General features: G+C 36.5%; 1 protein-coding gene and 1 long non-coding RNA gene across 3 annotated transcripts; one reads left to right on the top strand and one right to left on the bottom strand.

Moving 5' to 3' along the window:
• Positions 1-8,527: 8,527 nt before the first annotated feature.
• HHIP (hedgehog interacting protein) lies at positions 8,528-103,281 on the bottom strand. Of its 2 annotated transcripts, XM_009448363.5 has the most exons (14): positions 102,443-103,281; positions 96,600-96,792; positions 90,393-90,549; positions 89,501-89,702; positions 42,661-42,812; positions 42,084-42,257; positions 41,019-41,162; positions 37,256-37,377; positions 34,980-35,103; positions 33,898-34,028; positions 30,383-30,464; positions 14,442-14,590; positions 11,445-11,573; positions 8,528-10,620 (listed from the first exon to the last, which is right to left on the bottom strand). In XM_009448363.5, exons 1-14 carry the CDS (start codon positions 102,719-102,721, stop codon positions 10,610-10,612), a joined length of 2,049 nt encoding a protein of 682 aa, XP_009446638.1. In that variant the 5' UTR covers positions 102,722-103,281; the 3' UTR covers positions 8,528-10,609. The 2 variants fall into 2 exon arrangements, with proteins under 2 accessions (XP_009446638.1, XP_001146476.1); XM_001146476.7 differs by lacking the exon at positions 8,528-10,620 and having other exon boundaries at positions 11,283-11,573.
• A 96-nt stretch (positions 103,282-103,377) lies between these two features.
• On the top strand, positions 103,378-106,476 carry LOC134809920 (uncharacterized). Its single transcript, XR_010156711.1, has 2 exons — positions 103,378-103,690; positions 105,661-106,476. It is a non-coding gene; the product is annotated as an uncharacterized LOC134809920 (long non-coding RNA).
• The last annotated feature ends 18,791 nt before the right edge of the window (positions 106,477-125,267 follow it).

The raw sequence follows: 125,267 nt of genomic DNA, 5'->3' as shown, positions 1-125,267 counted from the left end.
CAAATTCATATGTTGAAGTCCAAACCCCCAGTACCTTAGAATGTGACCCTTTTGGAGAGAGGGTCTTTGCAGAGGTAATCAAGTTAAAATGAGGTCATTAGTTTAGGCCTGAATCCAGTATGATCGGTGTCCTTATAAAAAGGGAAACGTGGGCACAGAGACACATATAGAGGGAAGGTGATGTGAAAAGACACAGGGAGAAGATGGCCTGGCACAGATCCTTTCCTTACATCCCTCAGAAGGAACCAGGCCTGCCAACACTTTGATCTCATACTTCCTGCTTCCAGGACTACAAGGCAATAAATTTCTGTTAAGCCTCCCAGTGTGTGATACTTTGTTATGGTAGCCTGAGAAGACTAATATTCTTGGTTATGCTTTCTTCTGTGTCTTGAATTGACTGCCTTCTCGATGACATCAACAGAGCATTTCTGCTCTTCTACGTGCCCAGAATATGCTGTCAGGTAGGGTGCCTACAGCAGTTCTCTTGGGGACGTAATTCACAGAAGAGGCAATAATGATATTTGTGACAGTTGCAAAACCAAGCATTAGGGACCCTGAAGAGAGTGGCAGCTTCCCTGTAACATGCACTTCTTCAGCATAAAGGAAATGATGGACATGGATCAGATAATGTCTTAAAAATTTTGAGTGAGAGCTGTGGGAGACATGAATGGATTCAAGAATGAACCTACTAGATGGAAGAAACAGAAAAACGAGATTGAGAGAACATCTAAGAGGAGGCAACACCAGAACCACAGAAGAGTGGGAGAGCCAGGGCAAACAGGAGGCTGGGAGATTAGAGGAAAATGCGTAAGAGTGTCTTTTATGATTATGTAACCGCTACAAATTCGTGAAATGCAGTAGTTAATATATTCCTATCTAAGATTTGCAGTTTCAAATCTTCCATCCACATGGATCATGGAATTAGTACTACCTAATAGTAAACCTGTTTGTTAGAGCTGAGAGAACCTGAGTTCTTTTATATATAAGGAAGCTGAGTCCCAGTGCGGTGAGAGATATATCCAGTAGCTTCCAGCTAATTAGTTGGAGACTTGGCATCTCCCAGCCCTAGGCCAGAGCTCTTGCCTCTTGCCAGTACACCTGGCATGTGTGGCTTTTGGTAGCTGTAGATCATAGAACAGAGTGTCTACGATAAGTGAAATTGCTTTACATGAAGCACATGGATTTTGCATCAGGGAGTTTTAATTATAAGGCTATAAATATGTCAAAAGGATCTGACAACATCTTATTAAATTACAAGACTGAGCTCAAGTAGTTTCTGATGCTGGCATAGTCCCAAGAAGAATGAGTTTTATAGTTGGGAGCTACCCAGCCTTCTACCTCCTTCTCCTTCCCCTCTCCTTTTCCCTTTTAAAGTGTTTGTTTATTTTAATCATAGAAAATACTGCATGGAAATTATAAAAATGTAGAAGAAATATTTTATCCAAATTGTTTTCCTTTCTTTTATCCTCTCATTTCTTCGAATGAAAATAGGATTTAATCTTCAGAGAGTCCTCTTTAGAACTCCAAATAGAAAAAAACTATTTTTTACTGATGAGATATTATGTGTGGCTGGTATTTTAAATTGCATTTCCATTGGAAATAGAACATTAGTTTCAACTTTTCTATTAAAAAAGTGAGTGTAAAGGAGTGATTTTATAGACATATCTGTCACATTAACTGTCAAAATCCTGGGGAAATTGGCAGCTGAGAATTGTGATAGTACCGGTGTGAGCTATGAAGTCTTTTAGTGACAACTGTGAAGTTTCCACTTCTCCACTGCCTTAGAAATTTAAGGTTTACATTCCACGTTTGGAAGTAGGATCCATCTAACCTCATTTTATTGTGATCACATGGGATCCAAGATAATAGTTTCTTAATGTGTCCTCTTAAAGATCTCATCATGTCCGTTTTTAGTTCCACCACATCATCTCTCTTCTCACTGGTCTGTCATTCTTATTAATATTTGTATCAGCCAGGCATGGTGGGTCATGCCTATAACCCCAGCACTTTGGGAGTCCGAGGCTGGGGGATCACCTGAGGTCAGGAGTTTGAGAACAGCCTGGCCAACATGGTGAAACCCCGACTGTACTAAAAATACAAAAATTAGCCAGGCGTGGTGGCGGGTGCCTGTAATCTCACCTACTTGGGAAGCTGAGGGAGAACCCAGGAGGTGTAGGTTGCAGTGAGCCTAGATCGCACCATTGCACTCCAGCCTGGGCAACAAGAGTGAAAACTCTGACTGGGTGCGGTGGTTCATGCCTGTAATCCCAGAACTTTGGGAGGCCAAGGTGGGCAGGTCATGAGGTCAAGAGATCGAGACCATCGTGGCCAACATGGTGAAACCCCATCTCTACTAAAAATACAAAAATTAGCTGGGCATGGTGGTGCCTGTCTGTCTCCCAGCTTCCCAGCTAATTGGGAGGCTGAGGCAGGAGAATTGCTTGAACCGGGAGGCAGAGGTTGCAGTGAGCCGAGATAGTGCCACTGCACTCCCGCTTGGCGACAGAGCAAGACTTGGTTAAAAAAAAAAAAAAAAAAAAAGGAAAAAAAGAAAGAAAGAGCAAAACTCTGTCTCAAAAAAAAACCAAAAAACAAAAAAACGGAATTGTAGCACTCAGCACCTAAAAATGGGAAATGGAGGCTACTTTAAATGTTTACCACAGCGGGAATTTAAAGCAGGGAATTGCTTACGCTGGTGATGGCAGAGCTGAGAAGCCAAAAAAGAGACAGCGAAGGAATCCAGAGAGATTAGCGAGAAATCACTTCCATCACTAGAGTGGACATATATACTATTATTTTCTTCACGTATGTAGGAAATGATGTAGGTCTATCAGGGATTCAAAAATAGTAGACACACAAGAAACAAAAGGGTGATCATGGTCTGAGCCACAAGGACGCATTCTAGGAACCGGAAGGGTAGAAACACAAAGAATTCCGGTGCTTCCTGGGCTGTTGTGAACATGAGCTAGAGAGCTCTTTTCATGGTGACGTTTCGTCTAACTTAAAATTTCTAAGGAGCAATCTGAGCGGAAGAACACTTTCTGAATGAACACTTTGTAACACGTTTTATTCTTTTAGAAATTATAATGTCTTGCAGAGAGATAGCTTTTCCTTTCAACGAGTCAAAGAGATGCATTTATCCAGGAAGAAAGGAGACTTAGATGAACACATTTTGCTTTTCTAAAAAAAAAAAAAATTGGCAGATTTTAAATTTGTGCTCAAATTAACAGATCAAAATACTCCTGGTAGGGTTAATTAGAAGCAAAAAGGCGAGGTCAACAAAGTTTTGGGATACCTGCAATCACCTTCATTCATGTCCCTCCCGCACCACATGCTTCTTCCCTTCAGTTTGGGCACCCAGTGTTCCTAACTGCTCTTCTACATTCTTTACTTATTCTTACTTACTTGAAAGGATGGGGTTTAAGGGACTTACAACCTAGAACAAATTTATCAATGTAACATCTTCATGGCTGCCTAATGAAACTGACCCTTAACATTGGCATATATTTTGGAAGAAAATTTTAAAATTAGAAAGTAAAAAATGACAAAAGATGAGAATATTTTGAAGTAGTTTGGCTACAGAGTATTTAAAAATGGGTGTTTATATAATCAGTCTGTATATTTAGAAAAAAGTTTTAAATTCTAAAATAGAAAAGAATTTTAAATTAGCACATGTACATCAAGTCATAAGATAAAGTTTAATCATTTGATCACGTTAAAAGACACAAAACACAGCCAATCTAACCAAATTTCAGGCATGCATTTACATAAATATATTAAATTAAGAAAGGAAATTGTACACTTAAACATCCTTTTCACCTAGAAATCATTAAATCCACAGATCAACAATAAAACCAATTCTCTGCATTTACCACTTCAAGATACAATTGTTCTATTTTAAAGATAACACAAATACACTTGTTAGAATTTATATGCATTATACATATATTATATTTTACATAGATAGTGTGTATACATATGTAGTGTTTGTACAGATAGATAAATATATATACATGGGTGTGTGCACACGTACAGATACACACAGATGTACTTTAGGCCATCTGTACTGTTACTGCTGAATTCTAAAGTTGAGCTGAACTGGTGCCGTTGGATGTGATTATTGTCTTTTGCTTCAGACATGCTTATGATGCCCATTGGGCCCACAATCCCCCCTAGTAAATGTCCTTGTCTTTTCTACAGCACATAATCATGGTAGGCACTTTAATAAATATTTGTTGAATTAATAAATGGATAGATGATTGAATAATAGAAGATTGATTAAAGAGAACTGCATATTATAATAACTTGGTTAAATAAATCAAATAAGTTCAAATTCAGAGAAATTACCTGAGCCAATGACTATGCATGTAACTTTTCAGACATTTATAGAAATCTCACCTAGTACATATGATAGCCCTGCTCCCTTAAACTTGTAACTGCCTTTACTACCTGTTCAAATACCCTTCTCCCTTTTATTAACAGAAATCTAAGCATGGGTTGGGTCTGGTGTCTCCTGCGAGTAAGGTTCTGGACAAACTGCCCTAATTTTCACAAGCTAAAGGAAAATGAACCATTAGAGAAACCAAAACATGTTAGAAGAATGATAAAGATAACCATTCCTTAATACTAGACAAAATAAATCACAGATAAAACCAAAAAAGACACAGAATTCTCATTTAAGTATTGTTTTATGTTTGTTCATTGTGATTCAACAATTTTTTTTCACTTTAATTAGTTGGGTTACTTTTGAATAAATAGTTTAGTTTACTGTAGCATGTCCTGGGGAATCAAGTTCTAAAAATTCCATAGTACCTCAGTTACCATTTATCTTATTACTACATGGTTCTTGGTGAAATGCATGTCCAAACATACGCTGTGAATATAATGAGATAAGGGAAATATCTGATCTTTCATAAGGTAGTCAACTTGGTTTCTTCATAACAGTATTAGGAAAGGGACTCTATTGTACATGAAATCTTAATTTGTTCCAGAAAAATCATGTCTCAGATTTTAAGAATATAAGGTAAAGAAACATAGGTTTTGGGCATACTATCCCAAACCTGATTATAACTTGTTCATGTGAATGGAAACTATCAATTAGTTATTTTTTTAGTGAAAAGGAAAATGTACAAGAATTAGTTTGTAACTGCAAAGACAAAGCTTATTTCATATTTAGCCATTATGAATTTCCCATTACTGTTAATGTTCAGTTCTTTTTATATTATGTACTTAAATGTTTTCTTTTTGACTTAGAAGATTATAGTCAATTGAGATAACTCATCAAACATTTATATTAAGTTACATATATATGTATATATATACACACATGTATTTTGGATTTAAGTAATACATAATCTATATATGCAAAAAGAAAACCCCAAGAAATCCTAAATGAAAGATGATGGCTGACTTTATGATGTATGTGAGAAGTAACCTTAGATTTAATGTTGAGCTGATACCATTTTGTAAATGTTACTGTTTAGTCTGGCTCAAAGAAGAATAACAGGTTTTAAGCACAAGGCTTTCTGTTGATAGAAGGAATCCAATTATTTATTTTTTTATTTTGTCAATGGACTTACATATGACTTATACAAATTATATGGGAATCAAGGTAAATGACGGCTATGCCTTAGGTTCATATTTAATGAGGAATTTAAGAAAAGTCCTAATCTCATAAGTGAACAAACCTTTCCATAGCAGCTAGGAAAACCATCACTATGACTGAGAAGAAAACAGCTCTACAATGCTCCCTCACAATCCCATGAATATATATTACTCTCCTAAAAACTTATTTTAAGGTGAAGTCCAGAACTTATTCAGAGAAGATAGTTAAGAGAAAGAAGGATTGAAGTTGGCTAGGATTAGTGTTTGGCAGGTTCCATGGTTATATATATGTATTAAGATATATATATATATAAGATATATATTATATATATATAATATATATCTTATATATCTTATACGTATAAGATATATATAAAGATATATATAAGATATATATAAAGATATATATAAAGATATATATATAAGATATATATAAAGATATATATATAAGATATATATATAAAGATATATATATAAGATATATATATAAAGATATATATATAAGATATATATATAAAGATATATATAAGATATATATATAAAGATATATATATAAGATATATATATAAAGATATATATATAAGATATATATATAAAGATATATATATAAGATATATATAAAGATATATATAAGATATATATAAAGATATATATATAAGAGATATATAAAGATATATATATAAGATATATATAAAGATATATATAAGATATATATATAAAGATATATATAAGATATATATATAAAGATATATATATAAGATATATATATAAAGATATATATATAAGATATATATATAAAGATATATATATAAGATATATATATAAAGATATATATATAAGATATATATAAAGATATATATATAAGATATATATATAAAGATATATATAACCAAATATATATAACCATATATATATAACCATATATATAAATATATATATGACCAATTTATGTTTGTGTGACAAAAAGAGGATAAGATAGCAAATATATATTTATTTTTAGGTATTTTAAAGATAAACTTTCTGATGGTATTGCCAGCATTCACAGTAATAGTTTACTTCCTGGGAGTAGTTTAAAAATATGTACATTTTCTGCCATGGGACTTTGGTCTGAGTCCTCTGCAACTTCAAATCTCATCCCAGGGGTGGGGAAATTAAGATTTATAAAGTCTCCATTGAGGAACTGCTTCTTATTTTTTCCTCACAGATTTGGAATAATTTTCTTAAAATTATTGCATAGAGAAGGTTGTTCCTTGGCTAGGAAATAGCTACTAACTTTCCCTGCTGTTAGCTAACCCCAGTGTTATTCTCCATGTCTTTCCTGTATCTATGCTAGAGCAGCTGAATTGGAGCCTCTGGACTGTTAGTGATTTCTGCTCTTCCTTATTTATTTCAATGATTGTAATAGATCAGCCTAGTATGTCATTTGTTTACTATCCACTATTATTTGTTATATAGAATTTGAGAAAATGTGGAACCAAGAGAGGCTATTTTTCAGAAAAACAAAGAAAAGATCATAACCAGCAAAATCAACAGCAATCTAGCCCAGGATACCTTCAACATGGGTGTATTGAGAACATGTCTATTTAGGCAAAACCAATAGAAAATGTAGGAGAGGGAAGTGGTTAAAAGGAAAAAGAATATATGTATGTATGTATGTATGTGTGTGTGTGTGTATATATATACATATATATATACACACATACACATATATATTAGCCGAGAGAGCGAGACGGGGAGAGAGAGAGAGAAGGAGGGAGGGAGAGGAGGCGAACACTGACAGTATAGGTAACATTTTATAAATTAATTGGTTAATCAGTCAATTACAATTAAAACTACAACTGCCAATAGTATACCTTAGCCTTCCTCAAAAAATTTGGGCTTGATTTCTCTTTTATGTTTCAAAGCTAAGAGACTTAACAGAAAGTTAGACTAATAAAAGTTTAAATTAATATATATCTTGAATGCTCCTAGATGTAGCATCTAACCTTATACCTGGTAAGCTTGTATAGTTTGTAACTCAGAGATAAAAACAATATCAAAAGCAAATGGAAGCCGGGCATGGTGGCTCACGCCTGTAATCCTAGCACTTTGGGAGGCCTGGGCAGCTGGATCACTTGAAATCTGGAGTTTGAAATCAGCCTGGCCAACATGGTGAAACCCTGTCTCTACTAAAAACACAAAAAAATTAGCCGGGTGTGGTGGCGGGCACCTGTAATCCCAGCTACTTGGGAGGCTGAGGCAGGGGAATTGCTTGAACCCGGGAGGCGGAGGTTGCAGTGAGCTGAGATCGTGCTGCTCTGCAGCCTGGGCAACATAGCAAGGCTCCGTCTCAAAAAAAAACAAAAAACCAAAAAAAAAAAAAAACACCAAAAAACCAGCAAATGGATTAAAATTGTTAGTATACTATTTTGTAATTATTTTCAAAGAAATAAATAGGGAAGAAGTAACTTCTCTGGGGCATGCAAATGACAAAGAAAATAGTTTTCTATTTAGGTTGTGTGTATATATTGTATGTGTTGGTTTCTCTACTGTTTATGAGATACTCATTAATCTGAGAAACCTTCCGAGTATTCTTCATGATAAAATAAAAAATATATATTTTACAATAATTACATTGAAAAAAATCCAAGAAGAAAAGTTATGGATGGAAGCACTTACTTTTAGCCATCACTCAATTTCTTAAATTTTTTCTCTCTTTCACTTAAAGATCTGCCAAATTATGTTCCTTTTATTACCTTAAATAACTGTCAAGAAAACAAGGTTCTATGAACCAGGACAACAGTGTGGCAGAAACAGTAGTAGAAAGGTTATTTCCAACCATTTAAAACAACTATAACATCATTTCACATTCAACTGACAACCGCAGCTTAAACTTGAGAATGGACAAGGGAATAATAATATACATTTTTCTTTTTCATTATTTCGTCTTTATCTTATGCATCAGTATTCTTATGAAGGACCTTTTTTTTCTTCCATTCGAGATTGTGTGCTTTATGAACTGAACAGATGTTGCCTTTCATGTGATTAAACAATAATTTTTTCCTGCTCATACTTCTTAACCAATTCCTACCTGCCTCTCATCATGAATCATTGAAGATAATTCTCCAGTCATGCATTTAAAAAAATCTACTTGAAAGAAAAGGTCAAAGATAATTTTTGAATTGACCACTTAATTTAAAATATGTTGCCATCAATTAGCCAGTGCTACTTTTCTCCTAAGAACAGAAAGAAATGACTCCAATGATTTTACTTTCTTTGCTTGGCTTAATATCCGTGGATCTTGCTATCTTCTCTTGAGAAGAACTTGGCCTTTCATTCTAATGACTCACAAAAGAAAAGGCAATGACACCTGGGGCACATATGTTTTTCTAAGTCACTTGAAAATCTTTCACTTGGGAAAAAGCTGTATAAAAAATCTGGGCCTGGTCAACTTAATATAGATATTTAAAACAGTAGAACTAATGGCAATAGAACACCTTTTATTTTGGGGAGGAGATGGAAAGTTTAAAGATGTAAGAAGTAATGCTTGATTTTTTTAGATTTTACTGAATATATAGCAGTATCCTTATTGTTTTCAGGGAAACTAGGAAGAATTGGAGAATGTGTAATAAAACTGCACGATTTGACAGATTTAGACAGCTGGCTCCCTCACAAGAAGTTCACATTTTGTTAATGTCACCCACGTTGAATAAGGGACGATTAGATGGTAAGGTCCATTTACAAAAATGGTTGTCAGGACATTTTTTTTAATTGTAAAACTTTCTGTGATGGAATTCAGTAAAAGGGCTATGAAGAGAAAGCAATGGAGACAAAAGATTGCTATTAACCTACAGATGCAGGCTACTGCATGGTTCATTGCAAGATTTGTCACACTGTTGGGCCAATGAAGTGTTAGTGTGACTAGAAGGGACCACCCCTTTTCTGGGGTAAGAGGGCAATTTGGTCTCCATGCTCATTTAATCCTGAGACTTCTTTGAATAGACTGTCAATTGAATCTAAATTGTGCAAAATTATGCATGCACTTTTTAATGCAGGCTATTGTTCACTAAGCACTGAACCAAGATTTCTCAACCCATTTCCATTTGGCATGAGGTCACTTGAAACTTAAGTAATCATATATGGAAGACAAGAGCAGTGTACTTAACCAATCTTTCTACATTGTGGCTTCTATATAAATGCTTACTGGGCTTTAATTGCAAATCTCTCACCTTAAAACAATAGAGAAATACTAGCTACAATATATTTTTTAAATTGAGGCTTGTATTCCTAAAGGTAAGGAGAAGGTTTAGAAAGTCAGCTGGCGCTGCATAATCTATACTGCTCTACAATTTAGATTCTAGAGGAATGGATGTTTACAGAAGAAGGACAGCCATAGTGGGTGTGCACTTGTCATGAGTAGACGTGTTTTTTCACTAGTGCAAAGAGGCCTTATATTTTGTTAAAATCCAAACGTGGAGAGCTGGCTTTGAAAACCATGAAGAAAAATATCTACTAGACTTTTTGCAGTTTTAAGTCAGAACATGTCATCTCTGTAAAACCCTGAACAGAACATTTACAGAAAATTTATTGATACATTAGCCAAAGAGTATTTTCATTGAGTTCTGAAGGAACACGTACATTTAAAGTCATATTTGGCAAGAATTATTATGTTAAAAATTTGTACAGGTGACAGCTTACATAGCCAAGATTTTTAAAAACAAGTGAGCTCTTCTCCAGTGAGGTTCGATTCAGTGGAAATCTGCAACATTCTAATAACATAGACTCTGACAGTCTTGCTATGGTGAAAAGCACTTTACAAATGTTTAATGCTGGAATTTTATAAGGATTGGCTGTTTTCTTGCTTTTTCATCCGTCGTTAATGATTACATGTTGGCACAAGGATACCTTGCTAGATTAGATCCACAGCACATTAAAGACTGTTTGCTTTCTCACTCCCCTTCTTTCCAATTAAGTTGGTGAAAAATGTAACTTTAGTGTTTTACAGGACAGGGTAAAGGTGTTTCATCTAGGTGATGTCTATATTATAAAAATAAAATAAAATATATAAATATGTAACACAAACCCAGTGCCTATTGTTAAATAAAATGTACAATAAAAGCAGACCTTTTAGGAAGATTGATTTTAAAATATGCTATTATGATTTAATTATAAAACACTTGAAAACAATCTTGAGATTAAGATGAAATAACCAGATTTCTCAGCCAATAAAAAGGTAAGTGTGTAGCATTCTGTAACTGGATACACTGACAAAAATGAAGATTACAATTTTATATCAAGTTGCTCACTTAGAAATTCATCAGGGAGTTCTGAAACATTCTCTCCTAGTATAGTACTTTAATATAAAAATATTGCCTTTTTTTGTTAGATCCATCGGATTGCACAGTACTGTTTCAAAACTCTATTAAAGTTGACTTTAGTGATTACAGACAGAAAATTCCTGGGAAGTCAAATAATCTCTTCTAGTGACATAAAAAATCCATTATCAATTTACAATGGAATTTCTCTGTAAATTACTTTGCATAAGGAAGTATATATTTTAAAAAATCATCTGTTATGCAACAACGCATATAGGGGTTATGAGTATGTGTATGTGCATATGTGAACAAACATGCTGACATACACACAGAGGATCTGCACATTTCTGGAAATTATTTTTAAATTAATAAAAGAGAATGAAATCACAGGAGTGTGTAGCAGGATAACAGTCTTTTTTTTTTAATGACAGGATAAAAAATAAATGCCCATTGGAATAGAATATTCAAACAGTCCCAGAAACTATACAATGTAACTTGTTAGATCCAGCAAGTAAGATGTCATGTCAATGATCTGATCAAGAATACCTGCCCTGGTCACTCTGCGGATGTTTCTGTCCACTTGTTCACATTGAGGACCAAGATATCCTTTTTTACAGAGGCACTTGTTCGGTCTAACACAGACACCTCCATGACGACATGCTGGCTCACATTTTGCTGGGAGAGAAAAAAAGCAAGAACATCACACTCTCATTCTGTATGTCAGAAACAGGACTGAGCATGAGACCAACAAATATTTGCTGAATAAGGGAAGCAAGGGAAAAAAGGAGGGAGATAGTTACAAAATGATCTGAAAGATAAATATACAAGTAGGAAACAGGCTTTTACACCCATAGTTATTTGGAGGCCTGAACTCAGCAGAGAATGAGAGACATTTCTAGAGAAGCAGAGATCATGAGAAACAATTGCAACCCTTTGCAAAATTAACTCTATTTAAAATGAAGATTTTAGTCCTTTGAAATCTCTGCTTCACAGGAGCATTCTCTACAGAGGGCCTCCCAAGCTCTATGTTTCCATTCCTTCAAGGTAGGATCTCAACATGGGAGTGGCCCAGCCTGAGGGGGAGACACAGAGGCTCAAGCATCTCCAGTGCAACAGAAAGGAACAGTCAGTTTTGGATTTTGGTTGGGTGGAATATCCACCATATAAACTCCCTTGGATTCTTCCTTCCTCTTGCTTCCAGGGGGCAGACAGCATATGCTTTGCTCTCTGATTACACTTAGAAGTCTCTTTCTGGAGTCACTGCAGTTGGCCAGCAAAGGATGTTCTGAGCAAACCTTTTCAGGGTTACCCTACAGCACAGAATTTATTCATTAAAGAATTTTACCACTACAATATAAATGGGAAATAAGAAGATATACTGCTAAAATGAGACATAAAATTGGGTATATAACTTGCTATTTTCTGATTAAATCTGGGGAGTACAGTCACTGGGGATGGAGTCAAATTCCTTCAGTACATTTCCTTATGTTTTGACGAGACAGGGTCATTTTGACCTTTCAAACGCGTTAATCAAATTCCAGGTGTCTGTGGTTGACACATGGGAAAGAAAAAGTAAGAAGAAAATAAACAATTTTATGCTTTAAATCTGTGGGAGATGAGTAAACAATGTGAGTACATGAATAAAATTCCTGCTTAGGTCCAAAACATCCCACATAAACAGATTATTTTTATAAAATGGTTTTGGTAAATGTTATATATTCAAACTATTTAAATTGATTCAGTGTAAAAATGAAAGTACCTCATGGAGTAAAACTTTATGTTAACTCAATGTATGTCTATTTTCATTTATATCACAATTTATTATTAATATCTATTAAGGTATGTATAGTGCCATCTGTATTCGAGATAATTCATTCACCCTCAGTTTAAATATACTGTCACTAGCAGGCTTCAGGTAACGTAAGAGATTAGGCAAAATGCAAAGCAGGGAATATAACAGAATGGACACTTTATGTTATATTCTGTTACTAAAAGATGCAGAGAGGCTGGGCATGGTGGCTCACACCTGTTATCCAAGCACTCTGGGAGGCCAAGGTGGCAGATCACATGAGGTTGAGAGTTCAAGACCAGCCTGGCCAACGTGGTGGAAACCCATCTCCACTATAAATACAAAAATTAGGAGGGCATGGTGGTGGGCGCCTATAATCCAAGCTACTCGGGAAGCTGAGGCGGGAGAATCACTTGAACCCAGGAGGTGGAGGTTGTGGTGAGCCGAGATTGCCTCACTGCCCTCCAGCCTGGGCGACAGAGAGAGACTCCACCTCAAAAAAAAAAAAAAAAGATGCAGAAAAAGTAGATATTGTTAGGCAGCAAAGGAAGCAGAGAGATAATAAATTAGCAGGAATTTGAATATCATTACATTTGAATACTGATTCTCATATTTTTGGTCAACCAACAAAAAGGCAGAGAAGATGGGTAAATAACATGTAAGCATTTGTTTTAAATAATGTAATTACTTAATTTCTGTTGAGTTTTAATTTTGATAACTCCTTCCTAGATACATAACCATAGTATTAATCACACACATAATGTTATTAATGCTGAAGCAATGTAAGTTTAAAATATATCCTCTATATGTGGTTTTAAATGTTGGTTTTTAGGCAATATAAAAATAGACAAGTTATAGTTATAATTTTTTGAAATACATCTTGAGGACAAACAAAAAGATAGCATTTATGAATAAATAATATTAAATGTTAATTTGAGGTTTTAATTTTCATTGGCAATAAGTATTTTAATATTTGAAATAGCCGAGATCAAAATCATTTCTAAGTGATGGTACATGCTGGTTGTTGATTATGCATTTTCAACATACACATTTTAAACTCTAGGTTTCTAAATTTATCTAATTTTCTGACTTCACACCAAGTAGAACTTAAGCATCATTGCACATAATTGAGGAACTATCAAGTTATAGGCTAGAACAACCCTGGAATAAATCTCCTTTGCTCTCTCTGAGCAGATGCATACCTAGTTGATGGTTCACAGGGGAGTGGCAAAAAGCATGAAAAAAAATCTCATAATATGTCTCTAGATAATTGCATTTTCCCGTTTTATTTAATAACACCCACTGAAAAGCCCTGTTTTTAGTCTGCTGTGGTAGGAAAGCAAGCAGTAAAGCCAGGGAGGGCATTTACAGGGTGTCTGGAAAATGCTAGCGCTTGGAGAGGGGCTTTGCAAACACTAAGTCATTGGCTAGTGTGAAATTTCAGAACCCAGGACCAAGAGGCCCAAAGAGATGATCTAGTTGTGCTATTTGCATTTTTTACTTTTTGAAAGGACTCAGTCATTTAAAGGTTTTGTATATTTATAATTAACTTACATAAGTGAATTGTTTACATTAAGAAAATGAGCAAGATTTTACTTACAAGCTCATAAACAGATAAGCATTAATAGTATTGTAAATGGCTAAATACTTTTGAACACTATATTATTATAGAAGAAACAATCAATGTTGAGTTCTTGAGTACCTAAGGATTGGCTCATCCCCAGTCCTTTTCAGGTGAGAACAGAAATACTAACCAGTTCTGCAGAAGTCCCCCTCCCAGCCTGGACTGCAGCAGCACTTTCCCGTGGGGGTGCAGTAGCCATTTCGACAGAGCCTGGAGCACTCTGAAGTCAGTGTCTGTGCAGGTTGTACCGTGGCTCTGCATTCCTCAGGCATTAAAGGTCTACATTAAAACACAATAGTTGAAAGTGTATTCCATTTGAAAATCAACAGTGGAATGAAATCTAGTGATTCTGTGGCTTACAAAGCATGCCTCTTACTTTCTAGAGAGACTTTTTTTTTTTTTTAAGTGACTCAGTCAGATTTACAACTTTCTGAGGATAGGAAATACATACCAGTGAGGAAACAAACTAACCAGTTTGTAACCCAACTAAACACATTAAACATTCTAAGAAACTTTATCCTGATCAAAGCCCATTGATGAAACTATCTTTAATTAAATTGATATTTCACATTTGGTAAGTAAGAATTTCTAACAATTGCAATATTTAAAGTAAAGTAGTATGAATATCTTAAAACTTTTCCCCCTATATCTACAAAAATGTTTAGGAATAGTGTCTGAGATAGTTTCACTTGTTATTGACACAGTTGGCAGTAGTACAGGGCTGAAGGCATTCATCAAAATGACTTGTAGCCTGAAAAGCTTTGGAATCTTTGTTTTTTTTTAAATTCTATTTTTGTTTTAATTTTATATTTCTTTTGAGATAATATTTTTAGACTGATTTTTCTTGAAAGGTGACCATAATATATGTGTGTATACTATTGAGTTGAAGTTTAAACTCCATGCACAGAAAGATCCATATATATGTGAAGATTATATATATATAAAATCTGATTTTGATCCATATATGTAATGATTATATATGTATATATAAATAATTTGATTTTGTCCTGCTATAAGGAAAAAAGAATGCTAAAAGTAGCAAACAGAAACATCTTATTTGCAATGTAAAAAGTCATAGATTTTAATTGTTCTACAACTGCCATAATTTATAGTGGAAACCAAGATGCCTTCAGAAGATTTTTATGGTTCTTACTGTTTTTAAAATAAGATGTCATTTGAGCTGGGTCAGGCTGGAGTCATGGTCACAACTGCTCATTACCTAATCTTCAGGGAAAAAAATATCCAGTGGCACTTTCCTATCAGTCGCTGTTACCTGTGCCACAGTGTGGTGAGAAGTTTCTTTTCAGTTAAGGAATGTAAACAAATGTTTTCATTGACAGTCAAATCAACAGCATTAGGACGGCCAAGCAAATGGACACCTTAAGTACCATAAAAAGAAGGTGATCATTACAGGTCAAAACCTCAAGAGGTAAATTACAGAGCTTTTTGAGATAAGCAAATAATTAAGCCCTGCAGACTCAATTTTTTTGAGATAGGTTACCTTGTTATGTCCCTATGGCAATATGAACAGTGATGATAATTTGGGTCCTGATCTCAGGCTGTTTCTACAATGACTCAAAACCATATAAAAACCATATATGTTAGAAACAAAAATATTTAAAATGTACGGTGGCTTCCCTAGCTCTTCTCCCGAAGAAAAGTCCCACTCTATGTCGAAAGTGCTATGTTCTGTAGCTAACATGACAATTCAGAAAACTCCCTTAAATCTATTCAGCTTCTTATTTGAATCTAGGAATGGTCAATTTATGTGAAAGGCCCTTTAGGCATTCTATGCACTAAGCATATTTTTATTCAGAAAACATTAACTGTTTCCATATGTTCCTCAAAAGTGTCTTTCTGGGAGTAAGGGTGGGGTGGGATAAGGTAGAGAAAATGTTAAATGACTATGCCAAGAAAAGTAAGGACACAATCTTCGCCTTCTTCTTGTTCTTGAGTATCCCAAGTATATTCTATTTCTTTCTCATTTAAAATTCTTATTTTGTTTGTGAGACAATGGTGGCATTTCTGACCACAAGAAGAGCAGTTTTTCAGTAGCCATGAAATTCTTCTGAGTCATAGGCCACTGAGTGGCATTCAGTAAACAAATATTCTAGTTGAAATTGCAGAATTCTGTGCATCTAATTTCTATTCCTTACTCACTTGCTCACCCACTTTCTGACTCATTCAAGAAAAGAGACCCAGAAATAGAGTATGTCAAAAATCTATTACATGTTATAGGCAATGCAAAATTTGCAGGTACCTACTCTCACATACTACCCCATGAGATGGTTTATGCCTGAATAGGTGAATCCAAAGAGATGGCATCATTTAGGTCATGAATATAGATGAACTTTGTTAAACAACAACTAGAAGATATTGCCTGTTCGAGGCAAAGTATAGGAACACTGATTCATGGGCACTGGGAAAAGGAATGAGGACATGATAAATAGGAATCTGATACTGAAGGGCTATTCTTTAGGGGAGAGTGTCTGACCCCTGTTTCTCTGCTGATACTCCAATTTGATGCTTTGACTATTTTTCACCAAACATTCAAACATAAAGAAACTCAGATTAGGCAGAAGATTCTAAATTATTTTTTCCCTAAGATTTGGTAAATGCTTGTTTACCCACGGATGTAGTAATTATTTCACACCTGGGCTTGTTTACTTTAATTTATATAAGACTGTGTGGCTGTAATATACAAACATTGTAATTCCCTCAAGTTTTATTTAAATACCGGGAGAAATTATCTTTTTTTGTTCTACACAGTTGATAAATAACATTCTGTACTTATTATATTAAATCAATCCTCTCTCTTTTAAACTGTTACTCTATCAGGGCTCCCTTAATATGAACATTTACCTAAAAGATTGCCTGTCTCTTTTAGGGTTCTCTTCAGGAATAGGCTATTTATCTATTTTTTTCCCTTCTTCACTGAAGTTTTTCTGAGGGCGGAAGCTACATACTCAATCCTCTTCAAGTCCAATCATTTACTTGGGCAAGTACTGCGCTCTTCAGGGAGATAAGACATAAATAGTACAGGATCCTGAGCCTCACGCAGACCACTGAGGATAAGACAAACATGCATACACAAAAGTATAATGCAGTGTGATCTTTGCTATGATACAGGCACACATGAAGTATCATAGAAATACAGGTGAGGAGGCAACTACTTTAAGGGATGTTATAGAGAGATGACATTTATACCACCATGTGTTTTATCTTCTTCAAGTATTCATATTCATAGGAACTAGGAAAATCCTGTATAGTCAGTCAATAAATGTTTATTAAATTAAATTAGGTCAGGTATGGTGGCTCACACCTGTAATCCCAGCATGTTGGGAGGTTGAGGTGGGTGGATCACCTGAGGTCAGGAGTTTGAGACCAGCCTGGCCAACATGGTGAAATCCTGTCTGTACTAAAAATACAAAAATTAGCTGGGTGTCGTCCTGGGTGTCTGTAATCCCAGCTACTCAGGAGGCTGAGGCAGGAGAATTGCTGGAACCCAGGAGGCGGAGGTTGCAGTGAGCCAAGATCATGCCATTGCACTCCAGCCTGGGCAACAAGAGTGAAACTCCATCTCAAAATAAATAAGTAAAATAAATAAATTAAATTGAATTTGTATAGTAGTAACTTTCTCAAATACACTCTCTGAAATATGAACTCCATGAGGACAAACACTTCCTCTCATCTCTTGTGGCTCCCCAGGACCTAGAAGAATGTGTTGCACATGGAAGATGGTTAATAGAAATCTATTGAATGAATGAAATTAATAAGAATATGGAATTTTAAAAGGGTGTTTGCGCCCCTTCTATGTTGTTGTGTAAAGATATTAGGAAAATATGGGCCATTCAGGGGAGGGATATCCTTAAAATCTAATTGCTATACTTTCATATCATAAACACAAAACATTTACTGTATTTCTCTCTATTGCCTAAATAAACTTGTCTTAAAGTTTTTTTCCAAGGTACAGTTATACTCATTCTGAAAGATGCATTTTGATAATAATTATAATCATAGTAAATAAACCGAAGGCTAAGAAGTCAAGGTGAGCATGAGATAAAGAGAGAGGATTGTCTTCTCTTACAGATGGGAATTAAGTCAACACATTAAAATTCATTTTTCTAATATTTGGTAGCATCTGACAAAGATTTTTGGTGATTCCAACCATTCCCCTCCAATAACTCTTCGTAATGGTGACATTCTTCCTTTTACTGAAAAGAACAGGGCCCTTTTACATGAAATAAAGAGAAACAAAAAAGGAATAAACAGTACCTTTAAACTTTATTATTATTGTCATGTTGAAATAGACCATCTTACATATACTTAAGTACTACATATACACACCTAGATAGAATCTAAACAAAACTTTAGGGTATATATCTGTGATGCATTAACCCATTTTCATACTTAATTTTATTGGACTGGAAAATTGGGTGCTTTAATGTACGATCTAATAAGAATCATTTAAATTGTCTCGTTCTTCTTTTAAACAATAACTCTTTAAACTTTTGGAACCTTCACTTTACTAAATGAAGTCAGAGTAACTTTCAAAACAGAAAACTTACCCAAGAGGTTGTTTAGGCTTGTAAAAAAGAATATATCTAGCCTATTTGTTGACAGCTATCCCCATAGCCTTTGAACTTAATTTAAATCAAAAAAACATATTTCCTAATCCCTTCACGCATGACAAATAATGAAACACTAAAACCCTAGTTCAAAAAACTGTCCAACATTCTTTAATGTATAAAGCACTGTTTTCAGAAATTTAAAAAATTTTCTTAGAAACCAACTTTGGCTTGCTTTGTGTAATAGTATAAAGATTTGGATACTTTTTTGAAAGAAGGGAAGTTGAGAAGCATAAGTTATTTATAACATCCATTAGAGGTGATGACTTTCTGTGAATAGCTAAGACCAACAGTGAATGTCTTTGGGTAGTGGTATTCTGAACAGTTTTCATTTCATGATATTTAATTTAGGGGATGAACAATAAATCAGTACTTGAGAAGTCCTTTGATTCTGTGCGGAGGTACGAGGATAAATCCTGTCTGAGCAGGACTACCCTTCCAAATGAGCACTGCAGAAATCTATTTTGTCTAACAAAAATAAAGGAGCTCATTCTGAAATTTTTGTGAGGTGTCCAGATTTTGAAATCATTTCATTGTAAAACAAGATATGCAGATCAAGAATAATACTTATGTATGATATCCTGATGGAAGTATTAGAAGATGTAATAATTCTGTAGCCTGTCTTGGACAGCTTTATGTTTAAGGGTGGAAGGTAACATAAGAGCTGTGTTACTCCTTTATCCACAGACACATTGGGACACATGGAAAAGAGCACCCTTGCAACTCTAACATTTAAAAAACTACTTTTCTTCCATGCTTTCTTTCATTCTCATGAGTTAGGAAAAATTGATAAGTCAAAATCCTCATTCCACAGAATGCAGAATCTCAGGCTCTAACCCCAGACCTACTGATTTTGAATCTTTAACAAAATGGCCAGGTGACTCACATGCATATTCAAGTTTGTGAGGCCTGTTTCTAAATTAGGTCCATTTCCCAGCCAGGAGGAATCAATGTGGCCATTAATTAGTGTATTCAGGCACTTCCAAGTACAGAATGCTCTGAAATCTTCCAACTGGGTGGAGTCCTTGCCCTGAACAAGGAGGCAGTCTTCGAATGCCACAGTAGATTCTATGGTTTAATGAATTTCCTCACGCTGTAAGCAATTTGATACACAGTGATTATCCTTGACCACTCATCATTTTTAAGCCAATACTCATCACTTTTTACCTAAAAAAGGGTAAGGAAGTGAAAAATTTCTTATGATGGGATAAATTTTTACTGTCTCCCATCTGTGGAGCTTTACGAATAGGAATAAGTGCTAGTATAGTACTTGCTGTGTCATCTTTTTATTAATCATTTTAGTGCCTTTCTCAAAGGCAGTACACAAACTGATATTTTTCTTCTTCGTAATTGTCTTTAATCTGGCTGCTCACTGAATTTTTCCTGGTCATATCGGTGTTTCTTTCTTCAGTGTCAGTTTACTTATAAGGAGTAGAATGCTGTATTCTGAAGGATTTACCGCATGTTTTGAGACTACACATAGCCATTTTGTAGGCAGCTTTAAAAACAACAATGCATTATACAAACTCAATTTCGCCGAGGAATCATATATTTATAATACAATCATATTCCAGGTAGAAGAACGGAGCCAATGGAATCTCTTCCTGTGTAACCATGTAATATTGATCTCATTGGGACTTCATGACAGGATTGACAGCAACACACATTTCCTAATGTATTTTTCAAGTACTATCTGAAGTACAGCAAGAAATTAAATGTTTTAAGAGTTACAGCTTTCATTTTATTTTTAAGGAATACCTTCCTTGACATTATAGCATATGTAGGCTGCAGAAATATCTGTATTATGTATTCTTAAATAACTCTGATACTAGAATAAAGAGGAAAAAAAACCTTTGAATTCAAGGATAACTCTGAATTTATATACCTTATAAATCATATTCTAATTTTTAATTTGTACTAAACATTTCTAAAATTTGAGTTTAGGATGGATAAAGCTAATGTTCTATCTTATTTTTACGTAGTGTTAGAAATTTCTGTGTCCTGAAATGTGCTGAAAACAAGTGGGGCTCAGCATTGGCTGTCTTCTTTACGACTAATATTTTCTTCATTTTGAGGATTTCTAAGATTTAAAAGTCTCATCCTCACAGGTTGAACTCACTTGCTCACTAAGAAACAGTGTTACTTGGCTTTAATACCTAGGCAGTTTGAAACTGAGTTGGCACTAAACCTTTCAAAGGAGGCAAAAGCAGTAGTAACTTAGTGAATTGAGCCACAGGTTTGACTGTCTACTGCTAATAACATTGTCAGAAATTTCACAAATATCCATCTAATTTTCTTCTGTGGTTAAAGATGCAACCATAATAAAAGCAAATAATGAAGCCACTTAGATTTTTCAAGTTTAACTTTATTCTCATGAGAGAGGGTCAGCTTTGTAATTCTTAAATTTAAAAGATCAGAAAGTGTATGAAGAGATTAAGTGGCTTTCACACAGCTAGTTACAGAGAATTCTGGAACTCTTTCCTGGTTCAGTGTTCTTTCCACTGAACTGGCCCTCTTACTTTAGGAAAAAAGGTAACAATGTACCCACATTTCAGGTCCTATTAATCTCACTATACAATCATCAACACCACAGTACACAAATATCTAAAAGGGTATGTGGATATCCTGTATCAACTTTGGTTTATCAACTTAATGCATATATTTCCATGGGAAATTCAGGACATGAAAAGTTATGTAATATCTTACAGGGAAAACCTAGGAGAAAAGATTAATGAAACTAAATAATAATGTCATGTGCTTTTAGATAAAAAGACAAGGTCCAGTTTTATCAAACTGCCTTAGGTATTTGTGGTATTATATTTGCAATATCCTAGCTTTAGAAACTGATCAACTATAATATGAGCAGTGAATATAGAAAAATAGGCATTTCTACTGTAATTCAATGTACATGTTCCTGAAAAATATTGTATTCCACAAAATGGCACTTAAAATAAGGGGGCTGTTACGGACTGCTTGTTTCCCTCCAAAATCACATATTGAGGCCCTAACCCCCAAAATAACAGCATTAGGAGACAGGGTCTTTGGGAAGAAGTGAGATTTAAATAAGGTCATGAAGATAGAGCCCCCATGATGCGATTATTGCCGTTATAAGAAGTGTCACCAGAGAGCTTGCTTTCTCTCTCCATCGTGTTAGGATACAGTGAGAAGGTGGCAATATGCAAACCAGAAACGGAGCCTTCACCAAGCATCCAACCATGCTGGTACCCTGCTCTTGGATTTCCTCCAGTAGGATCAGAAGTCTGTTGTTTAAGCCACCTAGGTATTTTGTTATAACAACCTCAGCTGACTAAGACAAGGGCTTATGGGAAGAATTGGTTTGGGGCAGACCCCTCAAGATCTGTGCAGCTTTGTAACTAAAGCAGTGGTGAAAACAAAAGCTGGTACCTTGGAAGAAAGTTTGGGCAACCAGCAAGCAGCTCAGAAGTAGCTGGAGGTCGCTTCAGGAGAGATTAGAAACACAAAAAACAAAATAATGATGGAAGTGGAACTCTGAAAAGCGGATGTGCACCCTGAAGAGAGCCATGGAAGACTGTGGGATGCATCGAGAGACAGGGAAACCCAGTACAGGCACTTACTTTTCATTGACGGCTCAGTTGAGAAGGCTTTTTCTGCTTGTGCAACAGCTAGGCTGAGGGCATGTTCCTTTCCTTATAATTCTCGTTACCTCTTGCTTGAAAAGCTACATAACTACTTTCATGTTGTGCTGATATTCTCTTTTGTATATGAGCTTATTAGTGTTAAAGAAATTTGCACTGTAGCAGAACAGACTTGAATGGGAAACCAAATCATGGTGAATTTTACCTACATCAAGAACTTCTGGATCATTAATTTGGCAATTTATAATGTACAGGGTTATGGTACAGTATTTTTGTTTCAAACTGTTTTACCTCAAATAATATTTTTTACATTTTAATAATATATGCAATCTCCTGATTTAAAGTGAAAATAAACTCCTTAGGGGATGGGACCAACTTCTCGTTCATTCTCTCCCTCTGTAGCACATAATGCAAATATAATATACTGAACACAGGAGACATTAAAAAATGCTTCTAATGAAATCAGGACTTAGTGAAATCAGGAATCTTGGATTATATCTGTACTTACTCTGATATGACACAAAATAAAAACTAAATAATTAGGGTATAATAAAAAAGCCAATGCCATTGCTTCCTAATATAAAGAAGGAAATATATTCTGTTCAGAATTTCATGTCCAAAATCAAGTTTTTAATTTAAATACTTAATTCATAAACCATAATTGATAAAAATGTTAGACACAAGTATTGCTTTAGTAACTTAATATAACCAGAGAATTTTTTTCTGATTTTATCTATTTTTATTGTGATGAAAATAGCCCAGGGGAATGACAACTAATATTAACAAATAGAGTAAATAGGCTGGACACGGTGGCTCATGTCTGTAATCCCAGCACTTTGGGAGGCCAAGCCAGGCAGATCACCTGAGGCCAGGAGTTCGAGACCAGCCTGGCCAACATGGTGAAACCCCCGTCTCTACAAAAAATACAAAAAATTAGCCGGGTTTGGTAGTCTGCACCTGTAATCCCAGCTACTTGGGAGGCTGAGGCAGGAGAATCGCTTGAACCCGGGAGGCAGAGGTTGCAGTGAGCCGAGATCGTGCCATTGCACTCCATCCTGGGCATCAAGAACAAAACTCTGTCTCAAACACACACACACACACACACATGCACGTGCACACACCCACAGAATAAATAAATAACACTTGTATTACAACATAATTCAAAAGACTTAAAGAATGCAGTATTTTTGTTTTAGAAATCATCAAAAAATAAATTCTTAGCTCCATTTCCCCACTTATAAAGCAATAGATCTACCAGTGTTTTAATTTCATATCATACAAAGGTAGAAATTTAAGATTCACTAAATGCTTTAAAGGAGAAAAGAAATTTGAAACAAGTTTCTTTCCTATAAAAGAGCACAGGAATGTCAGTTCAAATTCTCTTTGAAGATGACTAGCCTGATGAATTTCCAAATTTCGATGTTCATATATCATTCATTTGTCATGGTTGACAAAAATAAGTCATTTAAGTAACAAATTTTTTAAATCAAACAAAATGAATTAGTAACAAAATGATGCTAAGATGCAGTTTTTTCTTTATAAGCTACATCTTCCTCTAGAAAACATCTTTTCAAAAAATTTGCATGACTGTTTCAGACATATCTAATGCAACATTAAATCTGTCTTTAAGGTTCTGCAATATCTGATGATATACTAATTTACTATAAAAGTATAAGATATTCAAAAGGACTAATATCAGACTTCTAGCATTGTCCTACAAGAGATAGTGGTGGGCATGGCAGTGGTGGTGGCCATGTTAATTGAAAAGAAAATGCTTTTAAGAATTTTTCACTCAATATATAAGTCTCACTTTGGAGAATATATTCTTCGCCATTCACATTCTCCATTTTATGGCTTTTTAGATGAATGCCAGTTTGAAGTGGCAATTCAGTCAAGTTTTCATAGCAATCTGTCCAATTACTAAAGAAGATGATATTCTAAGTATCAAAATTGATAGCTTAAGAGAGACTACTTAGTATAAAAGAGAAAATTTCTTTGAATGCTGTGGTCATATGTCACATTTCCAGGAAATAGGATATATATATATATATATATATGCATACATACATATATATACTTATACATATATATGTATAAATATATATATATATACACACACACACAAAAGAAGACTGATATATGTTCTCACCAGAAATAATGATAAGTAGGTAAGGTGATGGATATGCTAGTTAACTTGACTCAGTCATTTCACAACATTTATCAAAACATCATGTTGTACACTGTAAATATATGCAATTCTTATGTGTCAATTATATCTTAAAGTTGGGGAAAAATTAAAAGTTTAGATTCATCTTTAATAGCTGTGGGAGACCAGTGAAGGATTTCAAGTAGGGGAGAAATAGAAGTAGTTTTGCATTTTATAAATACAAATCTGTCAGCATTTGGAATAAAAGCATATGATGGTTTTTAAAAATAAGACATAAACCCTTTAAAATAACATGGTCACACAAAGTTTTTTGTCATAAATTATTATGTAATAGCACCTATTTATTTTGAAATAGGTGACAGCTCTACATAACATTGCATGTGTTACCTGTATGTTTCAGTGTGTCTGTACACATGTACATGTATGCAAATCTTACTAAAGTATGAATAAAATTTTAGTGATACTCAGGCTGCTACCATCTATTATGTATGCATGCTCATCCATTCATTAGAAGTTTCAACTTTGATGTTGCCCAAATCTTTTGTGGTATATCTCTAAAATTTCAGATGCTATATGGCAGCTTAGTAGGGATTTGTTAGATGAAAAGGTATTGTGCACCACAACAGGAAATCTAGTATACTGATAATAAAATATAGTCAGGCAGATACATGTATATTCATCTTTGGTTACTGGATACATAGAATAATGATGATAGCAAAAATGTGGAAAATGTTTCCTTGCCTCTTAGACTTCAAATCCACCATGCTGAATGGACTTTTATAGGGCATATACTTGTTCACGACCTCTAGTGTTAAGAAATTCTGTCATGTTTGAAAACTAGTCCCTAGTGGAGCCTGTATCCCTGTTAATAGCTGAAAGGTCAATGGAGCTGCTAAACAGTTTGTATTACTGTCAGGGTGGCCATGAAAACACCACCTGCTGCAAGAGGACTTGGCAGCTGGGTCAACAGGCACTGTGGGAATTTATCAACTTAGGGGGGCCACTTGCATAAAACTTTGACTGATGAATTGGGACTAGACTGGCTTATTGGGCTAAAGCTGCTCTATTATGTGTAACTTTCTTTAGGATGGCAGAGCTGCCTGCTGGCTCCCTGAGATATATGCAAAGGATAAACAGAACTGGTTTCCTCTTATGAAGTGATTTTTTTGAAAAAAGCACTCTTTAGCATCCAGTCTAATAAGAAGTAGGATGAAGATATTAAGAAAACAATAAACAAAGGGCAGTAAGTGGGCCATGGGGGGAAGAGGAATGAGGGGCAGTTTTTGATGTTGGTCACAGAGGAGATTGGGGATACAACATGTATGTAAAATGACCTCTCGAGCCTGGAATTTGCATTATTAATTTATAGACTTATTAAGGGAATGGTCTGTGTGACTTGGTTGGGTAACAGATAAATGATATGTTAAAATATAGCAAGAGTGGGTACATAATAATTAAATCAACATGATGGAGAATAATTTTCCTTTACAAATTCCTAGAGACATAAACCCTGGAAATGTTTCAAAAAAAGTCATTTGGTTTAAGTTCATCTGAAACAAAAATTAAATAATATTTGTCAATACTATAAAAAAATTCGTGTTCTATAAAAATAAATCTTGGAAGTTACATAACTTTGTCAGAATTCTTTAATTTCCACCCCTAGGAACATTTATGTAATTCTGAAAGGATTTAGCAAAGAGCATCCAAGGTATAATTTGAAAACTATGTATTGAGAGTTCTTTTTTTTTTTTTGAAACAGAGTCTCACCCTGTTGCCCAGGCTACAGTGTGCAGTGGTGTGATCTCGGCTCACTGCAACCTCCACCTCCTGGATTCAAGTGATTATCCTGCTTCAGCCTCCTGAATAGCTGGGATTACAGGCATGCACTACCATGCCCAGCTAATTTTTTGTATTTTTAGTAGATAGAGGGTTTCACCATGTTGGCCAGGCTGGTCTTGAACTCCTGACCTCAAGTGATCCTCCCATCTCGGCCTCCCAAAGTGCTGGGATTACAGGCGTGGGCCACCACGCCTGGCTCTACTGAGCATTCTTAGAAGCTCCATAGATGTCTTTATTCCAATTTTGGAAATAAAGGAACCTTAAAAGTTGAGAGATCACCTGAAAATAATCCTGGAATGCCTGGAATAAACACACAAAAATTACTAAAGAATGTAATATGTTTAAAATAGATTATTTAAACACCTTCACAGCCCTCTGTAGAATGCAGCAGGGACAGAAATATCATCTTCTATATATTTTTGATGGACAAAGGGGCACAGTATGGTGAAATAATCTATGCTGAGTGCTACACTAAGGAAGATTTAGAGATCAGACCAGTTGACTCCCTGTCTGACCTAGATAGACTTGCTCCCAATCTTGACTAGTTTCAGATGGCATTACTAAGTGAAAGTAAAGTTATTGCCAAGATTTTGTGCTCAGTTCATCTAAATCTGTTTTTCAGAATTGCTAGCTGAAGGATCCCCCAGGCTATGGCATGCTGAATTCAGTACTAGAGACTTTTTTGGATCCTGTGGGTTGGCTGAGCCAACTGGGTGACTGGTGTTGATTTGACCCTAACTCTGCCCTGCCATAAGATGTGACTGTTCAGTCCCTGAAGGTATTCCAGGAGTGTGTACAATGTTCTAACATGGAGGCAAACTTAATTCCTTTTCTGTTTCCTCGGAAGTTGCTTTTTTTTTTTTTTTTTGAGACAGAGTCTTGCTCTGTCATCCAGGCTGGAGTGCAATGGCACAATCTCGGTTCACTGCAACCTCCTCCTCCTGGGTTCAAGTGATTCTCCTGCCTCAGCCTACTGAGTAGCTGGGATTACAGGCACCCGCTACCATGCCCAGCTAATTTTTTGTAGTTTTACTAGAGACGGAGTTTTTACCAGGTTGGCCAGGCTAGTCTCAAACTCCTGACCTCAGGTGATCCACCCACCTTGGCCTCCCAAAGTGCTGGGATTACAGGCGTGAGCCACCACGCCCGGCCTGGAAGTTTTTTTTTTTTTTTTCCTTAAATAACTCCTGAGTTCTAGGCATTTTCTATTTTTTTTCATGCTAAACAATGGCATTTAATTTTTACAAGAGAATATCTCACCATCCTTTTCTGAGATTGCTGCACACTGTAATTGATTTGAACTTATGTAAATGATTATGTAACTTACAGCTTTAGATCAAATTGTCCTTACAGACTGAGGTGGTAATACTAGAACCTTATCTGTTTTTGCCAAAATGATTTAAGAGATACTGCGTATATAGTTTCTATGGTTTCTAAACTCCCTCATTGTGTGTGTGTGTGTTTTTGTGTGTGTCTGTGTGTGTGCACATGTAGGGAAAAATAGGAAAAACATAAATCCTATGGTAAGAATGTAACTTCTATGACATATAATATAGAAAATAAAAATTTCATAGTTTCCTGCTTTTCTCTTCTTGGGCCACAAATCAACTGATGTTTGAAAGTTATTCTGAAAACATTATTCTAGCAAACCTGTGGGTTTTGGTATGAGAATACAATTAACCTAAAAGTTTAATTTGTGTTTGATCTTTGGTATAACAAAATGTGTCTATATATTTTTTTTTAGCTGACAAGAATCTTTTTTAAAATTCTACCTCAAAAATTTTAGAAAAACAATTCTACCCTAACACAGACCTCCTGAACACTACTGTGCTTGTAATTAGTTTGTTTCCAAAATAATCCTGTTCACATACTTAAGTGTCTGCTTATATAGAACTTCAACTCATCTAGGAAGAAATATTATGATAATAAACGTTGATGGCCAAATCAAAACAGCATGAGGCTCCCAACAAATGTTTATAAAAACATTTGTTTTCTTATAGTCAGTTTAATTTTGAAATTTATGCTCATGTCTGTGTACAAGGACGGTTTCTTTGGGACTCTGCTACTTCCCCCACCTTCTGAAAAGCAAACACAAATCTTAACCCAGGCCCCCCACATGACATGACTCACCAGAAACAGGCACCATAATGAGAAGTCAGGCCTTCAGGTATGTCACTCTGAGACCACCCTACTAGAGGAGAACTAAGATCACAAAGCCAAGGTCCCTTATGGCAACCTTGGTAATTAGACACTAATAATAGATTGAAGGTGTAAAATGCACCTAAACTCAGCCACAGACTAAACAATCCAGATGAAGAGAGAAAGATTTTTGTGAGAAGGAGAGAGAATCCATTACAATGCTACCAGGTACTTTGCAAAAACACATAGACTTAGACAGTATAACGGAATAACAATGACTGTTTTGAAACTAATTGTGTTATATCTGAGTGAAATCCGTACACCTCATTATGAGTCTTTAGAATGCTGCTATTTTGTGAATTAACATTAGTTTGATTTTTATTCTTAAGGTTCAATAATCCCCTAAGTGTCTGATTTTATTTTCATTTATCTTTGCTTTTCTTATGGAGGTCATTAATTTCACACTTGCGGGAAAAAAATCACTATAGTATATAGATGGGTATTTATCTTACTGTGAAAGAAAATGTATACAGTTAAATAGAGAAGGGATGTTATCAACCTGTGATATGTGATATGTGATACTGCCCAGAGATTGTTTGAACTGATTCTTTTTTTGTTCTGCAAGAGCCAATGTCGACCTACATTTCCCTCAGAAAAGCGTTTTGTTGTATAGAAAAAGGACAAAATCTCAGAAAAACATATACAATTTGCAATTGAGAAAGAATATTTTAAAGTGCCCTTAGTAAGCTTTTCAGATTATTAGAGTTAATTCTTTTGAAAAAGACTTGAATTGTAATTTGAAAACGGAGTCATGAAAATAGTATAGAAGGAATCCGAAATTTGCAGCATGGTGTGGCTAAAGAGTAACAAGTCCTAGTGCTCAACAACAGTCGTGTCTGTGAGAATCCTTAGGTTTTGTTATGATTAGCTGTTTCTAAATTTATGACTAATGTATTTTTGACAACATATAATTTTATCAGCTTCTGATAGCTCAGGTTTGATCCATGAAATTAACAACTGACTATTGATGATTCAAGATGATTGAAGTACATATGTATAAATGTTGTGATGGGTGAGTGGGAAGGACCAGGGGTGAGATAAACATATTCTTTAAAGGAATAAAACATTCAAATCTTTCTTTTGCTGAAGCAAATAACAAAACCCTACTTAAGTTTTTATTTGTCTAGTCACCACAGTCTTCATGAGCACTGCAAGCTTTCAGATAGTTTCCAAATGAGGCTCAGATGTTGAACTGCCAAAGTAACTTACCTGTTTACTTAACAAAAATCATACTAAGCAGCTCTCATGTCTGCCAGTATGTTTCTCGTTTTCTTAACAATAAGGAGGGTTTATGGCTTCCAACACCAGAGCCTAAGCCACTGCCTCACACGTCAGGGCCCCTTTCTGGCTTTTAACTGAGGACTCTGATTCCATGAATATAATGCTGCTCTGTGATGACAGCAAGGACGACATGAATGAGCTTTTAAAGTTCTGCATAGTGGCATCAGTCATCATAGACAGGCGAAGAAAATCCTTTCAGGACAGCTCTAAGCATATGGAAATGGTAAAAGTGTACATCTTGGCTGATTGCTAATTGTGACATTCCTATCATTAATTGAATGAACTAAAATAATTGGAAGAAGAAAATTACTTGACTTAATGGGTTAAAAGGAAATCTCACCTTTTGGGATCTACAATTTTGTAGAGTTTTCCATTGTGAGTCTGGGTCATACTTTTACTGCTTGATAAAATGTAAACTTCACCTGTTAAAGAAAGAAATAACAATAAGCAAATTTATAGCAGTAGAGGTCCTTACTTCCTATTGCCTGGCAGTTATTCTATATGTCAATCTATCTCCATCTATCCACAAGAAAATCACTTGCCTAAAGATTATGCAAGAGTCTCACATGTCTGCCTTTACAGTGCATCCAGAATTCCAGATTCCAGTCACTCCTTTCCATATCCCACTACTACTCCAGTGCAAGCAGATATTATTTCTCATCTAGATTATGGCAACAGCTGTCTAACTGAGCTCCCTGTTGCCACTCTTGTTCTTCTGTGTGTATTCTCAACGTACCAGCCACAGTGATTCTTTTCAAAGGAGTTAGATCATGTACGTTGGATCACACTCCTTTGTTTCAATGCCCTGCAATAGCTTCTTATCTCATCCAGAGCAAAAGCAAGTCCTGACAGTAGCACTTACTGCTATAACCTCATCTGCAACATTTTGCCCTCTTGTTCACTCTTCTCTAGCCTCACCGGCTTGTGATTTCACACAGGAGAGGCAAGTTCCCAGCTCAGGCTTCTGTCTCAAGTTCTTGCTGTTCCAGCCCCCTATTACAGGCTCCATCTTCCTGTGAGTCTCCACTAGGTTCATTTTTTTCCCCCCTCTTCAAGGCTGTACTTAAATATCACCTTTCCTGACTGCACTTTAAAATCGCACCTTCCCCAACTCCCAACAAATTCCTCTTCACTACTAGATTTTTCTTCAAAGCATTTATTACCAATTTATATACCGTATTTTTTAAAAAATTTATTTTGATTTTCCTTCTCCTGTACAATATAAATTTCATGACACTAGTTTAGACTTTTGTCTGTTTATCCACTGCTGCATCCCCAGCATCCAGAACAGAGCTTTGCACAGAGAAGGTGCTCAATAAATATTTGTAGAATGGATATTGAATGGACAAATTTTATCTTGATTTATTTCTCTGCAAGATTGATACATGTCAGTTATCAAGTTGTTACCGTTAATTGATAATTTGAGGCCACATGAAATTGGGTTGTGCCTTCTTAATCTTTAGCTTTTTAGAAGACATGAAAGTACATCAAAATATGTTAAAATAAACACTGGGGGAGAGGGGAGAGAAGGATTGAGAGAGAGAGAGAGAGAAAGAGAGAGAGAGAGACCTTGATGCTCAGTCTCAACTCTCTAAACTCTAACTCTTGATGCTAGCTGTGTTCATAATGATGAAATACAACAGATGGGGTACTCTTTTAGGAGAAAACCACCCCGTTTATCACCACTACTTCCATATAATTCTATGTGTTGAATTGATCATGTGAATAGAAAATTTGAAGCCATATTTATAATTACACATTTATAAAGTTTTAAAATTTATATTTGGTCCTCCCTCATGAAAAATCCTTTAGTCTATATTTCTCTTATTATTGTGCATTAAACACACCCTGCTACTTTTCTACTTCTGAAAAGGATTTACACAGTTTGTACTAAAAACGTAGGCACAACAGAAAAAATAAAAATGAAAGTACAAAGCAATGTAAGCAAAAGAATTAATATTATTTTGTCAAGTATTTTATAGTTTACTTCATTTAATCCTCACAACAAATCCATCCTGACTTTATAGTTAAAAAAATAATATGCAAAGTCCCAGACTCTCAATACTTTTATTTCAAAAGGTGCAAAAACTTACTCATTTTCTTATATGGTTCTTCAATTAAAGCTAGCGAGTTTCACATTAAAATGTAATTCAGTGCAACTGTATTTATTTTAATTATGAGGTATATACAGGGTTGTAGCTTTTGGAGAGTCAGGATTATATATCTTTATTTTTTAGTTCTGCTTCTAAATAGTATTAGGTGTACACAGACATTTGGGATATTTTACCTAATGGTGGTGACGTTAACATAATGAGTGATGATGAATCATTTGTAGCAAGGTCTGGGAAAATCAGAATTATTCAGTCACAACATTTAAACATTCATCTCTAACTCAGACACAAACCATTCTTTTACTTTTTTTTTTTTTTTTTTTTGAGACGGAGTTTTGCTCGTGTTGCCCAGGCTGGAGTGCAATGGTGCGATCTTGGCTCACTGCAACCTCCGCCTCCAGGGTTCAAGTGATTCTCCTGCCTCAGCCTCCCAAGTAACTGTGATTACAGGGGCCTGCCAGTATACCCGGCTAATTTTTTGTAGTTTTTGTAGAGACAGAGCTTCACCATGTTGGCCAGGCTGGTCTTGAATTCCCAATGTCAGACGATCCACCTGCCTTGGCCTCCCAAATTGCTGGGATTACAGGCGTGAGCCACCATGCCCGTCCTCATTCTTTTAAATTTGAAATCATTGTTTGCCAGTGAAATTAAAATTATATTACAGAGGATGTAAGTTAGGAGAAGTATCTTTCTGGTTCCTTTGAGTGCGGTAGGGGAATGTTAAGGAAAAATTTTAAATTGCTTTCAGTGCTGGAACAAGCAAAGAATAGACTGGATTCTCTTCTTTGAATTGTTATATTCCTGTGGCTCTGAAACTTATCTTATGTGTTTCAACAGTCTTGTCTGAGTCCCTTATTATTCTAAGTAAAGGGCATGAAACTATTTCTGATGAAGTCTCCATTTGATGTAAAAAAAAACCAAATCTGAAGTTTTAGAGAAAATATTCTGATTAACATGGGAAACATACATTCTTCTTTATGCCTAGAAATTTATCTCTGAGGCTAAAGGAGCATAGTAGTTAAGGTTTGTTTGAATATTATTTTTTAAAGGGAGTCACTATGAAACTACATTGATCTCTGTAATTTAAATTAGTAGAGAATAAAATTTTTACTCACTGATCATATTTCAATTTCAACTTCTTTTTTGCTTTTTAAGCTGCATACATTTTGGTAAACATGCCAAGAAGTATATTATATGTTATACCATAGATTGTCCCATGAGAACATAATTTCTATTCTATTGGAAAGAAGATCTGCACTCAGATCATCTTGCTCAAATTTCATGCCCCAATGGGCAAAAAGAAAAAAGAAAAAAGAAATAGCGGGTAAGGCAAGTTTCAGATTCCAACAAAACTTTTTTATTTATTCCAAGAGACATGGATACATGGAAAGGTTTTTAGATAGAGAATATACACAAACTACTCAGTTGTATAATCAAAAATATCATTAAACATTTTAAAAATTATCTCTTCAGGACTAAAAAATTCTTTTCCTGCCTCCCATTTTTCTGCCTTATATTTTAGTATTTCTAGTGTGAAAATAAAATATAAAGGCTCTCAGGGAAAAGTTACTGGTAGAGAATATGTAACTGGACTGTCTTAATCTCTGGAGTAGGTCATCTTTGCTGTAGATTACATTTCCAACAAGTAGAGGATAAGATTGCTGTATTTATTCTTCAGGGCAGAACAAAGCCTCTTGAAAAAGGAAGTGAGAATGAAACTTAACAGAACTAGATTGTACAGTACCTAGTTCATCTTCTCCAAATCCCAAGATGTGACCTGAAAAGTAGCCTCTACAGGACCCACTAGTGCCGAGACAGAGTGGTTTTTCTTGCCACTGCTTTGTCACAGGACTTTGCTGGAGAGTTAAGAAATTCCTACAACAGAAACATACCATAAAGCTACAATGAATACACACTTTTGTTTATTGATGACAATAAAATGTTTAAAATAAAATTCATAACAAACAATTGCTTTGCCATAGACCTGGCTTCTAAAGGGAAAAATAATATAGCCCATAACGTGTGTGAGTACTGTGAAATTCCCATATGCGGAGAAAGTACTTAAAGATAGTATTTTGTTTGGAGGGGGCACTAAAAGTACCTGAGTATGAGAAAAGCCCTCCCCTTCATCCAGAGAATGATACTTCCTCGCCAGGACTAGAATCCATGCTGTGCTATTAATCAGAGAGAGGAACAGGGGAAGAGCATGGGGTCAGTACATTTTTCTAGTTCCTTGTAGCGACCAAGAGTATCAGCTCTGCCATATGCCTGAATGCCAGTGACTTGGAAAACAAGATTCTTAATTTGGATTTTGTCACAGAGTTTCTTAAAATTATCCACAATGTGACCTTGAAAATTGAGACTAAAATTTAATTTTGTATTATTCCTACTTATAGAGACAAATTATATTATCTCACTTAAAGTCCTGAAAATTTGGCAAAACCAAAAATCTTGAGCCTTCCAATATAATTTTTAAAATATTTATACAGCAAGTAAAACGATAGTTTTCAAATTATTTATTGTCATGGTAAATTTATGTTGAGGATGAAGGGAAGAGCCTAAATAATATGAAAAGTCCATCTGAAGACTTCTGTGCCCTTAAAAATTATTTTATGAAATTTATCAAGCCTGTTGAGAGAGCATCTTTTTGGAAGTTCTTCAATTAAACCACTATATCTATGGAACTAAAAGTAAATAATATTTATGTGTATTCCCCATCTGATGCACAAAAAGAGACAATCATTTGAATATTTTGTGGCAGTTTGCCAAATGATTAATGGATATGTCATTTGGTATATCATACTGTTGTGGTATCAGGAAACCTACCCATTACGATCTCCAAACACGTAGCTTCCATACAGTCTTTCTGACTGGCAGCCCCGGTATACAAATCCACCAACCAAAGGACCATTACTGAATGGCTTGAATTCTAAAAGTGATGGCTCACTTTCTGGAAAGAAACATAGCATTAGATCAAATGAAACATATTTTCATGAAGTAAAAGGAATGTACACCAAACAACAATTACTATAGTAATTTAACTCTGAAATGTGTTCTATGATACACCAAAGGGTTTCTTGCTAGAGCTATTTAATGAAAACAGTCTTTGCTAAATAGTATCAACATTAAAGGACATCCATGTACAGCTTAATGAAATCAGAATGCTCCGCAAACGCTTGCTGTTGTTGAATTTTCAAGACATACCAAGTTTTCAATGAAATTAGAATCTGGATATTTTGGGACTCATGATTATTTACTTTGAACCAAAATGCTTTAAAAAAAACATTTAAGGCTTTACATACTAAGTTTTGTGTAGAAATGCTTCTGCATATATTGAGTAAATTGAGACAGAGCTCTGTCAAAATATTTAAAATGTTTAAAAGCCTACACTTTAATGAAAATAAAAACATAGTACATAAAAGGTCTTTAAACATGCATTTATTCTATATGTGAAAATGTTGTAACTTAGTCAAGTAATATCTTCATTTAAAATATTTTAATGTTCTGTTTATAGAGTTGTGTGGATAACAAAGTCTATTTCAATAACTCCTGATTACATGTGTATAGTCTTGTGTCTCCTTCTGTGCAGGCCATTACATACTTGGATATCTGCATGCTAATTGTAATGGAAAAGCTCTAAAGCTACTTGCAAATTAATCTGAAAATTACCTTTTATGTATTTAAGATCAAATAAGTCATTATCAACAGATTTTATCAAAAGCTTTTGTGAAAAGATAGTAATTTTTAACGACCTCTTCCCCTCCCATGTGATTATGGTGTATATGAGACTACAAAAAAGTAGAAAAGATAAGAGAAATGTTAAATAATGAGCACACTGAGAGGTAGCATAATTGAATAATTAAGGTCACAAACTCTGGAGTTAGGCTGGTCAGATTCAAATCCAGACTCTGCCACTTTGTGTTCTGTGACAATTAATCTTTCTGTGCCTCAGTTTCCTCATTTGTACAATGTGGCCAATGATAGTGCCTATCACATAGAGTTGTTCTGTAAAGGAAATGAGTATAAAGTGCTTACTACAGGGTCTGGCATGTAGTAAGCACTGTAGATGTGTTTTAAAATAAATAAATGTAGTGCTGTTAATATTGTAACCAATTTTAGCTTAACCTCAATTAATGTGACTGTAGAATTTTGTTTAATCTACAAGTGTAGCCAAAATTCCATCGAGCTGGTGACTCATTAGTTTTTTTTTTTTTTTTTCCAAATCACATTACTCTTTGGTTTGGCTTTTAAAAGATGCGCGTGCACACACACACACACACACACACCTGAAAAAAAAAGTAAAATAACTGAATACCACATGAACTAACACAGCTGCTTCATTCCTGGTGTTAAATAAATATCTGTATTGAATGAGTAAATAGAAAAAGCAATCAATTTAATAATCTTAATCTACTGTGTTTCCTGAATCATAATAATGGTTGATATATTGCTTCCTTCAAAAGGAATAAATACTAAAATATTAAAAAATACTAAGTGTTTTGAACTTTATTATTATCCAACTTTATATTTTTACATGTTCTCTCTAAATATTCAAGTAATCATGTTATTAAAAATACTGCTTAAATGTCCCATTCCCATGACTTGTTTTTACAAGTTGATTACTTTGTTTTCTCTAAGATAAACATTTTTTAAAAAATTACATTCTTATTTGAATCACTTACAATTTTCCTAACTGCTGAGGCAGGCATGTTGGATATTGAGAAATGTCTTACTTTTAACACTTGTTTTTTCTCTGTATATAAGATGTTAAGACAAGCTGCTCTCCCCTACTGAATAGAACTTATTCATCTTGATTCTCTGATGAACAAAATATAAGCTGCTAACTTTTGAAGGACGGTTAAATTTTTTGGACCTACTGAGAACCTTTCAATCCATGGTAATTAACCAGATGGAACCCTCAGGGCTTGTAAGAGTCACTGGAGCTGTAAAAAGTGAGCAATTTACTCCTGCATGATTGTTAGGCCAGTGTTTTTATGCTTTCCCAAATGCTCATTTTTCAGAAATCCTTTTCTCTTCAATTACTAAACATACTAAGACAAAACTTGAACTAAAGCAAAATCAGCAAATTATGCTCTACATACCATAATCTTTCCCCTTTATTATCTGTAGAATTCTGGCTGATGATCTGTTTTTTCCATTGGAGTCTGAACACAGTATCGTTAAATTGATGTTTATATCAGTGGGATGTCGATCCACAGCACATCTGCATAACAAGAGGGGATACACATTAATTCCTACCGTGACCTTTTCCAAGCTCAGACTGGAGATTCCTGACATAGGAAGGAGCCCTTTGTGGACTGGCAAGGATCCTATGGCAATTTAGTTTGGATCTTCTAGAAAGCACTGAAGGAAGTAGTCCGATGTGTTTGCTTACTTGGTTGAAGCTTAATCTCTGGAATATATTTCTTAATTTCTCTTGTTATGATTTATAATTTCTTATGTTATAAATATGCACACTGTCTTAAAACAATTGTTAGTCTGTTCTTAAGGAATATCACATGTATAATACACTGGTAAAGTATTGTGAATAAGAATCAGTGTCACCATCCAGGAACAGAAAACCAAACACCGCCTATTCTTACTCATAAGTGGGAGTTGAACAATGAGAACACATGGACACAGGGAGGGAAACATCACACACTGGGGCCTGTTGGGGGGCGGGGTGCAGGGGGATGAAGAGCCTTAGGACAAATACCTAACGCATACGGGCTTAAAACCTAGATGACGGGTTGATAGGTGCAGCAAACTACCATGGCACATGTAAACCTATGTAAGAAACCTGCAAGTTCAGCACATGTATCCCAGAACTTAAGGTAAAATAACATAAAAAAAAAACAGTGTTACCATCAACTCATCTCTGTGCCACACAAAACAGTACTAGTTATAATATTAATTTTGGGTTTCTTACGTGAAATTGCTGCATTCTAAAAGTTAGGCTGCTCTAACACAGGAAAACATGTGCTTTAATTCCAGGAATATAGTAAAGCTGGTCCCTACAAACATCGAGGTCTTTTACGTTGACTCTGTTTTCATGTTTTCCATCCCTAATCTGGGGGCCAGAGTATCTCTGTGACTTAAGCCACTGACAGGAAGCTCCATAAGGGGAGGCAGGACTTGCAACTTCATCACTATCTTCCTGTTATCTGGTTCAAAGCCAGGAATATAAGAGGGGTTCAAGGTTTGTGGAATGTTTCAATCACTGAGGGACTGGGTATGAGGAGCTTGGGTTGGGGGAAGAATGAAGTTATATAATACAATTTTGGAAGTTATCAAAAGTGTGGAAAACAGGCTTGCATTGTTTTTAGGTTTCTCAATCTTGGCACTGCTGACATTTTGGGCCAGGTAATTTTTTGTCTGGGGAGGCTGTGCTGCCAACTGTAGGGTGTTTAGCAGCATCTCTGGCCTCTACAGGCAAAATGCCAGTAGCATCACTCCCTCACCCCCATCACACTCTAATTGTGAAAACCAAAAATGTTCCCAGACATAGCCAAATGTCCCCTGGGGGTAAAATTATCCCATTGAGAATCACTGTTCTAGGCCAACAAAATATATTAATTACTTAAAAACAAAATGAAACCATTGGAGCTAATAAAGAAATTTTAAAAATAAAATAAAAAATTGAGAGTTGGTGCTGGTTCTTAAGAGACGTAAGAGTCATGTAGCAATTATAAAAGAACAAACAAAAAACAAAACATAAACTCTTGGCTCCCGATGATCTCATTCATGATAGGGAAACCATAAGCCTGACCTACCAAAGATGGGTTAGTTGTTCTGTGGCAACAGTCCCTTTATTGTCCTCTCTAGTTCAATGATTCACAGAAGACAATGCCTGGCAGGGATCATGATACAGTCATGCTGTGACTTAAGGTGGAACTAAATCCATAGTGGAGAGAACATTTTCCTCTATTACCTTTCTTTGAAGATAGAGAAACTATGAGAAAAAGAGGTTTGACTTGTTTCCAACAAGAAACAGCAAATCTGGAAAGCAGGCCAGGTAGAGTTGCTGGGGGCTTGGAGCTATGGCTCTGGCTGAATACCAGGTCCACTAAGAACTGCTTGACCCTTGTAACCTTCAGTTTCTCATGTGAAAAAGGGCCCTGCCAGTGAAACTCTCTGGGTGATACTATAATGGTGGATACATGTCATTATCCATTTGTCTAAACCTACAGAATTCACAACACCAAGAGTGAACCCTAATGTAAACCATGGGCTCTGGGTGATTATGACGTGTCAATGTCAGTTCATCAACTATAACAAATGTTTCTCTATGGGGGATGATCATAATGGGAGAGACTATGCATGTGTGGAGGTAAGGGTAATGTAAAAATGTCTATACCTTTTTCTCAATTTTGCTGTGCATCTATCACTGTCCTTTAACTAGTCTATTAATAAAAGGGGAGTGGGAGAAGTGGGGCTGATGGTGAGCCTTGCTGAGAAGCAGAGAGGAGATAAAGTACACAAGATACTTAGTTCAGCACCCCACAGCAAGTGCTTAATAAAAGTTCCCTTTATTTTTAGCCAATAATTAATTTAGTTTTCTTTCTGCTTTATTAAATCGTCTTCTGCTTAGAATACTTTTGGAGGGAGGTGGAATATAAACACCAACTTTTCCTTCAGCCCTCTGCTGCCAGAGGTGGGGAGGCTCCGCAGCACAGGCATCTTGCCACACATCTGGTCTGTAAAGCACCTCATCCCATGTTTTTGCATTGAGGTTCAGGACCCCCAGGAAGGTTGTGAGAAAGCTCCAGTGGGATTGTGGTGACTCAGGCTGCCTGACTTCAAAGTGTTGCTTTGTGGTGGTATCTGTGAGTTCTGAGCTCTAGGAATGGAATGTGACAGTTTCCTCCACATCCTGAACCCACCTTAAGTATTCCCTGTCTCACAGATTTTAAGATCTGCTGAGATGCCAAAAAGGAAATGAACTGTAGACTTGGGTTTGATGGAGGGGAGATGAAGGGCATGAGGGATTATAAAAATAAAAAGTTTGAGAAATATTCACCTTGCACATAGTGAACACTCAATAAACATTAAATGGTAATAATAACCTACTTAGTGAATAAATGGATGTGGCCAGATATCCCTGAGTATGAATAATAGACCGTAGACTGGATGAAGCTTTCGTTACTGAATTGCTGTATTATACTTCATAGCATTTTTACAAAATGTACCCCAAATTTCTCACTCTACATACTTTTTAGTTTTCCTTTGTTTTGGTTCATGGTAGTACCAACAGTTAATATGGAGTCCTTTAGTATTTGCAATGTTTTCAAAGTGAAATAAAAGTTAATATTTAGCTCAACTCCTTGCAAATTAACACTGCAGCATCATATTTAAGTGAAGCTATGATAACAAGAATTGCAATTCATTTAAAACCTACCAGGAGTCAGACACACTATTTGGTACTTTACTTACAGATTTTTATTTAATCATAGCAAGGCAGTTATTATCACCCCCATGTAGTATATAAAGAACTTAAGACTTAGTGGGATTTAAGGAGACAAATCAAAAAGTTGATCTCTCTAAACTGTTCAGATTAAAGTCTTTGTCATTATACTAGTCCAATTGTTTATCTGATAATAACCTCTCCACATTTTAAGGTGAAATTTTCTCCATGAATTTGTCCTTTTCGTTGTCTAATCTGCCTTCTCAATCTGCTTCTCACAGTAATAGAAGACAGAGTGCTAAATACTCACTTGAGTAATGACCTGTTGTGACTTTAGAGGCATGGCCTTAGATACTACCTTTGGCTGCTCTGTGATGGTATATGCTCTATGCTATATTTTCCCAGTTCTCGGATCCCCGCCTGGCTTAAAAGCCAGTGAGAAGACAGACTTGTGTTCTCACCTGCCTGGATCGTGGAGCCCATGAGCAAACACTTCGGGGGGCTGGTTGGTGCTGTTGAAGTGTGGGTTGCTCCTTGGTATGGAATAAGGCACGTTGCACATGTCTGTGTCCACATCCAGCCGTAGCACTGAGCCTGTGAAATCACTGAGAAATTGGGGGACAGAATATGTGTTTTACATTTTCATTATATATTTCACCTATATTAAATATGGTGAGGTTGCTCTATTGATGAAAAAATCATCCCCTTAGTTGAAATAAAATATTAAAGTGGCTGGATGCAGTGGCTCACATCTGTAATCCCAGCACTTTGGGAAGCCAAGGTGAGAGGATTGTTTAATGCCAAGAGTTCAAGGCCAGCCTGGCAACATAGTGAGACTCCATCTCTACAAAAAATTTTAAAATGAGCCAGATGTGGTGGCATGCGGCCAGGCGGATCTCTTGAGCCCAGGGGTTTGAAGCCACAGTGAGCCATAATGGTGCTGCTACATGCTGGCCTGAGCAATAGAGTGAGACCTTGTCTGAATAAATAAAGGAATAATTAAATAAAATAAATTCCTTATTGTGGAAAATGAAACTGGGCCGTTCCAGACAAGCGACTGAACCAAGACACTGTGTGATGGTGGCTGAGGACTGTGGCATCAGTAGTACACTGCCTTTTTTTTTTTTTTTTTTTTTTTTTGCCTCTGTTCTCTTAATTTTTGTCAGCCTAAACCTATGTATTCTATATCTCCCAGGAAGGTTCGCTGGGCAATGTTAGCCTATTACACAGTGTTGAGAGGCAGTATGGTTGTACAGGGCCACTGCTTCTCAGTGCTATGTGGAGCAGAGGCAGCCCTGGAACAGAGAACTACACAACAGTAACTCTTTTCATGACAAACAAAAGATCACGTAGCATATTAGTGAATTCCTCTTCATTTCATAAATGCAGACACTGATGACAAAAGTTAAGTATTTAACCAAGGTGACCATTCAAAGATGGTTCTTAATTCACTGGTGCCCACCTTTTCTTCTGGCACTTAAACTATTTTAACCTTGAGAGGAACCCATCTGTGATCAGCCTTTTACCTTAACCCATCCATTTCTTCCATATCATCCAGTGTAATCATCCCATCACCGAGAATGATGTACAAAAAGCCGTCAGGGCCAAAGAGCAGTTGTCCTCCCAGATGCTTTCTGTGGAGTTCTGCAACTTCAAGAAAGACTCTGGCTGTTCTCAAATCAACTTGGTGTGGATTTTTTCTACATTGTGGGAAGAAAACAATACCATGACTGTTAAAAGATTTAAGATGAGTCCATCAGAAAGTAAATAGTATATAAATGAAAAAAAAACTCCTGGCACATAGTAAATAAGGAAACATATATTTGAAATGGAGCTAACAGAAATTGCTGGAAAATCACATTATTTTCCAAGTTTCAGAAGTAGCCTTTAAGTTGAGAGATAATTGAGGAAAAATGTCAAAACCATTGTTGTTCTCCATTTCTCTTAAAGACACATGTGGAGTTTTCAGCAAGATGGAGGTAATGATTTAATTATTGCCACCTTATGGTTACTTATTTGCAACTTCTAAATAAAAAAACTTATGAAAAGATGATGAGAAAATAAGATGAGAAATTTCTATGCTTCGATGCCTTTTAGTGATACCTGGATACTGTGTATTCCACAACCCTAAGAATGTGGTCATGAGGCCCGATAGCCCACCGTTCTTGGTTGGTGGTATAGGACACATACAACTTTCCATTTTTCTTGTAATTGGGATGGAATGCGAGGCTTAGCAGTCCTCTTTCATCTCCTCCCTGCAGTCAAAGGAAAAACACAAAGAATTGTAAAGTTAATTATGTTCTTTATTGTGTTTCAACTGGAACCCCAAAAGAGTCTCTTTCTTTCTTTTGGATAATCTTTGCCCAACCTCCTTTCTTTTCTTCCTTGCCTACTGCACAAAAAAGGATTATAAAACATTTCACTTTGTGGAACTCTTTAAGGGTTAGAACAAGACAATTGTCTTGTGTGGTTATCTATGCGCAAGAGTCTTACACCACTTTTGTCAAGTGATTTGTGTATGTAATCTTGGGACACTAGGAAGACAAGTTTAAGTGCTGTGAAGAATTCTTTCCCGGGTTACTAGGTTGCTTGTAGTTCATAGAAGACAAATAAAAAGGTTCATAATCAACAGTCACTTCTAATCCAAGTCTCCAAAACCTAAAACACAGTGTGGGCTGCCAACTCCCACTGTCTTGGCAATATGTTTAGAAAACAGTTAAATTGCTTGTGTAATATGTAAACCTTTGCTTTACCCTGGAGGCATCTACATCAGTTGTCACAACGATGGTGGTCTGTTCATCATAGCTAGGTAATAGGCAGCCTTGCCTATCTATCTAGAAATGAGGCAGTTTTACATGAATCCCTTCGCTGCATAGGGTTTTTCTTTACAGAAGGATGAAGCAGCCAGAGGATGCCTAAAGGCCACGGCTGGGGAAGGAGTGGGAGAAATGCTAGAGAGGAAAGGGGACACTAGGAAATTAAAGAAAAATCCCAAACAACTTTCTTGTGTTATTATATGAATGTCAAGGATTGTATACATTAGGCATGCCAAATGCTATAACAATTAAAACATCTTCATGTTCTTAAATAGAAAGGCATTTTATCTTCATTTTCTGCTAATTCAACTTGTTGAAATTCAATATGGTCTTAGCCTTTGTTTTATCCCACAAATAGTCTAGGAATTTCTATAATGAAATCAAAGTATCTAAAATTATCTAGATCAGAGCCTTAAAGTTCACATACTAGTAAAGCCAGGAAGCACTTTTTCGGAGAAAAACATGGCATAGAAATTGAAGGCTGCAACTGCTGATGGCACATCACCTTATTTATTCCATTAAACATCACGACATAGCGTATGGCAAAAAGCTATGAGAAGTTATTCCTTCTCAAGTGTTAGCAGAGAAAAAAAAATCTCTAATACTGCAACCTCTTCACAAGGTCATGTTCAGTCATGGAAGCACTCTCATGTTTTTGTCCCCCACACAATAGTATATGTTACTAGCAAAGCATAGAACTGTTTGTAGTTCTTATTTTACATGGAGTACAGAATTGAAAGGTTTAGGCAGAAAAGTTTACTTTTAATAAACATTGATTTGTTTCCTGGCTTAGAGAAAACTGTTTTTAGATATAGATCACCCAAAGTAGAATATCCAAACTTTCAGAGCATACAAATATTAAAATGGCTGCAAATACACAGAACGACCAAGTCATTATTTAAATGTCAAAAAGTCAAGTTTCCTCCACATCACAATATGCATAATTTTAATTTTAATCATAAAGGTAAAACTCTAATGACCGATATATGAATGACTCTCTGTTTTTCAGATTATCTTGTTCTGGTGAGTTTAATATTGACTTGCTGGTGCTGTTTTTCTGCTTAAATCTTCATTAAATACAAATCTTTTGGCTTTCTTCTGAGACACTGGAAGCTAGGATATGTAAGTACAATTTGACTGTAGAGAAGCCACTGCACATTTGAACCTCCTTGACGGATTGTCTAACGAGGCCCGAGGGTGGGATTTCGTTTGTGATTAATTCCTCCCTCAAATATATTTCCCCCTAAAGCTGTGAGTGCAGGTTAAGTACTGCATGCCTGCCTCACAAATGTTTGTGTTCCACTATAAGCAGCTTTTGTTGAAAGTAGTTCTTTGTAGTTTTTAATCAAATCATCAGAAATACAATTTGAATTGGATAGCAACATGCTTCAAAACTGTGCTGGTTGCTTCTCAGGAATTAAGAATGTAGAATTAAGGCACTGTAGAAAGACAGATGGGAAAAGAGATTTAAACAAATCCACAAGTGATAGAAGACAATTGTTCACTTTAGAGATACCATCTATCACATAAATGACTTTGGGGGCATTTTTGACATTTACTAAAGTGCCAAATATGGAAACAGAATGAGACATGTGAATGACAGAGAAATAAATCAAAAAAGCAATTTAAAAAAAGTCAGTAATTCTGACATTTTCAGGTAATAGGATTTACAATTGATTAATCATTACATATGATCTCATTTTTGGGTCAACTTCCAGGTGCAAAGTAGTTTAGAAATTTGACTACTCTTAAGTCATTTCAGAGAAATACTCACTTTCATAACTACACTGATGAAAACAATTTAATGTATTATATAAATATCCTAGATTTTCTTGAATCTAGATTTTAAAATTATATAACAGGATTCCTAAATATTCAGAAATTAGAAAGGACAGATATACCCCTGGTGTGCCACAGTGTGCCAGGAGATTAATGTATTGAGAGCTCACATTTCACTTGAATTAGACTTCAGAATTATGTTGTCTACTTAATTAAAATATATTACTGACAAATTATGATTTAACTCTCAAATGCAAACCTATCTGTAAGGTCTGGGTCATTTTTCAAGGTCTTATGAAGAAATATGTTGACTGGGCACTGAAGGGTTAATTTTAGACCAGGGTCAGTTAGAGGCCACACCATCAGAAACACCACCAGATATTTAAGGTTGCTTCAGCTGTAGTCTTCACCAGGACACCGTCCTAGCCCGAGAGCCTGGACGTTGGTGCCTGGAGCCGGGACTGGCCAGCAGACCAGACCTCCCAGCCTCCTGTACTTCCTTCTATTATCTTAGTCCCCTTTGTCCCAGCTCTGACTGTGTGTGTTCAAAGCCCCATTCTGTTGGTCTGATCCCCTAGCCCAAAGACTCCCTTCTCTTCACTCTATTTCCAAATCCGATAACCCAGCTTTAGAGGCTCAGTAGAAAAAAACAAAGCCCTGGTGCCAATGTTACTAACTGCTCTCCTTCTAACCTCTTCTCATCCTACCCCTTCATTATGTGTGGTTTTATGGCTCAGAGAATATGGAATCAAAATCATACACTCCTTCCAGAAATGTCAATTATTGAACTGAGTCTAGGGAGCATCTGGGGAGTTTTTATTTTATTCTTGAGCTTCTAGTGATTAGTTGAGCCAAGCTGGCTAAAAAGGGAGAAAAACATATTAATAGAATGGCAAATGGAAGAGTCGTGATTCAGGCAGTCTTGCCTTTCAAAAAGACACTGATTTCTAACATTATCCCTTTTTTTTTTTTTTTTTTTTTTTTTTTCTGAGATGGAGTTTCATTCTTTTTGCCCAGGCTGGAGTGTAATGGCGCAATCTCGGCTCACTGCAATCTCCGTCTCCTGGGTGCAAGTGATTCTCCTGCCTCAGCCTCCCGGGTACTTGGGATTACAGGCACTCGCACCATGCCCAGCTAATTTTGAATTTTAGCAGAGACAGGGTTTCACCATGTTGGCCAGGCTGGTCTTGAACTCCTGACCTCAGGTGATCCGCCCTCCTCGGCCTCCCAAAGTGCTGGAATTACAGGTGTGAGCCACTGTGCCTAGCCCTAACATTATACTTTTAAAAACTGTTAACCAATGTCCAAAATGTTTATCCTTACCCATGTGAAAAGCAGTGATTTGTCTAAATATTCACATTATAATTGTACTTCATTATTAGCACTGAGCACTTTGTATATTGTGCTTCTGGGAATGCACAGACAGCATTGCTAGAACCAAACTGAAAGCTAAAAGGGCAACAAGTAATTTACAAACAAGAATTTAGGGTTTCCTCAGTTTGGTAATGCTTTAAAAAAAAAACAACTTACTGACTTGAACCTCATCCAAGCTTCATAGGCTGCCACAAGACCCCCTCTTCCCCTTTGCTCAGCTCTTCAATGCTACATCAACTTCTGGACAGCCCTACTGGACAGCAAGCACAAATGACTGCTCAAATTTGGAGTGTTGAATGATTTGAAAATAATGTTCCCGCAATTTGGAACCTGCAGACTAACTTGTTTCAGAGGAAATAATAAAACCCTCTTCAGGCGCTTTTAATAAGTGTTTAACTATCTGCCATTCTAGTTATCAGTCAGCTCTTAAAAGCAATTTCACAGGGTCCACAGAAAATAGACAACCCCAAAATGAAGAGTACTGATACTTTAATGTAAATACAACATCAGACCTAGTGTTGCAGCTTTGGGATAAATTCTTCCCTGGTGAACAGATCCAAGTTCTAACCAATTAAGAATATTCCTCTTCTTTGAATAATTAAGTATCCATTTGAAAGAAGAGATAATCATAAAATGATTATAACAGAAAGTATTTTTTTCTTTTCTTTTTTTATACATGGTTTCACTCTATCACCCTGGCTGGAGTGCAGTGTCACAATCATGGCTCACTGCAGCCTTGAACTTCTGGGCTCAAGCGAATCTCTTGCCTTGGTTTCTGACAGTGTGGGTATTACAGGCATGAGCCACCACACTCGGCCCTATTTTTTCTTTTTTAACAGCCATTATAGGACAACGTCTTTCATTGTGATATTTAAAAGACAACATTCTCTTCATACTTTAATGTGGTTACAGTTAGATTTTTTCTGGTTTCTGTTTTTGCTTTAAATTTGCCCTAATGTCCTTCAGGAAATACTGACTTGTACATTTTAGGAAACATAATTTTTCTTAGTGACCTTTTGGTAAGTGGCTGACTTCAAGTTCAGTCATCCACAACATGACCCTATGATATTATGAAAGCCATGAAACATAAACTAAATAATGTGACACTATGTTCAAGACATTAGTTGTTACTGCCAACTATTTTTTTTTTTTAATTTTACACTTATTCCACAAATACTTATTGAATACCCATTATGTGTTGGATATAATGTGTTGGTGCTTAGGGATAAACAATCAATAAGAATAAATTCCTCCCCTCAATGAGTTTGTATATGGAAGCACATAACAAAGTATAGTTTTGAATTTTGAGTTGTTTCATTCCCATCATACTTGGAGATTTTTGAGGAGGATGAACAATGCTACACTGTTAGAAATGTGCATGGTCAAAAAACAAGTATTAAAGATAAGAAATAAATACTTTTGGTAACTTCTGACACAAAGATTAATTTATATATTGGCACCTGAGCTTTCTCCACTCTAAAACTTGCTAAAAAAAAAAAAAAAAGAAAAAAACAGCTTAATTACATAAAAACTAAATTACATGAAGAAGTAAGCAGAGTTTCTACAAACAGTAAGACCATCTGGTAATTTATTTTATGTACATGACACAAGCACACAGGTATGAATGAAGCTCTCTGGTAAAATTGTTGCTCTCTTAATGCTCAAGGAATTTTTAAGAATTAATATAAGAATAGAGTGGTGGTATTTTGAATTCCCTATAAGATATATACTTTTGCTCTAAGGCAGGCTTTCACATTTCTTTTATTAACAGTCATTTTCTTGCCTATGTTTTGCTGATATGCATCATGAAAGGAAAAAGAGGAAAAAGAGGACTTGGGACTAAAATGGGACCCTCTCATGCAAATCTATGCTTTGTCTTAGACTGGAACTATTTGCTGATCAGAAATGGCAAAACAGGTTTGTTTGAGAACTGTTAGTTCGAACACAGTACCAGATTGTATTCATTTTCTATTGCTGCTATGAAAATTTACCACAAACTTTGTGGCTTGAAATAACACAAATTTTTTATCTTAATTTGTAGATTAGAGTTCAACATGGGTCTCACAGGTTATAATAAATGTTGGCAGAGCTAAGTTTCTTTCTAGAGGTGCTAGAAGATAATCCATTTTCTTTCATTTTCCAATTATGGAAGCCATCTGCATTTCTCAGTTTGTGTCTTCTTTCTTCCATCTTCAAAGCCAGCAATGGTGGGTTGAATCCTTCTCATATCACATCACTCTGACCTCCTTTGTCTTCCTCTTCCACTTTTAAGAATTTGTGATTACACTGAGCCCACCCAGATGATCCAGGATAATCTCCCTATGTGCTGTTTAGCAATCTTAATTCCATTGCAACCTTAATTCCCCTTTGCCATATAAGGTAACACATTCACAAGTTCTAGGGAAAGGACAAGGACATCATTTGGGGAGGGGCATTATTCTGCCTACCACATGAATATTTTAATCGGTTTCTGAAAAAGGATCCCAAGCATTTCTGACTTGTGTCTTCATGGCCATGCCCTCCTGTGAGCACTGAAAGAGGAGACCAGTGAAGTTCATATATAAGTTCACAAGGAGATACTTAAGGTACACTCTGTTACAACAAGCTCTTTCTCATAGCTGTCAGTATTGGAAGAATAACCAACATTCTTCAAAACGAAGTGAAACTATCCTTCAGAATTGAGCAGAAGGAGAGAGAAGACCATTTGATAAAATGTGGACATGTGAAACTTTCACGTATGAATTAAGTTCAGATCAAAACTCCCAAGTTAGTCAAACGAGATTCCAAGATACAGAGAAGGTAAAATTAAATATATATAAACCATTTCTACTAACTGGAGGACAATCTTTGCATTTTAAGTTGATTAAAACTGTGTTATTTTGCTGTGTGTATAAGCTGTGAAACACATTGCAGAGCACTGATTTCTTCACAACTCTTGGAAAAGATAAGAAGCATCGCTTTTCAATAGTTCCAAAAGTCTAAATTGGTCTCAGAACAGGAGTCAATCCCCTGAGGTCCCTGGGTTAGCTTATGGGAAGGACTGCATGATTTGTTTCTGTGATATATTAAAAAAAAAAAAAGTTTGTTCTTTGTCTCCAGTTCTTGGCACAAAGCCTCTAAAACTCTTGGAATTTCCTGAGTGATAGGAGTGCATTTTTTTTTTCATTTGTAAGGAGCCGCTTTAATCACACCTGATTTTATACTACTAAGCTGACTTTGGTGGGCTTCTAGATAACTTCAAGATGGGGGCTTGCAGCCAGAGGAACCCACCATGTGATTAGAGAATTGGAACTTTCAGCCTACCCCACAACCCCAGGGAGCAAGAGAGGTTGGAGGTTGGGTTCAATCACCAATGGCCAGTAATTCAATCAATCATGTCTGTGTAATGAAACCTCCTTAAGACCCTAAACAATAGGGTTCACAGAGAGTGGCACACCCAGAGAGGGCAGGGGAGCTCTGTACAGTACCCCCTTCCAATATCTTGTTTTATGCCTCTCTTCCATTTGGCTGTTCCTGAGTCGTATCCTTCATAGTAAACCAGTAATAGTAAATAAAAGTGCTTTCCTGTGTTCTATGAGTCATTCTAGTGAATTACCAAGGCTGAAGGCAAATTATGAGAACCCCCAAATTTGTAGCCTGCTCGGCAGAAATTTGGTAGCATGGGCATCCCATTTGTGGTTGGTATTTGAAGTAGGAGCAGTCTTATGGGGCTGAGCCCTTAACCTGTGTGGTCTGAGCTAAGTCCAGATAGTTTCAGAATTGAATTGAACTAAATCAAATTGTTGGATGCACAATTGGTGTGGGAGGACTGGTGGGCGTGAGAGTAAACCTCTCATTTGGTGTCAGAAAACATCCCAGAAAGAACCTGAAAAGTTACTTAGCCCATTCTCTTTTCTAGGGAAATGGAGATCATGATCAAGTCTATTTGAGAATACTTCTAATAATTTGGTAGTTTTCTTTTCGTTCATAAAATTCTTACTCTTGAACTTGACTTGTTTTTTCTACTAAACTTAGTTTGGGAAAAGACATAAAATATCTTGTTTCATTTTGTAATCCACTCTTTTGGCTTTTCTGACCTGCACTATTCCCTGAGGATGAAACCAGCCACAATAAACGAAGGACGTATCAATTCTAATAGGAATTCTCCCTTTTCATTAAAATTTCCTCTACTTTTCCAGATTTGGTTTTCCTTTAAACTTACTCCAATTAACAGAATGCTGATGCTCAACTTTTCTCTTCTCCTTAATCGTGTTTACTCACTGTTTCAGTCCTCCAAGAAGGTACAGTCATGAATAGCTTAACAATGGGGATACCTTCTGAGATGGTAGAGCCTACTACACATCTAGGCTATGTGGTATGGCCTGTTGCTCCTAGGCTGCAAAGCTGTGTAGCATGTTACTTTACTGACTATTGCAGGCAACTTAATACAATGGTCAGCATCTGTGCATGTAAACATAGAAAAGGTACTGTAAAAATATGGTGTTATAATCTTATGGGACCACCATTGTATATGTGGTCCATTGTTGACTCAAATGTCTTTATGCAGTGCATAACTGCATATACAATTTTCAAATGCTGTTGGGACACAAGCTCATCTTCATCACACTCCATCACACCTGACAAAGAAATCTGTCCTGCTTCAGATAACATTGGAGAGCTGCTAGAAGATAACCAGCAATTCAGAATTTTAGGAAGTGTCTCATGGGGTATATAATCTCTGGTATGTAGCGATTGGTCCATGTCAAATCTATGTTTAGGATTTTCAAGCATTTTATCTTTTGAAGGTAGCAGATGCAAAGACAAATTAGAAAAGTGCAAATGGAAGAATAAAAGAGATTCCACACGGAAATCATCTACCTGTAAGTCACAATAATTCTCTTTTCTACTCTCTTCAAAAAAACAAAATAAATCAGTAATAGTAGGTTTAAGTTACAGCCTACTCAGAGTGAGGATATTGGACGTATTGGAAGTGGCTATTTTCTAGAATTTCTAGTTTCATAGCTCCTTCTTATTCCATATATAAATGATCTTTTGACATTTCCATCTATGAGGAAAAATGTATATATACATACTCAGTTATATACTTATAACTATTATAGTCACAAAGTTATGTATATATGATTTATTTTATATAAAATTTATATTTGTCAAGTGGAATTTAATTTATTATGTTCATATTACTATTTCCTCCCTAGGCTTTTAAAGCATTTGAACTGTGGCATGTGATACATTATGGCATATTAGAGATTGGATTGACTTGTACCTTTTATCTTGCTCAGGCAGCAGTTGACAGCTGTGGAAACTTTAATATATGTGCCCAAGGAATCCAATATAATATCAGAGAATGACTTAAACACAAGGGACTATCTGGCTCAATACGCATCAGATGCTATAATATCTATTCCAAAGTTCCACTTTCTAAAATATCTTCTCAATGAGACAAAATGCTCTAATAAAATTAAACTGTGTGAAATATCTATTTGAAATAATAAAGTAATAAAACAATAAGCCTCCAAAAAGCATAAAAAACCCTTCTCAAAAGGAAAATCCTAGCAATAAACAATTTTTTAGAGAAAAAAATTATAGAAACATTGGTGACACTTAGAGAAAGCAAAGCTTTTATTCTGTGCACTGAGGCTAAATGAAAATAAATTAATGATGGTTTAACAAAACTATAAGAATATTCTTGGGAATAAAAATGAATAAAAATTACAATTAGAAAAAGCTTTGTAACCTCACAAAACTATTATGAACCATAGGCTTAAGACTTGTTGAACAAAAAATTTTTAAAAAATTCTAGACTGAACTGTAAAAGGGTAAAATATTAAGCTAACTACTTTGTTAGACACAACAAAATGTTAGATATGTAAATTAGGAGCAAGTCTCCAATAGACTGTAAGCTTCTTGAAGGCAGAGACCACATCGTGGTATTTCTGATGTCTTACATAGTACCTCATTGACAGTGGAGGTACTGACTCTACCTCCTTGTTATAGTACAAATAGGATGTACTGAGTTCTTACTGCGTGACAGAGACTGTGCTAAGTGATTTTCAAGCAATATTCTGTTTAAACTTTATAGCAACTCTAGAGTTTAATACTGTTTTATTATCTTTACTTTCCATGTAAGGAAACAAGAGGCATAGAGGAATTGAGTAACTTGCCCCAAATGCTTAAATAGAAGTAGCAAAGCAGAGATTGTGATTGGAAGACACACAATGGGAACTATTATGTTACAGTGCTCTACCAAGTACTTCCTAAATGAAGAAATGAACAAAAAAAGAAGAGACTGTATTCTCTTATCAGCACCCATTGTTCATGAACTGAGGCAGTTTTGAAACAGTCTTAAGTAACTTGGGTTTCTGAAGTTCTACAAGGGAATAAAATGAAGCTCATCCCTCAGTTACTTTAACTCATATATATTACTTTAAATTAAATGATTTAGTCATTTTAACTTATGTGGGATATACTGAAGTGTGTACCTCAATTATTTTAACACAAAGGTTAATTTAGGTTTTAAGGTAGTGTTGTGCCAGTAAATGGCCTGTTTGGGAAAAAAAAAAGAGGTGCAGATTTGTGTAAATTTATGTGGTGTAAATACGCTCACTGAGGCAAAGGAAAACTTCTTGGTAAATATCTGAAATCTATCACATAAGGTTGCTCAGATAATCCAAGAAGATGATGAATGTAAAATTACTTAATGAGCTCTAAAGTGCTATTCAAATTGAAGATATAACTATTATAGTGCACAGAGAGGGAAGAACTCTTCTCACATTCAGTTGTTCTATAACATAATAAGCTTCTCAAGTAGGGAATGTAATTTTGAAGTAGAGAATGTGAAGTCCTACATTTTGATCAGATGAGGAATGCGTGCACGTTATGTAGAAGAAGTATTAACTTGCTGCTTGCCATCCAAAGAACTTTTGGACTTCAGAAAATTGCAGGCATGGACATGCGCATTTATACTTATATTTAGCACCAGGCTCACCACATACTTTTGATAAAGATTTGTGGATATCTTTTCAGGAGATTTAGGTGGCATGTGTTACCAGTGGCTGGTTTATTAATGAATGATTTGTAAGGCTTGATGTAATCTAAATTTTTGTTCTAAAATTGAAACACCCATAACTTTGCTATTGCAGAAATATCATTTTTTCATTAAAATATATAAAATTTGTCCTCTAAAGTTAAACATAAAGAAATTTATTTAGTAGACAAATATAAGGGGTGAAAGAAATAGACCCCGACATTTGTGTGTTCTTCAGTAATACCGATGGCAAATTACAATATCTCCTCCCCTCCAAAAACAAACCCAATGTGAAAATGCACTGCCAAGATTTATGATAGAAAAATGTGTATTTTTGATAGTAGCAATTAGCTGTGAAAATTACTTCAGAGCCCTATTGACTAATATGACACATATTTATAAGAACAAAAAAGATACCAAATTTAGATTTAAATTTGGATATTCAATTACAAACTAAGGACGAATATAAGATTATTCAAGGAGTGTATGAGAGCATGCATATCCATTGAAAAATACATATCCCCAAAGACTAGATAATGCCACAGAATAAAGGAAATACTATTTATGTTTGGAGAGGTTCAATTCTTTCTTCTCTCAGTGTCTCATGGATTTCACTCTTAGGGCCATTCTTAAATCATGAATAGTTAAAAAAAAATTAAGTTGACAAATATTGAGCAAATCTTGTTAGAAAAGCAAGTATTTCCTTTGGAATAAGGAAGACAATTTAGAAAACCCATTAACTTTTTCAGACCCCCTTATAATTTATTTTACTTAATGGCTAAGAAATGTCTTTTTTAGAATGACTTGGTCTATAATAAAGACAAATGCATTTTCATATTTTATTAGTGATAATCTTACAAACATAAGAACCATTAACTTTTATAAAAACAAAAGTTAATTTTATGGAATTACTGGAGTAATAGATTTTTATGTTGAAAACAAATGAAATAAAATGGACTTATTATTTCATTCACCATCTTTAAAGCTAAAATCTCTGAGGCATAAAGTCTTACCATTTGATTTTAAACATTAAACCCAGGAATATAAAGTAAGTTTTCTTGATAGTTTCATGCGATTTATACCTTTTTACTTTAATTTTTTTTTCTCCTGTCAGGAAATGGGAGATTCAGGGCCTTTTCAATAGAAGAAAGAAATCACAATATTAAAGATAAATGCTTAACTGTAGCAAAGGGTACAAAATTGTTTTTAATGAATTTGACCTCTTGCTTTTATGAAGTTTGGTTTTTACGATGTGTGGCTAATATGCTGGTCATGCAGCTAAAAGCATTATCTTCACGTCATTATATAGAAATATAACACTGGTATACTTGAGTTTCCTAGTCATGTTTCACTACTCTTAGCCATTATGTATTTCTATTGTTACTCTAAATAAGAACTCAAATTGACTTATATAAAACATTAAGCAATTAAGTAAGATTATTGCTTTGAAAAGAAACCTTGAAAAAAAAAACCCCAGTAGTTTAGACCACCAAGGAACACTAATAAATTTAAGGAAATATGAGGTTTCCTCCATGTGACTTCTCTTGAAGAGTTATGAAATAGATTGCTGGAACTTCAAGGTCATATAACAATTATGGTACTTTAAAAATTATTTTCTAAGTAGAGTTTGTATTTTCATGATTTGTATGTCAATTAAACTTGCAATTTACCAAGTAGCAGAATCAAATTCTTTGAATCTTTGATATTTTTATTAAGTACTATTTTACAAAATGATCAAATGCAGAATTCTAACAACACAGAAACATTAAAACACTACAATATGAACAATCTAAACATTCATTTTTAATATGAAAAATTATTCTTATTCCAAAATATCATTAGCTACAAATCAACATTTAGCAAATAAACATTTGCTATGGCTCAGATATCTAAATTAAGAAAATCTTTTTGATATTTGTTATCTTATATCTTTGTATTAATTCTGAATAAAAACTAATAATATATATTTCTGACCAAATGCATCTTTAGTATTAAATTATGTGACAATTTAAAATGTAAAATTTTGTAATTCCATGTTTTCTATAGGAAAGAAATTATGGTCTATTCCATTCAGATAGAATAAATGTGGGAACTATATATTATACATATCTAAAAAAGTTTAATCTGGATGAAGTTCAGATTAAAGATAGAAAAGTGATTATAAAATTAGAATAGGATTTATAAAGAAAGTCTAAAGGGAGGGCTTGAATTTCTTAAAGTCACAAAAGAAAAAACTCTGAGGAGTACAAATAACCTGATTTAAATACATGAGGATTTATTTTAAGGAGGACAGTGTCCAGCTGTTCACGTTTTCCATGGGAGTTTCTCCAATAGGATAGATTTCAATGAATAAAAGCTCTGTTCCTTATAATTTTTAATATAATGGAAAATTTACTTTAAATATCTATGATTAATACAATTTTGGATCAAAGGACAATTTGAGGGAACTTCTGATGTTAAAATTGCTTGAGACTGTGTTGTTAGTCAACTAAGGGAAGAGCCAAACAGTGAAAGACTGACCAGTGTTCTAGTATGTTCATAATTTGACCCAGGTAGCAGTTTGAAAAAAAAAACTGATGGAAAATTAAGGAGTCCCATTCCAATTTCCAGAATCACTATGCAGAGATTAGTTCCTGATTCTAAATCGTAGGGCAAATGAAGTGTTTATAGTGGTTCCACTTTCCTGACTGCCAGCACCTACTCTCTTCAACACCTATAACGTTATGAACATTTATCCTCACTCACTGCACAGCTCTTGCTCTCAGATTCCAGCACGTCACTCAGTCATTAAGGGACAGATGTGGTATGCCAGTTGCTTCCATGTCCTCATGTGTCAGATTCCTATTCATTCATAGCATGGTGTTTAAGAGTATGGGCTCAGGGATCCAGACTACCTTGCTTTGCAACTTGGCTCCTCCACTTGATGGCTTTCTAACTTTGGGAGAGTTACCTTAGCCTCTCTGTGTCTCAGTTTTACCACTTTCAAAATACACGCATTTCCTACCTTGTGAGTTGTTACATGGAAAGATAGAAGGATGACCCCTGACACACCATTGGTGCTCAAGAAAATTTAGCCATTGTTAAAATATACCACAGCCTGGGCTATTGTATTCTAGTTGGGGAGAGACTTTACACAAGTAAGGCTATACATAAATACGTATTTCAACTTTGGAGAGGGCTATAAAAGACAAGAATAGGGTGTTATGGGAAAGAATTCAGGGGGAATCTAATTCAGACTAGGGTGTTAGCAAAGACCTTTCTAAAGAGGGAAGACCTGTCTAAAAATTCAAGTTGAGACTTCAAGGATGAGAAGGAGCCAGAAAGGGAAGAAGGTTCCAGGTAAAGAAAGAACAGCATCTCCCAGAGAGATACTTTATCTGTAATGAGTATGATTCTTTGGGAAAAAGAGAAATGGAAGAGAAGAGTACAAAAGTATGTGTACCTCCTATTCTTGCTGGTTGTGGAGAATTTTAGGTATCTGAGGGCACATGTAAATACGGTGGAGAGAATGTGCACTCTATTACATGACAGTTGGGTTTGAATCTTCGCTTATGTGACTTCCAGGCTGTTTGACTTGGGGGAAATAATTTAACACCCCTGAGCTTCAGCTTTTTTTTATTGTAAAGGCATGATAACTTCTACTTCACAAGGTATTTTCTTAAAAAATGAAAAATACATTAAATAAAAATTTAAAGTTACTAGTACCCAGATGGCACATATTTATTAGTTGTTCACTAATCAGCTCTTTTCTTCATCATGGTGGGGATAGGTGGGGGGAGCAATGAGCATATTGTTCCTGTACATGATGGTGCCACCCTTGAAATGCATAAGGTCAACTCTAGCAAAAATGATAATTCAATGATTCTACCTAAGCACTTAGACTTTTTCCATTTTAATAGGAAATTTTTTTTTTCTATTTTGGTAGTTTCAGGTGGAAAACAATAATTGGATATAGTGTTTGTTTTTTTCTCCCTTATTTGACGGAATGTGTGACAAGTGACTTTAGAGTGAGGGCTTTGGAGGAGGCATTGCTGATGGTACTTAGACTTCTCATGTGCAGCTTTTGAAGTAAAGCTACATGTTTTACTGGGTGGCTGGAGTTATTGAAATCAAATTTAAAAATTAATTTAAAAAGGCATCTCCTTCCTTATGTAAAAAAATCCTATACATAGACTTATTTAAGTATATAAATGGAGGCACTGTTTGTATTTATATGTACTATGTGTGATTATTAAAAAAAGAAAATAGAAATACAAGCACATTAGCAAAAACTACATAGATATTTCAAGAATCATCAAATGGTTAAAAAAGCAAAACTCCTGAAGCAGCAATCCATCAGCCTAATTATGGACACAAATGTCAGCAACATCAACTAATTGCCTTGCTCTTCTCTTACTTAAATATTGCCAGATGCAAAAATATTGTCTTTATGTCACACATATAAGCCTAGACAGCAGGAATCAGGGACTCAAATGTGAAATTGCCTATCAAAATTAGTATGCATGATATAATAAACCTTGAAGTTTTTTTATACTTATAAGCAAAATATAAGGCCATATTGATGTTTATATTAGAAATCCAGATATCTGGTGGTCTATATTTTATCACTGTGAAAATGATAAAGGAAGTTTTGGTTTTTTTCTATTGGAAAATTGGCAATCTTTCAATTTTAATAAATGGTAGATATCAGAGATGCATGTAAGATTGTCTGGGAGCCCCTCAATATACCATGAAATATTATTTTGTGTAATATTACACATCATTTCGAAACAGTCTTGAAGTAGGAATATGGCCTAAGTTAGAACTGCCCTTATTAATGCTGGAGTGACTTTGGCATCCCCTGCTGCTGAGCTGGTTAAAACACAGATAAAGCTGTTTTCTTTGAATTGCCTGATATAAATCTAAATGGAGATTGAAAAAAAATCATGGACAGCATGAAGGACAGTTCATTTTTCTTCTTTGACTGTGAGAGTTTTTTGTTTCTGTTGGCCATGCTAATGATAAGACACTGGTCCATTCTTCACATAGATTTGTAACAAACAAATCTGGTCATTTTACTCTGCCTCTTCAAAATAACAACAAAGCAAAACTTTTTTACTCTTATCACCTATAAAATAGGCCCAAATAATTTATCAGGGGCCATGAGACACTTTACAATATGGCCTTAACCTGTGTTTCCAGTCTCCGCTCTGTCATTCGATCTCATGTTCATGTCTTTCCAGCTATGGTCAACTCTGATGCTCTCTTGGCTTTCATATCCTGATGTATTTGCATTTGTTTGTTCCCTCTGCTTTGAAGATCATTCCCATCTAGTTTCTATGGAATAACTTGTTGATCGTTTAAGACCAGCTCCAGCACTTCTGCAAAGTCCTCCTTGACTCCAGAGTTTAGCAAGCATGTCTTTTTCTTTTCGTCCTAGTACTTTCCAGGTATTGCTAGGACACCATACTACCATCATATCACTTTGTGTTGATTATACCTACCAGTCTCCTTACCCCATACAGAAGAAATCTTAGATGGAAATCAAGTTTTATTATTCTTTGATTGCACCTTAGCACTTAGCTCAATGATTGATACCTTTAGGTATTCAAATATTCAGTGTGTGGGTTAATAGTAGACTCTAAGACCTATACCTCAATTTCATGAATTTCATCTATCTTTACACAATTATCTTCTCTTTCAAAACATACCGATATCAAATAAGTCATTTAAAATGGTTTACCCGCCTGTAATCCCAGTACTTTGGGTGGCCAAGGTGGATGGATCACGTGAGGTCAGGAGTTTGAGACCAGCCTGGCCAACATAGTGAAACCCTGTCTCTGTAAAAATACAAAAATTAGCTGGGCGTGATGGTGCACGCCTGTAATCCCAGCTACTTGGGAGGCTGAGGCAGGAGAATTGCTTAAAGCCAGGAGGTGGAGGTTGCAGTGAGCTGAGATCACACCATTGCATTCCAGCCTGGGTGACAGGGCGAGACTCCATCTCAATAAAATAAAATAAAATAAAATAAAATAATTTACCTAGAAAAGATATTAGAGTAAGGCTTCAGTTAAAAACAGAACGTTAACAATTTCTATTTGATATTAGTAGAAAAAAGAAGCATCTTGCTAAAATGTATAATAAACAGTTATGTTAAACCTTCCTCTGATAGTAACAAATAATGGTCTATAAAATATTGGTCTAAAATTGTTTTTCAAGTTGTAAACTAATCCAAGCAGTGCTCCAGGCAAAAATCAAAAGTAATTATTTCCTGTTTTGAGATTTTAAAAATGTTGTACTTTACCACCATGTCCTTTTTGATGATAAATATATAAAGGAGAACTCATGGTAGCATAGAAGTCCTGGAATCACTTCCTAAGATTAATGTCACTAGAAAACATCAGGCAAAGTATTAAGCGCTAACACTAGACAATTTGTTTTTCTTTGTAACTACTTGTCTAGATCTTCAGAGCAAAAACACTAATAAAAGTCAGTCATCATTATGATGTCATTCTCATAATTTCCTTAGAAATAAACTAGCAAGTACAAAAAATATTTATAATGTACGACATCATCTATGTGCCTTTCCATTGCTCAAACTTTGGATTAGAGTTAGTGAGATTTCCTGTTTGTTATAAAGAACACACTCTGAGTGAAATAAAATACATTAATAAAAGCTCTCTGAAATCAAACGGTCTTGTAAATCACATGTGTGCAGGTATAGTTTAATCGCTATAGATTGAAATAATTGTATGACCTAATCCAGCAATTGATAGAAAGATTTTTTTTCTTTTTGCAAACCAAACCCTTGGGAAGATATTTATCTGTGACTGAAATGGTTTCAGTGTCTAGAACACGCTCTAAATGATATCTTCCTACTGATATGGCATCGTCCCTAGATGACATTTATAACACACCAAGCTTGAAGAAATAAGCACTCCAATGACGTTTTGGTGCTCCCACTTTAAATTCATAAAATGTCTATGGCCTTCATCCAGACACAGGAGAATTGAGAAGTTTTGTGTGTATGAGAATGACTTCTCATCCCTTCCGTTCTTGCATATAACTTCTTAGATGATGCATTTCCTCATTTATCCAATCCTGCAACTGTTTTGTCTGGCAGAGTTAATTAACATCTACCAGTTTACATAGTTTCTTTGACATTTAACATGCTCCCCATGACTTGTGTCTTTTAAAGGATAAAATAGACTGGGAAAAGGAACAGAAGAACCTCACGTTTATTTAAATACATTAGAAGGCATAACTCTTCCCCATAAGTTCTAATATTTAGACTTCCAATTTATTTTTGCAGAAAAATTAAACTTCCCACTCATCTAAGATAAGATAGGAAAATCTTATCTTGGCACAGGTGTGCCTTTTCCCCAACACTTGCATAAAGTATGCATTTTCACTCATTGGCTGCCTCGGACTTCAAAAAAAAAAAAGACTCTCCAATTAATTCTATAGAAGCACCAGCACCACTGGGACTCTTCTAGCAAGCCATGCTTAACTTCCTTTATAATTCACATTGCTACTCAAGGCCAAATCAAGCACAATTTTTTTTTCCTGCTTCAACAACAAGCTATTCTGAAAGCGACTTGTGCTTGGGAACCAAGGCTGACTTGGGTGGGAACATGGTCTGTGTTTGACTTAGTGTTAGTTTATTATGCAATGTTCACAGAAGACAGCAGAGTTGAAAATCAGTGCTGATTCTAGAGCAAAATTTCTTTAAATGCGTTCACAGGCTGGGTTTTGGATGGTTATTAGATAGATTTTGTTCACAATTATTAGACATAAAATTTGAATCCTGGTTTGACCAGTTGCTAGATATATATCATTGAGAAGATTACTTAACTTTCTGAACATGAGTTTCCTTACCCATAAAAAGGGATAATCATACCTAGTGTACAAGATTGGAACTTGTAAAGACTCTGTAACACAGTGGAACTTCAAAAAGGTGGATTTCCATTCCTAACAAGTTAAAAGCCATATGCAAATAGAATGTAAGTTATCAAACTTAGTTTTGATAATGCTGAGATGACCTATAGGCCAATAGCAAAAAAAAAAAAAAAAAAAAAAAGTTGCCAAAAGTTATTAGGCACCTGAAACATCTAAAGCACTGACTAGACCAGTGAGTTTTATGGCTCTGTGGTGGAGGAGTGATGCAACTGATTGTGTAAGGGATGAAGACACTGAAGCATCAGCTTAATTTAGGGCAACTCCACACAGAATGAAAGAATTCAAAGGTATTGGTTTTCCTTTTCCCACATAAGGCTCACTACACTATGAGCACATCTAGTAAACTTTCTTGATTCCTACTTGCAGGAGACAAAAATATCCTCTGTGAAATTGGTAGAAATTAAGCAGGGATGCATCATTAAGCTCTGTACTAGCCTAGAGTTAATGCATTAACGTATACTCTAAACCAAAGCCATGTAGAGGAATGGCTGCATTAAAGATGGATTTGCCAGATACTACATTCAGCCCTTTGATTTGTCTGAGCAGCACCATCTGTGGAATCACACTTTGCCCCGAGTCACTCCTGTACTCCAAAACTCTCTACTTATGTGAAAGCCATACTTATTGCAATGTAGCTTCTGCACAAAACACATGAAGAGAATATTATTAGGTTGTTATAGGATTTATGGCATGGATGGCTGACACCTAGACAGATAAACATAAGCAGGATTATTTGCGACATTATGAAGCTGTAACCAATGATAAGCAGACTGGCTGAATATAACAATTACATAGAATGACAAAGCAGCAGTATATGACCAAAAAATAAATCACACTTGCCCTGAAGACTTGATGATTTATTTTAAGCCACTCTGTCACGGGGCCCAAGAGATGAAGAGCAATGCCTTGAACAGCAATTATTTGGAAATAAATAGAGGCTAAGCATCTTTCTTTTTAAGTGTTTAAGTTTTCATACATGTTCCTATTTTCATATTTGTCTCTGTGACTGTTGCACCCAGACTAGGGTTCTACCAGAAAGTTCTGACAACTGTACAAGCTGCATTGCTAAGAAAGCTGTGGCCTTAAGCTGAGCCAGCAAATGGCTCTACATTCTCATTCTCTTTTCTCCTTCTTTCCACTTAGAGACGTGTAGGTCTTTAATAATCTTTTAATAGTCTAAATTAAGTCTTTAACTTAAAAGTCTAAGTTGTTTTTAGAAATTTTATGTTTTAATTACAATTTGGATAAGCAGAGAGCAATTGCCTTTCCCATAATTTCTTTTAGTAACATTTCCTATTTTTCCTTTGTTTTACTATTAATATTTCTAGTGTATCTTTAATCTTCCCTTTTGTTCTCCATCCCAATTTCAATACCATCTTTAATCCCAAGGCACCCTACTCTTGTGAGAGATACTGATTTAATAGTACTCAGGATCATAGATAAGTAACTACTGTATTTTAACCAGCCTTTTTTCTTGAACAACTTTTAGATATTTCTACGGAGTTTTAAAAATCTTTGCAGCATTTTCCCCAAAGACTGCTTCTCATGAATTTCCTGGCTCTTAAAAAAAATCCCTCTTCTTTAAGTTTGGTGTCATAATAATACTTCTTAGAGCCTCTAGGGAGGATACCGAACTTAATTATATTATGGCCACTGTAATTTGGTGGGTGAGCCACACTTACTTCCTTAACCAATTCATATGCTACTCAAGGCTAAACCAAGAGTAACCTCTCTTTATGCTTCAGCAACAAGCTGTTCCAAGAAAGCAGTTGTTTATAGTATTGAGAAACTGTGCCTCCAAGCCACATCCCAGTGTAATGTTCAGTTGGCAAAAAAGAAGGTTGTATGTTGTTCAACAGGGAAATTTGCCTCATTCGACCACCCAAGAGGGCAGCAAAAATAAGTCACCTAGTAAAGGTGGTCTTTATACAAAGGTCAAACAGAACTTTACGGGAAACTTTGGGTGGACTGGAAAGTCCTGGCTTAATATAGTGAACTGCATAATTTAAAATGTGCTTCAGTTTTACTATAAGCAAAGCTTATTGTAAGATCAATGCATGCCTGATTATGCTTTTTAATAAAAAGCAATAATTAAATAGGAAAGAAATGGAACAAGATGGCTGGTGCAAGACATTATTTTCTAATCCTGACACAATCCTACAGGAGCCGCCTTCCTTCTTCTATTTTTTTTCTTTTATTGGTAGTTGTTTGTTGTCTATAGTGACAGCCACATGATTTTCTTGATGATGAAAAGGATGAGAAGGTCCTATGAAAGTACAAGAGCAAGAAAAGGAGGCTTGGCCATCATGTTGCTTCTATCAGGCATAAGATACTAACTCCAAGTTAACTGAAATTCCACAATTTTTCAAATGTTTTTGTTTTTGGTCATTTGTTGCTATTATAAAAGTCATTTTAATGTCTACTTTATGATGTACAACTATTTAATATCACACATGGTATAGTTAAGGAAATTTTATAATTTAAAAATCTCCAAATATTAAGGTGACTGTATGTCCTGGTTTTCTGAACATAGTTCTGGTCTATGTCCTAGTACAACTATTCAGAGATTCATCTTTAACTCTCAGAATTGTCTCAATTTGGTGACAAATTAAATGGACACCCTTACTTTAATATATACTTCAACTACTGAGCTTGAACAGAGGAGAAAATTCTAAAAGTACACTTCTAGATAAAAATTTCAGTTTTGAATAGCAAACACTGCCCAAGGCTGACACGCAGGAAAATGATATTGGTATGATCCCTCTTCTCCAGGAGCTTATGGCCCACATGGACGGGGAATGTCAGTGTAAGTTGGACAGTGCTACAGTTATGATGCAATTCATGAAGGGTGTTCTTGGGCTATCTTGTATAGTGCAAAAGGTTGCAGTTGTAAAGTACATGGAAATTGTTCCATTGATAATGGTAGAGAGTATCAGTATATGCAGGGGGCCAAGATAATGAAGTTAGGATTTGAAATATGTGTACAAGACCTAGGCAAACCAATTAGTGGTGGAAATTCTACACAAGTCATTTAGAGTTGAAAGTTACAGAATACAATCAGAAGCAACAATGCCACTTTCTTTTCACTAGTCTCGTATATGGAAATAAAAAATGGCTCCTTATAATGATGTCCTAAAAAATTCAAAGCCCTAGGAAATATAAACCATAATCTCAAATAGGACTATAATGTGTATTTAGATAAATATGCTAAACTTTTTAGAATATCCCTAATTTTATTAAAATATCCTTGTACAAATGTTATTCTAGTGTCTTCAAAGATTTTCTTTTGGCTGGGCGCGGTGGCTCACGCCTGTAATCCCAGCACTTTGGGAGGCCGAGGCGGGCGGATCACGAGGTCGGGAGATTGAGACCATCTTAGCTAACACAGTGAAACCACGTTTCTACTAAAAATACAAAAAATAAAAAATAAAAATAAAAAAAATAGCCGGGCGTGGTGGCGAGTGCCTGTAGTCCCAGCTACTCTGGAGGCTGAGGCAGGAGAATGGCGTGAACCTGGGAGGCAGAGCTTGCAGTGAGCCGAGATCGCGCCACTGCACTCCAGCCTGGGTGACAAAGCGAGACTCTGTCTCAAAAAAAAAAAAAAAAAAAATTCTTTTTTTTTTTTTTTTTTTGTATTTTTCATAGAGACGGGTTTTGCCATGTTGGCCAGGATGGTCTCGAACTCCTGACCTCAGGTGATCCGCCCACCTTGGCCTCACAAAATGCTGGGATTACAGGCATGAGTCACTGCGACTGGCCTAATTCTTTCTTTCTTTTCTTTTTTTTTTTAGAGGGAGTCTCACTCTGTCGCTCAGTCTGGAGTGCAGTGATGCAATCTCAGCTCACTGCAACCTCTGCCTCCTGGGTTCAAGCAATTCTCCTGCCTCAGCCTCCCAAGTAGCTGAGAGACTATAGGAGGTCTTCAAAGATTTAAGGCAACACAACTTCTCAGGGAGGAGTGTGCTGAGAATCACTAATTGACCATCCAAATCGCGGGTCAGCAAACGTTTTTCTTAAAGAGCCAGATATAATATTAAATATGTAAGGCTTTGTGGGCCATGGAATCTCTCTGGCAACTACTCAAACCTCGCTGTTGTAGCACAAAAGTAGTCACAGAGAATACATAAACAAATGATGTGGTTGTGTTCCAATAAAATTTTATTTACAAAAACAGGCTACAGGCCAGATTCAATCCGTAGATTGTCAAGCCTGAATCTAAGTCATTACCATATAGTATGTCTTAAGTACACTTTACTCTGGCCTAAAAGCTAAATAATATCCACATATGTGGAAGCAGTTGGTATACTATAATTTATCGTAAGTTTTAAATGCAATTAAATTTACATTATTTGACTATTATCTTAAATTTAATTTCCAAGAACCAACCATTTAAACACAGTGGTCTTTTGTTAACTCTTTACCATTCCTAAAACAAAAGGAAATGTTGTAATTAGCCACAATATTTTTAAACTATAGCTCAATTTTATATTCAGAAACTCTTCATAAAATACCGACTTATTATTTATTTCTTATATAAAAATTAAGACTAAAGTGAATAGCTTAGCTCTGTGTTTATCTCAAGTGAGGACTAAGATTAAGAAGATATTTTATTTCTGTTCAATCTGATCCAAGCTTCTTTATTTTAGAAAGAAAACAAGAAACATTAATTATTAATTACATATCAACAATCTAAGCAAATTAATAATGTTTCAAAATTACTGGACAAGAACGTAAAATCCTATGACCTGACAATGGAGCTTTATTCTAGAAGTTACTACTTTAATGTGGGCAAGATTATAAAACCAGAGACTTGTTTTCAGTGTCCAGACCCTCTCAGGTTTTGCCTTTCTTTCTCTCTTTGCTTAAATCTATTTCTTCCTCTAAACGCAAATATATCCAAGCTTTGTTTTATCAAAATCTGCATTTGAGACAAGAACTGGAATTTGCTCTCATTAAACTAAAAGACTGGTAAGGATAACATCAGCTTTCTCAGTAATATTTGCACTTTAACAGAGATTAAGCTAATAAAAATTTGGCCGGTGATCTTTGAAAAATATATTTCACCCATCCTTGCCTACGTAAATACAGTTTTAACTTGTTCTTAGAGTCTTAGTGTCAATCTTTTAAAAAATGGTCTCATCTGTATTTTGTTTGACACATAGAGATGGTGTTTTCTTAAAAATAACTAATAGTCAATAGCAGTAATGCTGCTATTTCAGTCTCTCTTCCCAAAGTTGTCTGTTAAGAAATTCCATTGATTGAAATATCAATGAGAAGTGAATGCAATCTCTCTCTCTCTTTCTGTCTAACAGATTTATTTTTTAGAGAAGTTTCAAGTTTACAGGAAAATTGAACAGAGATAGAGATTTCTCATATATTCCAGTCCCCTGAAATACTCTTTTACTTTGATATTTGGTGGTGTTTTGAAAGAAATAAATCCAACCCAGAGTGAATGGGTTTGTCAAAACGTGGTGCCATGTGGCCCTTCACTTTGTTTTCATGGGAAAACACTGCATTTCCTTTGGTTAAGAGCACCTGAACAACCAGCAGGCATTGTTATCCCTAAAGGAATCTATTACTCGTGCTGTCTAACTTTCAGAGTATGTTGAGAAGTTTTTGCTGTCCTGCAAATCTCCTGCTTCCTCCTCTGCTTCTCAGTTCCACTTCTCAGTAAATTAGTCTCTAGAGTGCTTTCTGTGTCCCCCATATTTCTAATCTGCTGTTCTAATCACTATCACTCAGAAACATGAACGTTCTGGGAAAGGTTACAGCAAAACATTAGGCTTGTTAAACAACGAAGATTAATTTTACAAATAATTCAACATGAGTATGGCTCTGTTTGGCTAGCCAACCTCAAACTAACAATTTTGTCTCCCTATGCTTTAGCTTCCACAGCTGTAGAATGAAAGAGCTAGGTGGCATGATTCCAAAGGTTCCTTCCAATTCGAAAAGTTTTATAATTTTATAACTAAAGCACGTGGCCCACAGCTACTTTCTTTGATGCTCAGAAGCCAATGTTGCTTCATTTTGCCTTCCCAATTCTGCCCCCCAAAGGTGATGATGAAATCTGATTGCCAGATAAATGAGATGCTAAAGCATGCTGCTGTGAGATAAGAAGTCTGCAATCTGAGGGCTGGATGCAGTGGCTCACGCCTGTAATCCCAGCACGTTGGGAGGCTGAGGCGGGAAGATCACAAGGTTAGGAGATCAAGACCATCCTGACCAACAGGGTGAAACCCCAGCTCTATTAAAAATACAAAAATTAGCCAGGTGTGGTGTCCTGCACCTGTAGTCCCAGTTACTCGGGAGGCTGAGGCAGGAGAATTGCTTGACCCAGGAGGCGGAGGCTGCAGTGAGCCGAGATTACGCCACTGCACTCCAGCCTGGGTGATGGAGCGAGACTCTGTCTCAAAAAAAAAAAAAAAAAAAAGAACTCTGCAATCCGATAGACTTTTGAAGTCCAAGAAGCTCTGAAGAGCAAAAGCAAAGGCGTTTTTTTATGTTTAGTGCATATTTATTTGCCAGCAAAACTAGACCTGAACGATTGTGAAACAATTCATAGTCTTCATATATTCAGATGTTTTCTGCAGTTAGATTAATGTATAATATACAAATCATATTGACTTAATATACACCTGAAAATCCCTGAATTCTAATACTTATCTAGTCTCAATGGGTTTCACATAAAGAAAAGTGAAAGGATGGTGAATCTGATATATTTGTAAAGATGACCTGAATACTACAGTATTTCATATTTTACATATAAGAATAAGCTGTTTTCACATTTTTCATGATACTTTTATGTACATTCTTTGAAAATTGATCATTTTCACCATGTATCTTTTAAATTATTAGTCAGTCAAAATATATAGTTAATGAGAAGTTCCTATTCCTTGATAGAGATAAATAGAAATTTTCTGCATTTTAGTATTTTGCAGGTCAATACTGGGAACAATGAGATGGCATCAATATCCTGACAGTAAACAAGTAAATAGGAAAACATTTGAACCTGCTTAGACAGTAATCCTGGACACAAGTCCAAAAGCCCTCATTCCTTCTATCTTTCTCTTTTTCTAATACCATAAATCTCTACCTGAATGTTTGCAATTAGTAATCCATCAACATGTAAAAATAGAGTTCCTCTGTTTCATTTAGAAGAAGTCCAATAATCATTCTCTCAATGAATGAATGAATTCATCAATGAATGGCAAACATAGAGTCATAGCTCTGATGTAGAGCTGAACCATATTATTTTTGCAGATCTACAAAGTACAGGGAAGACATTTACTAAGTTCCTACATAGAGATCTTAGAAAATAGATTATTCTTCTGAGCTGATTTCCACAAATCTGTCAGTTTTTTGATCAAACAGAAAGTAGCTTTGTAACTGTCTTCTGGTAACAATCCTCTAGCTAGGTTGCGCCATGGGTAAAAAGCTTGTCTTAAAGAAAAATGTCTTCCCATCATTTGAATGAATGGCAGAATGAACAGCATGACAAGGGGTCAAGGTGGTGGAATAAAGCAGAAAGGTTATTTAAACTTTCTACATAAGTAAATTAAACATTGCTTTTAGAATGGCTATGGCAGACAATAGAAAACAAGAAGTTTTTTTTGGTAAAGCACAGTGAGGACATAAGCATGATTTTAGTCAGAAAAAACTAAAATCATGTCATATAATTGCACAAAACTACTCCTACCTAAAACTCAGACATATAAGACATAAACATGTTCTTTTCATTAAAAAGAAATTAACTTTTTATTTTTGAATGCTTATTGTATATAGTTAGCATTAATTTCATGAACATGTTTAAATATAACAAAGACTGTCAATGAAAAAGCAAATGACTAATTTAAAATCTTTCCAAATTGCTAGAGATAAAAGCACACATTCTCCAACAGAGTCAGGATTTGTGCTTTTTAAACTTTCTCTTGTTTTTATATAAGTGAATAAACAAGAACAGATTTTAATATGCATATTAAATAGCAAAGGCACACTAATAGACTCATGAGAATGTTCAGAAATGTCCTGCATATTTCAAAGTATAAAGAAATACTGAAAATATTACATTTTAAGTAGTCTACAGCATGTTAGTCATATTATTATGACTAAAGACAAAATATGTCATACAGAACAGAACAGAGGCCTCAGAAATAATGCCACACATCTACAATTATCTGATCTTTGACAAACCGGATGAAAACAAGCAATGGGGAAAGGATTCCCTAATTAATAAATGGTGTTGGGAAAACTGGCTAGCCATATACAGAAAACTGAAACTGGACCCCTTACTTACACTTTATACAAAAATTAACTCAAGATGGATTAAAAACTTAAATGTAAGACCTAAAACTGCCCTAGAAGAAAACCTAGGCAATACCATTCAGGACATAGGCATGGGCAAAGACTTCATGACTGAAACACCAAAAGCAATGGCAAAAAATAGCCAAAATCAACAAATGGGATCTGATTAAACTAAAGAGCTTCTGCACAGCAAAAGAAACTATCATCAGAGAGAACAGGCAACCTACAGGATGGGAGAAAATTTCTGCAATCTATAAATCTGACAAAAGGCTAATATCCAGAATCTACAAAGAACTTAAACAAATTTGCAAGAAAAAAACAGCCCCATCAAAAAGTGGGCAAAGGATATGAACAGACACTTCTCAAAAGAAGGCATTTATGTGGCCAATAAACATAGAAAAAAAAACACTAATCATCACTGGTCATTAGAGAAATGCAAATCAAAACCACAATGAGATATCATCTCACACCAGTTAGAAAAGAGATCATTAAAAAGTCAGGAAACAACAGATGCTGGAGAGGATATGGAGAAATAGGAATGCTCTTACACTGTTGGTGGAAGTGTAAATTAGTTCAACCATTGTGGAAGACAGTATGGGGATTCCCCAAGGATCTAGAACCAGAAATACCATTTGACCCAGCAATCCCATTATAAACCCCTAAGGATTATAAATCATGCTACTATAAAGACACATGCACACGTATGTTTATTGCAGCACTGTTCACAATAGCAAAGAACCAAACAAAATGCCCATCAATGATAGACTGGATAAAGAAAATGTGACATATATACACCATGGAATACTATGTAGCCATAAAAACAATGATTTCATGTCCTTTGCAGGGACATGGATGAAGCTGGAAACCATCATTCTCAGCAAACTAACACAGGAACAGAAAACCAAACACTGCATGTTCTCATTGATAAGTCGGAGTTGAAGAATGAGAACACGTGGACACAGGGAGGGGAACATCACACACCGAGGCCTGTCAGGGGGTTGGGGGGCTAGGGGAGGGATAGCATTAGGAGAAACACCTAATGTAGATGACAGGTTGATAGGTGCAGCAAACCACCATGGAACGTGTATACCTATGTAACAAACCTGTATGTTCTGCACATGCATCCCAGAACTTAAAGTGTAATAATAATAAAAAGTCATACTTGTTTACCAAAGTTAATTAAATTGCACATAATGGAGTTCAACATCATTGGAAAGAAAATGTGAACTTTAGAGCCGCAGGGTACAAAATATTTCAAAATTAAGTTACCAAATTACAAAACCTCATCATTAGATGTTTCATAATCTCTATATAAGCATTTTGGAGGCAGTTCCTGATATACTTCTGTTATTCTTATAGTTTTAGGTACAAATTACAGTGATTCCCTAATAAATATGATTAATGGACAGAAATAAAATAGAAATTTTACAAAAGCCTTTTAAAGTAAGGATGGGACTATAGGTTGTATAGATGTGTTTCCTACAAGGATGCAGCTACTCCTTTCTTGGGAGATGAGCCATTTTCTGCAACTTAGAAGTTACTAAGTCAGTCTTTTTGACCCCATTGCTTCTGGCGTTCCAGCAAGGCTTCCTGGACATATTTCATTGCTACCTCAAATGTGGGTACCTCTCTGGGTCTACATGTCTTATAAAAGGAAGTAGATATAAGTAAGCAAGAAACAAATATTATATGAACATTAAGAAAATACCATCTCATTAGGCACACTCTACCAAGCAAAAGCCTTAGTTGGGTTGCTTTATAAACCTTAAATGTCTCTAACGGAGGAAAGCCCAGTACTAAGAAGCACAGGGAGAATGTCAGGCAGGATTGAATATTAAGAGCCTGGACTCCGGCTCTGAGTGGTCTTATTTGTTCTGTAAGCCGTGAATGTCTGTTGTTATTGCTGCCCAGCGTCCACTCCTTTCTCTACTAACAACACCTCGATTTCCCCTTGGGGTGGTACCCTTTCCACACTTGTGGCTGAGTGCTTTGGACTCTGTCGTTGGCTCCAGAGAATTTCTGGGACCCATGAGTGGCCCCAGGATGGGTGTGGGGCCCAATCCAGTGGCATCTGTTATGAGACTGCTGTTGAGACTCATGGAAAAGCAGCCCTCATTCTCCTGGATTTGCTAAGCTGGTAGGATGTAAGCCTAGAGCTGCTACAATCTGTGCCGCAAGGAGAAAGCCTGCGAAAAAATGAAGCCAACATGGGGGAAAGTAAAATTGTTTGGTTTTTGATGAAGCCCATCTGAATTGAGTTTCTGTTTTTCCTAAAGTCTTCTCCCCTTGCATTCATTTTTCAATTCTTTTGAGACTCAGTTTTTAAGCTGTCTTGTCCCCAAACAGGGAGAAGCTCCCAAATCCTGTACAAGGGGAAGAATGGCAGTCACAGTAGCTAAGGTAACATTTGTCTTAAGCCAACTGGTTGCACAGAGACCTAACATGTCACTGGGAGGCTGGCCATAACTGTCCTTGCTGTTTACCACAGAAGAGACACAGAGTCCCTAGCTGAACATATAAGATGTTTTATAGGTACCCCCTCTGGCCTCAGTTTACATGTTTAGCCTGATCTCAATCTCTTAATCATGTTTCTTGAATGAAAGGCAATGTCCATATCCTTTAAGAATCATTCCTATGTGAGACACAGACATCCTCAGAAGGATGGAGTTAACGGTTCACCTGTTCTTTCCTCTGGCATCTCCAAGACTTGGTTATACCTTCCTTACGGCATACATCAGGTCATTTATAGTTTTTCTGCTTCTATTTCCTCTCCCTCATGAAATTTGAGTTCCTCATATCCTTGTTGCTTTTCCTGACCACCACCCATTTACCTTCCTCTGATGAAAGCAAACTGATATTCCTGTGGGGAAACTACCTTCCACATTCTAGGTCCTGTGTTTTGGGTTGGGCCCCAGAGATGGCTCCAGAGATGGGCCCTGTTCATTGCATAGAACACATTATGAGTGTGTGTTTTGGTCCAGGTTGAATGGAAACTGAATAGCAAGTCTCCAGAGAATGATAACGTGGAACATGCTGTAATGGTTACAACCATAAATTTACTTTCATGCAAAATTTTTGACCAAACAAAAACAAACACACAAACAATAACTTAAAAAACTCTGCTCCTAGCCATATCTAAGTAGAAATGTACATGATGATGAACAAATGCTTTTGGCAGGATTATAATAACATTTTATTCTAACTTTATTTTCAAATTTGTTTCAAAATTCTGAGTTTGGTTGCCATGTTCTCAAGTAAAATCTTTTGCTTTACTATTATTATCTCTCTGGATCCAAATATAAACAATTTAGAGTGGGGGAAAAGGGGACATTTTGTGCTGAATTTCTTGGAAGCAGATGCCTGTGTATTCCCAACATTAGTGTCATTAATTTAATATTTTCCCCATCATTTAAAGATTGCCCTCAGTCTGTTGACAGCTCTTTCACCATTGAATTTCTCTCCTGGGTGGCATTTAAGCTGTATTTAAAACATACATCTTGTTTATGTACACTCTTGAGCCAGAACCTTTGGTTTATAGGAAAGAATTTTGATGATCTCCTTTCCCCACTGAAAAATTACTGAAGTTATACTAATGGCTCCTATGACTGCTTATTGTTGATCTCCTCCAAAGGATTGATATCAAATGCAAAGTTTAGACTGCCTGGCTTTGCTTATGCTACAAACTGAAATATAAACCAAAGAGATTATGGAAATATTCCACATTTAGTCTATGTACTCATATACTTAAACATTCTCTGGTTAAAAATTAGGTGTGTAATTTTTTAGAAAAGTTTATATTTTTAGTAATATTTCATTAAACAATACAGTGTTTTATGCATATATATACACACACATATGTATATACACATAGGTAAATATTTTTTAATCAAATAGTACAATTATAGATAACAAAACTGAGCCATGAACTATTTTTGTTTAGGAAAGAATGGAAAATACTGCCCTATCAAATGTTAGCCAAAACTAATGAGAAATTAATAATCTCTTTGTATTTTATGTCCTGTAAACAAAAATTATTTCCCAATGGTTTCAGTTTAATGTAGCCAAATAAGGTTTTTTTAATCCAAAACTGAATCTAAATTCCTGTTTGATAATTTCATTGTGTTTATTATTCCTTAAAAGCACCATAAAAACTTTCTCATAATGAAGACAACAAAGTTAGCAAGATTTGTCTTCAATAACTAAATATTTTGTGAAAAATTAATTGTATTCTCATGTAATATCTTCATTCATCTCTAATTGTTCTTATGCATTTTCAAGTCACATAGTAAGTTCAAATTAGCAAAATTAGAGAGATTAAATGTTCTGCAGTGTTTCCTAAATTTTATCTAAAGCAGTCATAATTTAACTATGAATCCATTTGGAACTCATTTCTATTTCAATTCATTAAATGGTATTTAAAATTAAAGTATAGAAATAAATGCTTATTAGGTTAAGCATTTTATTAGGTTAAACAACAAAATTGTGGTTAACACTGTCTTCTGAGTAAAGGAGAGACTCTTTTAAAATGATATCCAACAATGTGACTAACTGCCTCCCAGAAATTTAGAATTAGAAACACAAAGGTTAGATGAAGTTAAAGGTCATCCCCCTACAGGCAAAGGGGCCCAGTTCCCTACCAAGTTTCTAGCAGACCTACTTCCCTAGGGCACATCATAAAAGTAATTTACTGACAACTCACCTTACCAGGGGTCATTTGGGGCCTCAAGTCTTCTGGAATTCACTTTTAAGAAGCATGATTAAGTGGGGACAACTATTGGCCCTAAAGTATTTATGCTGAGAACAAATGTCTGTCAGAATTAAATTCTTTGTGTGTGGTGGTTTCAGACTTAAAAAGGTGTGTACCTGATGAAAAGCACATATATTCTATTCACCAAATTAAATTTCAGAGTGCATATTTGTTAATTGATTTATTCGTTTTTTTTTACTCCAGCAATCCAAATAGAGAACGCAGTCTAATAAAAAGGATAATACATTTACCAAAAGTTAGTTATATCCTTTTCAACCTTTTCTAGTCCAGTTTATTCTCACAGTGGAGGAAAAATGCATTATACTATTTTAAAAAATGAAGATGCCATTTAAACCCAGCCAAGGAAGTTGACTTAAAAAATAAATGGCTTTCAAAAGCTATTTCCTGATTAAAACAAGTCTCCTGCTTTTATTTTTTGACATAAGATATTGAGTTTAATATTAAGCAGAGATGGCCTTCGCACATTTTAAAAAATTGCTAGAGGTTAAAATATGTGTTCATTGGACAAAATTAAAACATTATTTGACACTGTGTGTGGGATACAGCTCTAATCTATACAGTGTATGGAAACGAGGTTGGTACTTTCAATTGCACAGCACACATCTCAGTAATAACAGGGGATGAGGCATACAATTTCAAGGAACACCCACAATGAAAATTATTCTTTCCAAACAGAGAATTGTTTTGGAATAAGTTAGGTTAATTGGCATCACGGGAATTCTCTCAAGGAAACACAGAGCCCTGCAATCCTTACATGTGCAAGTAAGATGATCAAGCATTAACCTCTTTCCTTTTTCCATTTTTCACATCTAATTTACTCTATCCACAACCAAATTAACTTCCATAGATTCAGATGCAGGTACGAAAGGGGACAGTTCTTTGCCAGCTTAACATACAGCCTGAAAGAATGATTTGTTAGATGAGGTTATTTGCTCAAATATCTACAACAAAGAAGAAACCCATTATGGATATTTGGGATTATTCTACTTTTGAGAGTGAATTATAGGTACTTTATTAGTAAGATCAATTATTTTACAATTTAAAAGGTTAGAAATTCCCTACAATAAGCTTTCCATATCCCCTTATTAGAGGTCTATGTTTTTATATTCCATTATCATTTTAATCCTCTCTGACTTCAGGATACCTGGATTTTGACCTTTTATACGCTAAACCCAAGTATAGTTATCCTTTAAAAAATAATCATATTTTCCCCCCTTTCCCCCTTTAAATGTGCATTTCCTAGGAGGAACACATGTATGTGTGTGTACACATGTATGTGTATCACACATAAAGCAGTCTTTAATTGTGGTTACCATTTTCATGAATTAGCAATTACAACTGGCGTAGAGTGAGCCTTCTTCATTACATTACCACAATTGATATTTTCCTGTAATTTACAACCTTTCACCAGAACCCATGAAATATCCTATGTTGCTAATGTACTGAGTTTCAAAATTTGCACTTTGAAACTATGAGAAAGAAGGTATAAATTTTGGAAACACCATGTGTAAAAATGCTTATGTTTAATAGGAAAAAATCTGCAATATTCTTTCAAGTATTGACCCACTGAAAGGAAGAAATGAAAGGAACCTCAGATATTAATGATCCTCTCATTTTACAGGTAAAAATTGAGGCTCTTATGGTGAAATGACTGGCTCACAGGCACAAAGAACATTCACAGCAGAGCTGGTACTAGAAGTCAGTATTCTACCCTACATCCCTGCTTCCACCCTTGCCTCTCCAAGTCTACTCTCAGCATGGCTGCTATAGCTCTTGTTTAAAAAGTTTGGGCCGGAGCCAGGCCCTGTAGCTCATGCCTGCAGTCCCAGCACTTTGGGAGGCTGAGGCGGGCGAATCATCTGAGGTCAGGAGTTCCAGCCTGGCCAATATGGTGAAACCCTGTGTCTACTAAAAATACAAAAAATAGCTGGGCGTGGTGGCAGGTGCCTGTAATCCCAGCTACTTGGGAGGCTGAGGCAGGAGAATTGCTTGAACCCGGGAGGCAGGGGTTGCAGTAAGCCGAGATTGTGCCACTGCACTCCAGCCTGGGTGACAAAGCAAGACTCCATCTCAAATAAATAAATAAATAAAATAAAAATTTAAAAAATAATAAAAAATTAAAAGTTTAAGTCAGATCATATCACTCCAGTTCAAACTCTCCAGTGATTCCCCATCTCACTCATCTCACTCAGTATAGAAGCCAAAGACCTTAGCAGAGCCTGTACACTTCATGCTCCCACCAACACACAGATGCTCACCTCTGCAATCTCATCTCCTACAACTACTCTCCTCTTCCTTCACTCAGTTCCCGGCTGGGCTTCTCCCCTACCACCCCAAGTACTGTCCACTTCAAAGTCATGGTATATCTTCACCTTGACCGAGGTTTGAAAATTTGCTTCCCTGTTTCCCTGTACATTCAAGACATTATCTTGTCATCAACTGAAACCTGAAATCTCACTACATGTTGAGTTACTGCAGCTTGTTAAAATTTAACTAGAGCAATGATGATCATACAGAAAGACGATGCACCTATTGGCCTATGAGGCAAGGTACCCACCCAAACTCTGCATTGGGAGATGCTGACTGGGTTTCTGTATTATTACAAAGGGAAAAAAATCAAAATAAAGCAAAGTATGTCCCACAGTTTCTGAGCCTGGACAAGCATGGAGTCATCCAATGCCTGATCACACTGAACCCTTATCTTTTCCATAATTCTCTTGGAGATTTGCACTACTTTCCATTCCTCAGAATTGTAGAACAAGAAAGGACCTAAGGGATTATTATTATTTGTTTTTATTTATTTATTTATTTGTGATGGAGTCTTGAAGTGTTGCCCAGGCTGGAGTGCAGTGGCATGATCTCGGCTCACTGCAACCTTTGCCTCCTGGGTTCAAGTGATTCTCCTGCCTCAGCCTCCCGAGTAGCTCAGATTACAGGTGCCCATCACCACGCTCAGCTAATTTTTTGTATTTTTAGTAGAGACAGGCTTTCACTATCTTGGCCAGGCTGGTCTCGAACTCCTGATCTTGTAATCCGCCTACCTCAGTCTCCCAAAGTGCTGGGATTACAGGCGTGGCTGACCCAAGGTATTATTTAGCCTAGTCCTTTGACTTCATAGATGAGGCCATCATGATCCCCGAAGAGATGATGCCATCACTGTGTGGCAAAACTGGTATCATCATATGATCAGTGAGTGAGTGATATGGCTATGCCATGATTAGTTCTCACACATCCAACTGAGGTGGGATATTACAGGAATGCAACCCATTAGAGATCAAAGGCTCTGAAAATTGATGCTGTCACCTAAGTTTTATTTAGTAGTCCCTCCAGTAACCAATTCTTCTCAAGGGAAGAAGCTCACCTAGTCATGCCCAGAAGAGTTTTCAGTTTTTGTTTGCCTGTTTGTTTGCCCAGAAGTCTTATATGTATTAACATTTAATCAAAGCCAAAATCTTAAGAAAAAAAAAAAACACCCTCCTTGGACAAGGACACATTGTTTGTAGGTTGCAATTAAGGAATTTATGCAATTAAAGAGCTATGCCAACTATAGGTTAAAGCATTTTGGTGCAGCAAGCGTGATCAACCCCAGGGTGATATACATAGACACCTCGGGTGTAAATATATTATTAACTTCATGGGGTCATCTGATCTTCCAAATCCCTGGAGATTTAAACAGAAGCTTGAAAGATGATACATAGAAAAATCACAGACAGGGTAAGAGAATGAACTATGTGACTTTTTCAACCTCGGGTCACAGGCTTGAGTCCAGTCTAGGGTAGTAATTGATAACTTATGACAGATGTTTGGTGACCTGTGTGTGGAGGGACGTCGGTTCAAGTTTTGTTTCACTTTTCCTGAATATATGTGTTCACAGCCATCCACAAAGATATTTGCACTTACGGAAGCCTCATCACCACAGCTTTCCTAGAAAGCCTAAGAATTTAATGGGAATTAAATTTCGTTATTTCTATCCTCTTAAGACTAGCACTTTCTTCCTTTCTTTTCTTTTTTTTTTTTTTCAAATCTTAAGCATCTTTTCACTCACAGGCACAATCCTGTTTGTTTTTTTTTTTTTTTTTCTTAAAGAAATTCTTCTGAACAGTTTGAAACTGTGGACTAAGGTTTCTTATGAAACAGACATGTTTCCCTATCTAGAAAAGCCTGAGGACAGATGCCATTTTATGAAAGTTTGTGGTCTGTTTGGATCAAAGTTGGGTTAGAATAAGAGGGTGGTTTAGAAACAGCTTATTAGAACTAAATAGTATGGCAAAAACCGCAATTACTTTTGCACCAAACTAAAAGTAAATAATTTAGCTGTTTTTTTTTTTTTTTTTTTTTTTGACAGTCTCTTCAGTCACCCAGGCTAGAGTGCAGTGGCATGATCTCGACTCATTGCAACCTCCGTCTCCCAAATTCAAGCGATTCTACTGCCTCAGCCTCCCAAGTAGCTGGGATTGCAGGCATGCACCACCATGCTTGGCTAATTTTTGTATTTTTATTAGAGACGGGGTTTCACTATGTTGGCCAGGCTGATTGAGCACTCTTTACTTCAGGTGATCCGCCGGCCTCAGCCTCCCAAAGTGCTGGGATTACAGGCGTGAGCGACTGCGGGGGACCAATTCAGCTTTTTTTTTTTTTGAGATGGAGTCTCACTGTGTCACCAGGCTGGAGTGCTGTGGTGTGATCTCGGCCTCCTGGTGAAACCTCTGCCTCCTGGGTTCAAGCGATTCTCCTGCCTCAGCCTCCCAGGTGGCTGGGACTGCAGGTGCACACCACCACACCCAGCTAATTTTTTTTTTTTTTTTTTTTTAAGTAGAGACGGGGTTTTTCCATGTTTGTCAGGATAGTCTGGATCTCTTGACCTCGTGATCCGCTTGGCCTCCCAAAGTGCTGGGATTACAGATGTGAGCCACTACACCCAGCCAATTTAGCTACTCTTAAAGAGAAAGTCACATTATTCAATATTTGCATGTTTGAAAAAACTCTTTCCACAAGAATTTTTGTGGCCATATATAAAACTGTAAGATATTTTAAAATAATGCTTTATTTTTGTGTTAAACTTCAGTTTACTGGATTTAGTTCTATAATCAGATTAAATTATTTCAACTGCTAGCAATGATGGAATTAGTTTAGATCATATTCACTGACATTCTCTTTTTTTGTTACTCTACTACATAGAGGTATGATAGAGTAATTACCACATATTTTATCTTAAACAAGTTGTTATTTTTAATAGATTTTCTGTAAGTTGAAGCTGAGGACTGAGGAATTGCATAATATTTTAAGTGAGTGAATAGATGAACTTTAAGGTGTATATGACATGTACAGATTGAGTAAAATGGAAATTCTTTAGATAAAGGATTCCAATTTGACCTCCCTTCTGATGGTAATTCCTGAGTGCCACTGTGACCATATACATTGTCAGCTGGTATCACAGGTCATGCTGGATAGAAAGTTACATGATTTAGAAAAAACTTTTCTCATGATAACACGTTATAAAATGGTCTTGATAAATAGCATCTTATTTTTCAGAACATATTTGACTGAAAGGTCCAAAGATAATTTTAATTTCTAGCCAATGATCTAGTTTTTAAAACACTTTTGATTATGTCCTCAGTTCTGGGCACTTTGATTTGTAATAGCTCAACATAATTATAGACTTTAAAATTAAATATCAATTGATGACTACTATCAACAAATACCTTAAAATGTATTGTAGTAATTGACATTTGTTACACATACTTATTGCATATAAATATTATATATTATATAAAATAAATGTATGTGTATACTTACTATATAAGTGCAAAGATGAAAGAAGTCTGTTAAAAGCCTTACACTACATAAACAAACTTCCAAAGTTGGTCATAGAAAGGTAGACACAAACCAAAGAGCAAATTTGCTTACAGATTTAGACTTTATATAAAAAATTTATCAATGTGATAGAAAGAGGGAGTATTGTAGCCTGAGGTTTGAGAGATAGGTAGTTGGGGCTCTTTCATTTATATATTCTTTTGTTTTGTTTTGTTTTTCTTTGAGATGGACTCTCGCTCTGTCACCAGGCTAGAGTGCAGTGGCGTGATCTCGGCTCACTGCACCGTCTGCCTCCCAGGTTCAAGCGATTCTCCTACCTCAGCCTCCTGAGTAGCTGGGACTACAGGTGTGCACCCCCACACCCAGCTAATTTTTGTATTTTTAGTAAAGAAGGGGTTTCACTATATTGGCCATGATCATCTCGATCTCTTGACCTCGTGATCTGCCCGCCTAGGCCTCCCAAAGTGCTGGGATTACAGGCGTGAGCCACTAAGAGCGGCCCCACTTATGTATTCTTGCACCCGATCTTCAGCACATTTCACTGATAATGTCTACTGTCTACTGTTGCTGTTATTTAACTTTAAAATCTTTTAAAGTTCTCTCTTCTCTGATTTCATGGCACATTTTACTGATGTGCTTTTTTTCTTTGAGATGGAATCTGACTGTCACCCAGGCTCGAGTGCAGTGGCGTGGCGCGATCTCGGCTCACTGCAACCTCCGCCTCCAGGGTTCAAGTGATTCTCCTGCCTCAGCTTCCCAAGTAGCTGGGATTATAGGCATCTGCCACCATACCCGGCTAGTTTTTATATTTTTAATAGAGACGGGGTTTCACCACGTCGGCCAGGCTGGTCTTGAATTCCTGACGTCAAATGGTCCTCCGGCTCGGCCTCCCAAAGTGCTGGGATTACAAGTGTGAGCCACTGCGCCTGGCCTGATCTGCTTTTCAAAATAATAATAATAATAATAATTTCTTGAGAAATATACTCTCTGTAACATCCATTTCATGTTAATTTTATAGCAGCTTTACCCAATTGCCCCCCTCCCAACTGACATTCTAAATCTGTGCTGTGAGCCATAGCTGCTAGCGGGCAAAAATATGTGCCTTCTTACTTTTCAGTCCCAGTATATTTCCTTTGCAAATCCTACAATTTATTAACTCTGTGGTAGATTGACAGAAACCATGTTCCAAAATAAACACAAAAAAGACCGACATTACTATAATATCCAGGTTGAGAAAAACTACTATGAAAGCAAGGAAATGCTGCTGAAAGATTGCTGTAGTTCTTATGGGTCAGCTGCTTTGTGCTTAGTCATCGTTAGTCATGTGCTTCAAGAAACTCCAGAGCTGGGGACTTTGCAGTGAGGTGGGCAGCAATACCCTATAATTAATGTCCAAAGTTGATGCTGTCAAAAGGTGTTGTTTTTCTCTAGTAACACATTTAAATAGAAAACATATCCGAGGTTTATCTTTCTGAGGTAAAGAAAGCCACTCCACATGCGTCAATAACTTTGTTTCCAAGGGACTGCCGTATTATTTTGGTGCGAATGCTAACACTATCATGAGTTTCCCGTAAGTTATACAGATACATTTTGTTCTATTTATTATTTATTATTTATTATTTTTTTGAGATGAGGTCTGACTCTGTCACTCAGGCTGGAGTGTGGTGGCAAAATCATAGCTCACTGCAACCTTGAACTCCCCGGCTCAAGGGATCCTCTCGCTGAGCCTCTTGAGTAGCTGAGACTATAGGTGCATGCCATCACACCTGGCTCATGTTTAAATTTTTGGTAGAAGATGGGGTGTCGCTATGTTGATAAAGCTGGTCTTGAACTCCTGGCCTCAAGTGATTTTCCTGCTTCAGCCTCCCAAAATGCTGGGATTGGAAGTGAGCCACCAAAATTCATTTTATGAGGGACTGTTTCAACCCCAGGGTGTATTGCTAGCCGTGGTCACTGGAGCTTGTGAGTCATGCATATTTTCTTTCTTCCCCTCCTTTTTATGTTAGTATGATAGATGATGGTTAACAGCTTACAAAGCACTTCACATTTATGTGTGATTGTGCTTGCAAAATATTAGGTGTGACCTTTTATTGTCTCTATTTAACAGATAGAGAAAGTGAGCCTAGACAGGTTACACAACTTGCCCAAGGCCAAACAACCAGTAAGACTTGGTAGGAAGAGTGGTCAGAACCCAGGTGTCTATCCATGACTCTAGATGCTGGGCTCTCAGCCTCCTCATTGAGCATGCTGACACCAACCATCACCAATCTTGTTTTCTTAACATGCTCTGCAGTCTCTCCTCTCATGCGGTGCCACTCATTAGAGGCATATAGCAGCATTTAGCAGCTTAGCACCCTGGTTGAGAGCACAGCGTCAGACAAACTGCATTTGAAATCTGTCTGTGGTACTTGCTAGCTGTGGTATCGGGGCAGTTTCCTTAACATGTGGGCCTCAGTCCCTTCATCTGTGAAAAGGGATATTAACACCTACCTGACAGGGATTCCAGAAGTAATCAGTGAAATGACTATGAAAGTAAGGACTTAAAAAGTGGTGGTTATGATTAATAAGAAAGAAGAAGAGAGTGTCTGCTAACAACATGGCTTGCTTGAAGACTGTAGTATTAAACTTTATTGTATACTTGAAATTTGCTAAGAGAATAGATTTCTTAAGTGTTCTCATCACACACACACACACACACACACACACACACACACACACACACGACTGTAGTATCAGGAAACAATCTTCAAAAGGGAATTCTGTACCAAAGGGAATTCTCTGCCATTTAGAGATAGTTTTGTGATGTTTGATATTTTCTTTTTATGAGGTAATACAGCCACTGGAAAACAATGATAACTTATATCATCAATAGATTTTCTTATTTTTTCTAGTCAGAGACGGTCTGTAGAAGATGGTAGATATCTCACTTAAAGAGATGCCCTTTAAAGATGGCAGACTTTTTCTAGGGTCCAGATTTCCCAGTTTTTCACTTGTTTTAAGTGATTACCATGAGATTGCTCAGATTTATAGCTTCTATTTCCTTTGCCCTTCAAATCTTAGGTAAATATAAAGATATTAATGTAAAAACTTTCCTCACCTCTGCTGTGACTGATGGGACCTAAAATTTAGGAGAAGGCAGGGCTTTCTCTACTCAACTGGAGAAACATGGCATCTGTCACTCCAGTTTCTGCTTCAGTAAAAAATATGATGGAAAATAAGCTATAGATTAAACTGCCTTAAACTGGCATAACCACATAAATGCACATTTATACTTATTAAAAGGTTTTATCAATAGAATAGCAAATTCAAAAATAATGAAAGAATACCAGGAGCAAAAACTAACTCAACCAAATGAAAAATTACACTGAGGTTATTTCACATTATTAAGGGACTTTTGGCTTTATGAAAAATAATTTTTCTTTGTGGGCATTTATACATTTAAAATGAGATTAAACTTACATAAAAATTGAAAATGACATTTTTCACAGAGTACAGAGCATTGTGATATAAAGGATCAGCAACACTCAATAAAATAAAAATAGTTGGATTAAAAGCCATGTCATTACTACATTGATATTAGAAATAACTGCAGTCAAAAACTTTACTTATAAGAGGCCAAGTGTGGTGGAATCCCAGCACTTTGGGAGGCTGAGGCAGGTGCATCGCTTGAGTCCAGGAGTTTGAGAACAGCCTGGGCAACATGAGGAAACCCTGTCTCTACTAAAACTACAAAAATTAGCCAGGCATGGTGGCACATGCCTGTAATCCCAGCTACTCAGAAGGCTGAGGCAGGAGAATCTCTTGAACCCAGGAGGTTACAGTGAGCTGAGATCGCACCACTGCACTCGGCAGCCTGGGCAACAGAGCAAGACTCTGTCTCAAAAAATAAACAAACACACAAAAAACAAATAAAAACATCTTTATTTGCAATCTGCATTTTGTTTATATTTTTACATAACATAAATGGTTTATAACCAGAATTTTAAACTATAAAGAAGTTGCTTAAAAATTTTTATTTTGGGGAAGACAATTTCTACCACTTTTTAATGAGTTTATTTATTGTTTATTTCCACCACTATAGCAACTCTCTTTTAGATGAGGCATTATGACTTCTGAGCAGTAATCTGATAAGTCAAAAAGTAAAAATGCCATTCAGTATACAAAAATGTGCCACAATGGTGATTCTTCTATTGTAATATTTAACAAATATAATCTGTTGCTTTCTTTCTATCAACACAGGCTTTATTCTAACCTAATGTGTGCTTAAAAGCAGAGTTCTCAGCAGTTTTTCTGGGGAAGCATTTGTTACATGATCTAGTAATCACCATATGTGTATGTGTGTATAATGTGTATGCATGCTATGTTACCAATACTACTTTTGAAAAATAATTGCTTCTCAATCTGCTTTGACTCATTTCACTCAAGCAAAAATACACTAATGCTTCATGGGTTGCCTTAAGATTGCAAGTCAAAGAAAAAAATGTAAAAAGGTTTGACAAAGTTCAGAGAAATGGAACATCAGCCTCCATGGTTGATGAGGACTTAGATTTCACTAAATTTTTGATACTCATAATTATGTTTGTGATTTACAAGCCTGTGAAACTAGAGGCTGCCCCATCAGGGCTTGCCCTGGTGGACCCTGCATCCTCCTCCACATGCTGCTGTGACTCCCGGGCACCGGGACTGCTGTCTCTCAAGAGCTCCACCTCAATTGGCTCAGTCACCCAGACAATTAGCAGCTTTCAGCCTCATGTCCTCTCCTCCCCTGGTAAAAGGACTGCTTCTAAAAGCATCTTTTGAAATGAGGATCCAAGTAGATAGAGAGGGACAGGAGTCCAGTGACACTTGTTCCAATGATAGACAAGGCTTTCAGCTGTGTCTGCTGTGTGCTGCTAGCCGAGGGCTGCTGAGGGTGTGAACCTCTTCATCCTCTGACCACTCGCAAGAACTAAGTGGCGGAGAATGGTGTTTGCTAGTTTCCTTGAGGGGCCACCCTGCCAAGTGACAGGTGCGGGCATATCCTTCCTTTAACACACATGCAAAGCTAAGGCTGACTTTCACATTCTTGGCAGTCAGGGGCATTTTGGTGAAATTACACTAGAGTATCTTCTGGTGGCCTTGTTGCTTTTAACAAGGGTTTATATATATAATCACAATCCACATATTTTAAGAACAGGAACAATAGCAATTTTGCCAACTAGCTGAGCACCGGATTCCAAAATGGAACAAAAACAGAAAAAGATTAATGGGTAAAGCCATTTCCCAGTTAGAATTAACTTGAGATTTTTAAATACCATTTTTTTCAAATGCTATTTCATATGCTTTATATCAAGCATCTTACATGCTGCCAGAATTAACCCAATTCCTCACTCAAGTTGGATAAGTAATATATATCAGCTAAGTAAATTAGAAAAGGTACAGGGCAAATGACAACTGGTATCCAACCACCTGCTCTTAGTTGTTAAGTCAGGAATAGGACTTGGGTGTAGGCTTGGCAGAGAAAATATGTCTCATTCAATGTGTAAGTGATCCAGAAGTTTGGCTCAGTCTACATCAGTGGTTTTCAAATTGGCTACACATTGGAATTACCTGGGAAAGCTTTAAAAACATATTGATGCCTGGGTGCCAACCCCAGATATTCTGACTGACTGTTTTGGGGTATAAGAAGTTTTTTTTTTTTTGAAATGAAGTCTCGCTCTGTTGCCTAGTCTAGAGTGCAGAGGCATGATCTTGGCTCACTGCAACCTCCGCCTCCCAGGTTCAGTTCAAGTGATTCTCTTGCCTCAGCCTTCTGAGTAGCTGGGACTACAGGTGCATGCCACCATGCCCGGCTAATTTTTTTCGTAATTTTATTAGAGACATGGTTTCAACATATTGGCCAGGTTGGTCTGGAACTTCTGACCTCAAGTAATCCTCCTGCCTTGGCCTCCCAAAGTGTTGGAATTACAGGCATGAGACACCACACCCAACTTGGCTATAAGAATTTTTGAAAGCTCCTGGGTGATTATACTGTGAAGCCATTCTTCACAGTATCATTAGAGGCATTAGTCTGTCATTGCCAAGGACTTTAGATAGACAAAGCTGGTTCCAGCACTTGCCAGAAGCTCTGATTTCAGAGCTCAGATATAAGCTCAATTTAAAGATTTCAAATCACCCAGTATCTTAAAGAAGTGTTTCTTTCTGGAGATAGTAAAATTTTTGTAATTTTTGCCCTTTGGAATAAAATGATAACAACACAACAATAACAACACTGCATGTGCACATGCACACACACAATGAAAGTTTTAAAGGTTGCTCATCAGTTTGACATGTGGCCCATTCTTCACAGTGCCAGTATTAGTGATTAGCTTGTAGAGTACACTATCATCAAAGAGCTATCAAATCACTACATATTTTAAAAACATATTCCTGACTTACTCTTTAATCTCAATGCCACAACTTTTTTTTCTATGGCAAAAAGAAGTTAATTCTTTAGCTTGTGCTTTGCATTTTTTGCAGATTAACTTTTTCTCTGTGAACTGCAGACAGTTTAGCCCCCAGGGTACTACAATCTCCTACAATTTAGGCAGCACGATCTTGGTGTGTAAAAATAAGACGTCATCTTTTTAGCTTCAGTTAGGACCCATTTAGGAAGAGTTGTCCAAGTTCCCTTACGATTGGCTCTTGGCTGATGGCATCCCTTTCAAGCACTTATAAGAATCAGAGTTGGTAGAGGTTTAAAGAGATAAGCAAGTCCAACTCTTGGCCTTAAAAAAGGTCAGCCTTTACCATGTGACAGAAATCACTCCCAATTAATTTACATTAGCAGACAAGGAATTCCAGATTTTTTTAAACAGCCAGCAATAGATTTTAGAAACTCTTATAATCAGAAATTCCTCCTTATGTCTGACTTAACATATTCCTCTTAGTCATCAATTAATGTAATTGTGAAGGGGTTCTGCAATGTGGTTTGTATTATTCTCAATTTCAAATGTGTGGAGGTTGGGTTTAGTATGTATTACCAATTCTGTGATTTGAGTATTGCAACTAATACTTTAGTCTGTTAAACAGCTTTATGCTCTCTCTTAGGATTTTAAAACTGAAAAAATAGAATAGTTGATATGTATAATAATTTATGAAAATTCGTATTGGCATTACTTATGCAAAATGATTATTGACAAACACAGAATACTGTCATAAATATATGATAACTTTCATATATTAAAGAAGCCAGAAATAGCTGTGAAAATGCTTTTACATTACAAGTCTCTGAGGGGCAACCACCAAAATCAGTGCTATGATCAACTCATAAATGTGGTGGTATCTGCCCCATCATACTGACAGTGGCCTTAACTCTTCCAATCGGGGAGTTCCATAGACACTGAGATAAAGGCCACGTGCAGCATGACCTGCTTGAAGTAAGAAGGATGTGATCTTATTAGTCACTATACACTCTGATATCCATGTGATATATTCCTATCTTGTGGACATAATTAGTGCTAAAACAGCAAAGGAATTTAAAATATTGCATCTTAAAATATGTCATATAAGTTCACCAGAATAACAGGTTTTGAAGTATATTTTAGGCCCCAGAAACCCGGGAGCTCTTCTGGAAAAGGAGGTCCAAATTCTGCAAGTTTTCTTGTAAATTTGGCCAAGTACTGCAGAATTCCTGGAAGACTGCAGAACACACATACTCAGAACCAAGGTACTGTTATATCCTTGCTTGTACAATTTTATTACATAATGAAACATCTCCATGTCAGAGCTGAATATGGCAATGAATCATCAGAGAGCCCTACGAAGGGTGTAAATTGAAATAGGGATGCTGAAGGAACCCTGATTTAAAAGGCAGTCAAATTGAGGTAGAAACAAGAACATCAGTTCTTGTTATAAAAAATTTTCCAGTATTCTGAGCCCTCCTTACATCTATATTACATCATACATATCTTTTTAATACCAACATTTTTACTCAAAGCACATTAGAAAACTATTGTTAATATTAATATCAGTTCTCTCAAATAATTAGTATTATTCTCAAATATCTGAAAATATTTTTAAAGCAAATTGGCAATATGTATTATGGTTATAATCTTCAACTCAGTAATGCCCTTCCTGTGAATGAATATTAAGGAAGTCATCCATGACCAGATTAAGTAAAATGTACATGAATAATAAATAACATTATTAACAATGATAAAAAATAAAGACTGGAGTCATCTTAACTCTCACACGATAAGAAAATGAAACAGATAGCAGGAATATATCTATATTTTTCCTGACTTGTTTCTTCTGATTTGGGTCTTCTTACCACTGGAGTACAGCACAACAAAGCAAGAAAGAGTTCATTTCTATGTGAGTAGAAGACTACAAATCCTCCTTCAGGTTTTTTTTTTTTTTTTCAGTTAAGAAATGAAAAGGATAACCAGTTCTTCCCAAATCATATTGTTACTTTGTTTCATTCTAAAATAGACATGAGCTATTAAATGTGTCTTAATTTTAGAACGTCATAATTTGCTTTATGGTTTAGTACTGCTAATGTTGTACTGTGTCACTCTTGTGAAACAAACTTGACAATAATTTTGTTTACATACCTAGGTGATTTAAAATGAGAATTCAAATTAGAGAAGTGAAAAAGAGGGCAATATATGTTTTATAGATGGCTAATTATAGAAATATTTGACTTACCTGTAAAAACATTGTACAAGGAAGTTGTAGTATAAGTAGTATTTTTTATGAGACAGACTCAAAAACAGAGATGGTGAAAGAATGATTTGCAATTGCCAAAATAACCAAAAGACCTCTTTGTTTCTACTAGCAAATGCTGATGTACAATCCTGTGTTATGCCCATTAAACAATATTTAAACAAATACTTTATAAAGCCAAAGATTCCTTTAAATGGGTCAATTACATGGGGAAAGCATGTCAAATATCAATTCGATTGCAGCGCACAATAGTCAACAAATAACAGAAATTTAATGTCACTGTCCTAATTCAGGTGCCATAATTATTGTTTCTTATGTTGCCCCCTTATTTTCTCCTGCAAGATTCTTTCTTTTATTACAAAGAAATACCTTCAGTGAGGAAGGTAACACTAAAATAAAATTAACATAGCCAGCACAAAAATAAATAAAATTTAAAAAGCCAACCTTTATTCCACTTTGAACAAGTTTGTGAATGTCCAAATAAGGCTCCTTGAAAATTTCTCCTTCAGGGGTAAGTATCTTCACATAACCTTCTTTTTCCAGAATGAAGAGACGGTGCGAGCCATCCCCACTATGCAGGGCACCAACGGGCTGCCGCAGCCCACTCACAACCTCCTGAATACAGAAGCAGTTGTGTTTGTGCTTTCTAAACAAATTAAAGAAAACCAGTAAGCTTTTCTTGAGATGAAGGAGATAAGGGATGCACTTGGCATCCTTTTCAAACTCTATTTCCTCTAGGAATCATGGTTTTGAGAACCATGAAGTGCTTGCTAACCCAAGGGTCACAATATAATTCTTTTAAGTGGTTCTTTTAAATTCTTTCAATGGCAAAAAACAAAACAGCCTTCTATCAGAACGTAAAATAAGAGAATCAAAACATGTATATATTTTCAAATGTCATAATCTCATTTTCTCATATTTCAGCGACTATAATTAAAATTAGTTCTACTCACAATAAATAAACCTTATGGAAGGCATGTAGAGAGAAAGTTCTAAGATCTATTTAGAAAAATCTGATTTGCTAATAGTAATTGTGCTGAACATTTTCACAGTGCCATAGACTAACAACAATCATAAAATTCAGGCTTAAAACTATACCCATAAAATTCACATGAGTCATAGAGAAGCCAAGCTCATAATATACGATTAGTAGTCTAAGTATTAAAAGCATTTAAGCTAGAATTTTAGAGAAACAAACTACCACAAAGAAAAAAATAAAGCATCTGGAGGATATAGCTGCTGAACATAAGCACAGACAGTTGATTCACTGTCAAAACCACAAGATTTGTCAGTTGGGTTTTTTTAAAAAGATTAAAGAGCATTTATCTTTATGAACCTGCTGATCTCTTCCACTTTGTCATATTCTTCCATCTGGTCCAAGTAGTTAGATGCTGGTCCTCTGACTTGTTTTCTTGGAAAATCTGGAAAGCACAACCCACCATCTTTTCTTGCATAGTAAAAGCAAAACTCATCCGCAGTTGTTTGAAGGAAACCTTTAAAAAATATAAAAAGACTCATTAGAAGCACTTAATGTCATAGTAAAACCACCTTATTTGAAAGATATAAGATGAGGAAAACAATTTTGAGAAACTAGGTGGATATTTTAGGAAGAACCTAGACTGAAATAAAAACAGTCCTGTAATCCCACCACTTTGTGAGGCTGAGGTGGGTGGATCACCTGAGGTCAGGAGTTTGAGACCAACCTGGTCAACATGGCGAAACCCCGTCTCTACTAAAAATATAAAAATTAGCAGGGCATGGTGGCATGCACCTATAATCCTAGCTATTTGGGAGGCTGAGGCAGGAGAATCACTTGAACCGGGAGGTGGAGGTTGGAGTGAACTGAGAACACACCACTGCACTCTAGCCTGAGCCACAGAGCGAGACACCGTCTGAAAAAATAAATAAATACTAAATAAAAAGAATGAAAAATATCGGGAGTTGGGACTCCCATTTGTGTTTTAAACTAATTTAAAAATTGTGGTAAAAGTGAAATAATATTGTATTGGGTATTAAAAGGCTCCTATGAAGTACAAATAAGACAAACTCAGCATTTATCTTGCTATTGCATTGATGTCTTTTCAAGATTCTCTAGTTACTGTATGTTGTACCTGTGAGCGTATCTCATCAGTATTTAGCATTTTTTCCCACAATACTAAATAACTTCCTCAGATGAACAAACAAGAATCAAGAAGGAGACAGGCCATCAGGTGCCAGTTTTGGTCATTTTATAAGTCTTAGTGTATTGCCACTTACATAAGATTAAATAATAAATCTAATGAATAACACAAGGTCATTATATGCTATAATAAACAACTGACTCACTGTGTAATGATCAAGCAATGAATTGGTGCTTAAAACAGAGCCTCCATTTTCAAATATGTAAGTGCCTTTTTCCTGCACCTCACTTATAGGAGATAATGATTAATGTGTAATAGAAAAATTATATTTAAAATATTCCTTCAATCGTCTCAAACAGAAAAGCTGACATATCAACAAGCCAAAACAAAAACACAACGGAGTTACTTAATAGGATCTAAAAGTAAGATGTTTTTTCTTTTCTTACACATTAAATATTTTATCATATAAAAACAGCTATCTTTGAATATGAAAGAAAAGAACTTTATGGCAAAAAAGTTTCGATATTACTTTTACAATTTGAGTTAATAAGGTGTTACCTTTCTGGGACATATTAGCAAGACTCACTTCCACATTCTAATGATTTCTGCTCTCAAAATATGACGGTGCTACCAGAGTCAGTCTTATATATGGTCCTAAATTGCTGCTTCTGGTCTTATACTTTATATTATATATCTAAAGTTTTTATTTTTATATAACAAATTATATTTTCACACCTCATCAATTTTGTGATAAACATACTGAGTAGCTCAGTAGAAATTTAGAAGTTGTATAACAAATTCAGATTTAGCAAGGATTTCTAAGAATAAGAATTTGGGATCAGCCAAGTGAGACTCATCAATGGCGCATAAAAGACACTACAAGTTTACTTTCTGTGTGCTTGACCTAGGACCCCTCAAACCTAAAACTTATCTTAGAATGTGAAGGTCCCAAATGGTTGTAAAGCTTGAAGTACATTTTGACCTAACTTTTGAGTGAAATGTCTCACCCTGAACTTTCTGAGAGAGACTCTTCCCTGCCAATTTCTGACTAGGCTATTGGAAAGGATCTTGTCTTGGCAACCAGGCAAGTAAGAGCAGATGTCCTTGGGAGTGTGTGTGTATGTGTGTGTACATGCATGCGGTGGGGGGCACAGAGAAAAAGAGGCAAGCAGCTGGGAAGTGCTCCACGGGAGGGGCAAGGCAATTGGAAAGTTATTTTTCTTTGAAAAAAAAAATTCAAGGATTAGAAGCTGGGGAGAGGAATGAAGGCCATAGAAACATTTACTCATCTTTAGCAAGTCACCATTTGCAAAAGATAACTTTTCCCCTCCCTTCTTAAATGGGTAAGCATTCACATGAAAACTGCCTAATAGTGTTAAACAAGTCTCTTAGAGGTAAAAAGAAAAAAAAAAAACTAAATTGTTAAATCAAACTCTTTGCACAGTTTTGGGCTAGAGCTTGTTTTGGAAATATTTACCATCAGGCAACAAAATCTCCATGCCTATATTATGCATGCAGGAAGACTGTCATACTATGGTCATATTTATAACTGGATATGTGAGTGAGAAATATAGTTTTAAGGTGATGTTTGCCAGAAGGGTCACAGAAAAACTTCAAAATGCAATTCAAAAGAAATTTCAAGCTTGCTTAAAAAAAATGTGTGTTTCAGCATTACTGTCTACTAACCAATACCATCTTAAGGTGAAATTAATAAACAATGCTGGTGGTCGATTCCAATTTAAAGGGAATTAGTAACTGGGACAAATATGAGGAAATGAGAAGTCATTTTCAAACGGAATATCTAAAGATTAATGAATACATATTCATAAACTTGGTGGCTCCAGAGGTACGATGCCTGCTTAGCAAATTAAGAAAAAATACAGAATGTTAACAATAAATTTACTCCAAGCTTCTTATGTAATTTAGACAAACTGAATAACCTAAGTGTGAAAACCAACTCAGAAGATTTTTACTTAAATACATGGGCTTTTTTTTTTTTTTACAATCATGTAATTTTATTTGAATTTAAGTATCTAACACTTTTATTAATACTTTACCTTAAATGACCCAATTCTGCAGTGAACAATGATGAATAGGGAGATATATTTTAACATTTATTGCCAGGGTTCCCTTTTGTTTGTCATTTTACTGAAAGTGCATGTTTAGCTCACTCGGGATCATCATAATATGGTCAGGTCTACTAATAATGAACAAACACCAAATATTCTAGCAGCTGTATTTTCTTTAAGTTCTGATCATTTATCAACTAACTTGGATCTGTAAATATTCTCCTGGATCGTGAGCCTGGTTCTGCTATACCACAAAGCACCCTATAAATACTGACGTATAAAATAAATGCTTCCTTGGAGTATTCTGAGTTCTCCCTTTTCTCTCAGCATGTATTCCAGGGAAAAGTTATTTTTCCTCATTATAAGTGCTGCTCATCATGATAAGGAAAAAAAAAAAGAGTTACTGACTCTTCATGAGTAAGACTTACTCATGAACATATTCTAATAGAAGTGGTGGATTTTGATATATTCATCTGTTTATTCCTTCTGGTTTACTCTCCTTGGGACTAAGAAGACACATGTGTAAGCTAACTGGCCGGGGTTAGGAATGGCTATGGACTAGAAAATTCAGTTGAATTAAACCCTTGACCTTGGCCTTCTTAGCAATAGGATTATACCAATTGAACTAATTGTGTGCAGACATTTCACGCTACAATAACCTACTGCTGAGAAGATGAGGTCGAAGAGTGATAAAAATCATTATGACTACAGGTACAGAGGAAGAAGCAAGGCCAATAGATGTCCACTGATATGCTTCCCATAGAGAGTGTTATGCCTTCTTTTAGTGACTAGCAAAGTAGCTACCCTGCTCAGTTAAGCAGAAGAAAAGTCCTGCAGAAACAAGTGGAGAGTTTTTGGCATTTTTAGAAGTTTTGAGAATTTACTTCCCTAAGTGAATTCACAACTGGAAAATATTATGATTAATAAAACTCTAGTATATACTCACTATATTGCTTTGTAATATCTTTTCCCATTTTTGGGAAAATAAGCAGACTATGACTATTTCTTAATTAAGCTTTCTAGGAAGTAGCTATCTTATAGGTATATGAATATTCTAAAGTGACTGTGCTTTCTTAAAGCCATGAAGTCAAAGCAAATGGTTAAGTCATTTGTATGTACATTTCTTCATGCATTGGGCAATAGGGAACAAATGAAGATGTCTCTGGAATCATTTCTCTCTCCCAATTCTTCCAGCATTTGGCTTCTTTTAGCAAAATACATCCCTCAGGGTACCTTCCTCTTCAAGTTTTTGATTTGTAGAAAGATGAAGCTATTAATGAGGATAGTCAAAATATGTTGATTAGTTTCTTCTAAAAAAGAATCACAAAGTAGCTGTTCCAACACTTTGAACTTCAGAGGAAAGTGAACCACATCATTAAATCAACTTAAGGGAAAACTATTAAAATTTGCTTTTATAGTAATTTCCAAAAAATCTGTGTTGCACAATTGTAAAGACACTTCTGTGCTGGGGGCAGGGGCAGGGAAGGGTGGGGATTAGCATCTTATTTATTGTACTTTAGGAAATGGTAACCTACATGCCAAGGATCAATCCAGGCAACAAATCAATTAGCATAAGTAATGCAAAGAGTGTGTTATTACAGCTCACTTTTGGGGCAAGTATTGAGAATGATCATTAGCATTTGAGGTACGCAGGGGCAGCCCCCTCTGCTTGTCGGTAAAGCCTTCCAGAGTCTCTGGAAAGCACCGTTGCTGCTCTGTCCACTTCTAGAGTGGAGCTTTCATCTGGTTATCTTTCAAAGCAGCCTGGGTGGCCACCAAAAGCACTTGACATCTTGATGCACTTCAGCAGTTTTACATATATACAAACTTTGTAGAGAAATAAATTTGTCATTCGTCACCACATATGTTGATCTGGGGAGCGAGGTGCTTGCAGTTCTGGCTCTGAGCTGTTTGCTGTGGTCTCTCTTTCAGTGGATATTACTTTTATTTTATTGTTTTTGGAAGCTAAAATTACTTCAAATATATAAAGACCCCCACAGTTAAGTCCCCAAATCTAGCATGTTGTAGTTATCTAAAGTAGATAATGGTAAATAAAAATGCTAAGTGTTGATATCACTTTCAATTTATAGTCCTAAAGGCAAATGTTCAAGACTTGAAGTTTCCAGCAAACTTTTATGGTATCTAATCTGTTATCACTTCTTTGTAGGCCATCTAGGCAACCGTGACCTATTCTACTTTGCTTTGGGGAATGTGATAAAGAGGAAGAAACAGCTGCTTGAGAAAAGGCTTAGAAACATGGCTGTGGTTTATGAAGACAATAATAATATTTTCATATTGAATGGGTTTAGATATATGTTATGCTAGATGCAAAGGAGCAAGCAACCCTAGTCAAAATGTTCTATAAGGTTATTAAGAGAGCTATATTAAAAATACAAAAGTCTACACTTTCCTGGGTCAGAGAAAAAAGTAAAATGTACATAGCACTTAAAAAAATTCTCTCGGTGCATTCTGTGGTTCTTAAAGCTTGTCTTTTCCTTAAATACTGCTTAATCTTCAGTAGATTTGTGTGTGACTTTGCCCAACTAAACAGAATGTCTTGTTAAATTATTTTCTTCCTCTATGTTGAGTCTTCCAACTAAAGCAACAGCAACCAAAATTTACAAATTTTTGATGATAAAAATTAATCAATGAGTATATATGCTTATTGGAGTCCAAACTACAATAGTGACTAGGCATGTTCATGACACTATATGCATAAGAAATTCCATATCTCTCCTATCACCTTCTCATTGTATAACTTTGATTAAGGCGTTTGACTTCTCCCAAGGCTCAGATTTCCTCATCTGCCAATTGGAGAGGACTCCACTCTTCCTACCTAGCTTACAGGGTTTTTGAGGAGAAAATTAGTCATTTTATGTGAAAGTGCTTTGTAAGATATTACTTTTTGGATTCCTAATCATATTTTGTTTAATGATCTATCTTACAAGTCAGTGGACTTTCTCCAATATATATATATGTATCAGCTATGTAGAAGAAGACGCTGCCTTGATATTGAAGCTGATGTTACGGTAAAGAAGGCACCAACGAGGAGTTTGGGTTGAGAATCCAACGTGTGTAAAGATTACCACCTGTAATCTGTTAAGCTGTTATTACCAGCTTAACAAGAAATATATAACAAGTCAACAAAACCAATTATAATGTTTGCAGACTGAAATTACAATATTCCCTTTAGAGGCAGTAAAAGTTATAAATTTGGAAATGTTAATTATGAGGCAAAATAGGTATTTTAAAGGCAAGATAAATTTTACAAGTTTTGTAAATAAGCATTTAAGTACAAGTATCTTACAAGGATATTGTACAGTGGTTTATTTTACTTATGCATTTTTTTCTTACCTGGAATATGGCCTCGGCAAGTGTAAAAGAATTCTTTGCAATAGTCTTTGCAGAGCAGAGGAAGTACTAGGTCTCTTTCCAAGACTTCTCCCTCAGGTGAGTGGAACAGGCTTTGAGAATGTGGAGAGCAAAGTGCACATTTGATTTCCTCCAGTAACTTCCCACATTCTGTGTTGTTGGTAACAGAAAATATCTGAAAGCCATAAATCAGAAACAAACATTTTTTTAGTAGGTAAATTTAGGTTTAGTTATTATTATTATTTTTTGCCATTGTGTAAGTAGAAAAGTCTAATTTAGCCAATGAAGTTTTTTGAAAAGAATTACTGTGTCACAATACAGAATGCCTTTATAAGGATACAAGTATAGTCTCTGGAGCTGGGCTGGGAGAACAAAGGACAGGGATACATAAAAGTGCTTCTTATTCCTGCAAATCAAAGACTTCATCTGTACTTCAGGTGTGAAAAATTAAAAGGCAATTATATTTAGACTCTTTAAGCCTTTATCACTTCATTCTGCCTCAAGTATATACTGAATGATATTTAACTTCAAAATTCCAACCTTTGTCCAACCGCATGCAAAACAGAATTTTTCAAGACATGGCTTATTTGTGTCTTACATGAAAATCTATTTCATTCCTGAAATTCTTAATATGATAATGTCAAAAATATACTTGGGTTACATTTTTTAAAAATTTGAATTAGTTTTCAATCTGCAGACTGCATTAGGGAAAATTTTCTAAAGTAGGATTTGCTGTTCATGTTTTATAAAAATAATATCCAAAGTGAAATCAAACAGGTTTAAAACCAATTTTTATTATTCATTATATCTTAGCCAGGAAAAAATTTTTAACTAGGTCCTCAGGTATGTTATATGCATGAATAAACACAAGAGTTTAACGAAGTGTTTTTGAATAATGTGTAGTGAATTTTAATGAAAAATGGCTTACCTTCATCACAATTTTGACAATGACATGTCTTTTATTTCAATAAGACCATTTTGAGTTATTGAGTCATTGAGTTTAGCAATTAGTGGACAGAATAGGTCTTGTTGTTTAGCAGTAACTTTAAAAACCTGACTTCAGAATCTCCTTTAATCTATATAGAAGGCAACATCAACACAATATTTGACATGTGAAATGTAGTGCTGTCAAAATCAAGTATTGATTTTTTATACTAAAAACATCATAATGGAATTGAATTTTATACCTTTTCCCAATTCATCTAACTATATTTATACTTTATTACTTCTTTAGAACTGTCAACCAAAATTAGCATTTTAAATTCTAGAGCACTGTTTTAAACAAATATTCCATTCACAAATTAAGGTTCTAATTTGGGTAAATCTATGGCTTCTGTTTTTTGGGATAATGATATTCTAGGTCATCACAAAAATTTGAATCTGCAAGAGCAAAGTAACGAAAAAAATTGAATACAAGCATACTGAAATTTTAGTATGCAGCAAGTCCAATAGAAGTTATCATATTTTGGAAAAATGTATAATGGGTTGTAGCTACAATATTCAGAAAGGTTATTATTAATCACAATTATATTTACTGTCTTATCAATTTATTTAAATAACAATTGCTTAAATGGATAAAATTTTCTAAAAGGAAACATACACTACACACTTAGAATGTGCATTCCAAGAATGTTTTAAATGCCTTTTATCGTCCATACTCTGGCAGACCTCACCAGATCTATTTAATATTAATAGTGTTCAACTGTGTTCTGTTTGTTTATCATATAGCAATTCTGTTTGTTTATCATATGGCAGTCCACTAAGAACAAAACAACTGCAGGATGCTGAAGGCACCTCTTTTGCTGGCTGAAAAACTGGAATGTAATTACCTTTGGTTTTATGGAGATTATGCATTCTTCCATTTTTTATAGCTGAAAACAAAATGATCCTCGTATACTCTCTCAGCTGCTATCCAGGAAGAGCTTGATTTTAGTGCCTAAGGAATTTTGTCTTTTACAATTTTTGGAATGTGTTCTGGTCACAGATCTCTCATCAAACGTTTCAGAAGTAGGATTCAATAAATTATCTGAAATCAAGTATAATATTATTCTTTTTAAAGTTTCATGCTGTTCCGGCCCAGCAGGATGGTAACATTTTTGCTCTGTGTGAGGTCTGCAGTGTAAATACCTATTTGAAGATAGATAGAGCCATCATTCTGGCTTTGGTTTCAGTGAACCAATAGTCTTACTGAAGTCAATTAAACTGACTCAGCCAAAGCTGCAACAGTGTTTTAGACAGATGAGTCTGGGTGTGTGTAGGGTAATTTCTTCCTCTTTTTTGCCTATGTGTCTGTGTCTTATATAGGTCCTTAACTTTATTTCTGATGATGCCGTCAATCTTAAGAAGAAATTTAAGCTAATTTCCTGTTTCAATTTTTAAAAGCCGTATACAAAACCATCACAGTGGTTTAAACTAAATATACTTCAGAAATCATGTAAAACTTTGAAACATTATTACAGCATGCCTAGTAATCATTGTGGCTGTTGCTAATTTATAACATCTGGCAGGTCATCCTTTAATCTTTAGCCACACGAAAGTAAAATCCATAGAAGAAGGGTAAGATAAATAGGGGATACACAGTAAAGTGTGGCCTCCAACTATAGCTTATCAACAAATAGTAAAATGGGTGACAGAGACCTTCTGTATTTCTCTTTATTTACCAAGTAACTAAACAAAGAGGGCAAAAGGCACCCACATGGGTTCGATGAGGGGACAAAAGGAGAAAATACATGACAGTATATTAAGATGTCGCCTTAAGATCACTTGGTACACAAAAAGTTATTTCTAAAAATCATATGCCTACAAGGTTGTTCAGCTGTTGGGTAGAACACATGTGTCTCTGAACTATAGTGCTGGATTATGTCATTAAAGAGTTCAGTTTCAATTTTAGGCTAATATGTAAATAGATCATTGTACTAAGGCAGCTGTTAAAGGGACCCCAGGATGAGTTATTTGTTTAGTTGGATGTGTTCAACAATAGCCTTTGTCCCTGAAAGAGCCAGAGCAAACAAATGATTGTAAAAGGGCACACTTGAAAACAATTACTTTTCACCCATTTCTTGACAGCTTTGGCTGTGAAACCACCCAAGGTAGAGAGAGCTTCTATGCCTCTGTGGCTACAAGTTAAGTTTTAGAAATGGGGGTATTTCAGTTGGTTGCAGATTCAGTTTGGTTAATAAGAATTAGATCCTTTTAGCATGCTGTATTTAGAAAGTGCGAAAATATTGCTAAGATAATATGACTTCCTAAATTTTGACAGTACTTATTTGTCATGGTAGTTAACAATCTTATTACAATATACAACATTATTAAAATATACAAAAAATTAAAATAGAGCATAATTCCATGGCTAAAGAATTGAACTCAATTCTAGTTCATTAAAAAAAATTTCTTAGCCTAGAAACAGGACTTAATTGCATAGCTGAGCATGCTAATATTCCTACCTAGTTTGCTACTATCTATTTGTCTAAGAAATTTCTTCCTGTAGGAAAAAGCTACTACTGTAGTTTCTTGAAAAGCTGCAGAAATCTTTCTGGGGAATTTTTTTTTCTTCCATAAACAAAAAAGGGCCCTTTCAAATAGCAATCATCTCTCCTGTATACACATTATGAAATAAGATCCTAACATATATTATAATCCAGGAAGGCTTACGGGAAAAAGGGAAACACTGAAGTTTATTATAAAATAACATGTTTTAAAAACTATTAAAACTTGAGAAATAACATAGGTCAAGAATGCATATGCATAGCTATAGCAAATCTCTGTTTTGAACAATTTGGGTATTGTTGATTTATAAACCTCTTGTAATAGAACCAGCAAAAGTCTAGTGTACCAAACTTAATTCAGACACACTTTCCAAATGAGTAGGGGTTTGTTGGAGATTGGAAGCACATAAAACAGAAAGGAATGTATATAGTTAACATGGCAGATTTCTTCCTAAAGAATGATTTCTTTAAAAAAATTTTTATATAACTTCTCTTAAGGGCTATAACTCCCCTTGGTCCCATCCCCCTTCCCCTTCTCCCCACCATTTAGTCAAGAACAAAATTTTCATTCCACATGTCTCTGGAAGAGTTGAGTATTGCAGGGGTCTCTAGATCATCAGTATATTCATAGTACGTATTGCACCAAGGGAGACTCAATGGCAAATATTTCTAAACTTTTCTCTGAATTTCCTGGTTCTTTAGGGCTCCTGATAAAACCTTTAAGGTGACCTGAATATAGCTATTTTGAAACTTAATTCAATTGCAACACAGGAGCTTAAAGACATTGCTTTGAATAAAATCCTGGAATATCTGTTCCCTGAATCTCAGGCTCCTGCTGCATATGGTAAGAATAAAAAGAGAGTTGCAGCTGAAAACCTGCAGCAAGACACTTCTCACTCATCTGGGAATAGAAGGAGTCGGACAAATGCTCCCTCAAAAGGCATGAACATTTGGACAGAGCTGGGGACTGAAAGAGAATGATGTTCTCTAGTTTCACCCATTAGTGAACCAACTAACAAATACAATGGTGTTGTTGTTATTCTTTTGCCATAAGCAACAGGACTCTGTGTGTGGGCAGCAGTTTAGTGGGGAGGAGGATAAGTCGACCCCTTTTTGTCCTATTGATTTTTTCCTATTTGCATGACTTGAGCAAATTAAATGATGCAATATGGCTTTTTGTTACAAAACAAAGTGAGAGATACCACCCAGACACATATGTTGATTCGTAGGAGCTGTTTACATGAGAATAGAGTGAAATCTACCGTGAACTGAGCATAAAAATTAGATTCAGCCTGGGTATTTTTTTTTTTTTATTATGCGCCAGCAAGACTGAAGCACAAGTTTTCCAAGAGTCTCTCAGACCTTGACAACTGGCAGTGTTCTAACAGAGGAATTCTTAATTAAACCTAAAATGGGGAAAGGGAGGGGGAGCAAAGACACCTGATTGTTTATTTCACGTGCAGTGATTGTTAATGATGTGAGCCAGCAATGATTCCTTGGAGTACAGTAGATACCACCCATGACTGCATCTCCTGGCAAGAACGATATTGCAAACTCAAAAACAAGCGTGCCTTTACAGTCAACAAACACCATGTTAGTATTTAGTTAAACTTATTAACACAAGGATAACGTAAATGCCATTACTCTTAAATTCTTAGAGTAGATCTTCCAAGACACCAACTGACCCTGAAAGTCTGAATTTATAATGTTACAAAATGACGGAGAATCGTCTCAGTTTTATGTGATAAATAACGCCCCAGCAAAATCTTTCGCCAGTTTTTTTCAGGTCCCTAACCTGAGGACCAGGAGTTCCTTTCTGTTGGTTTAACTAATGTAATGCAAGACACCCCCCTCTGACGGGGCTGGGGATCATAAACCAACCATGCTTCAACATCCTTTACGATTCAATCCTCTCCCTAACCGAGCACGTGGAGAAAACAGCACAAATCTTTTTACCCTAGAAAAATAAACCGGAAACCACAGCCACCTTAATTTACAGTTTCACCGCAGCCAATGCCCCATTCGATCCAAAACACACTGTTCATCGCGATTCTTTTAAAATATTTACCCAGCCCAGGGTGCGGGTACCGCAGAAGCGTCTGTTTTCAGAGATAGGCAAGTTTGCACAGCATCCCGACCGCGGACTCTGGGGGAGGAAATGCTACTTGCTTACCCCAGAGGAACACACAACGGAATCACGTTAGCGCTTTAGAAAAGTTATGAAAAGAACTCCCCCAAAGAAGTTTTGACCTTCTTACAGCACCGGCTTTGCCAGAGCCACAGGGAACCCCACCCAGCCAATATGCCAAGTACGCATCCGTGAAGCCGGTGAGTGCCTACCTTATTCTCCAGGCGCCCCAGCCCCGGGCTGTCACTCCGCAGGCAGCAGGACAGCCGAGGGTAGAAGCCACCGCACAGCATCTCTCCCCCACTCAGCAGCTCCAGCTGGGACATCATCCTCCTGTCTCTCCTTTTCAGGCGCTTCGGGGGGTTCCCATTCAGGCATCTTCTCCTCCTTGCTCCGCTCCCTTCGTTTCTTTCCCCAAACTTAGCATCTCCTTCAAAGAAGCCCAGAGCCACGGCCAGCAGCAGCAGCTTAAAGGAGAGCATCTTCAGCATCGTCTGCCCAGAGCAGCAGGGGCTGGGCGCGGGAGGATGGGGGGGAACGCCACTGCCCAGCAGGGGCACTAGGGCGCAGCTCCAGGAGGAGTTTGCGGGGCTGTAGGGCACTCCAGAGACAGAGGGAGGTGGCGGGGACAAAAATATGTACAGCGATGCAACTTTGCAAAAAATAAAAGACGCGGCGATGGGTCCGATGCCTTAGGGGAGCCCGAGGAGCGAGATAAAGTTGTGCGGATGACACCGTTTGCAGTTGTGCCAGTGTCAGTTGGGTTGGGGGCTTTCTGCTGCGGCTGGGAAGTGGGAGGAGGAGAAGGAGTTGGAAGAGGAGGAAGAAAAGGAGAGGACAGCCACAGATGTTCACTTGTCCGTGTAACGGGAGTTGTTTAGGTGGGACAGTAGCAGGAACAGAAACGGCGACGGCGGCGGCGGGGCAGGCGGAGGCAGGGCCAGCGCTGGGCTCTAGATGATGCTGAGGTCTCCTCTGCCGGCGGCTGCAGCTTCTCACACAGCCTCTCATGTTTCGTTCCCTCTTTTCTTCTTCTTTTTAACTAGCGCGCGGGGAGGTGCTGCCACAGCGCGCCCCTTGACGTCACCGCTTCTCGCGCGCCCCCGCCCAGGGTGGAGGGAAGGGGAGGGGGCGGCCCCCGCGCGAGCGCGTCCCCCGGGCCCCGGCGGCCTCCCTGCTGCGGCGGGGAGGGGCGGCTAGCCGCGACGGCGGCGGACGGAGGGGGAGGGCCGCGAGTCTTCGGAGCCAGCCTCGAGGGTGCTGAACCCCGCGCGCCCGCCTCGCCGCGGCCCCCGGGTGGGGGCGTCCACGGCCCGGGTTCCCGGCGGGCTTGGGGCAGGGACGCAGCCCGGAGATTCCGGGACTGCCCGGCTGCTGCAGCCCGCAGGCTCCTCTCTCCTCCCCGCTTCCCCTCCGCACTGCCTGGGCTAAAGGCGGCCAAGCTGAGGCTCCGAGAGAAAGTAAGTAAGAGTGGGCCGTAGGAGGTGGGAAGGGAGGGACCCCTTCCAGGGCCATCCCCACCCCAGCCCCCCGGCCCGCCCCTCGCCCCGTGGGAGGGTGAACTAAGTGGGCTGGAGCGGACGGGAGGGAGCTTTTGGGCCCCTTTGTCTCCCCCAGCCGCACTGACACCCCCATTTTCCACACTGATTTTCAACGTGAAGCTCAAGTCCTCAAAGATCTTTCTTGGGGTCTGACTTAGAGGCAGGGGGACATCCCAGATGCCGTTGAGTAGGCTGAGATGGTTTGGAGACTCATCCTCGCCGGAGGTCCTGCAAGCCACTGAAGTGGCACAGACGCGTGTGCGCGGAGTGGGGCGGTGTGTCGGGCCACAGGCCAAGCCCGAGTCGGCCTCCCAGAGTGTTTGCCACGGTTTGGGCGGGTTAGTCCCCGACGCCCCTTTCAGGGCCCCACATGTGTTCGGGAATAAGCCGGGCCCCGCTGGTACCATCTGGGAACACAAGTTCTTGGGCCGCAGGTGGACGGAGAGAGAAGCTGGGCGCGGAATTAGTGTTCGTTTTAACACACACAAACACACACACACACACACACACACACACACACCTGCACGCACGCGCGCGCAGTCCCTGGGGAGAGGTTCCCCCGGGTGTAGAAACAGAGGCGTTAGATCTGGAGAAAGAATTAGATGCAAGTCTGAGGGCATCCAGAAGCGCTGTGCTCTACTTATCCCCGTGTATACAAGTAAATTAACCTCTTCCCCAGCTAGACAAAGTCTGTGTAAATAGTGTGTCTAAAAAGATGTCTACGTTATCAGGAGCGGTGACTTGAGGTTTACTGGATCCCTGCAAGTTGGCATCAGGACGAGCTTCTATAGGGTTGCCCACAAAATGCGCTTCTAGCCCACTTGGGTATTTAACAGAGAAGCTGATTTCCCAGAAGATGGGCTTTGATGAGGAGATAAGGCAGTTGTCCCATTTTGGCAATGGAGGAATGTTCACCACATTTGGGTTTGCTTCACTTGTTGGACATTGATTTCGCCAAGCGATTGCAAAAGTTGGTGATGGTTGAGGTGGGCAGTTGATTAAATTAATCACTTCTGGTCACAGTGGCTAGGTAAGGCTTCTGTCTTTTTCACTTCCTGAGCCTGGATATTAGTGAAGTTAGGTTTTTCCCAAAAGAGATGACACATCAGAATAACTGAAAAGAATCTGCTAGGATGTTTGGCCCAGTCCTCAGCTAAATGTAGGGCCCCCATGACATATTTAACATTTTCCCCAGGGGCTGTTGTATACACATGACTTCTTCATGCATGTGATTGTAAGTCCACTTTGGATCTCACATGCTTTTTTTTATCTGACATTCTTTCTGCTTTGAGGACTTTTAATATAAAATTAATCAGAAAGCAGTAAGCACTTTAAGACTTTAAACTCGTTAATAGATCTCCAGATGAATCTCATCAAATTTAAATCACTTGCACAATTTCATCTCATTAGGTAGTTTGAGAATAAGGACTCGGATCCAATCTGGGGTGCTTTCCACTATCTAACCCTTTATTCCCAAATGCCAGTTTTATATTCTTTTTCCAAAATAAAAGTCCTTCTAAAATCGTATTTCAGTAGTTTGAGCTCCTACTCTGATAAATTCCTGTTAGTAGTTTTGAAACAGGCCTTATGGCTTATACTAAGGCCACTTAAAGGTAAATTTATTTTGGTTTTAAAATACTATGCATCTGTTATAACCCATGACCCTAAGATATAGAAAGTTTATAAAAGATTACTGAAATAAGACATGCTTGTTATTTCTTGATATATGGAAATTAGAATTGATTTCATATACTGTTTGTCCTGAAAGTCAATAAATTGGGTCACTTAGGAGATAGCTTGAGCTTATTCTTAGTGTTACTGATATAATTTCTAAACAGTTACTAAGCAGTGTTATACAAATGGACTAACTTCTGATTTGTTTTTTCCAGAGGGAAAATTGCAACCCTTGCCTACAACCAGACTGACAGCATAATTTCTTAGGAATCAAGAATCAATACAGGGTTATTTCTTTAGATTAAACCTTAAAAGCCCCCTTGGAGGCTGAAGAAGCAGAGGATAGCCATGCATACACTTGAACGTGAAAAATGGTCCTCTTTCATTGGAGAGGTCTCCCTCTTCAGCTAAACCGACAGAGTGGTGAAAAGAAGAAGGGACCCCTTCTTGACCAAAATAATCCAGACAAATCAAATCGGCCCTTTCCAGCAAGGAGTGGAACAGCCCAAGGGTGGCTAGATCACATCTTCTGCTCACACCACCACTGAGCAACCCTCTCCAGGACTGCCACCTATGCGCAGGTCATGCCCTGTGCAAGAGCACATAAAGTGGGAGCTGAAGTCCTGCCCAGGCTCCATTCACCAAGCAGAGCTTATGTTGCTGTGTGTCTGTGTCTACCCAGAGGATGTGGGTCCTTTTTAAAATGTGCACCAATGCATCTTGTATGAGCTGGCACCAGCTCGGACCATCCCACCCTCCTACCCTGGTCCTATCCAGGGTTATATTCCCTACTTTAGAAGAATTAATTATTTTTATGAACGTATTTAGTTTATTGTAAAAAATGAAATATATGACACAAATTGAAATTAATTTCAGAGGTAAAGGTCAGAATATTACCATGTATGTGAATTATGTTTGTATGTATATGTATATATCAAGAGAGTTATATGAATATACATTTTTGTGTATCAGAAGTGAGGACAATTTAACTTTGTTAAGTGTTTGAAATAAAATTATTTTGAGTTTTGGAATCAGTTTTATGTATGGATTTCTGGCCTTCACAGAAATATGTACTATTTAATTCCATTTCAACAAATATATATTAAGTGTCAGGCACCATGCTAAACAGTATGTATATAGTACGGAAAAATAATGCGAACACCCTGCTTCTAGATAGTTAATAATCTAGTATAGAAGACAAATGATAAGGTCACAAATAAAATTACAGTTATAAATTGTGGTAAAAGGTATGAAAGAAATGCTAAGGTACAGAATAACAAAGCACACCTATTTCAGATTAAGTGACTGGAAAAAACTTCTCTGGGAAAATGACATTTCAGTTGAGACTTAGGATGACTTGGAAGGAGTACAAAGTGACTCCAACCACTGTTTAAAGTATAGGATCTTTTGAGTTCAGAATATAATTTGATACATTTGAGGAGAAGTGCAGAATAGATAACTCAGAATGGAAAGGCTAGAGGCCAAATTCATAGATTTTTAGTTTATACACTCCAGGTAACTAATTAAGTTAGTGCCATGTATTTGTCATTTCCTTTTGTTTTTGCAAGTGCCCTTTCTTTCCTACCTCATACTTATCCATCTTTGTCTCTTTCTTTAAATTCTGGCTTAACAGCAACCTCTTCTAAGAATTATTCTAGTTTGAATGGCCTTTCAAGCATTGCACCTCATCTAAAAAGCATATAGGTACATTTTATTTATTTTCTTTTGTGCATCATTGGTAAATACCTGAGATGTTTTTATATGTGCAAGTTAAATATTCATGAGATTATAATCTCCAGAAGGGCAGGAATTGCATTTCCTTCTTTGGAGACCCCAACATAGTTTAGTTTAGACTCATAGTAGAGCAACCGGCCTCTCAATAAATGCTGCTGAGTGGCTGATCTTGATTGAGTTGATAATTTTTAAAGGTTTAAAATGGAGCTCATATTTGCATTATAAAAACTTTAAATTGGGCCAGGCACAGTGGGTTGCCCCTGTAATCCCAGCAATTGGGGAGTCCAAGGTAGGAGGATTGATTGAGCCCCAGAGTTCGAGACCAACCTGGGCAACATAGTGAGACTCCATCTCTAAAAAAATTAGAAAAATTATCTGGGCATAGTGGAGCACACCTGTAGTCCCAACTACTTGGGAAGCTGAGGTGGGGGGATCACTTGAGCCCAGGAGATCAAGGCTGCAGTGAGCTATGATTGCACTGCACTCCAGCCTGGGTGACAGAACAAGACCTTGTCTCAAAAAGTAAATTGTGAAATAGAAGAAAGCACACAATTTAAAGTGCACCATCACTAAGGAAGTGCAGCTGACCTTGCTACTAAAGTGTGATTCCACAGAGGAAGGACGGCCAACAAAGCGAGGCAATAAATACACAGCCTTTAAAAATTAAAGATTGGTTATAATTCAGGTAAATGGACACAATGGTAGGGCTGCTTCTAGGATTTTTTCTACAGTTAGTCTTTCTTTCAAAAGTCAGCACCTACTGTGTGCCAGAGCCTGCTCTGGACCCTAGGAACACAGCAGTGAACAAAACTTTTTTCATGGAACTCGTATTCTAATGGGAAAGATGGGTAACATATATAGAGTATACCAGATGGGGAGGAATGCTGCAGAGAAAAGGGAGCATGGGGAAAGATTGCAGGGGTTGGGAGAAATAATAATTTTGTATACATTGTCAGGAAAAGTGTTTACTGGGGCAATATTTGGGCAGATACAAGAAACAAGGGCAGAGAAATAGCCAGGGTCCACATTGCATGGGATCTTATAAGGTATGTTATGGATTTAGACTCTTAATTCGGAATGAGATGGTTTTCAATCAGGGGCCTTTGTCAGAAATAAACCATGCTAGCTATTTTCACAGTGCAAATTACATATGAGGAATTAGTTAAATAGGTGTCAGGGAACTGAAAAGGCAAAAGGGGAACACTACTGCAGGAAGCCACTCCCATCCCTAGGGATTGAGGACGAGGGAAGAGTTGGGGTTAATAGAACCTAGATGCTTGTTGGAGAGCCCTTGTAGAGCTGTGTAGATAGGGTTGCTGCCCAGCGGGTGTTGATAACCTGAGATGATTAAATGAAGCTGATGATGTCAGTGCGGGAAGAAGATTGGAGGCTGAAACCAGTTGCTATTGACAGGATATATTCCTTTCCTAGAACTGCCTTAACAAAGTACCACAAAACTAGGTGGCTTAAAACAACAGAAATTCGGCCGGGCCGGGTGGCTCATGCCTGTAATCCCAGCACTTTGGGAGGCCGAGGTAGGTGGATCACCTGAGGTCGGGAGTTTGAGACCAGCCTGACCAACATGGAGAAACCCCGTCTCTACTAAAAATACAAAATTAGCCGGGAGCGGTGGCGCATGTCTGAATCTTCGCTACTTGGGAGGCTTATGCAGGAGAATGCTTGAACCTGGGAGGCGGAGGTTGTGGTGAGCAGAGATCGCTCCATCGCACTCCAGCCTGGGCAACAGGAGTGAAACTCCATCTCAAACAACAACAAAAACCCAGAAATTTATTATCTCAGTTCTGTAGGCTAGAAGTCTGAAATTAAGATGTTGGCAGGGTTGGCTCCTCCTAGAGATATGAGGCACAATGTGTCTGGGCTTCTCTCCTAGCTTCCGGCAGCCTCCAGTGCTTTTCTCCTTGGTTTGTAGGTAGTGATCTCTCTATATCTGTTCTCTATGCATGACTATCTCTGCATCCAAATTTCTCCTTTTTATAAGGACACCAGTCATATTGGATTAGACTTCACCCTAATGATCTCATGTTACCTTCATCATTAGCAAATACACTATTTCCAAATCAGGTCATAATTACAGGTACCGGGCATTAGGATTTTAACATCCTTTTGCGGGACACAATTTAATCCATAACACAAGATAAGGGCTCATTGCTGGGATAATGTAGCCAGGAACTGCAAACTAAGAGAAAGGATCAAGTCTTTTCTCTCTCTCTTTTGCCTTCTAGCCTCCCTCTAGTGCCCTATCTTAGGTAAGATTTTCTATAAACAGAGGCTGAAACAGGGATTCTTGGAAGAGAACTAAGGAAGAGGAGGTTGAGAACAGCAGAATATGGCCAGGGAAGGAAGCTAAATAAGGGTGGAAGCGGGATCTATCTTCAGCCTAATTCCAAGGGGGCTCTGGAGCATGAATTGCACCATAGAATTGGTTCCAACTTGAGACAAGGGTAGAGGGATTAATTTTTTTTAACCCTTATAATAGTGGGTTATTATTTGCAGGTTTTCCCCTTAGGGGTCATGCATCCCCAGGTAGGCAGATTCCATTCTGCCAAGAACAATTCTCTGGAGATAGGGAAGCTGTGAACTGTTAGCAGCATGGTGAGCTGTGGTAGCCTCCACTTTTCAAGGAATCTGTCCATTTCATCTATTGGCACAAAGTCGTTCATAACGATTGCCTTGTTATCCTTTTATTCTATGGAATCTGTAATAATGTCACTTATCTCATTCCTGATATTGGTGGTAATTTGCATCTTTTTTTTCTTAGTTCTTCGTCAATCTGACTGTAGGTTTATCAATTCCACTGATTTTTTTTCAAAGAACCAGCTCTTGGTTTTATTTATTTCCTTTATTGTTTTTCTTTGTAATTTAATTGATTTCCTCTCTGATCTTTATTGTTTATTCTCTTCTGCTTACTTTGGGTTTAATTTGCTCTGATTTTGATAGTTTCCTAAAATGAAACCTGAGGTCAGTGATTTGAGACCTCTTTCTGTCTTGATGTCTCTCTCTCTTTCTAATGTAGGTATTTTCCTCTTAATACTGCTTTAGCCACATTCCAGAAATTTTGAAATGTCATGCTTTCATTTTCATTCAGTTCAAAACACTTTCTAATCCCTCCTTTAAGTTCTTCTGTGACCAAAGACTTGGGGATTTATTTTTGAAGACGTTCTGTTGTTGATTCTAACTCAATTCCATTGTTTTTAGTGAATATATTCCATATGCATAGAATTTTAAAATTTTTGGCACTTTCTCTAGGCAGGAAAATGGTCCATTTTGATAAATATTCTGTGTACAGTTGAATGTATACTCTGCTGTTTTTGCGTGGAGCGTTCTATGAAAGTGTGATTACGTCAATTTAGTAGATAGCATTGTTCAAGTCTTACGTTTTCTTTTCGATTTTGTATCTACTTGTTTGTTAACTATTGAAAGGTTATTTATATCTCTGAATAGGGGTTTATCTGTTTCTTCTTGCAGATCTATTAATTTTTGCTTTGTATAATTTGAAGCTTTGTTGTTGGGTACATAAACATTTAGGATTGTTATGTCTTCCTAATGAATTGAACCTTCTGTCATCATAAAATGTCTTTCTTTCTTCCTAGTAATATTTTTTGTCCTAAAATATTCTATTATTAATATAACCACTCCTATTTTCTTTTGATTAATGTTAACGTGATATATTTTTTCCCATCCTTTTACTTTTAACCTATTTCTGTCTATTTAAAGTACAGCAGCATAGGATTGAGTTTTGCTTATATTTGCCAATATGATAACCTATGGCTTTTAATTAAGATGTTTAAACCCTTTACATTTGATATAATTAGTAGTTCAGTTGGGTTTAAAATCCATTACCTTACTATTTGTTTTCTATTTGTCCTATCTATTGTTTATTTCCTTTTTACTCTTTTCCCTATTTTGGGGTTCATCATTTTTTATTATTGCATTTTATTTCTGTTATTGGCTTATTGCCTCATATTCTTTTTTTAGTGGTTACTTTAGGGTTTAACTTGTCACATTATATGTTCAGTTAATATTACACCACCTCATGTATAAAAACCTTAAAACAATATACTTTCATTTCTCCTTTCCAGCCTTTGTATATATGTTACCTGTATGTTATATACTTCAGTATGGTATTAATATTTTTTATTTAGATAGACATTTATCTTTTAGAGAGATTTTAAAATAAGAAAAGTCTCTTAGATTTATCCATATATTTACCGTTTCTACTGCTATTTATTTTTTAGTGTAAATCCAAACTTCTATCTGATAAGATTTTTCTTCTGCTTGAAGAACATGTGTTAACAGTTCTTGTAGTAAGGATCTGGTGGTGATAGTTATATTTTCAGCTTTTGTATATCAGAAAAAGTCTCTACTGCTATTTATTTTTTAGTGTAAATCCAAACTTCTATCTGATATGATTTTTCTTCTGCCTGAAGAACATGCGTTAACAGTTCTTGTAAGGGTCTGCTGGTGATAGTTTTATTCTCAGCTTTTGTATATCAGAAAAAGTCTTTTTTTTTTAACCTTTGTTTTTGAGAGACAGCTTTTCCGGGTATAGAATTTTAGGTTGACAGATTGTTTTTTTCCCTTCAGTATTTATAGATGTTGCTCTATTATCTTCTTAATTACATTTTTCCAGTGAGAAATTACCCTCATTCTTATTTTGTTCCTCTGTATATAATGTGTCTTTTTTCTCTGATTGCTTTTCATATTTTTCCTTTATCAATATCTTTAAGCCATTTGATTCTAATATACCTTGGTGTAGTTTTCTTCATATTCTTGTGCTTGAGGTTATTCTTGGATCTGTAGGTTTATAGAGTTCATCTAATTTTTTTGGTTATTATATCTTCAGTGTTTTCCTCCTCCCCATCTTTCAAGGACTCTGTATATATATTAGGCCACTTGAAGTTGTTCAACAGCTCACTGAAGTTCTGTTCATTTATTTTTTTAGCCTTTATTCTTTGTGTCTCATTTTAGATAATTTCTGTATCTTTTAGACATTTAGGTAATTCTAAATGTCTAATCTTCTGTTTACCTCATCAAATGTATTTTTTTAATTTTAAGCATTGCATTTTTATCTCTAAATTTTGATTTGAGTCTTTTAAAGTCTCTTCAGTCTGTTCTTTGCCTGATTCATCTTTCTCTACATTCTTGCACATTTTTGAGCATAGGGAATAGACAGTTTTAATACCTATCTTAATGTCCTTGTGTATTGATGTTGTTACGTGTGTCAGTTCTGGGACTGATTTTGTTGATTTTTGTCTCTTTTACAGCTCATATTTTCCTGCTTTTTTGCATGCCTGATAATTTGTATTAGATTTTGGTTTTAGACAAAGTGTTTGTGTCCTCACAAACTTCAGATGTTGAAATCCTAATTCCTAATGCGATAGTATTAGGAGGTGAGACCTTTGGTAGGTAGTTTCTGCATGGAAGTGGAGCCTTCATAGATGAGATTGGTGCCCTTACTGAAGAGACTCCAGAGAGCTCTCTCACTTTTTTCTGCCATGTGAAGATACTTGGAGAAGTTGGCCATCTGCAACCTGGAAGACAGCTCTTACCGGAACTTAACCATGTTGGCACCCTAATCTCTGACATCCCACCTTCCAGAGCTGCGAAAAATAAATATTTGTTATTTAACCCACCAGTCTATGGTAATTTATTTTAGCAGCCCAAACTAAGACAGATTATAAATACTGTGACATTTACTTTGTTGGATGCTTGGCATTATAGTTCTATAAATATTCTTGAGTTTTGCTCTGAAGTACAGTTAAATTACTTAGTAATAGTTTGATCTTTTCAAGCCTGCTGTTAAACTTTGTTAGGTGAAACCAGAACCACCTCCATTCTAAATCTTATTTTCTCCACTACTAAGACAATACTATTCTAAGTTTGCCTAGAAAAAAATGGACACTGCCTGATTTTCCTTGAATTATGAGGTGTTCTCCTCTGGCTCTTGTAACACCAACTATTCTTAGGCCTATGTGAGCTCTAAGGACCTACTTCTTTCAAGTGGTTCTTCCCTTTTCTCTAGTAATTTCCCAATATGCATTCTGTGCTAAATACACAGCTGAAGAATTGGAGGGTATCCCTCTGTGGATCTCCATAGCTTTCTGTGTGCAGCTGGCTCCTCTCTAGTACTCTGCTTTCTTAACACCAGTTCCCTTGGCCTCTCTAGACCCCATGTATGTCTCTTCAGTTCAAAGTTAATGCTTAGCTCTCTCTCAATTCCCCCTCCCTGCATTGCTGCCTAGAAAATCTGTCTGGGCAGTAAACTGGGACAGACATAGGGCTTACCTTGTTTGTTTTCCCTCTCTCAGGGGTCAGTGTCCTCTGCTTACTTATTTGATATGCAATGCCTAAAAAATTTGTTCAGTTTTAATTCCCATTGTTAAAATATCATAATATTAACTATTTAGTAGTTTCAGGGGGTTGATTAATCTGATCCCTCTTATTCCATCTTGACTAGAAGCAGGAGTCTTAGATCTTTTTATTCATGCATATAGGAAGTTTTTCAATAACCAATTCAATTACTTTAATAAATACAGGGTATAGCACGCCCAGTTACCAAGCCAGTGGGTGATTCATTTCAATATTTTATTATCAGCCTCTGTTCATGTCTTCCTGTTTCTGTGGGCCTATCACTTTATGTAATCTACAGTGTCACAAAGTAGTTGGTGGGAGTTTATTTCAGTCTTTTTCCATTTTTGCTCTTTATTATGAATGGTAATCCTAACTACATTTCCCTGTCTCATATCTAAACCTTTTAGTTCTGTCTATCACCTTTTGTTTCCAGACCCGTGACCGTGCCTTCTTCCCGACTCTGCCATTACCCTGGGGAACCATGACTCTCAGAATGGTTTTTTTTTTTTTCTGGTACTCCAACATCCACAGTTACTCATTTTGTACAGCGTGTTAAATTTATTTGGAAAACACACAACCCTTTCTATTTTTTTTTTTTTTTTTTTTTTTTTTTTTTTGCCTAGAGGGTAACACCTGGCTGCTGTGTATTCTGAATATAAGGAAGGGAAATCAGTAGCAGACTTTCAGTAACTGTTTCTGTTTTTAGTCTTATGCTGTACTCTGCTGCCCATCACACCTGGTATCCTTGAGTCTATAACCTCCCCCAGGTTCTGAAAGACAGAATGGCTCCCGCCTTGGCCGCAGCTTCTCCATATTTATTCTGGACTGCATCTTTTCCCAGTCTGCTTTATTGAGCTCCACTCTTCCACTAGTTTTCCAGTTTCTAGAAATGTGTTGAACTAGTTTATCCACTGATAAACTTCTTCTTGTTCTTTTCACAGCTCTGTGTTTGCCTCTGCCCTTTTAAATTGGTATGCAGTAACCCTTCCTTAACCTTGGGGCTATGTTTCAGGACCCCCAGTGGATGATTGCTATCAATTGAAACACATTCCTATTCATGTCTTTTACCCACAAATGTAATGTCCTTTTCATCTTAAATCTAAGATGAAAGCACTATGGCTATAACTTTTGCAGTTTGAGGTGCAACAGTAAAACTAGGACAAATTTGTTTTTCATTCTTCACAATTTCACAAATAGATTTGTTTTTACTATAGAGCTTAGCAACCTCAGCGTAAGACTTTTTCCTTAAGTAGAGGACTTTCACTTTTTGCCTCAAAAAAGCACTTTCAGGCATCTCTCTGGCATGTCCAAATGGTCAGTACCACTCTTCTTGCACTTTGGGACTACTATTAAGTAAAATAAGCATCATCCCATCTCATCTTATTACTGAGATGCCTACTAAGTGACTAAGGGGTGGCTAGAGTATTTAGTGTGAATACACTGGATAAAGGAATGAATCACATCCCAAGTGGGACAGAATAGACAGCATGAGAATTCATCACACTACTCAGGATGGCATGCCATTTAAAGCTCACAAATGTTTATTTCTGGAATGTTTGATTTAGTATTTTTGGGCTGAGTTTGACCACAGGTAACTGAAGCCATGGAAAGCAAAATCTTGAATAAGGGAGGACTACTGAATATTATTTTAGTGGAATCCCAGGAAAAAGATGCGATAAATTTATAGGCTCAGTTTGCCGTCTTGAACTGACACCACTTGCTATTTAGTTGCTAAAACTAAAGATATATAGTAACTAACATTTAATTATTTAATTAACACTATGACAAATTCCTTTCCCTGAAACTATGTCTTCTCCTGTTTCAGTAACTCCAGTCTCAACTGGGTTTCCTATTTATCTGGATACAACTCCTCAGCCTTCACTTCCTCTCTACATCTCTTTTACATGTTTATGTACCCCTAATTTCTATCCTTGGCTCTTCTTGGTATTATCTTTGGACATTTTTGCTTGGATATCCAGCTAGTATTTCAAACTCCGCAATCCCAAACTGAACTGGTCATCTTTATTTCTAAATCTGCTCCTCCACATGTACTTTCTGTCTCGATGAACAGTACATTAGTACTTTTTTTTTTTTTGAGATGGAGTCTCTTTCTGTCTCCCAGGCTGGAGTGCAGTGGCACGATTTCGGCTCACTGCAACCTCCATCTCCCAGGTTCAAGCGATTCTCCTGCCTCAGTCCCTGAGTAGCTGGAACTACAGGCACCCACCACTATGTCCCGCTAATTTTTGTATTTTTAATAGAGATGGGGTTTCGCTATGTTGGCCAGGCTGGTCTCGAACTCCTGACCTCAGGTGATCCACCTGCTTCTGTCTCCCGAAGTGCTAGGATTACAGGCATGAACCACTGCACCTGGCCAGTACGTTCATACTTCTAATCACAAGTCTAAAAATTTATGAGCCATGCTCACTTCCTCTTTTAGATACAATTGGCCATTATGTCTTGTGCATAGTACCTCTTAAATATTGCTCAAAATTATATACTTCTTTCCATCCTCTCAGCTATTGCTTCTTTTATTTAACAAACATTTAAAATTTTTCACTATAGGAAATTTTAAACACAGTAAAATACAACTGTGGCTCCGCTTCAACAATTACCAACATTTGGCTAATCTTATTTAATGTATATTCCTCTCTATTTCAACCCTCCACTGGATTATATTAAAATAAGTACCAGATGCTATATCATTTCCTCGGTAAAACGTATGCATTTCTAAAAGGAAAAAATTCTTAAAACATAGGAACAAAATTTTTATCATCATAAAAATAATAATTCCTTAATAATTTATTCTCGTGTCCACTATGAAATATATTAATATGTCCACTACATTTTCTTGATTGTCACATATATTTATAATAGGTCTGTTCAAATCTGGAGCTAAGCAAGATCCATGCAATGCATTTGGTTGACATAACTTTACTGATTCTTCTTTAGTTTAGAGAGGTTCCTCCTTTTTAAAAATTTTTAATTTTTTAAATTTTTTTATTATTTATTTATTTATTTTTTAGACAGAATCTCAGTCTGTCGCCCAGGCTGGAGTGCAGTGGCATGAGCTTGGCTCGTTGCAACCTCCAACTCCTGGGTTCAAGCAATTCTCGTGCCTCAGCCTCCCGAGTACCTGGGATTACAGATGCGTGCCATGCCACAATGCCTGGCTAAATTTTGTATTTTTAGTAAAGATGGGGTTTCTCCATGTTGGCCAGGCTGGTCTGGAACTCCTGAGCTCAAGTGGTCTGCCCACCTTGTTTTCCCAAAGTGCTGGGATTTACAGGAGTAAGCCACCACACTCAGCCCCTTTTTGTTTTTCTTTCCCATTTATTTACTGAAGACATCAGGTCGTTTGTTCTGTAGGATCTCTCTAAACATTGCAGATTTATTTGATTGTATTGTCCTAATATCTTTAAGCCAGTTTCTGTATCTCTGTATTTTCTGTAAACTCATATTTAGTTCTAGAGGTTTGAATGGAATTTTTGCAAGAATATTCCATAAGTGGTTTCTATTTCATCATATTTGGGAACATATAATGTATGGCTATTTCTCTCATTGTAACAATAAGACTTTTCAATGACTTTAAGCATTATTATACTAATCCATTCACTTAAAAAATTTCTATAATCATCTATCTAAGGGGTTCAACAGCTATTCATGATCATTGTCTAGGTCCATTATATATTAGGGGCCTATCATTTCTTATCAGCATTACTATAACATCTCCCTAAGCTTTCCAAGCCTATAATTTATTTCCTTCAACTCTACTCCATTATGCCTAGTGCCACTAAATGAATTCTTGTATACCACAACTCATTTCATATGCTTCTCCTGCATAAAATTATTCAACGAATTCATAGTCAATTAAGAAAAAAGTCCAGATTCTATAGGAAAAATATATGAGCTTTTATCATCTGACCCCTGCTGACCTGTCTATTATTCACTTTACATTTATAAGTGCTTAAATTTTTCTGAAATAGAATTCTTCTTAAAGTAGGGAAGTTGCAAAATAGTGGTTGAGCCTTTATGGGAATGAGAAGTAAGTTGCTGACATACAGGCAGATGGCAGAATTATTTTTATGGAGATGACATCTAAGCCCTCAAGAACGGAGCACCTGGAGAGGTCTTTGGCCTCATCAACAATAGCAACGTGGCATGCTTAAGACCATGCCCTGGAGTATTGACTCCAGAGCAAGGAATTTTGGGGATGGATATTGGAAAAGGGAGGAGTTAATTTTGGCAAAGTTTTATTTAAAATGCATTAATTGTAAATTTGCCAAAAAAGGTGCATTGTTTGCTTAGGTTGTATCATCTTTTCAAGCTTCATTCCCATGACATTTTCTCTTAAAGTTACTATGCAGATATATTAATTACAGTTTAATTCATATTAATCATAATTTCATAATTGTTTTAAATCTATTCAATTTATATTTAAGTTATTCATGATTCATTGTAACTATTTTACTATATAATTAATTCATTATAAAACAGATATTAAGGAATATGTATTAATTATGTCTTATTGTTTGTACTTTACATCTTATATTTACTTTTTAATTCCATTGGATAAAATTTTGTTGCTAGATTTAAAATCTTTAGGAGCAGCAGCACTTAGCAGATGGCATCTACATTTACTAAATGTCTACAATTGGTACTTTATCATGTCTGAATCATGATGGAATAATCTATCTGCAGCATTCACTACATCTGGCTACAGCTGTAGGCTCTGTAATCTATCGCCATCCCCATAGCCTCTTTGGTGCTGCCAGCCCTGTATCCTATATGTGTTTTTGAATCTCCATAACTTTGTTAACACCCCACTGGACATCCTCAATTCACTGATTTGCTCTCTGCACATTGACTGGAGTCAGTGTAATAAGGACAGAATTGAGATGGAGATCCCTGGATGCCTGCAACAGGAGTCTCATGTAGATTTCTTATGATGCCTGAAAGTTATGTCTCTTGGAATTGCATCTTGTCAAACCAAACTCAGTTAAAGCATAGCTTTATTTAGTGGTAATGGCTTAACTGTTATTTTTATAGTATTTCTTTAGTAAGCATCAATTTTCTGTAATACCTGAATCAGCTGCAAGTGGTGTAATTTATTAATACATTTTCCTTCCATGGAATTTCAACGGTGAGCTAATGGGAGGAGAGGGTGTGCAGAAATGGTACTTAATTATAAAATAATGGAAAACAGTCTACATCGTGAAATTACCTCATAAAACAGAACGATCACAACTGAGATGATTCAGTAATTAATGATTACATCAATTAAATTAACTTATTTGTATCTCAACTCTATGTAAATGTTATAAGGAAGTATAATACCTTAACTATGTAAACAATAAAATATGGAAGACATTATAAATTCACAGAATTGAAAGCCTACACAGCTATCAAATTAATTACTTTTGTGTGCATTAGGTGTTTTGGAAAGTAAGCATTAATTTCCTGGCTTTGACTCATATCAAGACCACCCTGTTGGAAAGTTTAACTCTTCAATGAGTATCTATTTATCATTTAGCTAAATGTTTGGCAACTAAGCCACTAAAACAAAATACGCAAATGAATATTTGCTAATGACTAAATGAAAACATGCTGTTTTTAACTCAAGAGTAGTGTAAAAATACTAAGACATTTATTCAAAACAGGGCTACCTTAATCAAGACACAGAACCAATCCTCAACAATACTAAGTTGTGTACAATTTAGTCAGTTAGACAATTTGGTAAAACATTTTTTAAAAAATTTGAAGGATAACTTTATTTCATATTTTCAAAAACATATAGTTAGATCAAACCTAAATATATGATAATTTAAATATTATCAACCATTTAAAGCATTCCTTATCTTATAAATAATTATCTTGGAAAAATGCCGTGTTATAAAAACGTCTAAACCTAGTTTAAAATGTGTATTTGCAACAATTTTTTTGGTCATGCAGTCTAGAAGGGGACAGATACATTTCTGAAAAAATGTTCTGACAGACTGAAACAAAAACTTATGTCAATTTTTGGACCAAAGACATTATTAAAACTAAGGCAACAATATCTGATTTAATAGCATGTGACATAGTTAAAAATTATTTGTGTGGTGTGGAGCATGATTGCAAATTCCGTCTTTTTCTAAAATTTGTGAATTGTATGTTTTATTTTATTTTCCGAATGTGATTTACTTATGAAGAAATTCTTCAGGTTTTTGTTGGAAGTATTCTAAATTTTATGTCCTGCCCAAAGGCATGAAGTTCTACAAACATTTTCATTTATTAATAGTTGTAAACACCTGGGCATTTGGTACACATTACAGATACTTTTATATGCAAAAAATTAGAATAAATGTTGGACATAAGAGAAAGCTTTTATACTTTAAGACCTATTTGTATTTTGTAAGACCAGAGGTTCCATGAAATTTAACCTTTTGGTGCTTTGATTTTTTATCTTACATAAAATGTGATTTTTCTATTTAAAATATCCAAAAAATATATTCGCAAGCATAACTAGTTCTTGAAATTTCTTTGGATAGTTATAAGCATAAATTAATCTAAATATCAGGATTGTGTGCCCTTCAAAACAGGTGATCTTTCTTTCTTCTTGGTAAAGAGATGGAGAATTACATGGTGGGTTTTCCTTGTGAGTGTGAATCCAAAACATATTGAGCCAGACTTTATTTTCTTATGAAAAATAATCCTATGCTAATCATCATGTGTGCATTGTTTATTGCTTTTAAACGATAGCTTACGATGATTAATAAGCACCTGAGGAAGAATAGCTTTACTTTCATCTTGAAAAAGTGGCAAGCACTGTATATGAGGCCAGTCGAAAGCTAGCACTGCATCTGGAGGTACAACATAGTTCTGAAATAAAGTCTTTACTCACAGTTAGAAAAAGAAGGGTTTAAAAGTGTGTTGCTTTTGTGAGGTATGGATGCCGATTTAGTATCTCCTCAGGGGAAAATGAGATCATATTTCTGAAAGTTAGTGTTACATTCTGTAAGTCTGTAATCAAGCCTTACCTCATTTCTTTTTAAAAACGGGCTTTTCCTCCTTCTTCCCTTCTGGGACATAATTAATTTATCAATTTTTTTGTGTGTGGTATTCTACCTATCTGGATGGATTAGGTGTTTGTTTGTTTGTTTTTGTTGTTGTTGTTTTTTGAGTTGGAGTCTCGCTGTGTCTCCTAGGCTGTAGTTCAGTGGCATGATCTTGGCTCACTGCAACCTCTGCCTCCCGGGTTCAAGCAATTCTCCTGCCTCAGCCTCCTGAGTAGCTGAGATTAAAGGCATGTGCCACTACACCTGGCTAATTTTGGTATTTTTAGTAGAGACGGGGTTTCACCATGTTGGTCAGGCTGGTCTTGAACTCCTAACCTCAAGCAATCCACCTGCCTTGGCCTCCCAAAGTGCTGGGATTACAGATGTGAGCCACCGTGCCTGGCCTGGATGACTTTTTAGAAATAGATTCTTCTAAGATCTTTCTTTGACCTCTTATGTGACATTTTCTAGTTTTCGAAGTCATTTGATCAATTTATATGTGTGTGTGTGAAGTAGGAGTTTCTTCTGTGAAAAGCTGGTAGAAAGAGTTATATTTAAGCTTTACTTTATGCCATGTGCAGTGACAAGTGTTCTCCATCTATTATCTCATTTAATCGTCATAACAACCCTACTTTAATATATACATTTTATACATAAGAAACAAAAACTCAGTGAAGAAAATTTCCCGTAGTCACATAGTTGGTAAGTCACAGAGTTATGTACAAACACAGACATGTCAAATGACCAAGCTCAGTAACTGCATTGAGGCTTCCAAAAGACTGGGCTGTGATTATTGTTTTATCCTAGACACAGATATCCTATTACGGTGTTCATTTTTTGATTATCAGTAAAATACCACATCCTTCCGTATGTGTACTGCCAACAGTTCTCTCAATAATACCTTTTGTTTAATCATATGTCTTCAAAGTCCGAAGTTCATTGCATATATAACTTCTTAGTCATGATGGAACACAAACAAAACATGATTCTCTAAGTTGTTCTCATTCTCACTGTTTCCTTCCTTCACTTCACCTTATCCACCTACTACTGAGACAACCCAGTGCTTGTCATCACTTCTGGTCTGACATTCCTATCTCTGATAACATCCTCTGCATTAGTTATATATGCTTTGTAACCATATTATCACAAAGTCAGCAGCTTAAAACAAAACACATTTATTATCTCACAGTATCTATGGATTAGAAGTACAGGCTTGGCTTCAGGGTCTCTCAGTGCTGCTACCAAGATGCTGGCTGGGGCATCAGTCTCAATGAAGGCTAGACTGAGGAAGGACCCCCTTCCACTGGCTTCTCAACTCACTCCATTCTGGTTTTCACCTCCAGTGTTCCACTGAAATGGTCCCTGCTAAGCTCATCAATGATTACTATATAAAGTTACTATATCCAAGTAACACTTTTCAGTCCTTGGCTTGCTTAACCACTTAGCAACTATAACTTTCCCCACTCTTTTAAAATAATATTCTTTTCCCTTTTTTTCATGTCAAGACATGCTTCAGGATTCATGTTGTTAGCAGCATTCAGTCTCTTGCAGGCTGTTGGACTGAAAGCCTCCATTTCTTGTTGGCTGCTGTCCGGAGAGCATCTTCAGTTGTTTGTCACATGGCCCATGACATAGGCCAGTGCGCAATATGGCAGCTTGCTTCTTCAAAGCCAGCAAGGGAGAGAAAACAGCATTTACAGGCTTACATAACGTAATCAGGTGCACATAATCGGATATATTCCATCTCCTTTGCTGTATTTAGTCGGTTAGAAGCAAGTCATAGGTTCTCTAAGTTGTTCTCCCCATTCCCACTGTCTCCTTCCTTCACTTCACCTCATTCACTTATTACTGAGATAACCTGGTGCTTTATCATCGCCTCTGGTCTGGGGAGGGAATAGGATCCCACAAAGACTTGAACACCAGGAGGTGGGCAATGTGGGGCTAGGCTAATATCTGCCACATCCTCCTACACTTCAAGGCTTCCTGCTTTACTATTTCTGCCATGTCTGTCTTTCTAACTCATTTGGTTCTCTAGACGATTGATCTCTCTTCTCTCTACTGATATACCAGTCTCCTCCTGTCCTTGTCCTTCATACATTTGATTTTTTGCATCCATATTTCAATTGCAGTCTTGCTAAAACTCTAGCACACTTGACCCTTTGTCAGCTGCATTTACTCGGATAGCCCCCAACTCTAGATGAGCCCAGATACCCTCCTCCTCTGAATCTAAACTCAGATGGCACTACTGTCACAAGTTAAGGGCTCTGTTTCCTATAAGAAGTCATTTCCTCCACCTGAATCTCATCCCTGCTTTAACCTCTAGTTTCAACCTCTTTCTCTTCATGGGATCTTTCTCATCAACATTTAAGTATGTAAATATTTAAACCATTTATTGACTCTATGTCCCTCTGTGTAGCTATATTCTTATCTTTCTCCTCCATTTCTCAGCCTGACTTGTTGAAAGAGTTCTGTACACTATCACTTTTAACCTACTTTCTGCTGTCTTCTCAACCCACTGCATTCTGATTTTCAACTCCAGGGCTCCACTGAAATGGTCCCTGCTAATCTCACCAATTATAACTATATCCAGTTACTATAGCCAAATAACACTTTTCAGTCCTTATCTTACTTAACCACTCAGCAGCCTCAACAAAATTTTCCAGTCTTCTTTAAAAGTATTGTTTTCCTTTTTTTTTTTTTTCACGTCAGGACATGCTTCAGAATTCCATTTTTTCTTTTGTTTGTTCTCAATCTTCTTAGCTAGATTTTCCTTCTCTATTAAACTTTTAAGTGTTGTCATTCCTTTAAATCCTGCCCAGGGTCATTCATTCTCCTCATTTACACTTTCCCCTGTCTAGACAATCTCACCTACTTCTGTGTGTCTCTATTTTTATTTATTTATTTATTTATTGAGATGGAGTCTTGCTCTGCCACGCAGGCTGGAGTGCAGTGGTGCGATCTCATCTCATTGCAACCTCCACCTCCCGGGTTCAAGTGATTCTTTTGCCTCAGCCCCCCGAGTAGCTGGGAATACAGGCACGTGCCACCATGCCTGGCTAACTTTTGTATTTTTAATAGAGGCAGAGTTTTGCCATGTGGGCCGGGCTCGTTTTGAACTCCTGACCTCAGGTCATCTGCCTGCCTCAGCCTCCCAAAGTGCTGGGATTACAGGTGTGGGCTACCGCGCCCTGCCAGCTTCTGTGTGTCTTTAATTTCCATTACTATGTCAAGTAATTCTGAATATGTACATAGACCAAGTGTCTCATGGAACTCTAGAATCACATATCTGCCTTTTTATTATCTCCACTTTAATAATTTCATGAACTTTTCAAAGTTAACACCATGAGATCTAAATTGATAATTTTCATTACGTAGACCTCTACTTTCAATGTTTCATACCTCAATAAAGAGCACCATTATTTATTGGCAACTTCCTCAAGCCAGAAAACTGTTGTCCTTGATCATTCTTTTTGCCCACTCCATATTTTTAATTAGTTACCTAATCTTATACTTTCTATCTCTTAACTAATGAATCTCTCTACTCGCTATGTAAACAGATAACATCTTATACTAAGTTTCAATCACCCCTCTTTGGGACTATTGCATTGGCCTCTTAACTTGTCTTTCAGTATACACACTTACTCCTTTCCAATCTATCTTCCACATTTTAACGTAACAGCCTTTAAAATGCAAACCTAATCATTGTCCTCTTCCTTTAAAGACTTTTAGTAGTTTGTTACTGTCTTTATGACAAATCAAATTCCTCAGTATGGCTGATAGTCAGGTAAGATCCATGAGGGCAGAGACCTTGTGTCTTGTACACTGCTGCATCTCCAGTGCCTATTTTAGCACAGTATCAGGTAAAAAGTTGGTGCTAATAAACATGGGATGAATTAATAATAACTATAGGATCCCATATAGTTTGTGCTCTATTTGTATCAATTAGCTTTTGCTATGTAACAAACCATCCCAAAATTTAACAATTTAAAACAACAATGTATTTGCTTTTAATTCTGTAGGTCAGCTAGGCATTTCTTATCTGGGCTGTCTTGGCAGATCTCTGAGGTTACCTGGCAGCTTTTCTATGGCTGGATAGTCCAAGAAAACATCACTTCTATGTCTGGCTATTGAAGGCTGGATGGCCTAACAGCACTCAGCTGGAACAGCACATTTCTGTTCCACATGATCTCTCATCCTCCAGTAGGCTACCCCAGGAGTGTTCATGTGTGGTGGTTTCAGGGTTCAAAAGAGCAGACAAGAGTGACTTGTCAAGGCCTTGCTAAAATTGTGTCTGGTGTTTTCCTATTGACCAATGCAAGTCACATGGTCAAACTGTGTATAGCAGAGGTGTGAACCAATCAGGGGCCTTTACTGGAACAATCTACTATACTCCCTCTGCAGCTTCATCTTGACAAATCTACCCCTACTTTCAAACTAGTCATATAAAAGTTTTATGTCCTTTAATGGGTTATGCAAATTATCTTTTTGTCTGGAATGCTGTCCTCCTCCTCTTTTGGTTTACTTAGGCTCTCCCCTCAAGACAATGTTAAGATATATGTTGAATTGTGTGTAGCAGAGAACAACAACAACAACAAAACCAGTGGTAAACAAGACTGTATTTTATTTCTCTTTAAGCTGGTATGGCTGCTATGCTCTGAATATCATTAGAGGCCATATTC

This window comes from Pan troglodytes, chromosome 3, assembly GCF_028858775.2.
Source record: "Pan troglodytes isolate AG18354 chromosome 3, NHGRI_mPanTro3-v2.0_pri, whole genome shotgun sequence".
Taxonomy (NCBI): domain Eukaryota; kingdom Metazoa; phylum Chordata; class Mammalia; order Primates; family Hominidae; genus Pan; species Pan troglodytes.
The sequence above is the reverse complement of the archived record's forward strand: the minus strand, read 5'-3'. Positions and strand labels throughout refer to the sequence as shown.

What these genes read in the sequence shown, in the direction of transcription:
- HHIP (XM_001146476.7), bottom strand. Translation starts at nt 102,721, where the DNA reads ATGCTGAAGATGCTCTCCTTTAAGCTGCTGCTGCTGGCCGTGGCTCTG. An exon ending in TTGCCGAGGCCATATTCCAG is followed by an intron (nt 90,550 to 96,599) that starts GTAAGAAAAAAA and finishes TATTTTTTAAAG; the next exon opens with GTTTCCTTCAAACAACTGCG. An exon ending in GTGGAATACACAGTATCCAG is followed by an intron (nt 42,258 to 42,660) that starts GTATCACTAAAA and finishes CCCACAATGTAG; the next exon opens with AAAAAATCCACACCAAGTTG.